The sequence below is a fragment of the Ochotona princeps genome, chromosome 6, assembly GCF_030435755.1.
Source record: "Ochotona princeps isolate mOchPri1 chromosome 6, mOchPri1.hap1, whole genome shotgun sequence".
NCBI classification, from domain to species: domain Eukaryota; kingdom Metazoa; phylum Chordata; class Mammalia; order Lagomorpha; family Ochotonidae; genus Ochotona; species Ochotona princeps.
The window spans coordinates 12,008,471-12,137,031 of record NC_080837.1 but is presented as its reverse complement, the minus strand read 5'-3'; the positions used below and the strand labels follow the sequence as shown (position 1 = coordinate 12,137,031).

General features: G+C 47.3%; 3 protein-coding genes, 1 long non-coding RNA gene and 2 other non-coding genes across 8 annotated transcripts in view; 3 read left to right on the top strand and 3 right to left on the bottom strand.

Annotated features, from left to right (window-relative positions):
- Positions 1 to 9,631, bottom strand: part of RLBP1 (retinaldehyde binding protein 1) — a 10,067-nt gene extending 436 nt beyond the window's left edge. Inside the window, exons 1-7 of one of the 2 annotated variants that reach the window (XM_058665604.1) lie at positions 9,278 to 9,631; positions 8,948 to 9,076; positions 7,196 to 7,400; positions 5,797 to 5,975; positions 1,980 to 2,129; positions 549 to 659; positions 1 to 338 (exon numbers count right to left, since the gene is read on the bottom strand). The exon at positions 1 to 338 is cut by the window's left edge and continues 436 nt beyond it. In XM_058665604.1, the coding sequence (XP_058521587.1) occupies positions 180 to 338; positions 549 to 659; positions 1,980 to 2,129; positions 5,797 to 5,975; positions 7,196 to 7,400; positions 8,948 to 9,076; positions 9,278 to 9,289 (945 nt within the window). In that variant the 5' untranslated portion in view covers positions 9,290 to 9,631 and the 3' untranslated portion in view covers positions 1 to 179. Of the gene's footprint in view, positions 339 to 548; positions 660 to 1,979; positions 2,139 to 5,796; positions 5,976 to 7,195; positions 7,401 to 8,947; positions 9,077 to 9,277 lie in introns of both variants that reach the window. The other variant, XM_058665603.1, reaches the window with a different exon arrangement.
- Positions 9,632 to 12,014: 2,383 nt separating this feature from the next.
- LOC131480522 (uncharacterized) lies at positions 12,015 to 12,790 on the bottom strand. Its single transcript, XR_009245583.1, has 3 exons — positions 12,672 to 12,790; positions 12,421 to 12,539; positions 12,015 to 12,078 (listed from the first exon to the last, which is right to left on the bottom strand). It is a non-coding gene; the product is annotated as an uncharacterized LOC131480522 (long non-coding RNA).
- Positions 12,791 to 24,051: 11,261 nt separating this feature from the next.
- FANCI (FA complementation group I) lies at positions 24,052 to 95,953 on the top strand. The gene is made up of 37 exons (XM_004577933.3): positions 24,052 to 24,148; positions 30,914 to 30,986; positions 38,304 to 38,434; positions 40,662 to 40,818; positions 40,897 to 40,954; positions 47,742 to 47,783; positions 48,768 to 48,891; positions 49,405 to 49,490; positions 50,934 to 51,060; positions 53,555 to 53,644; positions 54,749 to 54,885; positions 56,937 to 57,117; positions 58,015 to 58,102; positions 60,883 to 61,013; positions 61,470 to 61,540; positions 63,993 to 64,107; positions 65,088 to 65,210; positions 69,189 to 69,257; positions 72,925 to 73,026; positions 73,876 to 74,046; positions 74,125 to 74,246; positions 74,695 to 74,859; positions 75,651 to 75,830; positions 78,864 to 79,030; positions 79,355 to 79,428; positions 80,471 to 80,587; positions 82,708 to 82,759; positions 83,838 to 83,965; positions 84,062 to 84,130; positions 84,311 to 84,404; positions 84,707 to 84,894; positions 88,578 to 88,631; positions 88,710 to 88,769; positions 92,109 to 92,180; positions 93,879 to 93,974; positions 94,247 to 94,354; positions 95,256 to 95,953. The coding sequence occupies exons 1-37, from the start codon at positions 24,065 to 24,067 to the stop codon at positions 95,316 to 95,318; spliced, it is 3,969 nt and encodes a 1,322-aa protein (XP_004577990.2). The 5' UTR covers positions 24,052 to 24,064; the 3' UTR covers positions 95,319 to 95,953.
- LOC118759266 (U6 spliceosomal RNA) lies at positions 62,608 to 62,714 on the top strand. The gene has a single exon (XR_004996070.2). It is a non-coding gene; the product is annotated as a U6 spliceosomal RNA (small nuclear RNA).
- Positions 95,540 to 111,226, bottom strand: POLG (DNA polymerase gamma, catalytic subunit). 2 transcript variants are annotated; one of them, XM_004578320.3, is made up of 22 exons: positions 110,328 to 111,226; positions 106,749 to 106,944; positions 106,089 to 106,253; positions 105,822 to 105,968; positions 105,627 to 105,706; positions 104,763 to 104,945; positions 104,495 to 104,649; positions 104,211 to 104,337; positions 103,179 to 103,415; positions 102,261 to 102,375; positions 102,047 to 102,133; positions 101,645 to 101,752; positions 101,093 to 101,253; positions 100,371 to 100,424; positions 100,160 to 100,277; positions 99,345 to 99,480; positions 99,022 to 99,268; positions 97,705 to 97,827; positions 97,377 to 97,545; positions 97,005 to 97,213; positions 96,120 to 96,280; positions 95,540 to 95,680 (listed from the first exon to the last, which is right to left on the bottom strand). In XM_004578320.3, exons 1-22 carry the CDS (start codon positions 110,951 to 110,953, stop codon positions 95,604 to 95,606), a joined length of 3,681 nt encoding a protein of 1,226 aa, XP_004578377.2. In that variant the 5' UTR covers positions 110,954 to 111,226; the 3' UTR covers positions 95,540 to 95,603. The 2 variants fall into 2 exon arrangements, with proteins under 2 accessions (XP_004578377.2, XP_058521584.1); XM_058665601.1 differs by lacking the exons at positions 106,089 to 106,253; positions 106,749 to 106,944; positions 110,328 to 111,226 and having other exon boundaries at positions 104,763 to 104,931; positions 105,822 to 105,952.
- Positions 111,227 to 111,865: 639 nt separating this feature from the next.
- Positions 111,866 to 111,938, top strand: TRNAR-UCG (transfer RNA arginine (anticodon UCG)). The gene has a single exon. It is a non-coding gene; the product is annotated as a tRNA-Arg (tRNA).
- The last annotated feature ends 16,623 nt before the right edge of the window (positions 111,939 to 128,561 follow it).

Below are 128,561 nucleotides of genomic sequence, written 5' to 3'. Positions count from 1 at the left end.
GTTACTGTCCTACAGCCTCAGGGACAGGTGAAGCTATAACTGCCCCCTGGGAATTCTGCTCTACTGCACCCCCCAAGCGAGGGAGGAGCTTAAGGAGGTCTGGGTGTCTCCTCAGGCAGCTCGCTGCCCAACCTGGGCCCCCTGACACCTGAGAGCCCAGGGACCTGGCCCAGTCATCCTCATAGGGCCGTGTTCTCAGCTGGGGCCCGGGGGCCGAAGAGCTGCTCAGCAACAGCCCTGCCATCGTACTTGGGCTGGGTGCCCCCAAAGTCGGCCGGCAGGATGTTCTCATCAATTTCCTGGAAGAAGCCAGACAGGTCATCTCCGTGGACAAAGACCTGCAGGGCAGTGAGGAGACAGCTGAGTGGGAGGGCTCCAGCCAAGGACAGGGGACAAGCCCTCCCCTGCACCATGAGGTCCTTCTGCAGGACCCTGCAGGCTGTGTCATCAGGGTTGGGTGGTTCAGGACCAGGGTGCAGAGGGTGGGGCCCTCAGCCCACTGGCCTCCTGTCTTCATCACATCCTTCCACAACAGGCCCCACACTCACCCTCTCCAGCAGCTTGCTCTTCAGGAAGGGCTTGACCACGTTATAGGTGGTGGTGAAGTACCATGGCTGATGGATGAAATGGATGGCTTTGAACCGGGCCGGGAAGGAATCCTGCATTGGCAGAGAGACTCCCAGTGGCCTCCTCTTGCCATCCCCGATCCCGTCCCTTCCCCAATGGCACCCACACTGCAGGTGGGAAGCCCCAGAAGGGCCACCGCTCAACTCTGCCGCTGCGGAGGCAAGGAGCCCCAGAATTAGGCGAAGAAGCAAAACAGCAACCTTGCTAACTTTTTTGGTGACTGGGCCTTTTCAAATCCACTGGACTGTGGAGTTCATTGAAAACTGTTAGTTGAAGACCACTGGGCACTACTGTCAGCTCCCCCCATGCCCCTGTCCCACCCCATCCCAGATCTCCAAGGAACAGGGTGAAGGGACTCCTGACACATCAGTATACACAGCACGTTTCAAAACATTCATGGAAAATGGAATTAACGTCTATTTTGGTGCAAACATTTAAATTTCTTTTTTTTTCTATTTTTTTTTTACTTTGAAAATGGACATTATTTCTTTTATTATCATCATCATCATCATCATCATTTTATAATACAGCTGCATAGGCTCCTAGTATTTCCCTCATCCCCTTCCCAATTTAAACATTTAAATTTCATACATAGTTTTTTTCATAATTTTACTTTTCCATGAACTTACATTTTATTTATTTATTTATTTAAAAGATAGGGTGACAGAGACAGCAGGAAAGAGAAAAGGACAGAGATCTTCTATTTGCTGGTTCTCTCCCCCAACAGATGCAGACTGAGTCAGGCCTAAGCCAGGAGTCAGGAGCTGCAGCTGGGTCTTCCACTCCGGGGCAGAGGCCCAGGAGCTTGGACCATCATCTGATACCTTCCCAGGAGCATCAGAAGGACGCTGGAAGCAGCAGCCAGGGCTGGGACTCATAGCCATGCACTCCAAAGTGGGATTCAGGAATTTTAATCACTAAGCCCAATGTCTGCCTCTTCTGCTAGGTTTTTGAAGGTCCCTTAGAAGGAGTGAGCTGCCAGTGACGGGATGATATCCCTTCCTCATTCAAAGACAGAAGTGGCATGACAGCTACGGACGGAGAACACGGGCTTGTAGATGGGCACAGGTAGGAGCAAGCCGAGCCTCTGCCACTCTATCACTGTGACCTTGAGAGTCACTTAGATTGCTACCTCGGTTCTCAGGTTTGTGAAATGGAGCAGGGAGTCACTGAGAGATTTGCAAGGAGTCAAACTTGGCAAAGTGTTGATCACTTTGCAAGTGTCTGCGGTTGCAAGTGTAGTTGACTGTGCTCTTTATGGCACTACGGGGTCTCTTTTCAAGTCCTTGCCAGCCTGCCTTGCAGTGTCCCCACCCCGAGAGGTCCAGCCAGCACCAGTTCACACGCCTCACCTGGAGCATGTCCACCATCTTCCTGAGGTCAGCAGGCCGGAGCCCAGCAGCCTGCTGCATGGTGAAGCCCTTGAAATTCTCGATGATGCAGAAACCATTAATTTGGGTTTCCTCATTCTCCAGCAGCTTCTCCAGAATGAAGCAATATGCCTGCAAGATCTCAAGCACAGAGTAAATCGGATGTAAATTCCAACCCAAAAGAGATCCAAGGCTCCAGGTCTTTAGCAGCGAGCTATTCAGTAGTTTCTATTGGAGTTTAATTTGCCAAAGGTTTCCATCTGGGATGTTCTGCCTTAGAGAAAGGAGACCTAGAAAATAACCTGAGCTGTCATGTCCACAGTTAGATGGAAGAGTTTTGTCCCCGTACCATTTGAATTTTAAGATAGTTTTAAAATATTAGTTTATTTATTTGAAAGACACAGTGGCAGAGATGAAAAGAGACTTTCCACCTGCTGGCTCACTTCCCAAATGCCTGCGACAGTCAGACTTGGGCCAGGGTGAACTCCATCGCGTCTATCATGAGGGTAGCAGGAGCCCAGTCACACAGCTCACCTCCCACTGCCCTTCCAGGCACATTAACAGGCAGCTGGATCTGCAATGGAGCATCTGAGACTCAGACTTGCATCTGATATGGGATGATGACATCACAAGCACCACACCGTACCCGCACCCCAACCCAAAGGTGGGACCCATCTAAATAAAAAGAACTGGTGAAATTATGGAATGTTTATGCCATGGAATTCCTTGGAGCAATTAAAACTGATCCAGAATTGAAATATTACTCCCTAAATATGTGCAATGAGTACATGTTGACTCAAAATGTCTGAAATGCTCATTGAATGTGAAAAAAATAATAAAGATTATTTTTAAATTTCATTTATTTGTTTCAGAGATAGAAAGAACTCCCAGTATCTGGTTCATTCCCTCAAATACCCACAACAGTTGGGGCTGGGCTATGCCAAAGCCAGGAACTAGGAACTCAATCCAGGTATCACATCGGGTTGGCAGAAACCCAACCACATGAGCCACCATTTCTTCTCTCAGGGTCCTTTAACATGAACCTGGAGTCAGGTCACAGCCAGGAATTAAACTCTGATACAGACACACGTGTCTTAAGCACCAAGCCACAGGCCACCTCCTAAAAATATTTTTTAATGATACATACGACTAATGATACAGGTATAATAACATGTAGTATGAGCCCATTGTTTTAAAATAAATATGGGGGGGTGTGCATAAAATCTGTGAAGCATGGTGGGTTAAACTACAACCCAAGACACCAGCATCCTGTAAGAGTGCTAATTCAAGTCCCAGCTATACTACCCAAGTGTTTGAGCCCCTGCCATCCACGTGAGAGCTATTCATGGACATTCCAGCTCCTGACTTTGCGTGGCCCAGCCCTGGCTGTTGTGACCATTTGGTGACAGAATCAGCAGATAGAAATTTCTCTTCTCTTTCTCACCCTACTCTCTCATTCTCTGTCACTCTACTTTTCAAATAAATAAGTAAAATAAAATATTTTAATAACAGACAAAAATTAGAAGCTATCACTGATATACATCTCTAGGTGACAGATGGTTTTAAACTTATGACCTCTTGATATTTTCTAAAATAAGTGGATAGTATTTAGGAAAGAAAAATATATATATTTCAGAGTATATCTACACATATACTCCTGTACTTAAATCTCTTCCTTAAAGAAGTGCTGGGCCCGGCACAGTGGCCTAGCGGCTAAAGTCCTCACATTGAACGCACCGGGATCCCATATGGGCGCCGGTTCTAATCCCGGCAGCTCCACTTCCCATCCAGCTCCCTACTTGTGACCTGGGAAAGCAGTCGAGGACGGCCCAAAGCCTTACTTAGCACCCTGCACTCACGTGGGAGACCTGGAGGAAGTTCCTGGCTCCTGGCTTGGGATTGGTGTAGCACCGACCATTGCAGTCACTTAGGGAGTGAATCGTCGGACAGACGCTCTTCCTCTCTGTTTCTCCTCCTCTCTGTATATCTGACTTTGCAATAAAAATAAATAAATCTTAAACAAACAAACAAAAAAGAAATATCAGTGCTAGGCTCAGTGTGATAGCCTAGTGGCTGAAGTCCTCACCTTGCATGCACTGGGATCGTGTATGGGTGCCAGTTTATATCCCAGCTGCCCCACTTCCCATCCAGCTCTCAGAAAACGGCCTGGGAAAGCAGTGGAGGATAGCTCAAGTCCTTGTGCCCCTGTATCCACATGGAGAAACCCAGAAGAAGCTCCTGGCTTCAGATCAGCTCAGCTCCAGCCTTTGTGACCACTTGGGAAGTGAACCAGTGGATGGAAGTTCTTTCTCTCTGTCTCTCCTTCTCTTTGTAAATCTGACTTTCCAATAAAAAAAATAAATTAAAAAAAGAAGTATTTGTGCTAAAGCTATTACCTTATTTAATGGGAAATACAAATAAATTTGGAGCAAGCTGAGGCTGCTTACAGAAGTCCAGTTTCCTGTCTTTAGCTTTGCCCAGCCCTAGTTTTTGCGGCCCTCTGGAGAGTGAACCAGCAGATGGAAGATATCTCTCTCTTTCCTTTCAAACAAATTAATAAAAACTTGGAGGGGGGGAAGAATAGCTTGGAAAGGCCCCCCAAAACTCTGAGCAAAAGGATATAACTAAACCTAATCAACATTAAACATATTACAATTTCAAACAGTGTGTTACGGAGTATAAATAGAATAAAGGAACTATTGAATAGAGTAGAAAGCCCAGAAACAGACTCAAGCACATATAAAAATACAAGGATACTTCCACAAATGCATAGAAAATTGAATTAAAAGATAAACTCAGAGGCAACCATTTGTCTAGCAGTTAGTGATGCCAGTTAATGCCTCCATCCCACAACAGAATGCCTGGGTTCGATTCCCAGCTTCTCCCAATTCCAGTCTCCTGTGGACACAGACTCCGGGAGGCAACAGGTGAAGGCTCAGGGAGTCCCTGTCACCCACATGGCAGATCTGGAGGGAGCCCCCAGCTCCCAGCCTCCACTAGCCCTGCCCCAACTCCAGCCCCCTCCTATCATCACAGAATGAAAAACTCTCTCTCAACTGTCTCTCTCTGGCTGTCTGTCTCTCAGCTTCTCAAATAAATAAATAAAGATGATAAAGGATAAGTTTATTTTGGTGCAAAATTTTAAACAAATATAGATATATAAACATAATATGCATTTTCCACAAACTTCCTGAAGACCTTCATATAGAATATGGTGAAGACTGCATCTCAAGTCATTGAGAAATGATACACATTTCAATAAAATGTGCTAGGGCAACTACATAGCATTTTCCAAAATGAGTGTTTTTTTTTTTCATGTAAAAAAAAAATCCTTTTACGGCTCATGACAAGCTGGAGCTCCCCAAAGACAAAATCTGATCCCCCCAATCTAGACTGCTTTCTCAAGAGCTCTCTCAAACATAATCTAACACCTTAGCTCCAAGTGAAAAGACCTTGGCTGCTCAGCAGGTTGGAATGAGCACCCTGCAGATCTCCTCCAGCCCCTTGGCACAGCAATCCCTGCTCTCCCTGCCACTCCGTTTTTCCGCTTTTGACAGCACTGCCCCCAGTTCATGGCCCACAGCCGTTGCCCCCACTTGGCATCGGACAGGGATCCAAGGACAGCCACATAGAAGTGGCTTGCAAAGTCCTCCCAGCTGCTCCAGAGCATTCCTGCAAAGTCTGTGCAACAGGTGCCTGCCCTTTCCCCTACAGACCTCTGCAGAGCCAAGACTGAGAGTCCCACAAAGGCCGGGGGTGATGTGGGGCGAGGGAGAAGGCCAGGGAAGCTGTCACTGACCTCATCGAAGGTGATTTCCTCACAGTGCCAGTTCTCAATATTGAAGAGCATGACCACTCGGCCATACTTGTCCCGGCTTGAGAGGACACCGGGGTAGCCAGCCTCAATGGTACAGCGAACGGCCTCTGGGGACAGGCTGTCGAAGAGCTCGGGGTACTGCAGCCGGAAGTTCACGTAACCTAGAGGTGGGAGACATGAGGAGCCCCTTAGGGTACCAGGCCCTCCTTGCCTTGTGCACCTTCTGAAGTGGCCTAGAGTGGGAGGCAGAGACCTGGAACCCTGCCTGGCTCCGCCACACACAGCCTGTGGGGAGACTGACAGCATCCTCAGTTTTGAAACGGGATGATGACAACAGCCCATTTCACCAAATCGTGAGTCAGTCAGAAGATTCAGGGTGTGGCCATCACCGTAAACTGTGCAAACACCAGATCTAGACCTAAATGTGAAGGTGATTGCTACTTATTTTCTTTCTCATGAAGACAAGAAATCTGGGTACAGTGAGGGTGTGGGTAGGACTGGAAGGAACTCCTGAATCAAATACAAACCCCAGGCAGGTCTGAGGCCCTGCATGGCCACAGCACCATCTCTGCTGCCCACAAGCCCAGCCGTCCCCTTTCTGAGCAGTTCCTCACCCCTGCAGGCTGCTTCCCTCACCACATCTTAAGTACTTGGGAAGTTTGGGCCCAGAGCAGGTGTTCCAGCAGTGTGTGTCAGGGGATGCCAGCAGGCTGTGCCAGCATGTACCAGGAAGAAGCCATGCCAACTCCTCCCTGTCTGGAGTCCTCCAGGCAAATCGCATTGTTCACCTTTCTACCTATGGTGTCAGCTGTTCCATCCTGGTGTTCCATCCTGGACATTGTACCCTTCTCCACTGTTCTTCCCCCAACACCAGGGAACACTGCATGTTTTATTTTATTCTGTCGGCTTTACTCATGTTATTTCCACTGTGAGAGTGTCAGTTCCAAGAGGACCGGGGACTAGCGGAGGGGAAGAGGAGGGTGTCAGTATTCTGTTACTGACCCCAGAACTGACAGCCAGAGCTGGCCCCATCCCCAGTGCCACGGCCACGAGCTTTGGGACCTGCAGTGACCCAGGTGCCACACGCGGCAGGGGAAGGCCGGAAAGGAGACGCTCCCGTCGGCCATACAAACTCAACTCCATAGTCCTACTCACTGAGCCCCAAGGTTGGGAGAGAGGGGTTAGAGCTCCAGAAACCGGGTGGTGTCACGCTCTTTCGTCCATTCCCTTCACTGCCAGCGCTGAAAGGACTTCTGAAACCCACTGTTCCCAGGCATCATGTTACCGGTAAGGAGAGGAGGCTGAGAGCGAGGGTCTTGTGGTCACATGCAGGCGGATTCTTGTCCCGCCCTTACCTCCTGTCTGGAGCTGCACCCCTCACCTTTGAGGAGCTCGTAGGCGCGGCCCACGTTGAATTTGCGCGCGCGGATGAAGCGCAGGAGGAAGGCGCTGTCGCGTTCTCGCATCCTGTCGGCCACCGCCACAGCCAGCTCGTCGCCAGTGGCCGCCTGCGCCTGCATCAGCTCTTGCAGCTCTCGCACAGCCTCCTCCCGGGTCTCCTCCTTCTCGTTTAGTTCGTCCTTGGCCTGGCGCAGGGCAGGGTGTAGATGTGGGTGAGGAAAAGAAACTTGGCAATGAGCCTGGAGGGCCGCGCATGACCATAGCTAGGGACACTGCCCGCCTGCCCGCAAGCGCAGTGCCTGCGACCTTGGTTTTCAATCTGTGCCACAACCCAGCATGGTGGGTATTCTCCCCGTCTCTCAGATGGGTAGACTGAAGCTCAGATGCAAACATATTCTCATCCAGGATCACCTGGACACTTCTATGGTGACCACACTTTTTTTTTTTAAAGATCACTTATTCATTTGAAAGAGTTACAAAGAAAGAGGGCGAGACAGAGAGAGCGCGATCTTTCATCCACTGGTTCACGCCAGGTCTCCCACATGGGCAGCAAGGGCCCAAGCAATTGTGCTGCTTTTCCTAGGCCATTAGCAGGAGCTGGATCAGAAGTGGAGCAGCTGGGACACAAACCAGTGCCCATCTGGGATGTGGGCACTGCAGGCCAAAGGCTTTACCCACTGTACTGCACACTGGTCTCCACTGCTGCACTTTTAACTACCTCATTCTGCTGTCTTTCAAACCTCATTCAGATCCTTTCAAAAGAAAAAAAGAAGGGCCCGGCACCGTAGCCTAGCGGCTAAAAGTCCTTGCCTTGAACACCCCAGGATCCCATATGGGCGCCGGTTCTAAGCCCAGCAGCTCCACTTCCCATCCAGCTCCCTGCTTGTGGCCTGGGAAAGCAGTTGAGGATGGCCCAATGCATTGGGACCCTGCACCCATGTGGGAGACCCGGAAGAGGTTCCTGGTTCCCGGTTTCGGATCGGCGCAGCACCAGCCGTTGCGGCTCACTTGGGGAGTGAATCATCGGATGGAAGATCTTCCTCTCTGTCTCTCCTCCTGTCTGTATATCTGACTTTGCAATAAAATAAATCAATCTTAAAACAAAAAACAAAAGAAAAGAGCCCCCAGCAGATGGCAGTCTGCCTTCTGCCTCTGAACCTCACTTTTCCTCCCCTTGGCTGGGCCAGAAGGACTCACCTGAGAAGACAGCCTGAGGCTGACAGCAAAAGGAAGGAGCCAGTGCCTCTTTCCATTGGCTTGCCCAGCTTAGCTACCTCTTATCCCCGTCCCCTACCCCCTCAAATCCACAAAACACTGTCTGGTCATCGCTGAGCTAGTTTAACGCTGTATTCCTAAGGTTCAGAAAGCGAGACCCAGAGTGGGGGAAGCTGGAACTTGGGCCTTTTGCCCATCCAGTGGGAGCAGCAGCGGGACCCTCTACTCCAGGGCCACGTTGAAGCCAATGTTCTCCATATCTGACTCCAGGACGGTCCCTAGTCCAGAAACCTCAGACTGCAGTCACGGATTAGGCTGGCCTAGGTGTCCATCCAGTGGAGTTCCTATCACAGCCCTAACTTTCTAGGTGTCCAGGATGAACAGGTTGACCTGGAAAACTGGGGATGCGCCCTCTGTACAGGTTGGGGTACTCTGTGATGGTCCTCCCCACCCCACCCCACCCCACCCACCCTCACCCTGTATCACCTCCCAAAGCTGCCCCTCCCTGCTGCCTCACCTTCTGCAAGGTGTGACGGGGCAGCTGGCTGCATGGGCCAAAGACAGGCCCATGGTCCTTGGTTGTGAGCTGCTCCAGTTGAGCCCGCAGCTCCTGCTCCTCTTCAGGCACCATGCGGAACGTGCCCACCTGGGCAGAAAGGGGTTAGGAAGAAATGAGAACCCGTCCAGGTCCCCCACCAATATAAGTGAGCATGGCCAACGGCTGGCTCAGTGCACCTAGCACTTCTGCCCAAGGTCAGGGCCCATCGGGAGGTTGTCAAGGTGTGGATGATGGAGAAGCAACAGGAGGGAGAGAAGAAAGGAGAAAGGTGGAGGTTGGAGTACTCACCCCCTCTGACATACTGCCTCTGGGAGACTCAGTCCTCCAAAGAAAGGCTCTGTGTTCTCACTCCTGGCCTCCCCCGCGGCCCCAACCTAGGAAGTCAGAGTGTTAGAGACACCATTCTGCAACTGTCTCAGCCGGCTCAGAACCACCAGGGGCATTTGTTTGAAAAGCAGGTGTGGTCTAACCCTCCCACCCCCACCACCTTGTGATGCTGTCTGGAGGTCAGGACTGGCTCTCAGGGAGCGCCCCCTGGTGGCTCTGGAGAAGATGGGTCTGGGCTACCCTTGGCAAACTTGCTTTGAGAAGGGACACACAAATCCCTCGAACCTCAACTGAGAAAAAGCCCAGAATCAGAGTCCATGCTCAATTATGTAACCACTGAAGGAGGTGTCAACCCCTTGTCCCTTCTGTGGCCATTTCCCCCGGCTCCAAGGGTAAGCCAGAGACCTCCCCAGCACATTCATCCTCAGGCATCCTGGTGACCGTTACGTAACCAAGACAGTGGGTATGTGTTCTAGGCTCTGTGCCACACTGAGTATTTTCAACTCCATTATCTCAAATGGGATTATTTATATTTTTTTGTTGTTGTTGTCTATTTCACATAAGAGGAAGCAGGGCCAAGGGAGAAGTGATGTGTCCAGGATAGCACAACCCAAAACAGTTGAGGATCAAGACTCAAACCCAAGTTGCGACTTCATGTCAGCTCAGAACTCCCTGGCAGCTTCCACTTGCAGGCTGTGTGAGTGATCAGGAGTCCTGGTTGTCTCCTATAACATGAGGTAGGAAGCTGATAAAATCCAGGGCAAAAATGTGGTGTAACAGTTTAAGCTGCCACTTCCAACACCAGTGTCCCATAACTGGAGTGCCAGTTCTAGTTCTGGCTGCTCCGTTTCCTATCCAGCCTCCTGCAGTTGCACAAAAAAAAAAAAAAAAAAAACAGCAGAAAATGACGCAAGTGTTTGTGCCCCGGCCAGCTGAATGGGTGACCCAGATGGAGTTGCTGGCTTCTGGTTTTAGCCTGGCCCCAGATATGGCTGTGGTGGTCATTTCAGGAGTGAACCACTGGGTAAACCTCACTCCGTGTGTGTGTGTGTGTGTGTGTGTGTGTGTGTGTGTGTGTCTTTCTGTCACTTTGCCTTTTCAATAAATAAATACATCTTCTTAAAATATTATGGGATATGATTATTGTACACATAAGCAATGCTTGGCCATGACAGCCTGCAGTGACAATCTGGTCACTCAGTACGCCTTCTTGTTGTTCTGTTTCCGGATTGTCTCCACTCCTGCCGAAACGTTTCTAGTACCTGTAGGTCCTTTTGTTCAGTTGTGTCACCTACCCACAGTAAGTGGCACAGCTAGGACTTGAACCTATGCCTGACATCACACCTGTTTTTTTCAAACTTGTGTGCTTGCTTGTTTAGGAAAGCAAAAACACAGTGAGATCTCTCACCCACTGGTTCACTCCCCCAAATGCCTGCAATAGCCAGCACTGGGCCAGACTGAAGCCAGGAGCCTGGAACTCCATCTGTGTCATCTACAGCTGTGGTAGGGACCCAAGCAACTGAGCCGTCACTGCTGCCCCCATGGTCTGCATTAGCAGGAAGCTGGAATTAGAAGTGAAGCTAGAACTTGAACCCAGGTATTCTGAAATTGGGTGGTGTCAAGTGCTGTGTCAAATACCCACTCTACCAAGTCTGACACCTGGAGCTAAGACATCTCCAAGCAAAGTCCCAACAACAACAACAGACGTCATCAAAATCTTGAAGGTCAGAGGGACCTGGGTTGGAGTTAGGCTCAGTCACTCACTAGCTGTTGGACCTTAGGCAAATTATCAAACGTGTCTGAGCTTCAGCATCTGTCAGGAAATGAAACATAATAATAGCACCTACCAAAAAAGAATTGTCGTGCAGACCATGTAATTCCTGTAATGCACCAGGCACAACGTCTCGCTGGAAAATGGCTCCCTTCCCTTTCTTAGCATCATACTGATCATTCTGACTCTACAAAGAGACCCGGAGCTTCCCCAAGCATATCTGAGGGCTGCCCGTTTCCCACCCTTCCCACTGCCAAGCCCCAAGAGGGCAGGGAGGCTACAGGGGCTGATTCATCCTTGAGAACCAAACCTAATCCATGACTATCTCTGGCTGCTGGGATGCAGAGAGCCAGCCTGAAGTGCTGCCATGCCATCTCAAGATGTTTCCCAAACAGGACCGGCAAGTCCGAGAAGTCCGGGCAGGCGGGACAGTGCAGGATACCCTCGGCCAGTAAAGTGGACAGCAGAACAAGATCCCACATCTTTAAAGCACAGAGCTAAAGCAAGTATAGCAACTGATTTCTAAATATGCCCAAGTTGTTAACTGTGGGGCTTTTTTTAAAGCACTAATTTATGAAGAAATGAATGAAAACTCACTTACCTCTCACGTCAGGCCCAGGCTGTTCACTGCCGTTTAAGGTTGTCAGAAGGAACTCAGTACACCCGAGTACGTATGAATGTTAAGTGAACAACAAATGCTTTGTCCCATGCAAAATTTGGGACATATTACACTCAAAAAGTACCTGTTGTTCACCTGAAATTCACACTCCTGGGGGGATTCTATATTTGCGTTTGCTAAACTGGCCAAGATTGGTCTGGACCAACCTGCGCCTGGGATGGGGCCTCCCTGGACCTCCCTTGACTCCTCACCCCAGGACTGGGTTCTCTAGTCCAGGCAGGTTGCTGGATAATGACTCACCTGCCAGGTCTGCAGCTCCTCCTTGGAGCCACCGGGTGCCCAAATCGTTCTGAGGTTCTGGAGGTGCCTTTCCTGGGGGCAGGTTCAGTCAGCCGGTTGGGATTATTTTGTCACAAGGAGCTACTCACTGCCCACAACCTCCTGCTAAATCAGGTTCCCTGGAGGCCCAGAGCAGGGCAGGCAAAGCACCAGCAGGCAGAGGGGAATAGCCAGAGCCTGGCAGGAGGCACATCAAAGCTCTCCTTTGTGTGCTCCTGCCCAGAATTCCTGTTCAGCCGTGTGGAAGCCGGCCGTGGGGCTGGGAGCTGGGCCAGCTCCAGTCCCTCCTCTCTGCCCTCTTTTTCCTGCAAATCCCAGCAGTGAGTACCCCGGCTCCAGGGCAAAGTGTGCAAAGAGATTAAGGGGACTGCAGACCTGACTGAAGATACAACGGCTGCTGCCACCACTCAGTCCATCGCCCACGTCTCCCCAGTCCACAGGGCTGCCGCCCCACTTCTCACTCCAGGAGGGAGTGTGGCTGTCCGGCAAGGTCACTGGAAAAGACAGAGCCAGAGCAGGGCAGAGGACAAGGCATGTGGACACATCATCCAGTGGTCAGACCGTGCCAGACTGCCCCCCTTTTACATCCCAGCTCCAGCCCCTTCTGGCTGCTAGGGGTTGCTCACCACTCAGCATCTCTGTTTTCTCCTCTGAGAAGTGGAGGCAACTCCAGGGCCAGGCTTATGGCGTGACTGGAGACAGATGTCAGTGAGGTGCTCAGCCCAGGGGCCTGGCTCCTAACACTGAAAAACAACCCCATAGGTACCCTCAGTTCCCCATGTGCAGAATCAATAGGTTCTGGCTGAAAGCCCCCCAAGCTCCCTGCAGGTGCAACCCTAAGCCTCAGCTCTAATATTCCACAGGGATGGATATGGGAGTTGACTAGCACATTGTTTTCAGGGTTCCAAGGGCAGGAAGTACCCCCAAATAAATAAATGTTAAGAAAAAAAGAAAGAAAGAAAGAAAGAAAGAAAGAAAGAAAGAAAGAAAGAAAGAAAGAAAGAAAGAAAGAAAGAAAGAAAGAAACTAGCTGATTCTGGCTCCAACCCAGAGCAGTGTCCTCTCACGGCTACCTTTGGCCCTGCTTTGCCTCCCTGAGCAGTGCAGGGCAGCATGGGCAAGTCCCAGGGCACAGTGCAGCCCTTAGCATTCAGCTCCAGAAATGTCTTGCTTCACCCCACATATAGGTCTGGCTTTTCTACCTGTTCCCATTGGACAGGTACGGGATTTCTTTACCCTGCGTACCCTCTCCAGGCGGCCTAGGCTATGAGATGGACCCTGATGAAGGGTATCCTGCCTCTGCACACTCTCCCCTTGAGCAGGCTGCAGTGGCTGGCATTTAGATGCTAGGTGCCCCTGAGTGCCCTGAGGCCCTTTCCTGCCAACAGTCCCTTCCCAGGGCCCCGCTCTGGCTGCTTGTAACTCTTGGCTGTTTGTTTCCCATGTTCTGTCTGGCACCGAGGACCCCCTCCTTTCCGTCATTCTCCCCAGTCCTGTCTGTCCTACACAGTAGCCACGGGCACTTGTAGCTTTTTCAGCACTTGGAATGGGAACGATTTGATCCAAGAACTGAACTTTACTTTGATAGAATGCTAATATAAAAACTGATACTAGGGACTGGCATTATGGCAGAGCAGGTAAAGCCGCTGTGTGGGGCACCAGCATCCATAGGGACACTATAGGTACATGTCTCAGCTGCTCCACTTTTAATTCAGTTCCCTGAATAACCTGGGGAAAGCAGTGAATGATGGCTGAAGAGTTAGGGCTCCTGCTACCCGTGTGGGAGATCCAGAGGAAGTTCCTGGCTCCTGCCTTTGCCCTGGTCCAGCCACAGCTACTGGAACCATTTGAAAAATGAACTAACAAATGGAAGACCTCTCTCCCTCTCTCTCAGACTTTTAAATATATAAATAAATTTTGGGGCCTGGCGCCGTGGCCTAGTGGCTAAAGTCCTCGCCTTGAACGCTCCAGGATCCCATATGGGCACCGATTCCAATCTAGGCAGCTCCACTTCCCATCCAGCTCCCTGCTTGTGGCCTGGGAAAGCAGTTGAGGACAGCCCAAACCCTTGGAACCCTGAACCTGTGTGGGAGACTTGGAAGAAGTTCCTGGCTCCTGGCTTCGGATCGGTGCAGCACCGGCCGTTGCGCTCACTTGGAAAGTGAGTCATCGGATGGAAGATCTTCCTCTCTGTCTCTCCTCTCTGTATATCTGACTTTGTAATGAAAATAAAATAAATCTTAAAAAATATATATATATATAAAATACATTTAAAAAAACTGATACTGAATTCAAGTTTACTAAGTTTGGGATATCTTAAGTATGTGTTTTTATCATATTTTTCAACATCAAGTTCTATGATAAAGAATTTCTGATAAGAAAAACGTTAATTATTTATTATGATTTTTACTTATATATATATATAAGGAGCAGAGAAGAGAGAGTTCCCAACTGCTTCTCACTCCCCAGATGCCTGACCAGCCCCAGCTGGATAGATGCTGCATCCAGGAGCCAAGACTCAATCCAGTCTCCAACATGAATGAACACAGAGTCTGCATTAGCAGCAGGCAGGAACGGAAGCTGAGAAAGGAACCCAGGCTCTCTGATGTGGGACGCGGGCATCTTAACTGCCGACCTCCAGCACCGATTCCCCAGCTGGGAACACTCTAAAGGTCCCTTCATCAGAAAATGCTTACTAAATGTTGAAGATAGTGCAAAGAATGAAAGTATATTGGATGGTTTTTATATGGCTTAAGCTTCTGAAATGATAGTGTTTGGGATACACTGGGTTAAAATATATTAATTCCACTTTTTCAATTTCTTTGTGTAATGATTGGAAATTTTTAGGTTAAATGAGTGCTTCATATTCTAACTCTCCATGGACAGAATCGTAATCCAAATCTTGCTACTACTCAAAGTGTAGTGCGAATCCATGGTGTCTGCATGAGCTGGGTTATGTTATGTTAGAAACGTGGTTTCCAGGGGCCTGGCACAATAGCCTAGCGGCTAACGTCCTCGCCTTGCAAGCACCAGGATCCCATATGGGTGCCGGTTCTAATCCCGGCGGCAGGGACAGAGGCAAGGTCTCTTACCAATCCTGGGCCTAGACCAATCTGCTTCAGACCATTGGCTCTCCTAGCCCTGGGTTGCTTTACCTGTAAGATGATATTCTCAGTTTACTGAGCCTCTCCCCACGCTAAATTCACATGCTCCTGTCCCAGCCCCTAGAATGTGGCTGTATTTGGAGAGAGGCTCCTTGCAGACACTGAGCTATAATGGGATCATTGGGCCTGGTGCCATGGCCTAGCAGCTGAAGTCCTTACCTTGAACGTGCCAGGATCCCATATGGGCACCAGTTCTAATCCCGGTGGCCCCACTTCCCATCCAGCTCCCTGCTTGTGACCAGGGAAGGCAGTCGAGGATGGCCCAAAGCCTTGGGACTCTACACCCATGTGGGAGACCCGGAAGAGTTCCTGGCTTCGGATCAGCGCGGCACCAGCCATTGTGGTCACTTGGGGAGTGAATCACCAGATTCTTGGTCTCTCTCTCTCTCTCTCTCTCTCTCTCTCTCTCTCTCTCTATATATATATATATATATATATATATATATATATATATATATATATATACACACATATACACACACACACATATATATATATATATCTGACTTTGCAATAAAAATAAATATATCTTTAAAAAATAGTGGGATCATCAGGGTGGGCCCTCACCTGTCCTAGCAAGAGGAGCTTTTAGAATACAGGGTGGTTATCTACTCAGGAGACACTAGCCTTTGGTCTCAGAGTTCAAGCTTCCGGATCTGTGGGGAAGGGACTTTCTGTGGTCATTGGCCCTAGCAAACTAGTACAGAGGGATGATGGTTTGCTCCCAGGTGCCTGACAGGGTTGGAGGCTCATGGGCGCTGGGTGGACGAGCCCAGGGTGCTCTGTGGGAAGGAACCATGAGGTACCAGAAGAGGCTCCACCAATGCTGAGTGAGGGCCTCAACATGGAGAACACACCTGTGCCCCGAACACACTGCGAAACTAGTTAACAGCTCAGCTCTGCAAGGACTGAGCCGCATGGTGCTGTTTAGGATGCTAGAGGGCCATGGGACCTTTTGGGTGAGAAGAGCTCTCCGTGGTGTTACCTGCTGCTCAGAGATACTCAGAGTATCTCTGGATCTGGGATTTTCCACTTTACAAACAAGTACTGAGACCCTGAGAAAGAGACAAAGCTCTTCCATACATTGATTCATTCCCCAAATAGACAGACACGATGGTCAGATCTGGGCTGGTTCAAAAAAAGGAGCAGGAAGCTTCTTTTGGATCTCTTTTAGAATACAGGGTCCTACTGCAGGGTCAGAATCACATCTTACTACTGTGGCCGTTCTGTAGGACGAGACAGTGCCCTTACTGTGCCAGATACCTGTGAGGGTTCCATCCGCAGACAACCCTGGCCTGCCCCTCTCTGCACCCAGCCAGAGGCTGGGAGGGTGAGGGCTCACATAAGGTATACCCCCAAATCTGCACTGTGACAGGTACCTCAGCAACATTATCCCAGCCAGTCCTTCCAGATGCGAGACAGAAACTAAAACCACTTTCAACAGAAAAGGTAACTGAGTAGAGAGAGAGAGGAACCAGCCCAAAGCCACACAGCTGGTTAGGAGTATAGTCCAGGTCGTTCAACATACCAGGTTACCCCGTTGGGACTGCCCACAGGAGTCCTACCTGCCCCAGGCTCCTCTCAAAGTGACATCACTTCATTCTAGTAAGAGGTGTCACAGGAAGACCTTATGGAATTCTTGGGTCTCAGTCCTTGTTTGTAAAGTGAAAAATCCCAGATCCAGAGATATTCTGAATTTTCCTTAAAATCACACAATGGGGCTTGGTGATGTGGCATAGAGGGTTAAGCCATTGCCTGTGACACCAGCATTCTATTTGGTTGCTGGTTTGTATCCCAGTTACTCCACTTCTGATCCAGTTACCCATTAATGTGCCTGGGAAAGCAGCAGAAGATGGCTTAAGTACTTCAGCCCCGCATCCCCATGAGAGATCTTCTGGCCCCATGAGAGCTTCTGGCTCCTTTTTTTGAACCAGCCCAGATCTGACCATTGTGTCTCTTTGGAGAATGAATCAATGGATGGAAGAGCTTTGTCTCTTTCTCAACTCTGCCTTTCAAATACATAAGTAAATAAATAAATAACTTTTGAAAAAAAAATCACACAGTGTTCATGAAAGTGAGCTCTCGGGCAGGACAGAGCCTCTGACCTCCAGTACCAGCGGTCATTGTGCTCTGAAAAGCCCTGACTGCTCTAGGAGGCCGACTCCCTGTACACAGAGGGGTCTGGTCCACGGCCACGCAGGGAGACAGGTGCTGGGGAATGACGCAGTGAGAATCGAGCACAACATGTCGGCACTAGGCTGTTCAAAGAGGGTTTCAGAATAAAGTTGGGTCAAGAGCCCAGGAAAAACGAATTGCAAACACAAAAGTCAGTGCAAACACAAATCGACAAGGTGGATTCGTGGTTGACTGGAGAGATGGGTAGGTGGACAGAGATGTCATGAAGCAAATATTCCCTGTAGAATCCAAACAATGGGTGTTTGAGATAAAAATGTTCCCAACTTCGCTTCCCCTTCATTCTAGGCCAAGAACATGCTTTTTTGGTTACTTCAACATTGTGGTCCTCCTCTCTTTTCTTCTCATTTTTCTCCTGCTTTACTTTTTGGTGTTTTTAAAAATATATTTTTCTTCTCCTACATGATCTCAGTGAGCATTTATTGATTAGTGACCATGGTAAGGTACTGGGAATCCAGGGATGAATAAAAGATCATCTCTGCCTAAGCCATTTGTGGGCTAGATGGGGAGACATAAGCAAAATAGTCATAGAATAGGGCAAATATATTCGGACGGGAACTCTCAAATAAACCATGTGATAGTGTCCCCAAGTGTTGCACAAAATGGTGGTTGGAGACGAGAGGTTCCTTTGATTAATTAAGCAATGTTACACACTAAATTTTCCTCTTGGAAATTATGTAAGAGTGTAAGCAATACAAAGGCTCTGAGAAGCCCTGCAACAATGAAATCTTCTTTAAAAAAAGATTTATTCTATTTTTATCAGAAAGACAGATTTACAGGTAGAAGATGAGACAAAGATTTTCCATCAACTGGTTCACTCCCCGAGTGGCCACAATGGTCAGAATTGAGCTGATCCAAAACCAGGAGCCAGTAGCTTCTTCTGGGTCTCCCACAGGGGTACAGGGCTCATGTCCCGGCACCCATATGGGATCCTGGCGTGTATAAAGTGAGGATTTAACCACTGAGCCATTGCGCTGGGCCCAAGGAAATGTTTTAAAAACTGCCTTTCCCAAATTTATGAAGCAGTGCAAACAAACCTTTTATCTACTCATATTCCAAACAACCTCAGAACTACCATTTCTCAGACATGATTGGGAAACACTGTGATAGCCATGCTCTCTGAAAAAGCCAGGAGGAATACACAGGGAGAAGACAGCTCTGCTAGGAGCAGTTAAGGAGGACTTCTCTAAGAAGGGATTTTCTTTTTCTTTGTTTTTTTTTTTTTAAGATTTATTTATTTTTATTGGAAAGGCGGATATACAGAGAGGAGGAGAGACAGAGAGGAAGATCTTCCATCCGATGGTTCACTCCCCAAGCAGCCGCAACGGCTGGAGCTGAGCCAATCCAAAGCCAGGAGCCAGGAACTTCTTTCCGGGTCTCCCACGTGGGTGCAGAGTCTCTAGGCTTTGGGCCGTCCTCGACTGCTTTCCCAGGTCACAAGCAGGAAGCTAGATGGGAAGCGGGGCCTGCTAGCATTAGATCCGGCAACCATATGGGATCCTGGCGCATGCAAGGTGAGGACTTCAACTACTGCACTATCTCGCCGGGCCCAGAAGGGATTTTCATGCTGAGATTTCAAAGAACTACAGTCACACCACGGAGGCAACATGAGAGCATGCAGGTGGCCGCCCAGACAGAAAACAAACAGTTTTCAAAAATCTGCATGGCCTGTTGGGAGAACTGTATGTAATAAGCCTGGCTGGGGCCTAGGGTTTGGGTAAACATGAGTGAAGAAATGAGGGCAGTGGCCAGATTGCTTAGGCCTGAAGCTGCTGAACAACGGTACTTCACAAACTTCATGGGAAGTGGAATTAAACCTAAGTTTATTTTACTGCAAAAGTCTGAAATCCATGCATGTGAAGGGCCTTCCAAAAATTCATGGAAAAGGTGTATTATGAAAAAATATGCATGACTTCAACACTTTTCTGGTACCCTGCAAAGAAAACTGCGTCAGGTTCTAGACTTCTATGTGACAGACCGTCCTGCTGTGCACAATCTAGCAGGGGACACAGAGGAGGAAACCCAGGAAAGTGGGGTTCATAGGAGGAACTGCTCTACTTCCCACAGAACTTCCTGCGGAGGCACTGGTGAAGCCAGCTAACAGCTCAAATGTGTGGGCCCCCTCCCCTTGCCTCCCAGGTGGAGACCTGCACTGATAAGGAGAGTTGAGGAGGTGGAAGACAAAGGGAGGAAGGGTCGGCTGGGGGAGAAGAGGAAAGGTCAGGGGAGGGGAGAGGAGGGATGAGGAAGGGAGGGAGGAGAAGAGAGAGGAAGAAAGGAAGGGAGAGAGAAAGAGAGAGAAACAGAGAGAGAGAGAGAGAAAAGAAAGAAGAGGGCGAACCAGTGCTGAGGAACCAGTGTGCCTGGAAGGTGGATCGCCATCACCTCTGCCCTTCAGGGAAGACCTGGTAGGGAGGACATTGAGTTTAAAATCTGATGGAGGGAGATTAGGGCAAGTTCCCACCAGAGGGCACCTGTTTGTTGGTGAAAACAACACCAGTGACTGTGTGAGACCACCGCTGAGTTATCTTTTTAGCCAATCACACACAATTATTTTTGAACTACTCAGTTATTTTGCTGGGTTCTTCAGGCACACGTGACTTAATTTAATAAAAGCGTCCTGGCAATTCATGAGCTAAGAAGAATGCTAACATAGATAAATGAAGTATTTTTAAAACTGAAGCTTTCCTGATTGTATTGCACAGCCAATTTCTTCCCCAGAACTTCTACCCCTCTTATACTACCTTTTCCCACCACCCCCTTGGTCATGAGGATTGTAGTTTTCAGGATTTGGGGCTTTTAGGATTTTAACATTAAGGATTTTAATCTTTCAAGGCCTTGATTTTTGGGATTTCCAGTGCTGGGGATTTTGATCTTTGGAGATTTCAACACTCAGGATTATGGTGTTTGAATCTGTTCTCTTGGCACTGGGGTACTGCATTTTTTTCTTAGGTAGTCACGAATCGCTGGGCACTGGCACTGCCTCCATGTTTGACTGCTGTGGTGTCCGTCACCGACACGGACATCCAGGCTTCTCGGACCCTGCTTCCAACTCTTTCAGCGATATACTCAACAGTGTGCTCTTTGAACTCGGCTAGTGGGCAACCTTGGATCGGGAGGGAGCATCACCCGCCTTCCTCCGGCCATACTCCTTTTGGGGTCCGAGGAATCCCGAGGGTTTGCACCCCCCAATCCCATGTGCTTTAGACTTGTTCTGGTGCCTCCTCCAAAATCCCTCAACTTCCCCTACCAATCACTGTCTCCCTCAGCTGCCGGGTCTTAGCAAAGTAACAGGGTGTTATATTTGGGATAGGAACATGGTATGAGGACAAAACACTTAGCGGGTCACAATTAAGGACCAGGCGTGCACCGCAAAGCCGCTCACTAGCTCACTCGTCCCCAGCCAGGTAGCCTCCCCACGCCCAGAGGGCTGCACACCCAACACCAAACGGGACAAGCCCCAACCCCGAGGTCTCCGCACTGCCCTCCACCTGCTCCCTCTCCCTCCCGCCACCCCCAGCTGCCCATCAGCCCAGGACCTCTCGGGACAACGTGCTCCCCTCCTGCCTGACGCGGCAGTCAGGCTGTGTCACTCAGTGTCCTCTGGCAGCCGTTCCTCACTGCTCTCCCGAACAACAGGGTTTTACAATCTCGGGTTTCCCACTCCCAGCTGTTCAAGGGCCTGAAGGAGTCTCAGCAAACGATCCTGCATTGCTTTTTGTTGCGCATTTAATATTTGCTGAGCACTTCTTGCTCTTCGCACTTTACAGGCTTAACGTCTGGGTTACATAAACAGATCTTCGCGAAAAGCCCGCTAACACCAGAGAGGTTACTTCCCCTAGCACCGGACGCTGTGAGGAAACCCGCCTACGCATTCCTGGCGCTTCCAACTGGAGGACTTGCGGGGGGTCTTCACTGGCCCAGTTGCCTGCTACAAACACTACTCCGACCGTGGGACTTGAGAGAAAATTAACCGAACCGAAAGCCACGCCGCACATGCCCATTCTGGGACAGGCCGAGTGTCCCTCTGACTGCGAGTGGACGAGTCGGGCGCTTCGGCGGCTCCCCTCCTTTCTCGGCCTTGCTGGTACATCCCGCCCGCGGAGGGCGGAAGTTGGCTGAGGGGGCGGGCCGGCTGCTCGGGCTGACGGGAGAGCGGCGGCGTCGGGCGGCGGAGCGGGCTTTTTGGAAGCTTGTGGCGCGGCTTGGCAGCGGAGCGCCGGCGTCCCCGGGCGGTGAGCTGGGGCTTCGGGAGAAGGCCGCGGGTGTGACGACGAGACGGGGACGCCCTCGGAGGCCGCTGCCCTTGGCCTCGCAGGGTCCCGCTCCGGCGTTCTTCGAGAACGCTGGCAGCCTGCAGGTTTCGCGGGGTGAAGCCGCGTCCGGGGCTCCTGCAGCTGCTGGAGCTCGGTGCTCGGCCTGAGGGCGGACCGCGGCGTGCACGTCCTCTCAAGTAAACAACCTTGGGCGGTTCCGTTTCTCTCCTTCTGAGGTGCTCTGGCGTCGCTGGGGCGCTCGGGAGGTGTGCCTTGTCATCAGCTGCATGCCACCTCTGGTTTTAGGATGATTTTTTGTTTGTTTATAGCAAATGTGTCTGCCCGTTCCCTTCGGAAGCTGCCTCTTCTGCCCCCGACTTTGGTTGGTGTGCCCCGCTTGCGTCCCCTTAGCCCGGCGGTGGACAGGGGTCTGAATAGACTTGGCTTCAGCCCTCTTAGCCTTCCAACCTTGGGGAAATTCCTCAGTTTGAGATCCCGAAAGTTCTTCCCAGGGTTGTTGGGACTAGCAAAAAAATGAACATAAAGCGCTACTGCTCTGTGCAGTGTCTTGTCCGTTATAAAGGTCCCGTGATTTGTTTAGTGTTTGTTAGGTTATCTAGCATGAGCTGGGTATTGTGCTAAGGATTGGAGACACACTGATATTATAGTCATGAATAATTACAAATGTAATATTGATTTCAACTTCGTGCTATGAAGCCCACCCCCAGGTGCAGCAACGTGTCTCAAATAATTAAGTACAAGTTGGGTGTTCCAGCAATAGATGCATGCACATTTGCCATTGTGATATTCTCTTGTTCAGTTGATCTCAATCTTTATATATGAGGGAGCATCAAAAAGCAATTAGAAATTGAGTATTAAGAAAACACCATGTGTGAATTTCAAAAAATTGCACCAAAACAGCCTTGTCTTTTATTCTGTTTTTCTGAATCCTACAGAGCATTGAAATAGTGTTTGACAAAATTTGCTGTTGTCTTGGGAAACTGTAACCAGGAGCGTTTAACCCAGGCTGAGCTTTCCAGGAAGTGTGGAATGAGCCTTGAGGGCTGAAGAATTTGTAGGAATTAGCAGGATTAGGGATCAGGGGGGTCCAAGAAGGAGTGCTTAAAAGTTCCAAAAAACAAAATCATGTGTAAGAGATTGTGGCAGGAGGAAATGAGAGATTTGAACTAAAAGCAGTGCAGTGTGGCTGGAGTAGAGCACGATGAAGGGAGTTAGGCATGGGCTGGATCTGCAAAAATGGTTTAAAAACTTTTTTTAATCCTTAATATTTTGAGGAGATTTAAAACGAGGATGGGGTGGAGGGGAGTGCATTGGTATTACCTGGTTTCTGGTCCAGAAACATCACGTTAGTTGTGTGGAGGGAAACACATTAGGAATCAATTATAGTAGTTAGGTGAAAGACGATTGTGGCTTTGGAGTAATAGTGGTGGAGACAGAGGGAAGCAAACAGATCTGAGAAATGTTTAGGGATTAGCACTGCCAGCTCTCAGTGCTAATGGAAGTGCTAAGTGGAAGACATTGTGTTAAAGTGTGGGTAAAATGTTAGAATAATAGAATGATATGTTAGAATGATAGAATATTAGAATGCTGGAATGGAATGTTTCTGTTGGGCAGTGTGAGATTCCTTTGTGCTGAAAAGTAACTGCTCCTTTGCTAGGCCAGGAGGCACCTGGACTTTGGGAGGATTCCACTTTAGCCATAAATCTGTTGTTTGCTGCTCTGCAACTTTGTGAACCCAGGTACACCAGGGCAAGGGCGCCATTCTTCTTCCCAGGATTGGGAGGAAGATAAGGGTGTGAGAATGGGATGAACAATAAAGATAATGTGTATGGGAACGGAACAGACTGCCTGCACCTGAAGGCCATAAAAATTAACATGTCTAAGGTTGTTACTTTTGATGTATTTCTCAGCCCAAAAGGGCCTATGTAATCCTCTGTCTTGGGCTCCTTGGGCGGCTGGCCTCCTTGCCCCAAGTACTGTCTGACCCCAGTATGCTGGTCCCCAGTGTGCTGGAGCGATAAACTGTTTGCTGTTTGCATTACAGTGAGACTCTTTGTCATTCTCTGGGGGTTGACTAGCTTGCACCCTGACATCCAGGGGGCTTTAGCCTGGACTCTTAACAATTGCCTTAAAAAAATTATTTTTAAAGATGTGGACAAAAGTTGTAAAGCCACTTGATTAGAATATAGAATGCTAATAGGGGCAGGCCAAGGGATTATTTTTAGTTACGATAAGAGGCACTCAGTCATACCAATTAATGTAGTCCAAATTAAATATGACATGCGATTAATAGGTACAGAAGTGGGGTGGTGAATCAACCTGTTAACTTCTGGAATCTTTTTTACCTCTGACATTTTTTCCTTATAGGTCCCGAGGAGCACAAAAATGGAAAAGACAATTTTATCTCTTGCAGCCGAAAGAACAGCAGACAAACTGCAGGAGTTCCTACAGACCCTAAACAGAGATGATGTAAGTATAATGAGACAGATTATTTAGTATTAGTAGTGTTAGTATTTGGAAGCGTTTTAACAAAAAACAAAACTCAAGCATGATGGTAAGTTAAAGAAAATGGGAGAGAAAGACCATTCTGCTACTTCAGATACTTCTCATTCCACCAGGAGGCAGGTTTTGTTTTGTTTTCTTTTCTTTTCTCTTTTTTTAGATTTATTTATTTTATTGGAAAGGCAGATGTACAGAGGAAGATCTTCCGTCCGATGAGTCACTGCCCAAGTGGCCGCAACGGCCGGTGCTGTGCCGATCCCAAGCCAGGAGCCAGGAACTTCTTTCTGGGTCTCTCACGCGGGTACAGGGTCCCAAGGCTTTGGGCCATCCTTGACTGCTGGGTCTGAGTCTTTGTTATCTCAGATACTACCTGGAAACTTCAGGAAGGCCCGCAGTCAACTGAAAAGGAGAGGGAGAGCTAGAAATTTTCCGTCTGCTGATTTAGTCCCCAAATGGCTGCAGCAACCTGGCTGAATTTAGGAGCCTAGTACTCCAGCGAGGTCTCCCGTGTGGGTGACAGGAGCCCAAATCTTTGGACCGTCATCCACTGTTTTCCCAGACACGTCAGAGTGGAGCATGTAGAACTAGAACCAGCCATTCAGATAAGCAGCAATTAACCCATTGTGCTGAGCCCCTGATTTTTTTCTCTGAAATGTTCAAGGATTTCTGTTTTGTTGTTGTTGTTGTTTTTAAAGGTTTATTTTTATTGAAAAGTCAGATATACAGAGGGGAGAAGAGACAAAGAGGAAGATCTTCCATCTATTGTTTCATAAGCAGCCACAATGGCCAGAGCTACGCTGATCCAAAGCCAGGAGCCTGGGGCCTCTTCTGGGTCTCCCACGTTGGTGCAGGGTCCCAAGGCTTTGGGCTATCCTCAGCTGTTTTCCCAGGCCACAAGCAGGGAGCTGGATGGGAAGCAGGGCTGCCGGGATTAGAACCGGTACCAGTATGGTTTCCCAGCACATGTGAGGCAAAGACTCTAGCCACTAGGCTACCGCATGGGACCCTTTAATATTACCTATTTGAGAAAATTATTGGCAGAGAGTTTTCTAGCTGCCAGTTCATTCCCAGATGACTGCAGTGGCCCGCACTGACCATTCCAAAGACAAGAGCTTCAGCCAGGTATTCCTTGTGGGTGGGAGGTGTCCTAAGCATTAGTACCACCTTCTGCTGAGAGATTTGGCTGCAGACTGTGAGGGCGGGCCATGCCAAAGCCAGGAGCCTGGACTCCACTCTAGCTCTCTAATGTGAGTAGCAAAGATCCAAGTGCTTGAGCCAACACTTGCTGCATTAGCAGGAAGCAGGGATTGAAAGTAGAGCTGGGACACAAACCCAGGTCCCCTGATACGGGAGGCAGGGATCTTAACTGCTATGGCAAAGACCTACCCCAAGTAACATTTCTTGTTGGGGGGGTTGGGCAGTAAATTGATTTTCATTTCATTTGAATGTCAGAGACAAATGGAGAGAAATCTTGAATCTGCTAGCTCTCCACGCACCAGTGCTGGGCCAGGTGAAAATTATGAAGCCTGCACGTAAACCTGGTTGACACATGTGTAGCAGGGACCCAAGAACCTGAGCTATCCATGCACTGGGGCCTCCCAGGGGCATCCCTAGTGGTAACTTAACCACTGACCCATGCACACCCCCCCCCCCATCTTGAGCTCTTTTATTTGGTCAATACTTTCCTTAAAAGTTTTATATCTCAAGCTGAACATAGGATTTCAGATGTGTCCTATCACTAGGAGAAAGTAGTATAGTAGTCCTTATCCATGGTTTCAGTTCCTTGCAGGCAATAAGAGGGATAGATTCAATAAGATTTTTTTTTTTTTTTTTTTTGGAAAGGCAAAGTTAAAAAGAGGGAGATACAGAGAGAAGTGTCTTCCATCTGTCAGTTTACTGCCCAGATGGCCACAGTGGGTGGGGCTGAAGCCGAGACCCTGGGACTCCATCTGCGTCTCTCAGTGTTCTCCCATCCAAGTACTAACCAGCCCGACCCTGCTTAGCTTCCGAGATCAGACGAGATCCGGTGCGTTCAGGGTGGTATGGCCGTAGACGTCTCTCAGTGTCCTGCGTACTTTGACCATCTTGCACCTTCTTCCCAGTTTTAGTAGGGAACTGGATCAGAAGGGGAGTGTTGCAAGCATCAGGTTTAACCCCTTGCTGCACAATGCCAGCCTCCTAAATTCTTGAAATAGAAAAATCAAAATTCTGATTCTTTGAAAATATAAACCATTAATCAAGGTGGTTGAGTAAAATGTACAAAATGAGTATTGGCAAGGAAAAGTAGCTACTACTACAGAAAAAAAAAATCTCTATTTTAGGGAACTACTTTGTGTATATGTATGCAAATGTGTTTGAAAACCCAGAGGAAATGACAGTTGGGCACATTGTGCAGTTAGTAAAATTGACCAGTTTGGGATGGAATGTTACTGATTTCCATAGAAGGAAAAGAGAAAGCTATTAAGGATCTATTTCACACAAAAACCCCAGACTCTGATAGTTGCTCAGACAGCTTCTAACAAACTTGGGAGATAACCTGCTACTTAAATGATTTCAAAGCGTATATAAGAGGGGCCAGCACTGTTAATGTAGTGGGTCCATCCACCACTTGCAGTGCTGGCATCCCATGTGGGTGCTGATTTGAATCCCTGCTAATGTGCCTGGAAGCAGTGGGAGAAGGATTAAGTCCTTGGACCTCTGCATACAGGAGACTCAGAAGAAACTCCAGACACTTGCTTTGCCCTGGTGCAGTCCGGATTGTTGTGGTCATTGGAAAGTGAACCAGCAAATGGAAGATTTATTCTCCCTTTGTATCTCTCCATAACTTTCAAATTAATAATTTTAAAAAGACTTATTTATTTTTATTGGAAAGGCAGATACACAGAGAGGGTAGAAAGATATACGGAAAGATCTTCCATCCACTGGTTTACTCCCCAAGTGGATATAATGGCCTGAGCTGAGCCTATCCAAAGCCAGGAGCCAGGAGCTGCTTCTGGGTCTCCCACATGGGTGCAGTGTTCCAAGGGCTTTGGACCATTCTCAACTGTTTTTCCAGGCCACAAGCAGGAAGCTGGAAGGGATGTGGAGGAGCCAGGGTATGAACCGATGCTCACATGGGATCCTGGTATGTGCAAGGCGAGGACTTTAGCCACTAGACTACCACACCAGCCCTAATCAATAAATCTTAAAAAAAAAATTCTAAGAAAATGTAATCAAATCAAAATTTATGAAACAGTTTACAGTGTTTAAGCTATTTTTTGGCAAATTAGAAATAAGAAAAGGCGGTCCAGTGTGATGGCCTAGCGGCTAAAGTCCTCCCCCTTGAATGCGCCAGAATCCCATATGGTGCCAGTTCTAATCCTGGCAGCTCTGCTTCCCATCCAGCTCCCTGCTTGTGGCCTGGGAAAGCAGTTAAGGACAGCCCAAAGCCTTGGGACCCTGCACCTGCGTGGGAGACCCAGAAGAGGCCTGGCTCCTGGCTTTGGATTGGCTCAGGTCTGGCCATTGTGTTCACTTGGGTAGTGAATCATTGGACAGGTCTTCCTCTCTATCTTTCCTCCTCTCTGTATATCTGCCTTTCCAATAAAAATAAAATAATCTTAAAAAAAACCCCTACATTAAACAGAATCGTATACTATGATGAAGTGAGGCTTAATAAACTGGCTTACAAGTTTCAGAATTGGAAAGTTTATTGTTATAAAGACAAAGATTAATCTTCATAGATCAGAGGAAGCATTTGACGAAACTCAAGATCCATTCCTAAAGTTTGAAAAAAGAAAAATGTATAAATATTCCCATACTGTGATAAAACATACAGAATTGAATCCAAGAGTCAGCATCTTAATATGAAAGCGTAAAGCATTTCCATTAAGTATAGAACAGAACCCTGGTGTCTACTCTCCCCACTGGTATTGAATGTTGCTCTGGTCTGCTAGGTAGGAAGAACTGTCAGAGGCTTATGAAGTTGTAAAATAATCTCTGTTTGTAGATGACAATATTGTATACCTGGAAAACCCTGGAGAGTCAGTGATAAGATAATCTCTAGGCAAGAATTCATCAAGGAATCATTAACCTCATTGCTGCTGTGCAAGAATTATTACTGTTCCTGCAATGTGATAACCAATTAGAAGATCACAATTGTCAGGATTGATTGAACAGACAAGGAGAAGATGCTTAGCGGAGAACGATTTTATTAAACTGCACTGTGCAATCCATGCTTTTAGGATGATGCTTTTAGAATTGTCTGAGAACATACAGACTTTTATTTCGCCCAAAACCAGGGTGACAAAGCTCTTGTTACAAAGGCCAGGATATGCAAGCTGAACAAAGGGAGAGAGGATATAGCCTTGAGGTGATGAGACCTTCTGTAATTTACAAGGGAGAGAGACAAAGAAGAGATTGCATCAGGACTTGGTTGCTCCTAGACAAACTATCACGCGGGGTGTTCTTGGCTTGTGATAAACCTCTAGTTTACCCTACACAGCGAATGAGAAATAAACTTAAGAAATACCCAAAACCCCTGTGAGATAACTGTGAAACACTTGTAAATGATAGAAAAGTGAGTTAAGGCTTTGCCTGTGTCACCAGCATCCCGTATGAACAGTGTTGTGAGTCCACTTGGGATCCAGCTCCTGCTAGAGCATGTCTGAGCCGCAGGAGGTGGCCCGGGCACTTGGCTCCCTGAAATCCTGGCAGGAGACCTGGGTGGAGCTCCAGGCCCTGGCTCTGGCCTGGCTCAGCCCGGACCATTGCAACGAATTGGGAAATGAATTCATAGGTAAAAGATCTCTGTCTCTCTCTGTGTAACTGCCTTTCAAATAAATAATACTGCCTTTTTTTTTAAAGATTAATTTATTTTTGCTTGAAAGAATTACAGAGAAAGAGTGATTTATCCACTGGTTCACTCCCCAAATGGCTGCATTTGCTCATTGGAGCTGGGCCGATTGAAAGCAGAGAGCCAGGGCTTCTTCCAGGTCTCCCAGGTGGGTTCAGGGCCCCAAGGGCTTGGACCACCTTGTGCTGCTTTTCCAGGCCACTAGCAGGGAGCTGGATCAGAATTGCAGTAGCTGGGACGTGAACTAGTGCCCATATAGGATGCCAGATCTATAGGCAGAGGGTTAGCCTGCCAGGTCACTGGGCCATCCTTTCTCTCTTTCTCTCTCCCAACTCTTAAGTTATTGGTTGTTTTCAGTTAGAGAGTTCCAACATAATCCAGGTGTATATTTTTCTGAGGTAAATTGTTAATGTTTAATGCAATACCCGTAACAATTTCAGTGGATTATTTTGTTTACTTAGATGTTGTAAAATTTATATAAAAGTATAAGGCCAGGAATTGTTATGAAAACACTGAAAATTCACTGTTTTGTTAGTCTAAGCTTTTCTGAATATCCCCCTGTGTTACTGACCTTTGTTGCGTGTTAATGCTTCTCTTCCTTTTGCCTTGTCTTGCTGGATAGTTTAATCTAGTTCCATTGAGCTTTGTTGACTAAACTCCTTTGGCTTGTTTAGTAGTATCTCTGCATTCCCTGTTTGACTTCAGGGTGGTGGTTCTGAGCTCTGCATTAGACCTGCTGAATTAGTAACAGTGAGTGGAGCCGACTTAACCTCAGTTTTTTTTTAATTTTATTTTTATTGGAAAGTCAGATATATAGAGGAGGAGAGATAGAGAGGAAGATCTTCTATCCATTGATTCACTCCCCAAGCGGTGTGAGGACCAGAGCTGAGCCAAATCGAAGCCAGGAGCCAGGAGCTCTTCAGGTCTCCCACGCGGGTGCAGGGTCCCACAGCATTGGGCCATCCTCGACTGCTTTCCCAGGCCACAAGCAGGGAGCTGGATGGGAAGTGGAGCTGCTGGGATTAGGGCGCCCATATGGGATCCTGGGGTGTTCAAGGCAAGGACTTTAGCCACTAGGCCACCACACCTGGGCTCGAGCCATTTTTATAACTAGCTTCTCTCATTCTGCTTCTGCTTAGGTGAAGCTTTCCCTGGCTACCTTAGCAGAAGTTCTGCTCTTTCTTCATTTATTGTCCACTAAGCCTCTTACTTGTTTTCTTCACACATTTGTTTTGTTTCCAGGTTTTTTTTCCCTGTTACCCTTTTGCCTCCAGCCGTATTGTAAACTTTTAGTCAAATTGCTTTGTGCCTAGGGAAAAGAACATGTTCAAAAAGTATTTGTGTTGGAAACATAGCACATGGTACCTGTGCTGATGAGGTATTCAGTAAATGTTCATAGAGTGAGTGATGAATAGATTTCAGTCTTGATAGCCTAACTTCCTATTAAGGTCTTTCTTTTTTTAATTAAAAGGCAGATTGAGAGAAAGATCTTCTGTGTGCTAGTTCACTCCCCAAGTGGTGTTAATGAGCAGAGCTGAGCTGATTCAAAGCTGGGAACCAAGAGCTTCTTCAGTGTCTCTCACATGGGAGTGGGGTCCTGAGGCTTTGGGCGGTTCTTGACTGCTTTCCCAGGCCACAGGCAGGCAGCTGGGTTAGAAGTGGAGCAGCTGGGACACGACCAGCACCCATGCTGGTACTTGGAGATGGAAGATTAGCCAGTTGAGCCATTGTGCTCCCAAAGGTCTTCCTTTATCCAAATGAAGATTACCAGTATTTTTGATATTTGGCACTTTGGGCCTGAATGCAGCATTTGAATGCTTTTCCCGTGAGTGTTTAGATCGTTATAGTAGAGGAGCTATTGCCAGAGACATGAGGTTTCTTTGTTTCTTTGATTGCAGTTGACTAATCATCTTCAGAATCAAGCAGTGAAAGGAAGAAATGTTGGAGCATTCCTGAGAGCTGTCTTTAAAGGTAATCGTTATTATCTTCTCTTCTGTCTGGTTGGACTCTTTGGTAGATTTGTTTGTTTTTGACATAGAAGATTACTGCTTTTCTTACTATTTGAAGGCCCCTTTGGAACATTTTCTGTGTTTTGGGGATTCTGTGTAATCAGCCAAAACAGAAGTTTTCTAGCTAGTGGGCCTAAGTAATTTGTCTGCAAGGAGTTGAAATGGCCACCTGAGGTTGTATGCTGTTTGAGGGCCTATAACGATACATTGTTTTGTAAAATCTGCTTTGGTATATGTGTGGACCAAAGAACAGCAATGTGTAGTGTTTATTTGTGTTTAACAAGGGGCTATGAGAGCTCTGGTGTTGAATGAAATGGAGTACCTGGATTCCTCTGTCACTGTCTTGAATAAAGGCTAGTTCTACATTGTTGCAGGTTGTGACTCACTGTGGTGTTATAATTTGGGGAGGGCCGCAGATAAAATCCTGCAGCTTAAAAATTTTAAATGGCTTTGTATGCGTCATGTTAATGTCATGTAAATTTGGTTCATTTTCTTCCTTCCAAGTGAATTGCATTCTGTACTGCCAGTGTACAAAAACATAACTTGCCATTCATGCAAAACCTTTGGTAACTGCTTGTCAACCTTTGCAGATACTTGGTAAATATTTTGTAGAAAGATCAGGGGAAAGACAGTAATGAAAAATAGCAATTGCTGCCTGTATCTGCTAACTAAGAAGAAATAGGGAGAGTTTCCTTCATGAACAGACCTCAAAGGATCATGGCTCTCATTTCTGTGACTAACCTGATTTAGGACATTTAGAAAGCCTAATATAGGGGCCAGACTGTGATTTGGTGCAACTGCTGCAGTGCCAACATCCCATGTGGGTGCCAGTTCGAGACCCAGCTGCTCCACTTGCAATCCTGCTCCGTGCAAACAAGAAGGCAGCGGGTTTGGGTCCTTGAACCCACGTGGGAGACCCAGCAGCATCTCCTGCCTCTTGGCTTCCAAAGCCCAGCTCCCATCTGGTGTATCCGTTTGGGGAATGAACCGACTGATGGAAGATCTGTCTGTGTGTCCATCTTCCTGTATAACTGTGCCTTTCAAATAATAGATAAATCTTTTTAAAAAGCCTATTTTTTAAGCTTATTGTGCAAGTAAAGAATTATCGAGTGTTTCTGGAAAGTACTTTCTAATGTTAAATTGGTTGTGTACATAGCTGATAGTTAACTAACAATGACATTTTTAAGTGGAAATACAATCTCTATGCTAAAAAAAGTATGTACTACAAAATATTAAGAGTATTTTCAGAGTACTCTTGTTGTTTTAAAATTTGTGACAATCCACAAATCACATAGTTTACCTTCTTAAGAAATGCAGCTCAGTGGCTTTTAGGTTCTCTTATATTCAGTAGTGTGCATTCCTCATTTTCATCAATTTTAAAGTATTTTTTTTTGCACTAGAAGAAACTGTCCCTTGTCAGATTGCGAAATCCCAGTCCATCCTAGCCCTAAGACTGCACTGATTTTTCTGCCTATAAATTTGCCTGTGCAGTACATTTTCTGAAAATGGGGTTGTTCTGTATGTGGTCTTTTCTGTCTGACTGAACAGTGCACCAGGGTTTACCCTTGTTGTAGCATGAATGAGGACTTAATTCTTTTTTACTCTTGAATGATAATTACATAATGCAGGCAGCACGTTTTAACATTCCTGAGTTCATGAACATTTTGATTGTTTCTAGTTTTTGACTGTTATCTGTGTACAAGTTTTGTCTGAATGCTGGTGTGAAGAGAGCTTCTGTCCTGTCTCTGCAACCACTCGAAGACAGTTCCACCCCCCCTTTGCACGGACACCCCACCACCCCACTGAGAATTTGGAATCTATTGAGGCATTGTTTGTCCCTGCAGAGTTGATGTTACTGATAATGTCTTGACAAAAGGGCCTTTAACAATTCATGTTGTCTGGGCTGCATTGACCATATGGCTGGAAAAGCTGGAGAATGTTTATACTAACATTGTAAAATATGCTAATCTAGGGTTGTGAAATCCATGGGTGTAATGGGAATCTATGTTTAGGGGTTTTTTTCCCCTGACTTTTAGATTTTTTTCCTTCTGTGATGCCTTTCCTCCCTTAACTGATGTTAAGATTAAGTTGTAGAATGAGAATATCAGTAGGAATGTGTTTCTGATTAATATGCACCCTCTAGTGAGAACTTCCTGACAACAGGGTCAGGATGGATAACATCCTGCTTTAAGGTGAAACAAATGGCATAATTATCCTTGGAGCCATCCACTGTAAAAAAAAGTCTGATGTAAAGAAGTCTATGAGAGAGTTTGTGACTGCTTCTATAAAAATAAAAGGACAGCTTTCTTGCATTGTCCACTATGATTACGAAATTATAGTGGCACATCTTTTCTCTCTGTGCCGATTCCACACACCCTTTTCAAGCTCTGAACTCGGCTGGAGCTGACCTCCAACGTCTGAACATAGTTTTTCTTTCTCTTGAGTATGTGTCTAGGAATGGAATTTCTGCTCAGCTGGATGTTTGAGGAGCCACCAAGCGGCTTTCCAAAGTGGCTACATGAAGATGAAGATTTTGCCACAAGCTCATCAACACTTGTTAATAACTTTTTTTTAGGCATCCTAGGGGAGTGTCATTTGCATAACCCTAATGGCTAATGATGCTAAACGTCTTTTAGTGTGCTTACTAGTGATTTGTAGAAATGTCTATTTTTGAGGAAATGTCTGTGGCTTTTTTTTCCTAAAAAATTTTTTTTCTAAAAAATTGGGTTGCCTTTTTGAGTTGTTGTAGTTCTTCATATAAATATTTGTCTTATTTTTATTGAAAGGCAGAGTTACAGAGGTAGAAGGAGAGACACAGAGATCTTCCATTTACTGATTTACTCCCCAAGCCAGGAGCCTGCTCCAGGTCTCCCATATGGGTGCAGTGGCCTAAGGATCTGAGCCATCCAGTGCGGCTTTCCTAGGCCATGATCAGGGAGCTAGATCAGAATTGGAGCAGCTGGACTTGAATTAATGTGCATAAGGGCTGCTAGCTCTCCCTCAGTCTTTATGTCTTTCTTCATGCTTACACCATACTATTCTGATAACTGTGGCTTTGAGGTAAATTTCTAAATCAGAAATTGATTTATTTTTTAAGATTTATTTATTTGGGGCCTGACGCAGTAACCTAGTGGCTCGAGTCATTGCAGCCATGTGGGGAGTGATACAGTGGATGGAAGATCTTCCCCTCTGTCTCTAATCTGACTTTCCAATAAAAACAAATAATTTTTTTAAAGGAATTTTAATAAAATGTTGGGGCTAGGCATAGTAGCCTCGGGGCTCAAGTCCTCACCTTGCATGTGCCAGGATCCCGTATGGGTGTCAGTTTGTATCCCGACTGCTCCACTTCCTGTCCAGCTCCCTGCTTGTGGCCTGAGAAAGTGCTGGATGATGGCCCAAAGCGTTGGAACCCTGCACCTGTGTGGGAGACCTGGAAGAAGTTTTTGGCTCCTGGCTTCAGATCAGCTCAGTTGCAGCTCAGCTCTGGCTGTTGAGGCCACTTGGAGAGTGAACCAGTGGATGGAAAATATTTCTGTCTGTACACCTGACTTTCCATTTAAAAAAAAGTCTTTAAAAAATAAAGACAATGTGGTACATTTACTACATGGCATAGTATTTAGTCATACAGAAGAATGAAATCACAGTGTTTGGCAACAAAAGGGGTTGGCTGAAAACCGTTATGTTTAGTGAAATAAGTGAGTCCAAATGACAAATATCGTGTGTTCTCTGATATTTAGCAACTGACACATAGCATAAGAACTATAACTCTGCAAGGTAGAATAGCATACTCAGAAATAATGGTTGTATACAACATACGTTTACTCCTGAGTTACTGTAGGATTTCCATTTTTACTTTTCGTTGTACTTTATGTTACTTTATTTTCTTTGTTTCCTATACCTGCCATATTATGGTACATGCTAGAAAGTAAAGCTTGTGATGGTAAAATAAAAGATTATGCTGTGGTATTAAATATGGAGACAAATAAGGAATATTGGTGTGAAGGAGAGAAGTGAGGATTCCCTATATTTCTCAAACTGTATTATGAAAAATAAGAAATCTTCATATTGTATCAGTTTTAAAAATAATAATTAAGAACATGTAGATTTTAAAAAAAGGATATGTAGAAAAAACACGTATCTTTAATTGACCGCTTTTTTAAAAAAAAATTTATTTATTTTTCTTACAAAGTCAGATATACAGAGAGGAAGATCTTCCATCTGTTGACTCACTCCCTAAGTGGCCTCAACATCCAGAACTGAGCTGATCCAAAGCCAGAAGCCAGGAACTTCCTCCAGGTCTCCCATGCAGGTGCAGGGTCCCACATCTTTGGGCTGTCCTCAACTGCTTTCCCAGGCCACAAGCAGGGAGCTGGATGGCAAGTGGAGCTGCTGGGATTAGAACCGGCACCCATATGGGATTCTGGCGCGTTCAAGGTGAGGACTTTAGCCGCTAGGCCATGCCGCTGGGCCCCCTTAGTTGACATTTAAAAATATTTTATTTTGGGTCTGGTACAGTAGCCTCATGGCTTAAGTCCTTGTCTTGCAAGTGCTAAGATATGGGCACTAGTTCGTATCCTGGCTGCTCCACTTCCCTTTCAGCTCCCTGCTTGTGGCCTGGGAAAGCAGTCAAGGACAGCCCAAGACCTTGGGACCCTGCACCTGCGTGGGAGACCCAGAAGAGGCTCCTGGCTCCTAGCTCTGACCGTTATGTCCACTTGGGGAGTGAGCCAGTGAATGGGAGATCTTTCTTCTCTCCTCTTTGTAAATCTGACTTTCCAAGAAAAAGAAAGAAATAAAAACTTTATTTTACAGAGTATAGTAGGGAAAATAAAAGTATGCAAGAATAGAAATTATTTTGATATTGTTGATTGTTTTGGGTAGCATTGGAACTAACTTTGTTTACTCTTACAGCCTGTGAACATTTTTATTTACTTGTCTTTATTAATTTCTGTGATATTTTATAGTGGTTGAAGTAGACTTTCAATCAACTGATTATCTTTCCTAAATATTTTGTTCTTTTAAATGAAATTTTAAAATAAATTTAATTTTTTATTTAAAGGACAGAGATGGGTAGGCAAGTGGAGGATGAAGTTCTATCTGTAGGTTCACTTATCAAATGTTCACAATAGCGATAAGTGAGCCAGGCTGAAGCTAGGAGCCAGGAACTCAGTCTGGGTCTTCCAGATGAGTGGCAGAGAGCTGAGTAGTTTGGAGCCATCATTCGTTGTTTCCCAAGGTGTGGGTTAGCAGGAAGGTCTATGTGACGGAGCCAGGACTCTAACCAGGCTCTGGGACATCCCAAACTGATTTAACTACTGTGCTGGACTCCCACCTTCAGGCCAGCAGCCTGAAATTCCATGTGAATGGCAGGTGTCCACACCTTCCCAGGCACATTAGCAAGGAGTGAGATTGAAAGTGGAGCATTTGGAACTTGAGCCAGCACTACAGTGTAGGAATCTGTCATCCAGCAGCTTAACTGCACCACAATGTCAGTGCTTCTCAGATCTTTCCTAGATACATAAAGACCCTAGTGGATAAATTTCTAGATTCTCAAGAATATGTCAGAACATTTTAAAACTCATATGAACAATTTCCAGGATTTAAAAGTTTTAGGAGTAAACCTGCTTGCCTGTTGCATGCCAGCACGTAGCAGTCCTGCAAGAAGCAAGGTTGAAGGACAGGAGCTGAACAACTTAGAAATCAAAGATGGAAGATTAATAGCAGGGACTAGGGTTCTTGACACACTCCCAGGTGAGTAGGCATGTTGCTTCCAGTGTGTCATTACCAAGATCTGAAGGTCGTGTAAAAAAGGAAAAGATCACAGGGTCTCAGCAACATGATCAATGATCTTATTGTTTATTCTGTTGGTTCTGGGCAGTTGAGTTAGAGGTGGTTGATCTTCCCTTTTATCCTCAGATTAGCACTCAGTCACGAAGGTTTCCCTACAGTTTAGCCAAAACACAGGCTTCCATACCTTTATCATCGCCTCTACCAGGCAGCCATTTCAGATCTTGAGCCTTCCTGTGCATCCAGTGAGGTTGCCAGGGGTAGCCCTGTGAGGAATGCGTGCCCAACCCTGAGAGGACCTGCTCCCTGCTTGCCATGATAATTCCTGGGCCTGAGCAGCATACTAAGAATACGAAGCATACTAAGCATACGAAGAATTCCTGCACTTGCCCAACTGTTAACTTCTGCTTTAACTATTATCATTATTAGCTGTTAACTAACAGTATTTTAGCTATTTATTAATACTAATTGCAGCTGATTTAGGCAAAGGTAAAGATTGTGTACAGCATTTGAGTTCTTGTTCAGATCAAATAAAGACAACCCTTGGTAATGGGAAAAGAATGTTTTTGTTGTTGTTTTGTTTTTGTTTTTAAAGGCTATTTATTTGAAAAGCAGAGTTACACAGAGAGCGAGAGGGAGGGAGAGAGAGATCTTTCATCTGCTGGTTACATTAACTGTGGCTGACCAAGTCAAAGACAGGAACTTCTTCCAGATCTCCCACTTGAGTGTCAAGGGCCCAAGCACTTGGAGCATCTTCCAGTGATCTCCCAGGTGCTTTACTGGGGCTGGATTGGAAGTAGAGCAGCTGGGACCAGAACCAGCACCGGTATGGGATGCCAGCATTGTTGGAGGCAGCTTAGCCTGCTGTCCCATACCACTGGCTCTGGAGTTTCTAGTGAACAGCCCAACAGGTCAGTGACTGTTACCTGGAGAGCAGGCTCTGGAGAGGCTCTAGTCGTCTTCTCCAAGACCAGCTGTCACCGTGCTGGACTAGGACCAGCTGCTCTTGCTGAATCAGCAACCTTTGGATTGTTGCAAACTTTGATTAATTTCCAGAGATCTGAATTAGTTGATTTTAACCATTTTTGTCAGTGTTGCATCTTTAATGGATGAGAGAATTTCCAGTGTCCTTATTACTTTATCATTCCTATTGGTGTCACTTAGCGATCATGTTTTGAAATAAAGTATATTGAAGGCATTAAATCTGGGTGGGCACTGAAAAAGCTATAGGATAGTCTTCTATGCTAATTTAAAAATTAATCAGTAGAAGATGACGTTTCAAGCCTTTTACTGCGGGTAAATTAAGCACTCTTTCAAGGCCTCTAAGTATTGGTGTTCTAAATACCATAATAATTAGTAGTTGGATTTTTTTTCTCTTAAACAGTAAATTTGTTTGATTTTCCTGTTTTTCTCTATAACCTTGTAAGAATTCTTTTTTTTTTTTTTTTTTTTTTTTTTTTTTGGTTCTTTATTGCTTGTTTAAAACAATAAGGTTCCCCCTGTTGTGAGGAAACTGGCACCCTTAGGAGATATAAGATATACTCATGTTGCATTGAGTTGCTGGAATCAGGAGATTTGCAGAAAGAAGTAGCATCTGAGATCATAGGATTACTAATGCTGGAGGTAAGGTGAATAATAAAAGTTTTTTTGCTTTGTTACAGATTTTGGGGCATTTGTAATTTGTTGCAGAAAGGAAAACTTAAATGCCGAACTTCTCTTAGTTGCTATATATAAATAAGAGTTTTCGTTTAAAAAAAAGTGAATGAGTAAAGCATTAAGTCTCCAAATGTGTACGTTAAATTTTACTCTGTGTACATACAAGAGGTCTTCACAAATTCACGAAAAATCCTTGCTATTAAAATGCATAATGTTACACTTCTAGAAGAAAAGCAGCCATTAGGTGGTAGGCATTTTGGATCTGGTTAATGCCAGATTTGTGTTAATTGTACCGATATGCCAGCATAGTGAGTTATTTTGTTTTATTTTAAAGATGTGGGAAAAGCCAGGAACTGCAGATTAGGACATGCCACCCCGACCACTAGGTGGGTGGGCAGAGGGGGCAGGGCTGCAGATTTCCCAGTGAAAGGGGACTGGGGACATTTGGAGCAGGAGCAGCTAAGGGAATGTTTAATAGGGGAGGAATAACTTTTAGGGGCGTCCACAGACTTGGTGACCACTGAATCGCAGGTAGGTGAGGGAGCTGAAATGGAGTGAGTTAGAGGGGTACACTGGAGGGTATGTCTGGGTCAGGCCTAGGTACCCACCCATGTGGCAACCTGGCTTATTTAGACCACCACAGTACTTGCCTGTGAGTGTGGGAGCAGGAGGTAGGCCACATCAGGTTGGACTGCAGATTAAACCAGAATGTGAGAGAATTGGGTCTGGGGATAGATTCTGTGGGGGTCTTGAGGGCTCCCCTCTGTGGGACTGTAGCACCCACCAGTTTGCATAGGGGGCTGGGGTAGTGACGGGCTGAGTCAGGCTGGACCACAAAACTCAACTGACAGGAACCCACATGATACTTGCAAGAACCAGGGCTGAGAGAAGACTGGGTGGGACTGGGCTGTAGCATCTACCAACACATGCAAGGGCCGGAACTTAGGGCAGACATGCCAAACAGGACCACTGCCTCCGCTGATATGTGAGATCTGGGGTTGGAAGCAAGTCTGGTTGGGGAACTTGGAGAACTCCCCTGCTTGGCCGCAACTCCTGAGGAGCACAAGTGCAGGGGCTAGAGGTGGGTCAGGCAAGGCAAGGCTACAGCACTCATCAGCATTTGTGTGGACCAGATCTGGGGACAGGCTGGGCTCGGGCAGGCCTTAGCACCAACTGGTACGCATGAGAAGCATAGCAATGTGGATTGCACCTGGCAGGCCTAGGCTGTAACCCACCGGTAAGAGCTGAGACTATGGATGGGCCATGCCAGACCAGGTAAAAGTACCTGCCAGCACATGCAGGATCTGATAGGGGAACTCTGGGACATTGGCGAGTTCAAGTGCCAGGGCTGTAGGCAGGCCAGGCTGGGTAAGGCTGCAGCATCCATCAGCATGCATGTAGGCTAGATCTGGGAAGGGGACAGACTGGGTGAGTTGTAGTACCTGCTGGCACTTAGGAGAGCCAGAATGAGTGTGGGACAGGTGGGTCTATACTGTAGCACTCGCTTGACACTTGCAAGCAGGAATGGATGCAGGCCGGTCAAGCTAAGTTACCGTACCCTCTGGTGAGTGCCAGGACTGGAGCCAGCCATGTCAGGCTGGGCTGCAATACCTGTTGGCGCACATGAGATCCATTGCCTGGGTGGGCCTAGTAGAGGAACTTCCTTGTGAGGCTGTAGCTCCCAACGCTGCGTACAAGAGCCAGGGCTGCGGCACTGGTCAGTGTATATATGAGTTGGGTATAGGGGTGGGTCAGAAGTCAAGTTCTTGAGCCGTTAGTCTGCTGACGCCATGGGCGTTGGCAGGGAGGTGAATCTAAGTGGTATAGCCAGGACCAGACCAACACTTCAGTGTGGAATCCAGTTGTACCAAGCAGTCGCTTAATCCACTGTACTACAGTGCCCAACCTGGATTTCAGATTTATTTATATGAAAATAAAATTTTAATCTTTTAATTTCCATTTTCTCATGAAATTTTTGGAAGACCCTCAGTATATCTTTGAATGTTTGTCCTGTTTGAAAACACCAAGGATTGATGGAGTTAGTTGAAGTCCACAACAGTTGTCAGAGCCGGACAACTCCGTGATTCTCTCTCAGGGTCTTCATTCAGCTATTGCAGTAAATGTTTGTTTCTTGGAAACAAATATCAAGCACTGGATTTCTGTTGAAGATTTTCTTTATCCCATAACCTTTCAGGCTCACCGTTTTCCAGGAGCAGTATTGGTTGAATTAGCCAATGACTTTGTTAATGCTATCAAAGAGGGCACGCTAGACTCTGGAAAATCTTTGGAGTTATTACCCATCATTCTCACTGCCCTGGCAACTAAAAAGGAAAATCTGGCTTATGGAAAAGGTAATTATTTTTCCAACTTAATGGATTTTTTTTTCTCACTTAATCAAAATTGGTTTCTCAGTGTATTTTGCATTTCAGAGGAATTGAACGGGGAAGAATGTAAGAAGCAGTTGATCAACACCCTCTGTTCTAGCAGGTGAGACTTTTATTTATTTTTTAATTTTTTATTTTATTTTTGATGATGTTTACATAGTTGATCAGGGTGGGAACAGTCAAGGAGAGTGGGTACAGTCAAGGAGAGTGGGTGAGACCATTGTTTACACATTTTCTTTCTCTTCCTGTGTATGGGGGAGAGGGGATTACAAGAGGAGAAACCATGCCCAGCCTCTCAACAGCCACGCTACTCAGGGGATGGGGGATCTGCCACCTGATGTCATCCCAGCTCCCCATTGTGGAACATTTTCTGAGGATCCTGCTCATGTGGTTTTGATAGTTCTGAGATGCTGCTGATATCGCTGCTACACAGATGAGGAAATCCTTCCAAGATCGATTGGCTGTCATAGTCCATCTGTAGGTCTTTATTAGCCCAAATGTCTTTTTTTTTTTTAAGATTTATTTATTTTTATTACAAAGTCAGATATACACAGAGGAGGAGATACAGAGAGAGAGGAAGATCTTTCGTCCGATGATTCACTCCCCAAGTGACCACAATGGCCGGTGCTGCGCCAGTCCGAAGCCGGGAACCAGGAACCTCATACGGGTCTCCCACATGGGTGCAGGGTCCCAAAGCTTTGGGACGTCCTCGACTGCTTTCCCAGGCCACAAGCAGGGAGCTGGATGGGAAGTGGAGCTGCCGGGATTAGACCTGGAAGCCATATGGGATTCTGGTGCGTTCAAGGCGAGGACTTTAGCCGCTAGGCCACGCTGCCGGGCCCAAATGTTTTTTGTCAAGCTTCACTGCGGTGGTTGTTTTATAGTTGATCAGTTTGTTCTGCTCTTCATCCTTAGTAAGCCAATGAGTGCTGTGGCCCATCCGTGCCCTGCTTAACACATGCTTAGTCCCCACGTATCACGGAGGGAGCTGCAGTCCAGTCAGAGCGACCCCCAAAAACCCTCTCTGGACTGGACCTTTGCTCTGGTTCCTGTGCCTGCCAGCATGTGCAATGGGTTGGTGTGGTCTGGCCTGCCACACATCCCAGTGAGATCTTGTATACGTCATTGGCCATTGAAGCCTAACTCAACCCAACCAACTTCTCCCTCCAGCACACATTCATGCCAGTGGTTGCCACTGCCTGTCCAGCCAGGTCCACCCCCAGTCCTGGTTCTCATGCTCACCAGTGGGAGCTGCATCCCATCAGAGAGGAGCCCACAACCTTCGCAATGCACCCATTCCCTCCCCTGGATATTACACTCTTCAGGTGGTTCTGCAGTCTAGCTCTGCAGGACTTGCCTCCAGTTGCAGCATTTGCCAATAGATGCTGCTGCAAAGCCCAACCTGCATGCCCTTACTCTAGCTCTTGCTTGTACCAGTAGATATAATTGGTTAGCCCAGCCTGGCCGTCTCCCAGTCCAGTTCACATGTAGGCCATCAGGTGTTGTAGCCCTCCCCAGCCTGGTCTGCCCTCGGTTCCAGCTCTCATACTTGCCAGCATGAGCAGTGGCGTCCCCAGTGGAGTCCCCACTACTCCCCTACCAGGCTCAACACCCCCCCCCCCTGCTCCGGTCTCTGTGAGTGCTGTGGTTCATCTTGCCTCGGCATTTGCCAGTGGCTGCTATAGCCTGGCCCACAACAGTCTGTCTCCAGTTCCAGCTTGCATTGGCTGGAGCTGCCACCCAACCCAGTCAGCCCCTAGTCAGCCCCCAGTCCCGGCCCTAATGTGAACTGGTTGATGATGCAGCCAGACCCAGCCTGTTCTGCACCCCATCCTGGTTCTCAGATCTGCCAGAGAGTATTATGAACTTGCCCGGCCTGGCCCGCTCTCATACCTGAGCCACACGTATGCTGGCAGGTACTATACCTGGTCTGCTGTGAGGTGCTCCTTGCTTTGCTTTTTGTGTTCACCCACAGGGACTGTGCTGTTGCAAAGGAGTTCTCCAAACTTCTCTATAGGATCTTCTCTCAGTGGCAGATCTCATGCACATTGTTGGGTCCTTGGCCCAGCCTGACTTAGTTGCCGGAGTTCAGCTCCAGCTGAGTTCGGAGCTCGGGAAGGGTGCGTCGAGTCGGCGATAAAGACAGACACAGACACTGACACTTGGTGCGTTCTCACAACAGCTCAAGAAAAAGCTGTTCTTTGTATTTACTCAGACACCTCACAAGCTTCTGCACAAGCAACTAATTGTTCTATTTTTACTTCAAGACTAAGGGGGCATGCACAGATATTTGGTCATTCCATCTGCATTTCAGGACTAAGCAGGTGTCCCTAAAGATAATTCTGCAAAATACTGTATTCATATTCTTCAAAGCAAGCCATTATTCATTCTTCAGTAGTAGCCAAGGAGCGACAGCCAGGACTCCAAGGCCAAGGCACATGCGATTACCTGCTAATCAGTAGTACATTCCTACCACATTTCTATTTGTACAATTTGCCCATTGTTTAATGCGAAAATAGGTTACAAGGGAAAAAATGTAAAATCTAAAAACAAAAGTTTCAAATGTTAAATCCCCCTACAACTGTAGACTGTACAACCCCCAAAAAAGAAACAATAATCAAAAGCATTTTTCTTTAGTAAGAGCTTCCTTAATTTCTCTAGCTAAAAATTATAAAAGCGTCTAAAACAATTACATTTTCTGTGCTCCAAAAAATTGCAGACAGGCTAGCCTTTGAGATGACAATAACTATATTTATTGCCATAGCAGTTTCAGCTCTCACGCCCATCACTTCCATTACTTTGTAAAATTCTTATTAAGCCATTTCCCAGAAGGCATGCTGTATGTCTGGGCTCGAATTCAGGGCAATGGGTAGGTACACAATAAGGTGTCCAGAAATGCATGGGTTTAATTGTACTCCTGTGCACAGTTAAAGGCGCACTCACCAAAACATTATCAATAACATTAACTCTCAAGCTCGCATTGGTGGCAAAAGCCATCTCACAGGGGCAAACAATGCCTCAATAGATCACAGAATTCTTAGTGGGGTGCTTGAGTTTCCATGCAAAAAGGTGGTGAGACTGCGTCAAGGTGGTCAGAGAGAAATCCGCTGGGTCCTGCCAAACAGCTGGAAGCTCCCCTGGGCCCTGCCAAGCAGGGGAGCTGTTCTCTTCATGTCTTCGTGCCATCCACACCTACTGCATGGACCCCAGCACTTAGTCCACCTCCTGTCCTGGCAGGAACAGTGGCCTTGCCCAACTGGCCCATACCCAACCTGGTTCTTATTGTTGGGTGTTACAGCCCAGCCATACCTGGTGCACGCCCTGACAAAGCTCTCATGTGGCCCAGTGGGAACAAAAACCTAGCCCAACCTGTGCTATATCCACTCTGGCTCTCATGAGCACCAGTGGATGCTGGAGTCTAGCCCAATCTGGTGCATCCCAGTCCCTATCCACACCCATGCCGAAAGAGACTACAGCCATGTCCAGCCCAGACCACCACCCCCATTCTGGCTCTTGTGCTCACCAGTGGAAACCACAACCTAGCTGGGACATCCCTTTAGCTCCCTAACCAGGCCTGTTCCCAGCCCCAGTCTTGCGCATGCTAGTGTTTGCTGTGACCCAGCTCTGCCTAGCCCATTCCCTGTCAGCCTGATGCTGCAGGTTGAACCTGACCCAGCCAGCCCTCAGTCCCAACTTTAAGATTTTTTTAATTGTAAAGGCAGATATACAAAGAGGAGAAAGAGGGAGGGAGGAAGATCTTTTAACAGCTGATTCACTTCCCAAGTGGCCACAGTGGCTGGAGCTGAGCCAGTCCAAAAGCCAGGAGCTTCTTCTGGGTCTTCCATGCAGGTGCAGGGTCCCAAGGCTTTGGACTATTTCTTGACTGCTTTCCCAGGCCACGAGCAGAGAGCTGAATGGGAAGCGGTACTGCCAGGATTAGAACCAACACCCATATGGAATCCCAGCATGTGCAAGGCAAGGACTTTAACCACTAGACTACTGTGCTGGACCCCTTCAGTCCCAACCTTGCTGGCGAGTGCTACAGCCTGGCCCTGCCCAATCTGCTCTAATCCCTGATTCATACAAACCAACAGGTGTAATAGCCTAGCCCCACATGCCCCTCATTCCAGCCTGGTTCTTGCACTTGCCAGTGAGCCAAGGTTATCCTGTCCCTGCCTGGTCCACTTCCTTCCAAAACCTCACCATACAGATGGGACAGGTGGAGCTACCCTGCCTGGTCTGACCAACACCCAGGCCTGAATCACACGCTCACTGGTGGGAGCAATGGCCCATTAGGGGAGTTTCTCTAGTTCTTCCACCAGACTCACCCCAGACCCTGATTTCGACCATGCCAGTGGGTGCTGGGCTCTTACTGGTCATAGGCTATCTCCTTTGTCCTGCGTATGTAATGAGCGGTGGATGTTGCAGCCCAGCGTGCCCCACGCCGTATTCTTGGGTGTGTCTGTGGGTGCTGCTTCCTGGAACAACCCAGCATGTACCCAACCCCAGCACCCATGAGTGCCTGGGGATTCCATGGTCATGTCTAGCTCTGCCTGTCACCACCCCTAGCTCTCAGGAAACCAGCTAAAATTGCAGATCTCAGGGGTGGACCCACACACCGTCACAGAATCTGCCCCCGGACCCAGTTCTCTTATGTGTTAAATAGTGCCATGGCCCAGCCTAACATTACCCGTCCCCTTTTTCAACTCTCATTGGTGAGTACTGTCATCTAGCCAGGTAGGCCCCCAGCCCTAGCTTTAATGTGCACCAGTGAGTGGTATTCAGCTTTGGACCAGCTCTGCTGTCATAGGAGGGCTGGTGCTTCTGTCTGAACTTTAAAGGTGCTTGCATTCCCCCCCTCAAGATCCCACTGCCCCAAGCCCTGCTGCCTGGGAACCCACCCCAAGGTGCTGCTCAGCCCCTCTGGCTCTGAACATCTGGCAGGCAGATGGGCTGAAGAGGCTTTGATTTATATGTAGAATTTTCTGAGGACTACAACTGGGCCCAGAAACGAACTGAAGGTTCCTTCCTTCCTTCATTCATTCCTTTTTTTTTTTTTTAAAGACTTATTTATTTTTATTGGAATGGCAGACTTACAGAGAGAAGGAGAGAGAAAAATTCTGTCGGCTAGTTTACTCCCCAAATGGCCACATAAGGGTAGGAGCTGAGCCGATACAAACCTAAGAGCCAGGAGCTTCCTCCCTATCTCCCATGTAGGTGCAGCGTCCCAAGAATTGAGGCCGCTCTCCCATGCTTTCCCAGGTTATCTGTAGGGAGCTGGAAGGGAAGTGGAGCATCCAGGACACAAACTGGCATCCATATGGAATCCCAGCATGTGCAAGGCAGAGGATTCACTAGTAGAGCTGTCACACCAGCCCTAGAACTAACAGTTTCTTCAGCAATTTATCTCTGAAGTTTTCAGTGCCATCCCTGCTTTGTTTGTTTAGTTATAATTTACCAGTGTGAGCTAATCTGGGATGAATTTTTGAGAAGTAATTTACTGCATTTATTTTGCTCTGAGATTACATATAGTTTGCTGTCCGTCTGAAACCTATCAATTTAGCTTTCTTAACTGTTGGAATTCTGCGGTCTTAAGGCTGGGAAAGTCATCTTACTGCTTTATCTGTTTGGTTTGATTTCTTTGCTTTTTGTTTGAGTAGAATATACAGAGATTATTTGGGTCTGGTGCTGTAGCCTGGTGGCTAGAGTCCTTGTCTTGCACGTGCCAGAATCCCATATGGGCGCCAGTTCTAATCCCGGCAGCTCCACTTCCCCTCTAGCTCTCTACTTGTGGCCTGGGAAAGCAGTCAGGCAGAACCCAAGGCTTTGAGACCCTGCACCTGTGAAGAACTGGAGGAGGCTCCTGGCTTCTGGCTTCAGATCGGCTCAGCTCTGGCTGTTATGGCTGCTTGGGGAGTGAATCAATGGACAGAAGATCTTCTCTGTCTCTCCTTATCTCTGTAAAATCTGACTTCCCAGTAAAAAATAAATAAATCTCTAAAAAATGAATATGCCAAGAGATTATTTGTATCCTTTAGCCAGTATTGTCTTTCTAGGCATCTATCCTAAGGGAAGACTTAACATATAAGAATTCAAACATGAATATGTTCAACACAGAGGTTTGTAACCAATGTAAGCCTACAGTAATAGAGACGTGTAAATTAGGATATGTAAGGGATAGTAGAGCCATTCCATGAAATTTATACCCATTGTATATTAAGTATAGGAAGACATTTTAAAGGTGAAAATTTATAGGCAACCAGATAAAGACAGTTCTGTTAGTTAAGATAAATAAGAAAATGCCCAAGATTAGTTACACAGGAATTTATATAGTTGTGTCATGTTTTGTATTTTTCATTTAACACACCTTTCTGTGTCAGTTCTTTTTATAGTTGATATTTTGATCTCCAGTTGTTAGATTATTTGGTTGTTTCCAATCTTGTGCTGTTTCTGAGAGTTGCAAATGAATGTATTTGCATTTCCAAACATTTTACATTAAGTGAGTTTGTAGTTATACGTATTTTTAGTTGATGAGTATTGGAAACATCTTGTACATGTCCTAAAATGACATGTGAGCTGTGTTTCTCACAATTTTTTTTAGTGCAACACAGCTAAAATAAATTTTTTAAAGTCTTGAAAAATAAACATGAAGCAGCCTTCTTCCTCTCTTTCTCACAATCTTACCAGCATTAGATATCTTCAGACTGATTTTGCTAGGCCAGTAGGTTGCAAACCAGTATTTTGTTGTTTTCAGTGATGTTTCTTTGATCTCATTTCCAAGTGTTACAAAATCAAAACGTGAATAGGAATTGTTTTTTTTCTTTATTCACATGCTGTATATAAAGAAGTTGCAGCAAGCTTTCACATTCTTTGTCATTTTCTTTCACCAGGTGGAATCAGGAATATGTAATCCGACTGACCTCCATGTTCAAGTAAGCAGCATTCCTTTTTTCTCTTAATATCCTGCTTTATGAACTTACGTACTAGAAACGGAACCAGTGAGTGCAGTCACCGGTCTCACCTCAGCTGGTCTGTTCTTCTGTTTTCCATTACATAATTCCCTCCTTGTCCCAACCCTTTTGGTTTTAATTATTTGAAATACAACTGATTTTTTTCCCGTCAAGATGACTTACTGTATGTAAGGTTGTTGATCCCCTTAAGGGTTCTTTGTAAGAGAAAAATCAAAAAGGACAGTTTGTGTCCCAATGCTCCACTGCCTATTCAGCTCCCTGCTTGTGGCCTGGGAAAGCAGTGGAGGATGGCCCAAAGCCTTGGGACCCTGCACCAGCGTGGGAGACCCGGAAGAAACTCGTGGCTCTTGGCTCAGCTCTGGCCGTTGTGGCCACTTGGGGAGTGAACCAGCAGATGGAAGATCTTTGTTTGTCCTATCTGTAAATCTGCCTTTCCAATAAGAATAAATACGTCTTTTTTTTTTTTTAAGAACAGTTATACTAATACTGATCCTAAATGTGTTTAGGAAAAAGTTTAAATTTTAACCATTTTAAAGCGATGAAATGAGTATCTAAAAACAAGACATGAGGTTTTGGCTATAACTTTTAAAATCTTCAATTCAGGTCCCCGCCCCGTATCCTAGCAGCTGGGGTCCTCACCTTGCATGTGCCAGGGTTCCATATGGGTGCCGGTTCTAATCCCGGCGGCCCCGCTTTCGATCTAGCTCCCTGCTTGTGGCCTGGGAAAGCAGTCGAGGACAGCCCAGAGCCTTGGGATCCTGCACCCACGTGGAAGAACGGGGGAGGCTTCTGGCTGTTGGCTTCAGATCGGATCGAATCAGCTCACCTCTGGCTGTTGCAGCTGCTTGGAGGGTGGACCAGCAGAGACAGGATCCTCTCCTCTACATATCTGACTTTCCAGTAAAAATAAATAAATCTTTTTTTAAAAAAATCTTCAATCCCCAGAGATGTCCCTCTGACAGCAGAAGAGGTGGAAATTGTGGTGGAAAAAGTGTTGAGGATACTCCCTAAGTTAAATCTTCAAGAAATACCAGCTTTGGTCTATCAGCTTCTGGTTGTCTCTTCAAAGGTACGAGTTAAGCATTGTTTCCCTTCAGTGCTGGTGGTATGAACCTGTATGGCCATTCAGCTTACTTATATACATAGTTTACATACCAGGGCATAGATAATTTATTTTTTATCTTATTTTTAACCTAAATTTATTTATTTGTTGTGTGTTACATAGGTGAGGAGGTTGTAGACACATGCGAATCTCTGCCTTCATTTTGTGTGTGATAATTCATGTCTAGTAAATAGATCACACCCCTCAGTGAATGAAAACCTGCATTACCTCTTGTTTGATCACATTTTCTTGTGGTAGTAAAGGGATCAACATTCTAGAAAGCTGTGGACTATAGGTCCTTTTAAAGTCTGACCCTAAGAAATTTTAAACCATATTTAATCATGAAGATGTTCTGTATAATCTTAGCATGGCTAGATTTCACCTTAATTATTTAAACCTGCTCCTTTAAATTGAAAATAAATTCCTCCTGTTTATCTTGCCATTTAATTGGGCTGCCTTACCAGTTGTGTATTTCTTCAGGGAAACAGAAAGAATGTTTTGGAAAGAATCATAGCTTTCTTCAATGAACTGGATAAGAAGCACAGTGAAGAACAGAGTGGTGATAAGTAAGTAATAATAGTATAGAAATAAAGAAGTTTTGTACTAATTCTTATTTTAATAACTTCACCATCTTCACTTTCATTCCCTACAATCACTTCAGCAAAAACTCTTCTTGCTTCTTAGTAATAAGATTAAGAGATAATATAGGTTGTTTGGCTCTTCCATTTCTACCTTCCGGAAAATAGCAGTCATTCTTTGTTTTTTGTCTAAAAATTACATGTTCGTTCTTATGCTAGAAACTGGTCTTGGGAGCTCAGTAATGAACCAGTCAGATAAGTTCTCTGTATTGTGAAATGGAGTGGAAGATGCTGCGCTAATCATAAAGAGGGTGATATGACCATGATGGCAAAGGTGCTTTTAGTAGATTGGTTCAGAAAAAGCTTTTCTGAGAATGTGCTGTTTTAACTGTTGCATGATATGAGCCACTCTGTGTTGATCAGTGAGAACATTCTTGGGTCAAGCAATCATCAGTAAAAAGGCAGGAGAAAGTGTGGCATCTGAGAAAATATCTGTGTTTCTTTTTAGCAAACATTTATAGATTGCTTATTTGGGGCCATTTGCTGTTCTGAGTACTTGAAACCTTATAACTCTGTTTGGCCTATGTTTTATGAATGTGAAAACCAAGAGTCCAAGAAATTAGATTTTCCTGATGTTACCTAGCTGGAAGCAGTGGAGCTGGGATTTGAACCCAGATTGTTAGCTTGCAGAATTGGTACTGTTAATCCCGTTGCTGCCATTGCTTCTGTTGCATAACTCCTAGTTGTTTGGCTTGAGCGATTGGTTAGGAGATGGTTGAATACTGTGTTGGGAATCACTAATAGAAGCAGGTTTGGGCCATGATTTGAGATGTACGTTAGCATCCTAGAAAGGTGTGGGTATTGAGCAGATAGTCTGGATTTGTAGGGAGGGACACAGTTGGAAGGAGCTAAGATTGTGGGACTGGTGGGATCACCTGGGAAACTGGGGAGAGAAAGAAACCAAGATTGAACTAGGATACCATTTAAATTTCAAACAATAAGGGGCTGTGAGCCAGCAAGAAATTTGAGAAAATGCCAGTGACAGCATTCTTGGAGGAAAAGAAGTGTCAGATGACCTAGTGCTGACTTTGTCAGATCTGCTGAGGCATTAACGTGAGACTCCCTTGTTTGGCAAACTTGGAGATGTTTGTGACCCTTGCAGAAATCAAAATGAAAGGGAATTTGGAGGGGATAAGGGAAGGGCAGAAGACTGCTTGAATTGAAATGGACTGGGAAGAAAACATAATATATAAAGTAGCAATAATGACTTACTCTTTCAAGAAGTTGTATTGTAAAAGGATACAGAGTGGGGGAAGTGTAATCTACCATCTCTTCTGATGGGTGAGTTCACCTTGGATGCTTGTTGATTGGAGCATCTGCACCTACCTCTCTCTCAAACTGTAGCTCATGCTTTTCTATTGACTCTTGTAGGCTGCTGGATCTTGTTATAATGCCATCAAATGAACTCCGTTATGTGGAAGGCACCATCATTCTGCACATTGTGTTTGCCATTAAGTTGGACTGTGAACTGGGCCGAGAACTCCTGAAACACTTAAAGGTAGAGCCAAAGTCATCATGTGATATAGAGAAGAGTATGTGAATTTAAGCTTCTTTTAAGTCAGTGACAGGAATCAGAAATAGTATAGCATTGTATCTACAGGGTTTTTTTTTTTTTTTTGGTAATATTTGACAGTGGAAATATCCATAAACAAACAAGGACATTTCATTTAAAGACCTTCCCTTACAGGATCTAATATCAGGGTCGGCACCCTTGCGTACCAGGTCTAGTCCCTGTGTTTCTGGCATCCCGTATGGCTGCTGGTTTGAGTCTCAGCTGCTCAGCTTCCAGTTCAGCTCCCTGCTATTGTGCTTGGGAAAGCAGTGGAGGATGGTCCAAGTGCTGTGGCCCTGTGCCCACGTGTGAGACCTAGAAGAAATTTCTGGCTTCCCCTTGGCCCAGCTCCAGCTGTTGTCCCCATTTGGGGAGTCGACCAGAGCATGGAAGATAGCTTGCTTTCTCTCTCTCTCTCTCTCTCTCTCTCTCTCCATGAAACTCTGCCTTTCAAATGAATAAATGAATGAAAGCATGAATGGATATTCTAATGTCAAAAAGGATAGAAAAAAAGCTGAGGATTAATGATAAAGTCAAAATCTAATTTTAACTTTGTAAACATCTTATTAGTATTTTTTTAGAGATATATTTTGTCTTTATTGGAAAGTTAGATTTACAGAGAGAAAGATCTTCTATCCACTGGTTCACTACCCAAGTGACCATAACAGCTGGAGCTGAGCTGATACAAAGCCAGGAGCCAGCAGCTTCTTTCTGGGCTCTTGCATGGATGCAGGGTCCCAAGGCTTTGAGCCATCGTTGACTGCTTTCCCAGGCCATAAGCAGGGAGCTGGATGGGAAGTGGAGCAGCCAGGACATGAACCTGCGCCCATATGGGATCCCAGTGCATACAAGGCGAGAACTACAGCTGCTAGGCCACTGTGCCGGGTCCAGCTTTGTAAATATCATAACCTCTTCCTCTTCTTGCCCTTCTATGAACTAGGGTATTGCTCATTTCTAGTAGTATATCATGGAGTTTTGTGATGCTGAATCATTCATTACTAAGTATCATTCCTCTCTTGCATCCTGTGTTTGTTGTAAATCATTTCAAGGTTGTAGAAACCATACATATTACTACAATGAGTAGATTCTTCATCATGCATGTCCTAATAATTAGGATACACAGATACCTCAGAGTGTCCAAGAAAAAACTGGAATAGATTACTTTGTTTTGGTTGTCTTTTTGTGTGTTTTCCCGTGCTATATATTGTTTTGGAACTTTTTGAAGACCCTTCAGATGTATGAATTTCAAACTTTTGGGCCCAGCCTGAAAGCGTAATGCTTAAGGTCCTCACTTTGAATGTGCCGGGATCCCATATGGACACTGGTTCTAATCCTGGCAGCCCCACTTCCCATCCAGCTCCCTGCTTGTGGCCTGGGAAAGCAGTTGAGGATGACCCAAAGCCTTGGGACCCTGCACCCGTGTGGGAGACCCAGAAGAGCTCCTGGCTCCCTGCTTGAATCGGTGCAGCACCCCTTTGTGGTCATTCCTGATGTGGTCACTTGGGTAGTGAATCATGGGACAGAGGATCTTCCTTTCTGTCTCTCCTCCTCTCTGTACATCTGCCTTTCCAATAAAATAAATCTTAAAAAAAAAATTTTCAAACTCTTTTACTTTTATATTTCTCATGAACTTTTTCGTTTTTTAAACTTGAAAGGTTCGGAGACAAAGAGCTCCCTTGAGTGCTGGTTCAGTTCTTGGATGTCCACAGTGACTGGGACTGGGGCCGGCTAAGCCAGAGCCTATAACAATCTAGGTGTCTTCTGTCTGTGAACCTCCCCCCGACCTGCTGTCTCAGAGTGCATATTTGCAGGTGTAATTGTGTAGTACTTTGAATTTATAGTCCCTATTGAAATTTTCTGAATATTCTCCAGAATGTTCAGGTTTTATGCAAAATTGCATCGGTTTATTCCATTTCATTAGATTCAAGTTAGACATTTTTGGCGAGAATGATTTGTTTATGATGTTGTGTCTTTTCTCTTATTTTTTTTTCATTTATTAATTTTTTTAAGGATTTATTTTTATTACAAAGTCGGATATACACAGAGGAGAGACAGAGAGGAAGATCTTCCGTCCGATGATTCACTCCCCAAGTGAGCCGCAATGGCCGGTGCATGCCGATCCGAAGCCGGGAACCTGGAACCTCTTCCGGGTCTCCCACGCGGGTGCAGGGTCCCAATGCTTTGGGCCGTCCTCAACTGCTTTCCCAGGCCACAAGCAGGGAGCTGGATGGGAAGTGGAGCTGCCGGGATTAGGACCGGCGCCCAGATGGGATCCCGGGGCTTTCAAGGCAAGGACTTTAGCCACTAGGCCACGCCGCCGGGCCCTACAGTTTTAAAGTTACATTTAAGTTTCTGATCCATTCATTGATATATTTTTAAGCAGGCTATGACTCGTATTTTGAATGTAATTAAAATGGTTGTTTTTTGTTTTATCTTCTAGGCAGGACAGCAAGGAGTCTCCAGTAACTTATGTCCCTTCAGCATTGCTCTGCTTCTCTCACTAGCAAGAATACAAAGATTTGAGGAACAGGTATTTTTACATGACATTTGGTTTATTGTGTAGTTAGTAAGAAAACAATCTGCCTGCATTATCTTTTCCTTTTATTTTTGTTTTTAATTATAATTTTTACATTAGGAGAACAGATTTTATGTATTTCATAGGTACAGTCTAAGACAACCATATCTCGTTCTCTTCATCTATCCTCCCTCCCTTAATGCCCCTCCTTCCTTCATTTTTTTCCTTCAGTTTCTGCAAAAACATGGTATCTATACACTTTAATCACAGGCTCAGTACATCACAAGTCATAATATTCAACAAGTAAAAAGTAGAAAAGTCACAGTTCTCCAGGAGTGTAAACAAAAGGTACAGTCAAAATCGCATGCACGATTATCTGTCTCCATTGACATTTTTTTTTGTGCTCTGTGTTAAGTTCTGCATGTCAGAGAAAACATGTTTGTCCTTTGGGAACTGGCTTATTTCACTAAGCACAAGATTTCCAGAAGACAAAGATTTTATTCTTTCTTTATGACCGAGCTTTCATAGTGCATATATATCACATTTTTTTGGTCCAGTCATCAGTGGATGGACGTCTGAGATGATTCCATATTTCTGCTGTTGTGACTGCTCAGTAAACATGGGAATATAAATAACTTTCATATTCTGATTGCATTTCCTTTGAGTAAATTCCCAGAATCCTTTCTTAATCTACCCCTGTCCTGCTAGCAGTAACGCTGGGAGACATACAGGCCTTTGATGTTGCCTGGAGGCTGCTGGGAAGGTTGTTCAGGTTTTTCTTACTGTGGGCACAGGTGAGGTGGAAGTGATAGCAAAAGCATCGCCTACATAGTCACCAGCAGTTTTGTTGTATACAGCTCTCCAAGAAATTTCCCTTACCCACTTGAAATAGATGAATAATTTAGTTGAAAATATAAAATCTGTCACGCCTTTTATCTCCTATGTTCTCAAGTTGTGGTTAATAATAATACTTTTAGCCCTTTTTCTTACTTAAGAAAGGGCTGTCTTCAACTCATTTTAAGTTCTCATCTAATTAAACAGTTAAATAGAGATGCAAGTGAATGGAAGCTCTTAGGAATATTTACAAAGTTTCATTTTCCTGTATTTTCACTGTATTAGGTGTTTGATCTTTTAAAAACTTCTGTTATAAAAAGCTTTAAGGATCTTCAGCTACTCCAAGGCTCAAAATTTCTTCAGAATCTAGTGCCTCATAGAACCTGTGTTTCAGCCATGATCTTAGAAGTGATAAACCATAGGTGAGTTGGTGAACCATATCCCAAGGGTTTGTGAGATTTCTGAGTTTACAAGATTTTTACTTTTTAAAATGAAATAAGGTACCATATATTGTGGCTCATCAGAGAAAACATGAGTGTAGCTATTGAGTTAAAATATCCGTTTTTGTTTTTTGTGTTTGTTTGTTTGTTTGGTTTGGTTGGTTTTTAGAAAATGCAGATTTACCGAGAGGAGAGAGATGGGTCTTCCATCGTCTGTTTCACTTTCCAGTGACCACAATGGCTGGGGCTGAGCCAATCCAAAGCCGTCAGCTTTTTCTGGGTTTCCCATGCAGTTGCTGGGTCCCAAAGGCTTTGGGCCATCCTTGACTGATTTCCCAACCCGTAAGCAGGGAGCTGGATTGGAAGTAGAGCAGCCGGGACACAAACCATTGCCCGAATGGGATCCTGGCATGTGCAAGGATATACTCATTGAGCTGGGCTCTCAGCTAGTATGTTTTATTCCTTTAAACTCAGTCAAATAATGGTAGCAGGAAGATCCTTCAATCTCAGAGCCTGATTTCTTGGCTCCCTTGACAGCAGGAATACACTGAAAGAATGTGTGTCTTTGTTCTGTGTATGACATCACAATTCTAATAGCCTAAATCTTTATTGACTTCTTAAATTAATAAGCTACGTGAAGAGTTTGTAGACTTGAAATTTGAAGGTGATGATTGGAACTGAATTATTAATGAGCAGTTTAGACAAATTCATTTAAAACCTCATGAAAACATCAGTAACCATTCTGGGTTTTATCTTTAATTGCAGTATAAGCATTGGCTATTGTAATAGTCTTTAGTATGTCGTTCTTTGTGTCTTTATATTTTAAAGTTTCATAATGTGACCCAACTTTGAATTTATATGAACTTGGCATAGGGCACATTTTAAATGAGATCTCATGGCTTCTGAATGTTTTATCTGCTCGTTGGATCATTTATCTGCTCTGAATCTGGTTAGTCTTTTTCTCAAAGTTTATATTGTGTTTCCTATATTTTCCACACCCTATCTCTAAATTGGGCTAAAGAAATATGCACTTACTAACCAGGGAAATTCTAGAAAGCTATCAATTTTCCGTAGTCTATAAACCACAGGACCTAGAAATGTCTATAAATAGTATATATTCCTGAAGACTGTGAGAAATTAGCAACAAGTTGCAATTAACTTGGAGTTTGAGGCTGTTGAGTTAGGGAGGTTGGAACAAGGCGCACAATATTAATGAGACTTGCGTAATTCAGATACCGCTATGTGTGTGGCCTAATCCACGCAGGAGGAAATGAGGTAATGGACATTGTAAACGGTTCCATACCCCTCTGTGGTTTGCTGTGTTGCTGTGCTGATGTCTTGGGTATTTACTTACAGATATTTTGAGATACAAAACACTAATGTACTAGAAAAGCATCACTGATGAGAAAGAAGAGAACTTCCAGGTTATGCTGTTTGCCAGTCATATATGGGCTTTTAACAGTCGGAAGAGGCAGCTGTAAGAGTCTCCTAAGGCGGCAGCCTTACAGACCACTGAGGCTCCTCTTCTTGCCATCCTCATGTTAAGGTTATTCTTAACTAGCAAAACTTATTTAAACTTAGTACATTTTCTGGTTTTTATGTTCATTTGTTCTGTGCTGTTTTTTGAATAACATGTTTTTCTCTTGGAAATGCACCATAAACATTTATTTTGCAATAATTCTGTTATGATTTGTGGCTAGTATACTTTGAGTCTTTTCGTATCTAAAATTATCTTTACTATTTAACCTCACACTTGAACAATAATTTGATCAATTGTAAAATTTAAGTTTAAAATTGTTTCTCTATCTTGAATTTTAAAGGAAAAGTCAGAATTATGTGATTTGTTGTATTGTAGATAATCTGTTTTTTCCTTCACGAAAACTTTTAAGATTTTTTGTTTTGATGCTGTGAAGTAAGTTTCATATGCAGTGTGTTGGTTATCCAGGTGAAGTTTTGGAAGTGTATAACATGAGTATAAAGGTGAAGTCTCTGAATAAGCTTTTCTTCTTAACCTAGTTTTGTTTTCTTTTCAGTGTTCACTGCTGGGATCATGTTACTCAGGGCCTGGTAGACCTTGGTTTCATTTTAATGGATTCATATGGGCCCAAGAAGATTCTTGATGGAAAAACCACTGAAACCAGCTCGGGTCTTTCTAGAATGCCAAGCCAGCAAGCATGTAAGCTGGGAGCTAGTATCCTGTTGGAAACTTTCAGGGTGAGACTTAATTTTATTTAAAAGATATTGTAAATAGATCATGATAATTTTCCTGGGAGTTCACAAATAAGAAAGCTTGAATATGTGGCAGCTTGGCAAAACGTCATAGGAATTGGGATGTATTGGAAGATAACAGATATAGCGTTTCTTTAGATAAAGTGTCCTCTCTTGTTTGTTTATTAATGCTTTACTTCAGAACAGCTTGAAATTTAAAAGACAAAAATTGTGAGGTAGTAATACAACAAAGAATTCCCATATGTCTTTCATCCCATTTCTCCCTAGTTAACACATACTAGCATCTTTGTCATTCTCATAAGTTTAGTAATACGGCTTAAACTAAAACATTCTTAGAATGCGTTTTTGTTTAAAATTTATATTTTCAGAACTACAGAGAAGTTCCATTTGGTTTTAGACAGATGTTTGCCTTATCAGAGCATCTGCAGAGCACAGAAGTTGCCACTAAGTCACTGACCTCTCAGAGGCATCTCAACTGACATCTAACTGGAAAACTAGAGGTCTGACGTTAGCAAAGACTTCAGCTTTTAGATATTTTCATGGGTTTTAAATTTTAATTTTTAGAAGGAAAGTTGTGTGTTCTGTCAGAAATATGGGTACTAGCATGTAGTAGATATGTTGCAGAATTATTCCTGTTTGATGCTGAAACTCGGAGGTGGCAGTGTTTTCACGTCATCTGCTTATGGATGTGTAGACACGGTGTTCTGCTAGTGAAGCATCTGAGCGCAGGAGGGAAGAGTTGAAGGACTTTCTTTCCAGATGATTCACAGTGTATTCTGTTTTATCTGTGAGGTCGAATCAAGTTTCACCCGTATCCAAGCCACTGATCCCTTACAAGCTGAGGGTCACCTAGGAATGTCTTGTTGATTCTGTTCTTTCTAGATTCATGAGATGATCAGACAAGAAATTTTGGAGCAAGTCTTCAACCGAGTTGTTACCAGAGCAACCTCTCCCATCAGTCATTACTTAGGTATTGGACTTCAAAAGGATAACTTCTTGGGAATGTTTTATATTTAAGTGTTATACAATGATTTGGTCCTGTAAAGAGCCTTTTTTGTTTTGTTTTGTGTATGACAATAGCATAATTTATTACAGTAATTTTCATTATGATGCCAGTGAAACCATAAATCTTGGATCAGGAATTTGGCCTAGCAGTTGTGACAGCTTTGGGTCACCAAAGTTGGGATGCTTATGTTTCATATAGGAGTGTCTGGGTTTGAATCTCAGCTCTGCTTGCCATTCCAGCTTCTTGAGATAGCAGGTGATAGCTGAAGTAGTTGAGTCCTTGGCATGCATGTGGATTCTACTTTGTGTGAATTTTACATTATTTTCTAGATTATTTTTCTTATAGCTCCAATTTTCTTGGAAAACATTTACTATTTTGTTGGTTAGTTTAATGTTGTATTAGGCAAAACCAGCGCAGTCTTTAATCTGGGACCAATTTTTTTCCATTGCTGAAGTAATAAGTACTCAGCCTTACATACTGAAGTATCTCCATTTCAACTGTTGCAAATATGAACTGTTTAATATCTTTGCAACCTCTGCAAATGAATCTATCTTCTTCTTGTGATTCTTTGCCGTCTCAAGTGGTTTCCTCACCCACATACCACTCTAGGACTCCACTGACACAGAAAAAGCTCCCTATCGATTTGTTGTTGTTGTTGTTAAGATTTATTTGAAAGGCAAAATTACAAAGAGAAAGGTCTTTCATCCATTGGTTCATTCCCTGAATGGCTGCAACACAGGGAGCTGAGCTGATCCTAAGCCAGGAGCAAGGAGCTTCTTCTGGGTATCCCACGCAGGTGCAGGGTTCCAAGGCTTTGGGCTTTCCAAGGCCGTTGCACCATGCCCACTGCCTACAAATCTTAAAAGTGCTCTTTCTGTACAACCTTTTTGTTTTACCAGTATCCTCCCTTGTAAATTCTTCATCTTTCCTGAATTATTAACTTTAGTATTTCCTATACAAAGATAATTTGGGCCCAGTAGGATGGCTCAATGGCTAAGTCCTCACTTTGCAAGAACCAGGATCGCCTATGGGTGTCAGTTCGTGTCCCAACTGTTCCACTTCCCATCCAGCTCCCTGCTTGTGGCCTAGGAAAGCAATGGAGATTGGCTCAAAGCCTTGGGACTGCACTCAACGTGGGAGACCTGGAAAAAGCTCGTGACTCCTGGCTTCTGGCTTCACATCAGCTCGACTCTGGCCATTTTAACCACTTGGGGAGTGGACCAGCAGATGGAAGATCTTTCTCTGTGTCTCCTCTCCATAAATCTGATCTGCTTTTCCAATGAAAATAAATCCTTTTAAAAATTACTCATTTATCCACTCATTTGCAAGACAGCTCCTATCAGCTTATTAACTCCCCAAATGCCTGCAAAATGGAGAACCAGGAGCTCAGCGTGTCTCCCATGTGGGTGGCAGGTAGCCCAGCACCTGGGCTAATGGCATACTGTCTCAGGATGTGCACCAGCAGGGAGCTGGATCAGAAGCAGAGGACCTGCTTCTCACAGCAGGCTCTCCTGTGGGATATGCATGTCCCAGGCATCAAGCTTTAACAGCTCCCCCACATGCCTATGAGTATTTTTTAACTCAAAGATAATATTTTGCATATAATAGGACAAGTATAGCTGTATTATTTTAATTAGTGGTAAACTTTACAATAGCTATTTATAGTGATGAGTCACTATGTTTTTCAATAAAAACAGTGTAGCAGTAGGTGATGGCATTGTGGCATAGCCAGTGAAACTGCCTTCTGTGCCTCCAGCATCCTATATGGGTGCCAGTCCGTATCTCTGTTTCTCCATTCTTTTGTTTGTTTGTTTTTAAGTGATTTTTTAAATTAACATTAATAGAATGAATTCTATGCACTCCACAAGTACAGTTCCAAGACGACATCGCACTTTCCTCCCTCCCCTGCTCCCCACAGAGTCCTGTGTTCTTTAGCCCATATATTCTTTAATAATAGTGGATCGTAGTCTTTCTCTTGGCCCTTCATGCCCCTGGCTGATCCAAACTGACTTTGAAACATTAACTTGTGTTATTTTCTTTTCTGAATCCTTTGCCCCAACTCCACTAATTTCTCCACTGTACCTTTAGCCAATGTTTACTTATGTTTCTTATACATTTACTCACAATGTTCCCTTTGTACTAAGCATTTCTTGCTCTTTGCACACATTTAAATGTTGCCTGCCTTTCAGAAACTAGTGTAAAATTCATTTACATTTCCTTTGCAACGCACAGCTCTTTCTACTTTGAACTTCTGTTTCTGCTCCTTCTTTACCATGTGGTAGACCATAAACTATGCTCACAATTATTAGATGTTTGACATTACTGTGCTGGTTACATCTTTAGTTCTTTAAAAATATTTTTCTTCCAGCTGTTACTCTTCAAGGGAAAGGTATCATGTTTTATGATATCTGTAGACCTGAGAGGATCCTGCTACTATACTTGCAAATATTAAAAATTTATGAATGACAGGTTTTAGTGTGGAATGTAGAGGTTATACTGCTTCCCTAGGCAGTGTGGTGGGCTTCTTTTTTTGTTTCAGATAGTTTAATTTCTGTGATATTCTGTCACCAGAAAAAAGATAGAAGTGTCCTGGTTTAGTGACCAGAGAAAAACAGTAGAAGTTTCAGTTGTGGTGTACCTGATGTGTTTCAGAAAGGAATCAAGAGATTCTATGCTTTACTTTCCCATATTCATCTTCCTTTTATTTTAAATGTCTTTAGTTATTTTTCTTTTTTTTTTTTCAGATCTGCTTTCAGATATCATCACATATGCACCTTTAGTTCTTCAGAGTTGTTCTTCAAAAGTCACGGAAACTTTTGACTTTTTGTCTTTTCTCCCCCTTCAGACAGTACAGGGTCTGCTCAAGGCAGTGCAGGTAAGCATTCCAGGTCCTAATTCTCTTGTCCAAACTAAAGCTTAGATGTCTGCTGGAAGTCTGATGTCTTTATACACATGTGTGTCTGTGAGATCCTGACCCATGAAGTCTGAAACATCGCGGTTTGTATTAAAAGGGCAGAAACACTGAGCCAGAAACACTGAGCCAAACGGTTTTCTGTGTTTGCTGTGTTGTCATAGTACCTATCTCTTTCCTTTGACTTGTTTTCAAGTTAATGAAGTAATTAAGATTTAGGAAGACATTCAACCAGTTTCACTTTAGTGTTCAAAAGTATACTATTGTCATTATTAAGTATGATAAATATTGAAACGTAGTTCCTTATATAAGCCAGATGGTAACAACAGTGAGTAGAAATGAGCGACAGTTACAAAGTAGACTTGTTTACGCCAAGGTTAATAGGTAAACTTTTTAATGTACTGATTCTTCCTCTTTCAGCCGCTTCTTAAACTTAGCATGTCAATGAGAGACTCCTTGATAATTGTCCTGCGGAAAGCTATGTTTGCCAGGTACGTATGCCTTCTAATGTTGGGATTGAAAGTGACCACTGGACCTGGTGGGGTAGTCTCCTGGATTAAGTCCTTGCCTTGCATGCCCTGGGATTCCATATAGGCAATGGTTTGTATCCCGGCTGTTCCACTTCCCATCCAGCTCCCCGCTTTTGGCCTGGGAAAGCAGTAGAGAATGGCCCAAAGTCTTGGGACCCTGCACCTATGTGGGAGACCCGGAAGAAGCTCCTGGCTCCTGGCTTTGGCTCAGCTCCCTGTGTTGCAGCCAGTTGGAGAGTGAATCAAAGGACAGAGATTTTTCTCTCTGTTCTCCTCTCTGCCTTTCCAGTAGAACTAAATAAATGTTTTTTTTTTTTTTAAAGTTGCCACTGCTGTCTCCCAGTACCACCTGTGATCCTGCAGCTCCCTAACCCAGCAGAGAACTTTCATTAAATTAAGTGTTGTGTTAAGGGCTCTATGTACTTCTTTTCATTTATATTTAAGAGCAGTCCTTAAGGTGAGAATTATTACAGTTCCCGTTTTAGGGTAAGAATGTAAGTGACTTTCAGAATGTAGTTGATGGTGCAGCTAATCCAACCTCAGAGTTTGTGATCCCAAGTTCTCTGCCATACTACTGTTAGAATGATTTTCAGGATAAACTTGCAACACCAGGTTTCTTTGAAACCTGACCTGGAAACAGTTCCAGAAAGGAAATCACCTCAGTTTAGATTATACTTGGCCATCTAATTTTATTGAACATCAAAATGGTAGTCTAACGGCTGATAGCCCTGATCAATTGTCAAGGGAATCAATTGTCAAGTTACTCTTAAAGTTGAAACCCCTGACTTCTTTCTCTTTGTTAGTAGTATATAAGTTAAAGAGAGTAATATCATATCCTAAACATGCTATGAGACAGTAATAATGTGGAAAGCATGTTGGTACTGTGAATATAAAAGATGCCCATGTAGTACCACATTGGCCATGTTATAATATCTGCGTGGGTGGCCCGAAGAGCAGCTAGTAAGTAGCTGTATGCTGACACCTAGAATTGTAAATTTGTTTTTAGTTTTTAAGTTTTTATGTATTTGGTGCTCGCTTCGGCAGCACATATACTAAAATTGGAACGATACAGAGAAGATTAGCATGGCCCCTGCGCAAGGATGACTCGCAAATTCGTGAAGCGTTCTATATTTTTTCTCGACAATAAGATACTGGGTGCTATGCTTGGTAGATGCTTGCAATGAAAGAGTCTCAACTGAACTTGAACTGTGGCAATGCAGCAAGGTGGAGGAACCCACCATGGGGGGAGGGTGGGAGGGAATCCCAGTTTTTTAAAAATGATTTTATGTATTTAAGAAGCACGGCAACAGAAAGAATCTTCCATCTGCTGGTTCACTCGCAAGTGGCGGCAATGGCTAGAGCTGGTCAGGCCAGGTGGAAGCCAGGAGCCAGATGGTTCCCCAGCGTGGATGTGGGGGTCCATGTACTTGGACCATCTTCCACTGCTTTCCCAGGTACATTAGCAGGTAATTTGGTCAGAAGTGGAGCAGACAGGACTGAAACCAGTGCCCATATGGGATTATGTCATTGCAGGTGGTTAGTACCTTGATCTAATACCCAAAATTCCCAGCTTTTTGTTACTCCTCACCAAAAGGCACAGCTAATAGACTGAGTGTATTTATTTTTAAAAATTTATGTGTTTATTAGAAAGGCAAATCACATATCCTGATGGGAGAGACAGAAAGACCTTCCTTCCTCTGGTTCACCCTCCCCCAGCCCCCCCCAGTGACAGCAGTAGCTGGAGTTGAGCTGATCCAAAGGTAGAAGCCAGTAGCTTCTTCTGGGGCTCCCACGAGAGTGTAGGGTCCCCAGGCTTTGGGCCATCCTCAGCGGCTTTCCCAGGCGACAAGCAAGGAGCTGGATGGGAAGTGGAGTGGCTGGAACATAAACCGGCACACATATGGGATCCTGGCTCTTGCAAGGCAAGGATTTAGCCATTGAGCCATCACACTGGGTCCAAGATTGTATGTCTTAGGGTGTGTGACATGAATTAATCATTGAACTCAGTGAGCCAGTGAATATATCAATTATGGATGTAGTCCTAAAACTCCACTGTATGGAGATGCAACACATGAAGTGAAACTCTCCTCTGGATACAACAAAAGTCAGGTCTTTCCTTCACCCTTCATTGCTGTACAGCCTCTCAGAACTGATTTTCATAGCTGAGACAGATTTGAAAATGGATAGAAGAAAGTATGCACAGAATCATAAGGTTAAGTAGGGTAATAAAACATCAGCAGAATTCCCGTACTGCTACTTGCCTTGAACTTCTGGCATCCTACTTGAGCATTTAAGTTCAAGTTTTACACTTCATCCTTTACATATTTTTTTGTGGTAGAAATACCTTCTTTTTCTGGCGTATTGTTTTGAAATTAGCACCATTTAATAATTTCTCTGTGTATTCCTGAGGTAGCCAGCTTGATGCCCGAAAATCTGCAGTTGCTGGGTTTTTGCTGCTCCTGAAGAACTTTAAGGTTTTAGGCAGCTTGTCGTCCTCCCAGTGCAGTCAGGCCATCGGTGCCAGTCAGGTAAGAATCTTCATGCTGACCCGGAGTGAGAGTGTTGATGCAGCAGTCAGTGCTGCACGTGTTCCTCTACAGATGATAATCCTGAAACAGCACTGTGTGGCCCAGACTGGGCTGTCTACCGTCAAAGCCACTTCAGTGTTCCTACTGAAAAGTTATTAGTTCAAATTGAGTTGTGCTACATGTGTAAAAGCCAGACCAGATCTTGAAGATTCATTGTGAAGTTAAAAAGTGTAAAATGCCTTATTAATTTGTGATATTCATTGCATGTTGAGATAAGATTCAGGATGTGTTGAGTGATTACAGTATTACAATTGTCTTCAACTGTTTTGTTGCTTAAATGTGACTACTAGAAAGTTTAAGTTACATATGTAATTTATATTGGTTCCTGTTGTATTTCTGTTGGATAGCACTGAGCTTCAGCCAGTTTCCCTTGTGGGAGGCAAGGGATTAGCATTTGGACCATTTGCTGGCTTCCCAGAAAGTTAGCAGGGAGATAGATTGGAAGTAGAGCAGAGTGCTTGATCCAAAATTGCTAATTTTATTACATAAATCAAGCACTGTCAGTCCTTTGTAATTTCTGTTCCAAAGCAGAGGACTGGCTGTAGACCTCTCTGCAATTGGGCTTAGCTCCTTTTAGCTATTGGAGAGGCTGTTTAAGGAAGTAGTAGACCTTTCAGGTAAAATCATGTGTAGTGGAATAAAGTAGTTGGTGTGCCTTCCTACTCAACTGACAACATCAGGGAAACCTTAGGGATAGGCAAGGTGGTTGATTGTACTAAGATACTCTATCCCAGACAAGAGGAAGAGTACTACCGCACGGTGATGATTGTAGTGTTGACCTCAGTTCTGGGCTTTAACATACGGAGAAAGCCAAATCTGAACTTGTTAATTTTTTTGGCCCAGAATGGAGGCTCGTTTTATTTTTTAATGGGAGCTACTTCTGTAAGTTAGATACAAACTGGCCTCAATGTTTTTTCCAGGTTTCTGTGGATGTTCACAGTCGTTATAATTCTGTTGCCAATGAAACATTTTGCCTTGAGATTATAGATAGTTTGAGGAGATGCCTTGGCCAGCAGGCTGATGTTCGACTCATGCTTTATGAGGTAAGTCAGTAGGCTAAAGAGTATAGTAATTTACAATTAATATGCCTGTTTATGATCATGTTTTTTTTCCCTGATTATAAGAACAATAGGTAATACCCTTGTTTGAAGTAGTTAGGACTATAGATCATGATATTGAGTCAAAAAAACTGCTTAAATCAAATTGTGAGAAATTATAAATAATAGCTGATATTCTTTAGACATTTTATTTTGAAATTTTAAAATACTGTTCATCTTTATATTTAAGGGTAAGTCTTTTTTAAATTTTATTGGCTTTTGATTATAAATTTTCCATTTGCAGTTTCCTGTCTTATTCAAAATCATACCCTTAATTTACTACCTATAATTTCTTTTTCTTTTTCTTTTTTTTTTTAAAGATTTATTTTATTTTTATTACAAAGTCAGATATACTGAGAGGAGGAGAGACAGAGAGGAAGTGGAGCTGCCGGGATTAGAACCAGCGGCCATATGGGATCAAGGCGAGGACTTGGCCACTAGGCCACGCTGCCAAGCCCAATTTACTACCTATAATTTCAAACATGTTTACCTAAAGTGATATAAAAACTTTTGTGATAATTCATATACAAGTTTTAGACTATACAAGCCTTTAAGTATCTTTAGTTTTTTCCTCTAAATTTTAATAATTGCCTTAAGCTTCATTCATTAGAAAGTCTGGTATTTAGTAAGTCTGTCAAAACACTCAACTTGGTTTTTTTTTTTTAATTAACTTAGTTTTGGTAAAAAATAATTTTTCTTTTTTGTACTGAAGTTTTTAATAGTTAGCAGAGTGTCTGATTATGTTCCGTAATTGTGGTAATGCAGCTAGCAAGAAAGAATGGCTGCCGCTGCTGGCTTGTATTATCATGAGACACAGCCCGTGGGGCTGGAAGTGTGTCATCAGGGAGAATCAGCCGCTGCTTGTAGCATTTGATACGGCATGTACTTTTGATCAGGTTTATTTTTTTTGATTGGAAAGTTAGATTTACAGAGAGGAGGATAGATAAGATCCGTCAAACCACTGATTCACGCCCTAAGCGGCCACAATGCCTGGAGCTAGCCAGTCTGAAGCCAAAATCATGGAGCTGCTTTCGGTCTCCCACGCAGGTGCAGGGTCCCAAGGCTTTGGGCCGTCCTCGACTGCTTTCCCAGGCCACAAGCAGGGAGCTGGATGGGAAGTGAAGCCGCCAGATTAGAACCAGTCCCCATATGGGATCCCGACACGTTCAAGGCGAGGACTACAGCCACTAGGCTACTGCACCAGGCCCTACGCCTTTTATATTTAAAGGTTACAAAACAAAATCCTTAGTGGTGTGGTCTGAAGGAAAGCAGTTACCTGCTTTCAAGAGTTCCTTGGAAATGCAATTTGTGAAAACACTTGCTAAGTGTTGTCTAGCAGGGAAGCTTGTTAGAAGCTTGGTAAGTGTTTTATTGGGGCTAGTTATAAAGCATATACCAAGATTCCATACTCCCAAGGAAGGAAAAATAACCATGTATTCTGTTAAACCACTCTGTATGTTTGCACAGCAAGCCACCTTGATCTTTTAGGGAAATTATGTATTTAGGCATCTGCTTACAATCCAGATTTCCAGCCACCAGGTTTTTGTTTTTTTTTTTTTTTTTTTAATTGGAAAGGCAGATGTACATAGAGGAGGAGAGACAGAGAGGAAGATCTTCCGTCCAATGGTTCACTCCCCAAGTGAGCTGCAATGGCTGGAGTTGCACCAATCCGAAGCCAGGAGCCAGGAGCTTCTTCTGGGTCTCCCATGTGGGTGCAAGGTCCCAAGGCCTTGGGCCATCCTTGACTGCTTTCCCAGACCACAAGAGGGAGCTGGATGGGAAATGTAACAGCCTGCTGGGATTAGAACTGGTGTGCATATGGTATCCTGGTATGTTAAAGGCAAGAAATTTAGCTGCTAGGCCACCTCGCCGGGCCCAGTCACCAGCTTTTTTTTTTTTTTTTTTTTTTTGTCACCAGCTTTTAAGGGCCAGCTTTGCATGTTGGCAGTGTTAGACTTCCTGTGTTAACTCTTCTGTAAGTCATCTAAACAAGCAAAGTGAAACAAAAAGGTTATTTTGACATGAGTCAGTAGACCTAAACCTGTTGAGATATTGGTATTTTATTTGTCTTTAGTTTGTAAAAACTAAATATACAAGTGTTTCAGAATTACGATCCTTGGCGCCCAGCGGCGTGGCCTAGCAGCTAAAGTCCTCAGCTTGAATGCACTGGGATCCTATATGGGCTCCAGTTCTAATCCCGGCAGCTCCACTTCCCATCCAGCTCCCTGCTTGTGGCCTGGGAAAGCAGTCGAGGACGGTCCGAATGCCTTGGGACCCTGCACCCATGTGGGAGACCTGGAGGAAGTTCCTGGCTCCTGGCTTCAGATCGGCACAGCACTGACTGTTGCATTCACTTGGGGAGTGAATTATTGGACGAAGATTTTCCTCTCTGTCTCTCTTCCTCTCTGTATATCTGACTTTCCAAAATAAATAAATAAAATCATTTAAAGAATTACGATCCTATTAGACATAAGTAATTTTTTATTTTTCAGTGCATTTTTTCTTTTGAAGTGTCTTGTTATTTTTGTATATAGAGAATCCATTTTCTGCTACTGTTTCAGAAATATTCTCTTCTATTTTTTGTTTGTTAGGATTTATTTATGTGAAAGGCAGAGTTACAGGAAGAGAGGGAGAGAGCTCTTTCATCCTCTGGTTGACTCCACAGTCAGCACTGGGCCAAAGCCTGGCGCTGCTTCCTGATCTCCTACGTGGGTGCAGCTGGCACTTGGGGCAACCTGGCACCAGGCAGCGCTCATATGGGATGCCATGCAATGGCTTTATCCACCACTCAAAAATACTAGCCCCCTATTTCTATGATTTTGTTTATGTTTAGTTATGAATTTGTGGTTTGATATGTAAACATCTAACTTTCCTCCCACTTTAACAATTCAAGTACTACCTTTTTATATACTGTGTTTGTTTCTCCTACAAAAAAGTTTTTTCTCCTACAAATAAAGACAGTTTACTTTTTTATTGTCATTATACAAGTATAATAGATTTCAGTGCCCATTAAAGCTTATCTTTTGTTTCTTTAAACGTTTTTCCTGTCAGTTCTCATTTAGTTTTTCCTACAGGTGAAGTACATAACTTGTTTTTTCCAATTTATGAAAGGGAAGTTCTCTTGAGGATGTTAATCTGAGCAGTTTTAAACTAAGACTGAGAAATTTTGAATAGGGAAAAATAATTCTGATCATTCAAAGTAGTGTTTAGGGCTGTGTGGCAGTTTGGAAGTCCAAAATGGGAAGAATGACCTAAAAGGGAATACTGCTAGTATGAGAGGAATGGGTAGAAGCCTAGGACATCCCTGCATGCTAAGGGACAAAGTACTCCACAGAGAATGGTCCTTTGCTTAACAGTTGTGATGATTGGGCCTGGTGCGGTAGCCTAGTGGCTAAAGTCCTCACCTTATATGCAATGGGATCCCATATGGGCACCGGTTTGAATCTGGCGGCTTTGCTTCCCATCCAGCTCCCTGCTTGTGGCCTGGGAAAGTAGTCCAGGATGGCCCAAAGCCTTGGGACTCTGTACCCACATGGGAGACCAAAAAGAGGGTCCTGCCTCCAGGCTTCAGATTGGTTCAGCTCCAGCTGCCATGGCCACTTGTAGAGTGAATCAGTAGTCAGGAGATCTTCGTCTCTGTCTCTCCTTCTGTCTGTCTGTCTGACTTTCCAATAAAAATAAATAAGTCTTTAAAAACAATTGTGACAATTTATGTTTGTTAATCTGGTTCCAAGTGGTATGAGACCTCTTTTTAGCTTAGGCAGAGTCTGACTTTTTTGAATTGTGTTTCACTGCAGCAAATGTGATACCCACTTTTCTCATCTTACTGAAATTGGGGTAAAGAAAGATATTTTAAAGTTACGAATGTCCAAATTTGTAATTTTCTCTGTTAAAGTGTATTTATTTATTTTTGTTTCCCTTTAGGGATTCTATGATGTTCTTCGAAGGAATTCGCAGCTAGCTAGTTCAATCATGCAGACTCTGCTCTCACAGGTGAAGTATGAAGAGACATTGAGAGGCAGTCGATGCTTTCTAGATCTTTCAATATAAAATAATTCCCAACTAGTACATTGGTATGCAGTGAACATTACTGGGACATATCAGGCTGCTCTGGGTTGTTGTTCTCCATTTTTCTACCTGATATATTGTCACAAAACAGTCTGTATCTGACGTCAGAAGATGCTTTGTTTTAGTTCCTTGAAAGGGAGAGTTACCCAGAGAGAGGGAGAGAGAAAAATAGCTTCCCTCTGCTGGTTCACTCTTCATGTGGCTTAGCAGGCCCATCCTTTGCTGCTTTCCCGGGTGCATTGGCAGAAGCTGGATCAGTAGTGGGCCAGCCAGGACTCACTCAAACCAGTGCTCATATGTTATGCTGGCATTTTAGTCGGCTGTTTAGCATCGCGAGCTACAATCCAAGCCCCCAGAAGGATTTTTTTTAAATTTTTTTTTAAGGTGGTTTTTTTTTTTTCTAGCAAAATCAGAGCTACAGAGAGAGGGACAGAGATCTTCACCCACTGGATCATTCCCCAGATAGCTTCAACTGCCAGACTGGGTGGTCCCAAGTTTGGAGCCAGGAGATTCTTCCGGGTCTCACCACTGGTGCATGGGCCCAAAGCCTCGTGTCATCCTCTGCTGCTTTCCTAGGTCATTAGCAGGGAGCTGGATCAGAAGTGGAGCAGCCTAACTAAGCTGCGGTTCCCATTGGTGTGCATGAGGGCCAAGTGTGGTGGGCAGGGATGGGCTGAATTGCAGCATTCGTTGATTTGTTTATAACATGGGGCTGGGGACAGAACTGACCAGGTGACTATAACCACCAGAACTTGCGTGTGCACGCGCTCGCATGCCCACTTGCTGCTGAAGGACTAGGCTGGACCCTATACTGGCTGGCACACACCGGAGTCAGACCTGGGGTAGCTCTTGCAAGGTTTCTTTGTGTTTTTTATGTTTTTATTTATTTTTTTTAAGATTTATTTATTTTTTTTAATTGGAAAATCACATATACAGAGAGGAGGAGAGACAAAGGGGAAGATCTTCCATCCGATGATTCACTCCCCAAGTGAGCCACAACGGGCCGGTGCGCGCCGATCCGAAGCCGGGAACCAGGAACCTCTTCCGGGTCTCCCACGCAGGTGCAGGGTCCCAAGGCATTGGGCCGTCCTCGACTGCTTTCCCAGGCCATAAGCAGGGAGCTGAATGGGAAGTGGAGCTGCCGGGATTAGAACCGGAGCCCATATGGGATCCCGGTGCATTCAAAGTGAGGACTTTAGCTGCTAGGCCACGCCACCGGGCCCCGTAAGGTTTCTTTGGGGATCCCTCCCCCACTGAATCACTGAACTCAGAACTCCAACCATTGGGAAAATCACAGGATCTGTGGTCTGACCATGGAGTGCATGTTTCAGAACTGGATCTCCTCAGTTGTTGAAACCTGTGCAGCAGATGGCATACCCAGATGACATTGGGGACATGACAGCCAATTCATTGAGGCCTGCCGAGGATGTCTAGTACCATGACGGGCAAAACAAATTGGACAGCTCCCCTGGCCAAGCTTTGACAGCAAGTATGTGGGCAAGTAGACTAAGGTGGGCTGTGTGAGCCAGTGGACCTTGGAAGGATTTCCTCATCCTCGAAGCAAAGGAATTGGCAGCATTTCTGAACTGTGAAAACCACATGAGGTGCAGCCGTGCCCTTGGAACAGGCTCCATATTGGGGATCCTGGTGCTTTTCTCACCACTTTCCCAGATATGGGAAGAAAAAAGAAGATTGCAAACCTTTGTCTCATCCGGTTTTCTCCCATTCTTTGACTCTCACCACCCTTGTTGGTAGTCCACATGCACATACATTCTTTCTAACTATGTAAATGTCATAAAAAATAATACAAATTTATTATTATTTTTTTAAAAAGTGGAGCAGCTGGGACATGAGCCAATGCCCATATGGGATGCTAGCACTGGCAGATGGAGGATCAGCCTGTTAACACCATTACATCAGACCCTAGAAGGATAGTTTAAAGAACTATTTGTGGGCCTGGCAGCGTGGCCTAGCGGCTAAAGTCCTCACCTTGAAAGCCCTGGGATCCCATATGGGCGCCAGTTCTAATCCCGGCAGCTCCACTTCCCATTCGGCTCCCTGCTTATGGCCTGGGAAAGCAGTCGAGGACGGCCCAATGCCTTGGGATCCTGCACCCGTGTGGGAGACCTGGAGGAGGTTCCTGGTTCCCGGCTTCGGATCGGCGCAGCACCGGCCCGTTGTGGCTCACTTGGGGAATGAATCATCGGACGGAAGATCTTCCTCTCTGTCTCTCCTCTCTGTGTATCTGACTTTGTAATAAAAATAAATCTTTAAAAAATAAGAACTGTTTGTGCAAGAACTATCACTGCTGTATTTGTCGTATTTTATTTCTGTAAGAAGAAAAATCCTTGAGCAAATATGGCAAAATACTGACTTCTGTGGAATCCAGGTGATGCTTACGTGGGTATGTTATGTTACTTCCCATTTTAGAATGTTTTTAAATTATGAATTATTTCAGAGGCCCATCAGGATGAGAAAATTTTAGATGGAGAAAATGTGGCATAAATGAAACCTTTTAGTGTAAATATTTGCTTGGGTTGTTATAGGAACAGCGTGTAAAGGCACTGTGTGTGATGCTGGTATATCATATGGGTACTGGTGCAAGTCCTGATGCTCCACTTCCAATTCCTAAAGGGCAGCATTATGGCATAGTGAGTCAAGTCATTGCCCATAATGCTGGCCCTGAATGGGGACCAGTTTGAGTCTCAGTTGTTCCACCTCTGATCCAGCTTCCTAGTAATGTGCTTGGGAAGGCAGCAGAAGATATCCCAGGTCTGTGAGTCCCTGCTACCTGCATAAGAGACCCAGAAGAAGCTTCTGGCTATTTGGAGAAGAGAACCAACAGATGGAAGATATTCTATTTCCATATCACTCTCTCTTCCTCTTTGTCTCTTTGTAACTTTAAAATAATGTGTTTTTTTTGTAGAAATTCATTAAGCATTGATTTGAATCTTTTAGCAGCTTTACTGAGATAGAATTGGTGTGTCATATAATTTTTATTGTTGTCTGTCCAGACCCTTGATCATTCACATTGCTAGAAACGGAAGTGGACGAACTCTTGTGTGTTTTCTTGTCCTTCGCTTTGTTTTCTCAGTGTGGTTGCTGTGTAATAATGCTGAAGAAATTCCATTTCAAATTAAGGTCATGTATATGAGGAAATTAGTGGACGGTTTAGTGCTGTTCACCAGAAGCTTTTCACTAGGCTTTGAGCTTAATCCTATGTAAAATGTATATCCTCTTCACTGTAGCTTTTGAAATGAGGAACCAGGCTGTGGATTTTTTTTTAAATCAGAATTGGTAATAAATGAGGATGCAGCCTATATTAGGCTCCAAGCAATATTGAAAATGTTGATTGCCTTTGCGAGTTTAGGACTGTGTACCAGAGAACAGGATAGCAGGGGAAGAGGGAAGATTATCATCATTAACGTGCCTGTAGTAAGGGCAGAGGCTATAGGGCCACAGCAGTACTACTTCTACCACACTGCTCTTGGGAAAGTCTAAGAATGAATTACAGAAGGCATCATAGGCTTGATCATTTAGAAAATAGGAAGTATTCATGAATGATGACTGTTTCTTTCCTTGTCATACACAGTTAAAACAGTTTTATGAGCCAAAACCTGATCTGCTTCCTCCTCTGAAGTTAGAAGCTTGCATTCTGACCCAAGGAGATCAAATCTGTCTGCAAGAACCACTGGTGAGACTCACTCCTAATGCAGCACTCATTTTCGCTGTTTTGATGATGGACTTGATGTTCAACAGGAGATCATTCTCCCATGAAACTCCTCCTAGTTCTTCTTCTAATGAAGTTGTACTGTTACATCTTCCCTGCTTCTTTCTGACCCATCTGCAAGGAAGATATATCCATGATAGCACTTCACTTTATCAAGGCATACTTTCCTGAAGGAGAAATGGTAGAGGTTTCCGAGTATGTACAGTAAATACATATACCTTAGAACGAGAGGGGCTGTTACTGTGGAGCTCATATACCCAGAATTTCTGCTTAATTAGTGAGGCTGTGAAGAAGGCTGTGATTTAGGCTGATTGAATTGACCGTCGATGAAATTAGAGGATCTGGGGCAGGTTTCATGTATTCTTTCTCATCCTTCAAGCCTCAGAAACACAGGGAAGAGAGGAGAAAATTAGCTCCCTGTACCAAATGGCTTAGAACTCGTAGTAGGAAAAAGTCTAGGCTGGTTTTATTTGTCACATCCTGCTTTCACTTGTGCGTCTTTGGTGAATTGAGGTGTCCTCAGCTCCAGTCCAAGAAGCTGCGTTTGTCTCCCCAGGAGTCCCTGTCACAGTACGTAGAATAGGTTTTGGGATTCAAAGGAACTGTGGAGAGCTTTTCACTTCACTGGCAGGCTAAAAAGAGTATTTATGTCAGATGCTTCACTTGTTTGGGTTTTTTCCAGTTTCACTACACTTCATTTCAGTTTAATTTGTGATGCAAGTAAATAACTCACTTTGGCCTTACAGATAGGCGTTGTTTGCTGATCTTGAACAGCACTGTTCAAACATTTAATTTACTTCTTTGCTCCTACAGGATCATCTGCTGTGTTACATTCAGCATTGTTTGGCCTGGTATAAGAGCAGAGTGATGCCAACGCGGCAGGGAGATGAGGAGGAAGAAGAGGGATTCTACCAAGATTTAGATGATATGTTGGAATCTATTACTAATAGAATGATTAAAAGTGAGCTAGAAGACTTTGAACTGGTAATTGCTAAATCCTCAGTTACACTGACTAAATGGAGGTTTTTAGTAGCCTATTCACTTTTATCTCATGTCATTTAGGATAAATCGTCAGATTTTTCTCAGAACAATGATACTGGCATCAAAAATAATATCTGTGCATCTCTTGTGATGGGAGTTTGTGAGGTTCTAATAGAATATAATTTCTCCATAAGTAACTTCAGGTAAGATGTTATTACTCCACTTTATACTTAATGAATATTCTCATTTTATTCATCTTATTGTTGCAGTGTGCTAACACTCAATAGACCACAGGCTATGGTACTATGCCTTAATGCATAGATACCTGTGTCAGGAAGTACTGTGCACAAGCCATTCAGATTTGTGAATGTTGTTCTTCTAGCAGGCTTCCATTTAATCAAAATTCCCCAAATGTTGAATTAAAGAACTCTTGTTCTAATAGAGAAACTTTAAATTAGTAAAATTTGGTGTAAATGATGGAGAAGCCAAAAAATAAGCCAGTGATTTGGGAATACTGTGTTAAGGGAGGTCCCCTAACTTTTAATGTTACATCTAAAATTTCTTAAAGAATTCTGATTTTCATTACAGTGTGTTAAAGTGAGCCCTAATGTTCTGATGCTTGTCATTGATGCACTCTTTCCTTTTTCACAGTAAAAATAAGTTTGAGGATGTTCTGAGCTTATTTATGTGTTACAAGAAACTGTATGATATCCTCAGCGAAAAAGCTGGTAAAGGCAGAACTAAAATGGCCAGCAAAATGAATGATAGTTTATTGTCCATGAAATTTGTGTCAGATCTTCTCACTGCTCTTTTCAGGTAAGGTTCCTCTTCAGTACTTAACTGAGTGAAGAATGCCTGCCTAGATCCTCTAGTTTAGATACACAGTTCTTACAGTACAAAGTTACAAAGTTATAATTTTCTAGAAATGAAAGGTAAGCAGTCCTTGTTAGGTAGTGTGAAGAGTTACCTTAGATTATTAAAGGAAACATCAGAAACTGTAGACTAATGAGCATAAAGATATGGAAGAATTTCAGCAGGAAAATCTGCTTAAGTAGCTTCAGCACAGTAACAAACAAAAGGGGGGAAAACGTTTTGTAAAACCAATGGCGGGTAGCCAGTGTTGTGGCATGGGGGATAAAGCCACTGCCTTCAGTGCCCATGAGAGCACTTGTTCAAGTCCCAGCTGTTCCACTTTCCATTTGGTTCCCTGCTAATGGGAAGAAGACAGTGCTTGGACCCCTGCCATTCATGTGGGAAACCCAGATGGAGTTCCTGACATTGACCTGGCCATTGTAGCCATTTGGGAAGTGAACCAGCAGATAAAAGACCTCTGAGTGTCTCACATTCTCTCTATAGCTCTGCTTTTAAAATGAATACATCTTAAAAAAAATGGTATTCCCTGAAAATACTAACATGGCAGTTAAATTTAATCCAGGTAAAGGATCTGGGCAGGGGTTAAAGTCAAGTAACACTGAAAGGATGATTCTAAAAGGGCAGACTGTCTAGAAGGTGCCATTCAGAGCTTCTTGGACACTGCTGTTGTGAAGGATCCCCAAGAAAGCCTCATCTCAGATCCCAAGAGCAGCGCGAATTTTTGTGTCTTCTAGGGATAATACCCCAAGCCATGAAGAAAGCCTGTCTGTCCTCAGGGCCAGTACAGAGTTTATGCGCTATGCCGTGAGCGTAGCTCTGCAGAAGGTACAGCAGCTAAAGGAAGCAGGACATGTGAGTGGCCCTGATGGCCACAACCCAGACAAGATCTTTCAGAACCTCTGTGACATAACACGGTAAGACACTCCCATCCTCAGAAACTGTGCTACCTGCCATGTATTCTCAGGAGGAAAATTAGGGGTGAACATGAAGACAGCATCAGATTAGCCATGCCTTAAAAGTTAGTCGTTTGTACCAGTTAGTCCCTTTTGATGTGCACTTTGTCAAATGGGAGTTGTTACTATATTACTAGGAAAAATGCAGGGTATTGCAATGATTCATTAAGTAGACACAGTTCTAACTGTATGTAGCTGATAACAGATTTAAAGTGCTTCAAGCAATAACAGAATCAAAGTAAGAAATGGACAGCTCCTTAATTATTATAATCAGAAAATTTAAAATTATAACATTATATGTAAAACTACAAGAAATTTATAGTAGTTGATTCTAAATCTCAAGCTTCCATTTAAGCATCTTCATTAAGAAAGTAGAATAAGGGGCCAGCCTGGTGTGGTAGCCTAGTGGCTAAAGTTCTCACCTTGCAGATGCTGGGATACAATATGGGTGCAGTTTCGTGTCCTGGTGACCCCACTTCCCCATCCAGCTCCCTGCATGGCCTGGGATAGCCGCTGTGGACGGCCCAAAGCATTGGGACCCTGTACCTATGTGGGAGACCTGGACGAAGCTCCTGGCTCCCGGCGTCTGATTGATGTAGCACTGGCCATTGGGGCCACTTGGGAAGTGAATCAACAGATGGAAGATCTTCCTCTCTGTATATCTGACTTTCCAATAAAAATAATAAATCTTTTTTTAAAAAAAATAGAGTACATTAAAAGGAATGTGAGCCTAGGAAAGAATAAAGGCAAAAGCAGAGTCACAGAAAATGAGAACAGGAGAGGCCACCAACATGTGGCACAGTGGATTAAGTCAATGCCTGCAACAGCAGCATCTCTTGTCAGAGTGCCAGTTTACATCCAGGCTGCTTTGCTTCTAGTCCAGCTTCCTGCTAATGTGCCTGGGAAGGCAGTGGAAGATGGTCCAGGTACTTGGGTCCCTGCCACCCAAGGGAAAGCCAGGATGGAGTTCCTGGTTCTCAGCTTCAACCTGACCAGGGCCCAGGCCCTTGGGGACATTTCAGATATGAATCAAAAGGTAAAACATGTCTCTCCCACTCTGTCACTCAGCCTTTCAAACGGATGGATGGATAGATAAAGTAGACCTTAATTTAAAAAATTACCAAGTTAATTCAATGCTAAGAAAAAAAAGTTTTTGTTAAATGCTTGAAACAAGTGAACATCTGTATGTTTATTAAAAAAACAAAAAACTACTCATTCCTTACATTCAAAAAATAAGCCTGAAGTTAATCATGGACTTAAATATAGAGCCAATGTGATAAAACTAAAAGAAAACGTAAGAGAAAATCTTACAGTGTTGTTTTGGGCTAAGATTTCTTAGGTGCAACAGAGTCACAATTCACAGAATTACTTTAAAAATTTGAATTCTGTTTTTAAGAAATCATTCTTACTTGAAAAGGCCAGCTACAAATCAGAATATACTTGCAAAATGTCTGATGAAAGTTTAATAATCAGACTATGTATAACACCAACTGATTAAGAAAATAGCTGAATTTAAAGTTTGGTAAAATATTTGAACAGATACTTATTCAAAGAAGCTGTATAGATGTATCAGGTTGCCACACAAAAAGATGATCAACGTATTTAATCATTGGGTAAAAGCATATTAAAAGCATAATCAGTGGCACGCATTTTGTACAGCAGTTAGGATACTGTTTAGGGTCTCCAAGTGTGTGCCTTCAGGCATCAGTTCTGCTTCCAATTCCAACTTCCTGCTAATGCATAACAGGAAGTAGTAGATGATGGATGTGTTATGAAGTAATTTGAAAAACTGTCAGTGTCACGTGCTAAGCACCCATAGAGTCTGTCCCTGCCACTAAGGCAAGCATTGACTGAGAAAAAATGAAAGCAGCAGCGTATGCAACGACTTGCTCACTAATGTTCGTAGCATTATTCGTAATGGCAGACTAGGAACACCCTAATGTCCATCAGCGCATGGATGAGCAGCTGGTGGTGAGTGGGCAGAGTGGGGAAATCTACACACTGGAACGCTGCTCAGCAATAAAATGGAATAAGCTGTGAGGTGCAGCATGATGCATGAATCTCAAACTTGGTAGGCTGTGAAAGATATATATTGACCGTACTGCTTTTGGATGATATTTTCCAAACAGTAAAACTAGGCATAGGAAGCAGATCAGTGGTTGCTTGGAAATAGATCAACGAGCATAGGGAACTTTTGGGATATACCTTAACTTTTGGAAATACCTTAATTATGGGCCAGTGACCAACTTGTGTGAGGTTGTTGGTTAGTTGTTTTTTTAATTCCTGGGCCAGGTGTGGCAGCCCAGCAGCTCAAGTCCTCACTTTGCACACGCAAGGATCCCATATGGGCACAAGTTCTAATCCCGGTGGCCCCGCTTCCCATCCAGCTCCCTGCTTGTGGCCTGGGAAAGCAGTGGAGGATGGCCCAAACACTTGGGACCCTGCACCTGTGTGACAGACCTGGAAAGAAGCTCCTGGCTCCTAGCTCCTGGCTCCTGGCTTTAGATTGGTGCAGCTCCGGCTATTGCAGGCACTTGGGGAGTGAATCAATGCTCGAAAGATCTACCTCTCTGTCTCTTCCCCCTCTCTATATATCTGACTTTGCAATAAAAGTAAATCTTTAAAAAAATTTTTAAAATAAAATCACAGAGGCAGCATTGTAGCACAGTAGATTAAGTTGTGACTGGTGACACTGGCAGTCCCATCTCTGAGTGGGTATTCAGGTCGGGCTACTGTGTTTCTGATCTAGCTTCTTGCTGATACTCTGGGAAGGCAGCAGAAAATAGTTGACGTGTTTGGTGGGAGGCTCCAGTGGAGTTCCTCACTCCTGTCTTCTGCCTGGGCCAGAAGTAGCTGTTGGGCCATTTGGGGAATGAACCAGAAGATGAGATTCTTTCCTTCCCTGCCCCTTACTTCCCCTCCATCCTCTTTTACTTTGCCTTTCATCAATACATAGATCTTTGAGCATAAATCAGGTCACTTCCTCCACTTTAGGGTCTTGCTGTGGAGATACACTTCAGTCCCTACTTCAGTGGAAGAGTCAGTAAAGAAAGAAAAAGGAAAAAGCATCTCACTGTTGTGCTTAGAGGGTTTGCAGAAGATATTCAGTGCTGTGCAGCAGTTCTATCAACACAAGATTCCCCAGTTTTTCAAGGCTCTGGGTGAGTATCACCAATAAATGGGCTTGGTCTGGGCTTATCCTTTGTAACCAAACACCTTGATTCTGTGAAACTGCCAGACACCACTGGAGAGCAGCCCTCATGTTGCTAAGGAGTGACATCTAGTGGATTCTCAGCTGGCACTGACAGGATTGCATGTAACTACAAACGGTGACTGGACCATAGAATGTCATATTAAAAAATTACATTTAAATTTGCCTCCCAGACTTTATTTAGCTATCCAGAATTGTAGCTTAACTATTGAAAGAGCAAAAAAAAAAAAAAAGCCTGAACTCCTATGAAAGAAGAACTCTCTTTTCTTCCTAGATGGCACAGACGAGGAAGCAGACAGAGACGTCAGTGTCACTCAGAGAACGGCATTCCAGATCCGGCAGTTCCAGGTGAGAAGCCCGTGGTGTGTGCCAGCAGGGACAGCAGAGGAGAATGGACAGGACAGCACGGCTAGCATGAAAGACAAATGCATTTAAAGTGGTTCTAGGGAGGAGGAATCACTGAGTTGACATAAAGAGACATCCAAGCGCCTTCCAAGACACAGAAATTGTGCTGTTGAGTACATGGTACAATTTCGCTTTGTCAGATTGCTTAAAATCTTCTATGGAGGTTGGGCCTGTGGTCCAGTGACTTAGTGACATCCTGTTCCCATATTGGCATGCCAGTTTGAGTCCTGGCAGCCCCACTTCCAATCCAGATTCCTGTTAGTACACCTGAGAAGCAGCAGAGGATGGTCCAGCTCAGTTTGTACCCCTACATTGGAGACACAGATAGAGTTTCTGGATCCTGGTCTCAGCCAGCTGCTGCCCGAGCAGGGGGCCATCTGGGGAGTGAACCAGTTGCTAGAAGACATTCTTCCTGTCTTTCTCTACTCATCCTCTTTTTCTTGCTCTCCCTTGCTTCCTCCATGCCCCCTTCTCTCTCTCTCTCTCTCTCTCTCCTCTCTCTCTCTCTCTCTCTCTCTCTCTCTCCTTTCACTCTGTTTTTCAAATAAAGAATATTTTAGGAAATGAACAGTAAAGCATATATCCTCTAGCAGGAACAATAGATGATCCTGTTCTCATGGAGCTTATACTGCCACAGGAAGAGACTGACCAGTATTGGTGGATTGCCACGCTAACCTTAGGTCAGTGGGTAGGACCCAGCGAGTTAGGAATCTCTAGGAACTGCACAGTTCCTTGCTTAGCATGCATCTGGCTAAGGTTGAAGGAGAAAAATTCTATAGTTTTGTTCCAAGATTTTAGGTTTAAAAGAATTCTCAGGTTTATGGTTGAAAACAGGAGACTACTCTTCCATCCAGATTTATTTTTGTGTTTTGCTCCAAATTTTTTATAGCTTTGAATTTTCTACCTCAGTCTTCAGAATTTCTGCCTAAATATCTCTTCTTAGTAGAAACATTTCTGATGATGTTTGAACGGTTTGTTTTCTCAGAGATCCTTATTGAATTTGCTTAGCAGCCAAGAGGAAGAGTTTAATAGCAAAGAAGCCGCTGTATTAGTCACTGTCCTCTCCAGCTTGTCCAAGCTGCTGGAGCCCTCCTCTACTCAGGTATTAGTACCTTGTTCAGTACCATTTAGCATCCTTTGGATAGCAAGCATTATTGTATTAATAATATGTTTAATTATGTGGTTGTGTTACTGTAAGATGAATCTTCTTGCCTAGTGTTTCTACCATTGCATATTTTATGTACCAACTGTACAGGGCAAACAGTTTCTCAGGGGAAAGTAACAGTAAAGAAAAAAAGTTATGTTTTTCTCTGGTATTTCCAATTTTTTTAAACCTGTCTTCTTTCTGCCTCTTGGTGGTTTTCCTTTTATTTATTTATTTAGAATTATTAATTCCTAATTAATTTTTGGAAGATTCATTATGGTTTGCAGATATAAATTCTAAGAACATAATCTTCTCTTGCAAATGAGAGTATAGTAAGAAGGTAGCTGACATTCAGCAGTTGACTCTCAGCAGAGTTACCTGGTATTGAGTTTAGAGGCAGGTGGGAATCTGTAAGAGCAGATTGAGTCAGGTGTATGTGTGGTGGTGTGGCCGGTGGCTGCTGTGAATGTCTGGATCCCATATTGGAGTCCCTGACTTAAGACCTGTCCCTGCTTCCAATGGACCTTTCTCCTGTCCTATATCCTACAAAGCAGGAAGAAAGTCCCTTACGCTGCTAACATCGTCCCTGCTCCAAATAATTTACCCGTATTTTAGCATCACTCTTTTTTTTTTTTTGTAACCAAATATCTATATTTATTGTCTGGCTGCAAGTCTTAGGTTTCAGAACTGGCAGAGGTGAGCTACAGAGGAGAACCGCTGAGTTAAAAAAGAAAAAAAAAAAGATTAACTACAGAAGTTTCAATAGGTATCCTCCCTAAAGCATCACTCTTTTGTCCTACTACTTCTGCTGCAGGGAGGAGTGCGAAAGAAACAGAATTTGAGGATGGGGATATGTTAATGAACTTTTTGCTACCCATTCATGTCCTTTAACTTGAGGTAGGATAAGCCAGAAATTATCAAAAAGTTTATAGTAAATAGTCTTCCCCCACCTATGTGTTCCCATCTGTTCAGTTCTTTCCTCTAGATAATTACATATTTCTGCTTTCTTGCATATTCTTCCTGAGTTTCTTTATTCTTGCAGAAACAAACATGAGCATCAGTTCTTACTCCCAGCCCTGCCCTTCACACAAAACTTTGTTCTGCATCCTCTATCTAGTGCTGTATTCTGCAGATCTTTTAATACCAGTTTATGTTTCTAAATTAGCCTCTTCACTAACCTTTTTCTTCCCCAGTGAGTCAAAATTGAATTCTTACTAGACTTTTGCACATAGTTATCACTGCATTTCACTTCCTTTGTTGCTTGAAAACCTCTCCCAGATTGCGAGTTGTTGTGCTTGGTCTTTCAAGATTCTTCCTGTCCCAGGACGAAGTCTTCTTCACCTGAGGAAATTCTGTCTGGGAATGGACATTGTGGTGAGGGAGATTAAGCCACCTCTTGGGATGCCCATGTTCCGTAACTGAGTGCTTGGGATCGAGTTCTACTTCAGCTTCCAATCCCACTCTGTAATGCTTTCTCCTGGGAAACGGGCAGATACTGGCACAGGTGCTACAGTGCTTGCTGCCCACGTAAGAGTCCCAGATGGAGTTCCTGACTTCAGCCTGGCCCAACCCTAACCTGCAAGCTTTTGGGGAATGAATCAACAGATAAGACAAAATCATATTTTTTTTTCCTTCTTGTATTTTCCCTCACCCTCTTCTAAGCTCCATTGACTTCTTGATTCCTAAAGCTGATTCTGTTCATATGCAGGATTCTCTTGCCACATCCACTAGTTAAAGAGCCTTGAAGATGTCTCAGTCTAGCATGTGGGGGCACGGGAAAGAGGAGATTGAGTGCAGAACCTTAGGGAGTGCAGTGGGGTAAACAGGAAGCTGCAGCATGAGAACTCAGACCCAAACTGCAGAAATGAGGGTGTGGACGGAATAGAACTGTGCTGTTTTATGAGGGTAATAGCAGAGATTTTCATAATGAACTTATTTTTAATGTTAATCTCAGTAGATCATCTCTTTAGCTCTAGCCCTATGTTTTGGTAGTTGACTTTCTTATAAAAGGTCTAAGACTGCTCTTCTGACAACACCGGTCTTTGGCAAGTTCTTTAATACCTGAATGATCTCTCTAGTTTATGCAGATGTTATCATGGACATCTAAGATTTGCAAGGAAAACAGCCAAGGTAAGTTTCCTAAAGGCTAAATATCATTTACTAAATATCATTTAGAAAGGAAAACTTGATCTGCATTATACATTCACTAGAGTGATCAAAAATTTTAAAAATGCATAAAACCAATACCAAATGCTGGCAAAAATATGGAGCAACCCCACTAGGAGTTGGACCTCTCATTCACTGCTGGTGGAGTTGTAGCTTTTTAGCACAAACTAATTAGGAAAATTAAGTATATGCCTATTACCCAGAAATTCTACTCCAACAGAAATATGTAGAAAATTCCTCATAGCAATAATATATTAATAGGTAAGCACAAGGGCCAGCAGAGTGACTCAGCAGGCATCCCATATGGGTACCAGTTATACTTCTGGTCGCTCTACTTCCTAACCAGCTTGTGGACTGGGAAAAACAGCCATGAAGAATGACTCAAGTCCTTGGGTCCCTGCAACCGTGCTGGAGATCTGAAAGAAGCTCCTGATCCTGGCTGGATCGGCCCAGGCTCAGCTGTTGTGCTCATTTAGGGAGTGAACCAGTGGATGGAAGATCTATCTCTCTTTCTCGTTCCTCTTTGTAAATCCGCCTTTCAAATAAAAATAAATTTAAATACAGATAAGCACAAGTCTATTAGAACTAGAATGGATAAAGTAATTTTGATATGTTCAGTAGTGAAATAAACACATCAGTGAAAATGAACGAACTGCACCTACACCTGACAACACAGAGAGGTTCTCACATAATGTGGAACAAAAACAGGCAGAAAGAGGAAGGTACTTACTGCTTAAGTGCATGTAGAAACAGTTGAACATACGACAGAACTAAATTGCGATACTGCAAGTAGGCAAGTAAGATGGGAGCATGTCTCTAGAGTGCTGATAATGTACTTGATCTTGGTACTAGTCACACAGATATCCCTTCTTGAGGCACATGATGAAAGGGTGTAGTTGTGGTAGAGCCACTTGGGTGGAGTTTGTGCAGCACAGGGCTATCCCCGGGACATGAGTTGTTAGAAAACACACCCCGCCCCTGTCCCTAGCAACCTAAAGAACCTGACTGGGTTTTAACTCATTTTCTTTCCCTCCTACTCCAGAGGATGCCTCATTTTGCAAGGGCTTGATGAACTTGTTCTTCAGCATGTCTGTTTTGTATAAGAGTCCTGTTACCCTGCTGCGTGACTTGTCTCAGGATATCCATGGACAGCTGGGAGACATTGATGAGGTACTAATGTGAGATTGCAGTACAATGGCCTGTGTGTGGATGGAGGCCAAGGAAACAGGCCTGCCACCAAGAGTTCTCGTCTCTTGCCCTCCTTAGGATGTAGAAGTAGAGAAAACAGACCACTTTGCAATGGTGAATTTAAAAACAGCTGCCCCAACTGTCTGTGTAAGTATTGATCCTCAGCAGTGGGAATAGCCTTACTGTTCCTTCCCCCTGCCTGGGATGAGTACACGCTGGTGGCTTGTGACCTTCAGTCTGTGACCACCTACGTAGTCACAGTTTATGTCTTAGCCCAGCAGCTGTGTTTCATGAACCATGGAAGGCATTCTTTCTTTCCTTTTACAGTTACTTGTTCTGGGTCAGGCTGAGAAGGTCCTGGAAGAAGTGGACTGGCTAATTACCAAGCTTAAGAGACAAGGAATCCCAGAACCCCTGTCAGGTAAGAGGAGTTCAGGTTGGGTTCTAAGAACTGACAAGAACAAGGTCAATCAAAATCTGAACGGAATCCTGCTTGAAGTCGGAGCTCTTCTGCTGAATTTTCTGTTAGTTGGAGTGATGAAAGAAGTGAAAGGCATTGGGAAGATCGTGAGAACATAATTACTGATTCACTCTGCATAATAAATGCTCATTTTCCATTTAGACTTTAGTTAGTAGTACTTTGTTTACTTCTAATCTTTCTTTGCTGTTACTTCTTTCGGGAAATAAGGCTGGTTATGTTTAGATGTGCTGGCTTCCTTTCAGAAGAAGCCTCGTCTCAGATAACCGCAGCGAATGATCCCGCTGAGAAAGCTGTCATCGTGCAACTGGGAACTCTGCTGACAGCTTTCCATGAACTGGTACAGACGGCCTTGCCATCAGGCAGCTGTGTGGACACCTTACTAAAGGGCCTCTGTAAAATGTACACCACCCTTACAGCACTCGTCCGATATGTGAGTATCTCAGTCAGATTCACTGCACTGTGCTGCCCAGCCAGCCAAGAAATGAAGTCAGAGCAACAACCTACTACTGCAGAATGCTTTCAGGGGAGCTCTCGCCTCTTACTTCTGAGTCATGCTTTTATTTTAGCTTCATCCAAAGGTAGCCCCCAGTGCATTGGTGTAGCAGGCTGATCCTCCCCCCTGTGGCACCAGCATCCGTAAGGGCACCGGCTCATGTTTTGGCTGCTCCACTCTGATCTCTAGCTCAAGGCCTTGGGCCCCTGCACCCATGTGGGAGACCCAGAAGAAGCTCCTAGCTTTGGACTGGCCCAGCTGTAGCCATTGTAGCCATTTGCGTATGAACCAACGAATGCAAGATCTGTCGCTCCCTCTCTAATTCTGACTTTAAGTAAAATAAATCTTGAAAAGTAGCACAAGGATCTCTCTCCACAGTCCAGGGAAACCCGGTTGATGGCTGATTCTAAATCTGTGTGCACGTTCTTATTTCCTTGACGTGTGATTAAGTACACCAATTGAGACTCGTTGCTTCTTTCAGATACTTTAGAAGGCTTTATCTGAATTATAACTATATAGTTAAATCTGAGTTCATGTTGTAGAAAACACTATACCATTTTGAGGGCCGGTGTCCGATATTAGAGTGCCCCTTTGGGTCTTGGCTGCTGTATTTCCCATCCAGCTTCCTGTTAAGGTACCTGGAGAGGCAGAAGATGACCCAGGTGCTTGGATTCCTGCTTCCCAGGTGAGGTTCCTGGCTCTTGGTTTTGGCCTAGTCCTGAGCTGGCTATTGTGAGCATTTGAGGAGTGAGCCAACAGATGAAGATCTGTTTCTCTAGCTCTTTCAAATAAATGAATCTGTCTTTTTAAAAAATTTTACCATTTTTAACTAGGTATTAAAAGGTTATTTATTCCTTCTCTTATTTGCAAGTACGTAGTATATGCCTAAAGATGAAAAGATTTTTATTTTACTATTATTTTTCAAATTTTATTTTTTGGTGCAGTAGCCTAGTGACTAAAGTCCTCGTCTTTCAAGCGCTAGGATCTCATATAGACGCTGGTTTGTGTCCTGACAGCTCTACTTCCCTTCTATCTCCCTGCTTGTGGCCTAGGAAAACAGTGAAGATGGCCCAAAGCCTTGGGACCTGCGTCCATTTGGGAGACCTGGAAGAAGCTCCAGGCTCCTGGCTTAGGCTCAGCTCAGCTTCTACCATTGCAGCCACTAGTGGTTTTACTTCTCTGTGTATCTGACTTTCCAATAAAACTAAATCAATCTTTTTTTAAAAAATATTTATTTGACAGACAAATCTGCATTCTCACATTTCTGTAAGTGACAGGACTGAGCCAAGCTGAAGCCAAAAATACGGAACTAAATGCAGGCCTGCCCTGTGGATGGCAGGGACCCAAGAACTTGAGCCGTTATCTGTTGCCTTCCAGGGAGTATATTAGCGGGAGATTGAACCAGATGCTAATGGGGACTTGATCTGGACACTCCAGTGTGGGGTGTCAGTGATCCTAAACAGCACTTTAACTGCCAAGCCAGATCGTCTCCCGTTGTTTTTATATTTACAAGGCATTCCCTGCCTTTACTGAACTTAAGTTGATGTTTCTTAGTGTCTGTTAACAGGAAACTTTTTATTGTCGGAACCTTTTGGTGCTTATCAGATTCAGGGTGTAATAGGAAGGAGGTTTGTTCAGTTGTGGTGTTACTAATGACCCATAGACTGCTGGTGTTTTGGGACAGTAGGTTAAGCTGCTATGTGCAGAGCCAGTATCCCATGTGGGTGCCAGTTTGAATCTAGGTTGTTTCACTTCCAGTCCAGCTCCCTGGTAAAAGCAGTACCTAGGAACGTGGCAGACTGTGACCCAAGTCCTTAGTCCCAGGCATCCATGTGGGAGACCTGGCTTGTGGCTTTGCTTGGGCACAGCCCTAGCCATTGGCAGCATGTGGGCAGTGATAGGGGCAGTGATAGAAGAGATCTCTGTCTCTCTAACTGCCTTCAAATAAAGATCTTTAAGGGGAGAAAATAGAGGGAGGGAGAGAAGGAAGATCTTCCTCTGTCTCTGCACTCTGTATATCCGCCTTTCCAATAATAATAAACCTGTTTAAAAAAAAAAAAGGGCAGACAACACAAGAGGCAGTCATCTGCCAGTGTGCTCGGCATGTGGCCATCTCAGAGTATATGCAACTCTAGTCAGAATTCATGACAGCTTCTCACTGCTGTCATGGAAATATAAAGGTCTTTATACTAGTCATGGAAAAGTGCATGTTATAGAAAACTAACCATGGATTTCATTGCACCAGAATAATTCTCAAATTTTTTGAAGTACCTTCATTCTTGGTAGCCTCTTTATTGGCTTTTCTTTTTAAAGGTTTATGTTTGTTTTGTGTTTTCATTTATTTGAGAGACAGAGAGCTCTTGCAGCTTCAGGTTTACTCACCAAGTACCCACACTAGTTGAGGCTGACCAAAGCCAAAGCCAGATGCCAGAATACAGTCACACATCTGTGGTGGGAAACTAAGTATTTTGGGCATCACCACTGTCTCCTGGGGTGCTCATTAGCAGGAAACTGAATAAGAAACAGAGGTAATGGGGCCCTGCACAGTAGCCTAGTGGCTAAAGTTCTCGCCTTGCATGCACTGGGATCTCATATGAGTGCCAGTTCGTGTCCCAGCTGCCCCACTTTCCAATCAGCTCCCTGCTTGTGGCCTGGGAAAGCAGTCAAGGTAGGCTCAAAGCCTTGGGATCCTGTATCCGTGTGGGAGACCCGGAAGAGGCTCTTGGCTCCTGCAACCACTTAGAGAGTGAGTCATCAGACAGAAGATCTTCCTCTTGTCTCTCCTCTCTGTATATCTGCCTTTCCAGTTAAAAAAAAAAAAAGTAAGGGGCCCGGTGGCATGGCCTAGCGGCTAAAGTCCTCGCCTTGAAAGCTCCGGGATCCCATATGGGTGCCAGTTCTAATCCCGGCAGCTCCACTTCCCATCCAGCTCCCTGCTTGTGGCCTGGGAAAGCAGTCGAGGACAGCCCAAGGCTTTGGGACCCTGCACCCGCGTGGGAGACCTGGAGGAGGTTCCTGGTTCCCGGCATCGGATTGGCGCATACTGGCCCGTTGTGGCTCACTTGGGGAGTGAATCATCAGATGGAAGATCTTCCTCTCTGTCTCTCCTCCTCTCTGTATATCCGGCTTTCCAATAATAATAAAATCTTTAAAAAAAAAGTAAACACACAAACAAACAAAAAATCAGCAAATGGAAGATGTGAACCCACTGCCTCAGTATGTGCTGGGACATCAAGCAGCAGCTTACCTGCTGCACCAAATGCCTGCTCCTAAATTAGAATGTTCACCTTTTTTTTTTTATTATTGGTAAGACAGAATTACAGGGGAAGAGAGAGAAACCTTTCATGGCTGATTCACTCCCCAAATGACCACAATGGCGGCCGGGATTATTCCAGACTGAGGCCAAGAGGAACGCTTCAGCTGAAACAATTTTCGTCACCTGAACAAGTCAAACAAAAACCGTCATTGCTTATAATCTGGGAAGTTTGGGAACTCTGAGGAAAGGGAAAAGGAAGGCTTGGTTTTTGTGGGTTTTGTTTTTTACTGTTGGAGTGATGAGTTCTCTACAAGAGTCATCAGTAGTTTCATAATATAATCTAAATCTGGGCATCTTCTATTAGTATCTCCAGGTGTGCCGGAGCGCCAGAGGAATTCCGAAAAATATGGAAAAGCTGGTGAGTTAACTATAACTTCCTAGGGAATGTGGGAATCTTTCATTGCTACAGTTACATTGGTTTCCTTCTTTGCTGCAGGTGAAGCTGTCTGGCTCTCATCTGACGCCGCTGTGTTATTCTTTCATTTCTTACGTACAGGTAGGTAATTCAGAGGTAGGACTTCTGTTCCATGGGGACTGCTTGGTCATGCAAGCTGGTGTATACAGATTCCTTGCTTACCAAGAGGCTGAGGCCTGTTTATAGACACAGAAGTTCAAGGACTTTGCAGCAAGCTCTTGATTCATTCAGAGGAAACACTGTGAAGGCAACAAGAGCTTGATAGGCTTGTGTTTGGAGCAGTGATGGAATAAGCACGCGGGGATTCAAGAACATCTTATTTTTGGGTGACAGACACACTTGGGGAATGTGATTAATGTGACAGCAAGCACACTCAAAAGGGCTGAGAGCAGCACTTTAGGGAGATACCAGAAAAGGAGCTATTTTCTATCATTTATCCAGACCCCCTTTCTTCTCCCTCTGGGGGAGGTTTGAAGAAATTTCCAGGGCTCTTATAGAGTGCAGAGAAATTTCAAGTGTTACCTGGTCCTAAATCCCATCAAATTCTTGATTCTTGCTGTACTAGAACCTCCATTACTTTTTTTTTATAAGCCCCACCACTATTGACACATTGGGGTCAGGAAATCCTTGGCCTATTGTATGCATTTTTGGACTTTTAGCATGTCCTTGGTCTCTATCCACCACAGGAGTGGAGGACTATCTGGTGAGTGGGCCATTATAAATCCCATGAAATCATTTGGTCTGATCCTATCAAGGCAACTAGAAATTTGATAAATGCATACCAGGCTCATTTTTAAGTTGGTAATTTTACATAACGTGTGAACAATGTGGCTCTTAGAAAAAGGTTCCCCACCCTGAACTAGATACTAATATTCTCCCTAGTGTAACAACAAAAATGTTCCCAGAAATAAAATCACTTCTATTGACTGGCTTGAGTGATGGGAGACCTCCTGTCTTCTAAGGCCACGTAGATATTATAGTAAACATTTTACCACTATTACTGATCCTTGAAAAACTAGGGATTGGGTCCACTAAGTGTCAGTCTCATCTAAGATTCAAGGACCAATTATTAAAGTACCGGGTTGTGATTACTTTGATATTATTATTTGTTTAAAAGGTGCCCTTTCCCTTTGAGAATTAGTAACCAAGTAGCCTTCTGTCTGGATTTACCTCAAGTCCAATAGTGTACTGGTAACTGGGGCTGCCACCTTGCCTTTGTACTGGTTTGGTGGGCTGCTTCAGGAATGCATCGTTGGCTTTCACCTGGCCAGGGTTTGCAGCCTGTTGCGGTCAAGCCTACTCGCCTCCAGGCTGCTGCTGCTATCTCACCCCAGTAATCCTGAGCAGGCTTCCTCAAGCTTCCTGTTTGGAAATTTTGATTTTAGGTGCCATTCTGTTAAACGTGTCTGTCATCTATAATGGGACATATCCTCCCAGTCCTAAATTTGGGTTTGAATTTCCCCATGTCCAAGTCTTAATGATGCCTCTAAAGCCACAATTCATAAAATAAACTATATAGATTAAGACCTAAGGCAGGGGAGGAGGTGGTTTATGAGAAATGATATTCAAAATATTCCTTACATTAAACATTCATGGTGTCCATTAGCATATTAAAGATGTTAAAGGGACCATCAATGTATTCAATCTTAATTCTCAAACACTTTCAGGAATATTTTTTTTAAATAATAACATTACTGTTTTATAGAAAATAGAGTATTGCCTTTGGAAACATTGCTGTAGGCCATATTTACTACATTCTGAAGAACCCTGGACCTTGTGTCTGATATGTTAAACTTGCTCATGTGTCACCTTACTCACTGTCAGGACTTTGAGATTAGTATTTACTCTCACGTTAAATAGTGAGAAAAATTCATGGGAGTGTCCAAGAACAAACAGCTAGTAAGAAGTAGGGCTGGGGCTTAACTCCAGCTAGTTAGTCTCTACAGTAGGCCGAGTAGGAAATGTTGCAGGCTTTGTCTCCCATACGCTCGGCCACCCCTGCTTCATTCTGCCAGTGGAACATGGAAGTGGTCACAGACAACATACAAATAAATGACTGTGGCTATGTTCCAGGGAAACTTTATTCTCAAACAGGCAGTGAGCTGATTTGTCCTAGAAACTGTAGTTTGCCATCCCCCCATACCTGATACTTGTGTAAGTCCAAAATGTTAGAGTTTAGATTCTGAAGTGTTTTCTTTTACAAATCACCAGGTACCTCCCAGATAGCTCTTTTTCCCCACATTGCATAAAGTCCATTTTGTATATTCCCTGGACGTTTTTCCTTTCCCCATCCATATGTGCCTCATTGACCAGTTAGGTGGTCTGTAGGCCGAACATTTTCCATCTTTGACAGGTATTTAATGAAAAACCTGGGGCAATAAGCCCCTTTTTCTTACCTAGCACCTTAGATCTTGATGGGAAGCAGTGAAAACCATCCTGCCTAGAATCATACTTTTTAAAATTACCTATTTAAAAGTCAAGAGTTAGGAAGGACAGAGGTGGAAGCTTTGTCCTCTATGCCACAATGCGAGCCCCTGAATCATGTCTTTAAAGATCTTACCTGGTTATTCTGGAATGGGCCAAGAACAGGGTTGATTTAGGGAGTTTCAGAGGTCCTTGGCCGCTGCCTCTAGGAAGAGGCTCACTTTATACTTGGTCAGGGGAGGTCTGTCACTGCTTTCCTTCTCCAGAAACAAGGCCTCACCCCAGCTACCATGCCGTCCAAGGCCAAAAGTGGGTTTCTTTAAACTAGCCTCTCTAGAATCTGTGCTCATTCTCCAGAAGCTAGCCTAAGGAACAAGGCTCCTGTCACCCTGAGACTGCAGCACAATAGCTTCTCTGCATTTTCAAGCCTGTTTTGTTGGTTAATTCCTAGAAGTTCTTGGGTCAGAGCTTCCTACATTTTGTGTACTTCACACCTGGGTTCCCCCCCACACTTATATTTTCTCTTTTCTTTGTCAGAATCCTACACTATTTGAATCTTTTTAATAGTCCACGTGTCCCCCTTCCTTAACTCCAGGAGTTCTTTATTGCCTGATGATGTAAAAACATACATCCAGTGAGGGCCTCGAAGTGGGAGCTGTGCAGGCTCCTGGAATAGCTTCCCCGGGCAGCTCCCCAGCAGGAAGGTGTCCATTCTGCTTCCACCTTGACAGCTGGCATTGTAAATCTCCTTTTTTAGCTCTCTGGTCTATTGCCTGGCCCAGGACAGTTTTCATCTGCTGGCTCCAGGAGCAACAGAGTGCAAACAGAGGGAAAAAGTGGAGGGTGGGGCAGGGGATGAGGAAAAAGAGCTGATAGTTCAGGATTATGCAGCATCACCCAAAAAAATTTTCCCATCTTTTCAGTCTTCTAGAAAATTACCACTAACACCAAAAAACTGTCGGGATTGGAAAAAAAAATGTGTTTCTGTTTCTTTAGAATAAGAAGAGTAATAACTCGACACATACAGGGGAGAAGAAAAAGAAAACTGCTGCTGTTAGCACAGCCATGGTAAGCAAGCTGCTGACAGGCATCCAGGGACTGGTGAACTTTCAAACACTGAATGGCAGAGGGCAGTTACAAGAATACTGCATGTTGTATAATTTCACTTACACGAAAGATCTAGAAAAAGCAAATCTGAGGCAAAAACATATTCATGACTGACTCCAGTTGAGCGGCTTAAGGAGAGGGGAGACTGGGATGATAGCTAAACAGGGTCAGGTTTTCTTTAAGGGTAATGAAACTGTTGTAAAGTTGATTGTGCTAATGTCTGTATAACTGTCTGAATATATTAAAGCTACCGAATTGTACGTTGGTGAGGGTGCAGGAAATTGTACAGCATATTGTTGGCAAATTCAAAATGTAGTGCCTGATTCTCAAGGGAATGGTTTGGCAGTAATTTCTGAAAGTGAAGAGAGACACACTGTTGTCTAGCGATGGTAAAGCCCCACCAGTCTGAAAGTGCACCTTGGGTGTGTGCTGAGGCCTTTAGAACTCACGAAAACTGCACTGCCACACATGCATTTCCTTTTGCACCAGAGTAAACTTGTGTTTAATTCCACTTCTCCACAAGATTTTGAAGACACCTTTGTAACTAATCTCCATAGTAGAGATTAGCTAAGTAGGTTCTGGTATATTTACACTGGATAATACCGTACAGACCTGAAAAAAAGTCTGGATATTCAGTCATAGAATTATCTCCAGGATAGTATTTTTCAAAAGATGAGAACAGTGTCCTCACTTATGAGTACCAAATACACATGAATCATTTTGGAAAATTCACAATTTGAGTTATTTAAATTAAAAATTAATGTGGGCCCAGCACAGTAGCCTAGTGGCTAAAGTCCTTGCTTTGCATGCCCCCAGATCTCATATAGGCACTGTTTAAATCCCGGCTGATCCACTTCCTATCCAGCTCCCTGATTGTGGCCTGGGAAAGCAGCTGAGGGTGGCCCAAAGCCCTGGGTCCCTGTACCCCCGTGGGAGCCCTGGCTCTGGATTGGCTCAGCTTGGTCATTGCAGCCACTGGGAGGTGAACCAGTAGATGGAATAGCTTCCTCTCTGTCTTTTGTTTTCTCTGTATATCTGCCTTTCAAATAAAAATAAATAAATCTAATATCAACTCCTGGCTCCAGACACTTGGCTATAGCCATTGCAGCCATTTGGGAGTGAACCTGCAGTCAGTCTTTGCCCTTTCTTTCTTTCTCTCTGTAAATCTGCCTTTCAAATAAAAATAAATCTTTTTTTAAAAAGTCAGTTCAGTGGGCAGATGTTAGAGCTAGTGGAGTCAGCCACTGGGGAACTCCACTCCATATCAGAATGTGGGTTTGAGTTCCAGCTCCTCTGCTTCCTCCTGATGTGCCTGGGGTTACTGGTTCACATATCTGGGTCCCTGCTATTCATGTGGGAGACCCAGGTGGAGTTCAGAGCTGTCAGAGCTCTTGGCTTTGGACTGGCCAGTACTGGCTCTTACAGGCATCTGAGTAGTGAACCAGCAAATGGAAGGTCTTCACCTTTCAAATAAAAGTTAAAAACAAGTGTCAGAGGGAGCAGCTGGATTTCTGTAGGGGGTCCGAGAAAGATTCATTTCAGTTGGCATTTGCTCCCAGGCTAATTTTCCATCCAAACCCATGTGCAGTTCTACTAGCTTCAGAGAAAAACTGCAAAAACTGCCAAATCTGAACTTTGAAGTCTTCTCTTTGTCCATAGGCCAGAGTTCTTCGGGAAACCAAGCCAATCCCCAACCTCATCTTTGCCATTGAACAGTATGAAAAATTCCTCATCCAGCTTTCTAAGAAATCCAAGGTAAACAATTACCTGTCATCATTTCTATCTGCTTTGTTGATAGAATTGGAAAGCCAAAGCACAGTGGGGGGAAAAAAACTGCAGTCCATTGCCTTGGCTGTATCTGATCCAAGGGTTTGAATCTAAATACCACATAGGAAATTTGGGGAGACAGGCTGACTGGGATTGTGTTTGCTGTAAATAGGAACTGAAGAGTGTGTCATGAGTACTCTAGAAATGGCTTGAGGTGCCCCAACACCACCCACGAGTAAGCTGTTCCTTTCCTGTCGCAGGTGAACCTGATGCAGCACATAAAGCTCAGCACTTCACGAGACTTCAAGATCAAAGGGAACATCCTGGACATGGTCCTCCGGGAGGATGGGGAGGACGAAGACGAAGAGGTCAGTACCTGCTGCTGCCCAGAGCGCAGGACGCCCCAGCCACTTGCTGAGCAGGTTGTTGATAGCCTGTCCAGAGGCAGCTGCAGACGAGTAGGAGGGCAGCCACCAGCAGACATGGAAAGGCTAAGGGTGGTCAAGCAAAGATGAAAACTGAATTACAAAGAATTCTATGAAGTTGTCCAGGCTTGCACACATTTTGGGCAGACATTTCCAGGTGGAGGGTGGTGACATAATAGTCTTGGTGTGGGTCCTCGGTATCAGTTTTCCCTTGTTCCATGCCCTTATTCGCAGCAGAGCCTCTTGACTTGGCCAGGCCTTGCCAGTTCAGTGCATGCCAGCTTCTCAGCCCCGTTTTCCTCTCTGGCCTCGTCCTGACCTGTTAGTTTTCCCATTTTGAAGCAGAGCCCTAATGTTTCTTTTCCTGGCACATAAAAATTCTCATTTTAAGTTTGTCTAAGATACAAATAGCCAAAAAAATGGCCCATCCCTGTTTCAAAATTGGAAGTTTACATAAGGCACCTTTGATCTATGGCTTCTGGACAGTGTTTTGAGCCTGTACTCTTGATTGTTTATCACACTCCAGGGCCTAGTGCCCAGCCCTGTCTGCTCCCTTCACCTACTTGGGATTGGCGTTCAGGAGGGTCAGGCCTCATTCCGATGCCAGAGGCTCCTTCGTGTCCTCCTGTGCTATGTATGATTCTTGTCAGTGTAATAAAAGCCCCAAGGGACAGAGTCGGCACTACCTTTTTCCAACATAATTACATCCCCTGAGTGGAAATGGGGAGAAAGCATGACTAACACAGCCTTGATGATAAGATAAGGTTTTGTTTTGATTTGTTTTAATGACCATCCTTACTGCTTCAGATTTACCATGTAAGCGCTGACTTCTCTACCTTTCTAGGGTACTGCATCTGAGCATGAGGGACAGATAAAAGAACCACCCAAGAAGAAACAGAAAAAATAAATGAAATGCCTGAGTTAATTAGTCTGAGCTGTGAGGCTCCTGCTTCCTTTTTGTCCAGCAAGCAACAGTGCCACTTCTCCTACAACCTAAACCAAAGTTGCATCTTGGTTTTTAAACTCAGCTGCATCTTTACTTAAAGGAATCTTCTTGATGGGTCCTGATGTGAAAAAATGCCTGGCATCAGGCAAGCCTTTTGTAAAAAGCGTAGCTGGAAGCCTGAGTTTGGGAATGTGCCCCACCCCTATGAAGCTCCACAGGAGCAGATTCAGAGGCTTCTCCGGGCAGTTAGGGTCCAGGCTGGCTTCGTTTCTCCAGAGAGCCTTTGGTGAGTTCGATTATCTGGTAAATATCCAATGCTTCACCTGCAAGACACACAAACTGGTTAGGATGCCTGCTCCCGAACTTCAGCTGAGAGCTCAGATGTGGCAGAAAGGTGTATGGAAAGGGTGAGACTAACTCAGGGAACGTCCTTACATGTTAGGAGGGTTCATTTTCTCTTAGCACAAAGTAAGTTTGTCTTAGATACATTTTATATAGAAAATAAGCTTTCTTATTTACTTGTTTGCATTTAAAGCATGGGTGTGTTTTCACCTGTGAATGCACTTTGACTTTATTTAATAAACCTTAAAAATTTCTGGTGTGGCTGCTAAAGATAAGAGTATATGACGCTCGGGTACATCACTCATTTCCTGTGAAGAGCTTTGCAGAAATGTCCTTGTGTAGTTTGTACTCCCTTGACCAGGCCTGCTTTGTGTCTCCCTCACATCATGTGTGTATCAAAGACAAAGCTGTATGGCTCACCCTGGGGAATCCCGTATCTTCTTTCCATCCCAGTTGGGTTGGAAGGCGTTTTACAATCCATGGTCACTTCCTTCCTGAGGCATCGATCAATATCAACTGCACTGAAAAAGGCCACTGACTGGGGCAAGTCATGCAGACCCAGCTTGTAGGCAAACATACACCTGAAAGAGACCCAGGCTCCTTTCAGCAGTGGGACCCATGCTATGCTCACAGCTCATCGCTTCAAGAGTGAGCACGTGTTAGAGCAGGGCCTAACAGGCTAAGCAGCCCTCCACTGAAATGCAATTAGGAACAAATTTTATTCCAGTTTGGCACACTTTATTGATACGTATTTTTTAAAGTACTTCCAACCTCTGGGCTAGAGTTTGAGGAATAGACGTTAGTTTTGTTGAGCTTAACCCCTTGAAGCTGACCAAGAGGACAGTGGTGACTATGCTGAATATCATAAGCATTCATTATCTACCCACTAATCAGGATAGTTCATGATTCCCAAACTGGTTTTGGGTAGCAGGTCAACACTGAACTTGGTACTACATTTAATCGTCCTCACAAAGTAGGAATCTTACTGTGAGAAATTACACCTCCATACATAAAATATGAGATACTTTTAAGTTAGACTTGGGGTTCCCTATTAACAGTACTTTCTGTTAACAGAAGAAAAGTTGGCACCTAAGAAAACATTTTGGGGTGAAAGAAAAAAAACTCCCAATTTTCTTTGTATTGATGTTTTCTGACCTTTGAATTTGAAAACTACTCTTTTAACAACTCTCCTGCCAATTTTGTTATGACTTTGATACATTTTTAAATTAGAGATAAAAGCAGGTCCAGAGTTCCCACCCAAATCCCTATGCAGGAGCACCAGGAGCCAGGGCAGCGGGGTTATACCTGGTCAGGAGGTTGGTGATCTGCAGGGCCAGGGCAGCACGATAGCGGTCCTCCTCCCTTACCAGGTAGCGAACCTCGTCATGGATGCTGATGCAGAAGCGTCCATCGATAGCAAACTCTTCAAACAGCCACCTCATGGCCACAAGCATGAGGTGTAAGTAGTCCACAGCAGAGCTCTGTACCACCCAGTTCACACGACTGGTCATAAACTGGGGGGTAGAGGTAGACAGAGGTGAGGGGGCTCATCTGCACAGCCCTCACTCAGCTCTGGGGCAGGAAGTCAAACTGCTGGAGGACCTCCCGTCACTAATACACTAGTGAGGCCTGTTGGCCATGCACCCTCTTCCCCATGTTCCAAGGGTAACAAGGTACCTCCCCCTGGACAGCTGAGGGCTCCAGGGCTCTGCTGATGCGGCAGCCTAGCACCGGAGTACGTGGTGTCTTAGACATGGCAATGCTCTCCAGCTTATTGAACATTTCTGATTCTGTACCCCCCATCCATGCTCGTTCAGCAACCACATCCCACTTTTTCCTGTGTGACCTGAGGGACCAGGAACAGAGAGGGCAAATTTTATCTTTGAGCAGCTCAGCTAAAAATCTAAGCATCCCAGACACCCTCCCCCCCACCTGCCCTGAAAGACCCGGAAGGTTCGAGAGACCTTCCCCCCCACCTGCCCTGAAAGACCCAGGAGGTTCTCACTTCTTTGAAGCTTCTCTCTGGATCTTGCGCAGATCCTGCAGGGAAACCCAGCCATCTTCAGTCTTGTCCACAGACAGATCCAGCTGTCTCACTAGCCACTCGCCCTCATCTGACAGCCGGTACCTGAAGGCAATAGTATCCCCATTGTTCCTGTGGGACTGCATCCTCCACACCAGGGGTGTTCACAGATCATCTTGGTTTTCTAAAACCACTATGGAGTCAAGCCTGTTGTCATAACTGAAGGCTTCAGTTCAGAGATCAAAGGTGCAAGAAGCTAAGTGACTCGCTGGGGTCATGCAACTTGGAAGCAGTGCAACCCTAACAGGATTCCAGGAGTTGGGCCACAGAAGCTGAGTTCCAGCCTGGTAGCCAAGGAGGACAGAGACCAACACAAGAGCCGTCACTGCTCTTAGTGTCCTAATGCCTGGGACACTGAGCTGCTCATTCACCTACAGGTACCTCATTCAGCAGGGTTTGTCACTCCAAATTTGGAGGGTGGACAAGAATACACTATTAAAAGCAAGAAAGACTTGGAGAAACAGAAAATGGGAAAACACCCTGCCATGCCTAGCTTCACTACCCAGGTCCACTGCTTGGACTCCCTGTTATCACCAGGCTGCCACCCAGAGACTCTAGGGCCATGTCACTCACCTCCTTAAAGGAGCAACGGGGCTTCCCCCACTGTCTGGGCCTCTAGCCCAATCTCCTTTCTCATCACTGCCCTTTCTGCACAGCACACAGCACGGTAGCAGCCTCGCCCACCACCATCCACTCTGGGGGGTGCTCAGCACCCCTCTTCTGCACCATGATACTTTTCACTTATTTCATGAGGAGGTGGGTTTCCCTGTATATTATGCCTAAGGAAGCTGTAAGTGTATCCTTGCCCCCTTGTGATTCACTAACCTGCTAGGGCCTAGAAAACAGTATTATCAGCAAGCAAACTTGATGCTGTTGCAGGGCTGGTCAACTAAAAGCCTGTATCAAAACCGGCCTACATTTCACAGTCTCCCTGCATTTCCATCAACAACTGTGCTACCCACTTGCACACTCCACTTGCTCTCATCCCCTGCAGGCACTGGGTCTGCGACCTCTATGTGACTGTTAGTGACAACATACCATAAGTACAGCTTTATCCTAATAAGGAAGACTAACTACAAAGCAAGCTTCAGGACTTCAAGGACACACCGTTTTGGAGCTTGGTCACGAAGGTCTGGAGGTAAGGGGAAGGTAGGATCAGCAATGAAAGACGACAGCAGAAAAGAGCAGGGTGGCAGGCCTGAGAGCTGAGTATTAACATGGCTGGGAAAGGAACTTTACCGGCGGAGGCCCTTGGTGACTGCGTACATCTGCTGGGCCTTCTCGGCTGCCTCCTGCCGTGTAAGCCGGTGGTTGAACTGCATCAGCAGGCGCTCGGCAAAGGGCTGTCCAGCCCCATAGATGCGGCCATAGTTGAAGACTTTGGCGTGCTCACGGCTGATGCCCACAGTGTTGGCTGTCTTACTGTGAAGATCACTGCCCCTGCTCTTCCTGCCCTGCAGTGTCATCCAGCCAAAGGCTGTGCAGCCTGGAGAACACAACAGGACACAGGAAGCTCTGGAACACTGTGCCCAGTCACCGGGGCTCCGAGAAGGCAGGCTCACCATGCATGCCGGCGAAGTGAGCGTCTCCTAGCACAGCTGCAATCCACAGCTCCTGGGAGTCCACGTCGGCACCCACGAGCACATAGCCAGGCGGAGCCTGCACCATTGCTTTCAGCTCACTGCCCACTCGATCGGGCTGCAGGGAGAATGAAGTCCGGCCTGTTTAGATACCCAAATGACCTCCAAGCGCCCATTTCTGGAGCCATAGTTGAGAGGGAACTGGGGCCTTTCCTAAGGGGACAGCTTTACAGAACATCTAAGCATTGCTTCAAACTTCACAGTAACACATACCCACCTGTCAGCATCAGAGGCGACAAGGCTACCGAGCTGTCTTACCTACTTAGCCTCATTCCAAACTCCCCAACAGCTGAAGCTATTACTGTCCAGACAGAAACAGGTGCAGGCCCAGCGTGATAGCCAAGTGGCTAAAGTCCTTGCCTTGCAAGCGCTGGAATCCCATATGGCCACCAATTCTAATCCCAGCAGCCCTGCTTGTGACCCTGCATCCATGTGGGAGATCCAGAAAAAGTTCCTGGCTGCCAGCTTTGGATTCTCTCAGCTCCAGCCACTGTGGCCACTTGGGGAGTGAAACAGCAGAAGGAAGATCCTCCTGTCTCTCCTTCTCTCTAATAAAAATAAATGAATCTTTTTTAAAAATACATTTGCAAAAGCAGTTTAGCCAGGTTTGAACTCAGAGTCCTGCCTGACTCAGATTTTGAGTTCTTGTCCCTGTGCCTGGCAAAAGACAAGGCACTTGAAGGCCCAATTCCTAGACACCTGGGCGCAGAAAACCAGGGATGAGACCGGACACTTACCCTGGCGTTGCTGGCAGTGAGCCACGTGGGCTCCACAGCCCGTCGGGTAATGGTGCCAGCAGTCACCACCTGGGGCAGGATGGCCCCGTAGTGGCCTTCCTCGTCATAGTTGGGGTGCCTGAGGTGGAAGAAAAGGAGTCTCAATAACTTGCATTGGTCCCAGGGTGTTCCCCACTCAGTTCTATTCCTACAGCTGCCCAGTGGTTCCTACCTGGTCACAGCACGGGGCAGAGCTGACCTGGGTAGCCACACCACCATCTGGGAGCTGTGGAGATAAACTCAGCAAGTCTTGGGGAGAAGAATGCACCCTCATCCCACCATTCCCTATCCCTCAGGGCTGCAGTACCTCAACCTCCTTGCTGCTAACTGGACTCGGGGTGGGTCATGGCTCGGCCAAGGTCTGGGGCTGAGAACAGCCTGGAGGGTAAGCCAGCTGGGAACTGTCTGGGCTGAGGCAGCTTCTGTCGCTCTCCTGGGATCTAAGTCACTGCCCTTTACACACCCACAGCAGAGAGCACTGACCCATCTCAGCACTGCTCACAAGAGTATGCTGGTAGCTTTAACAGCCTTGGATATGGTCTTCCACACCTGTCTGTTGACCATTCCCACACTCCAAGACCCAGCTCCCAGCCCCCAAGGGTCTGGGAGGCATGGCAGGGCTTCATGGCATGGGCGCCCCCAAGGGTCTGCCACGTTTAAGGCTCCGACCGTTACACCAAGTAGTTCTGTCAGAGCCCTAAGTCTAATGCCACACTAAGCAGGGAGACCAAAGCTGAGGAGGTGAAGATTTGCCTGTGGTATCTGCCACCAGGACAAGCTGGTGAAACCTCTTGACCACAGCCAAGCGGTCCCTCTGGCCACCCAGACTGAGTCAGAAGGCCCAGGCACTTCACCTGGGGTACAGACAGGCCTACTTGCTCTCCCAGGCCTTACCTGATGCGCTTATGGGCATTCCTCCAGAAAGAGATCATCTTATTGATTTCCAGAGCCCGGGGCCCACTGGCGCCCCCTGGGCCAGCCTGCAGGGTGCCGTCCTCCATCTTGGGCAGGAAGTCCTTGGCAAAGGGGCTGCCCACATTGTAGCTATTACCATCCTGAGGAAGATAAAGGAAGCAGTGGCCAGAGTCAGGTGGCAGAGTGCTAGCAGCCCCAAACCTCTGTCAGTCTAGGGCAGGCTCCCAACTGCATCCCCCACATCCCACATCCCACATCCAGAGGCAAACCTGGTCCTCCCGTAACAGCTATTAGTTGGACCTACGTGTACAACTGTGCTGGACGCTGGACGTGCCCTGTGTCACTGGATTCTCTACGATATTTACCACCCAATTTTCAGAAGAAAAGCTCGGAGAACAGCAGTTACTCAAAATCACACTTGCTCCCACTGTTCCTGTCACTTCCCCAGCAGGGCCAGTTTCCCGGCCTGAGTCATAGCGGAGGCTGCTGAAGGCCTCGAGCACAGGGCAGGCCAGAAACCAGGACACACACCTTGTGAGGCAATTTGAAAAACCAGCAGCCAGGGATGTCCACGTCGTTGTAAGGTCCGTTGCCGTGGTGACAGGTGGGCTGGGTGGCTTTGCAGCCACCAACAGCACTCTGTGGGGGCCACACACCCCATCAGGCTCTGCACCAACACCCGCATTCAGGAAGGGCCATGGGGTATGGGTGGGAAACAGGCCTGAAAGTCATCAGATGAGCTCGGAACTGACGGGAACTCCAAGGTCTCAGTGTGCTCCTTGGCCCCCAGATCATGTGGGGCCACCCAGGGTAGTACCTCAAACACCCCCCAACTCCTAGAGAACTCTGGGAGAAAGGAAGCTACATAGGCAAGAGGGAGTTCCTGCAGGGCAGTACCCACCCAGGAAACCACTAAGCAGGCACCCCTCTCACCAGAGCTGGGGGCTGGCCTGACACCACAGTGCCAACATTCTCCATCCTGGGCTCTGCCTCCACGTCCAAGCAGCCCAGTTCTTCCACCTGGGTAGACCCAGAGACCAACCAACACGTTGAGGCAAGGGCCCAGAGGTGCTCCAAATCCACCAGCCACCCTCAGGGTACTTGAGTCAGCCAGCAGGCTCTTCCCTGGGCTCAGAGCCTCGCTCACCGTCTGCCACATGGCACTGCTGTCAGTGAGCACGAACTCCTCGGCCAGGCCTGCCTCCTGGGGCTGCTGCTTCCCCTGTTCCAGACAGTGTTTCCTGTGCAGGGACTCGATGGCTCTGCACAGAGAACAGCAGCAGCAGCCTGAGTCACTGGGTCTTCTCTGGCTTAGTCTCAGCTCCCGCTGCTTAGTCCCCAGAACCAACTCTGAGGCAGAAGTGAACAGTACTTCCCCGGCTTGACCGAGGGAGTGACAAACTGAAAAGAAGGAAGTGTCCTGGTGGCAGGCATGGGCTGCAGGCCTGGTCTGCCTCCGGTCCCAGCTCCTCCAACCCAGTGAACTGCAGCCTGAAGAACGGTGCTGAGAAAACAGAGTCAGGACCGGGCCCCAGCCCCGGGGGCTCCTGCCCTTGTCTACCCATGGGCTCCAAGGAGCAGGACCAAACGTGGACCCTGCCTTCCCTACAGAGCCAGCCTCTGAATTCTGAGCCACATCAAGTGTTGTGGCTGTTCCCAGCATGTGCTTGTCCACAGTCAGGGCTTGTGACCTCAAGTCAACTGCTCTTGCCAGGCCTCATGAGCTACAAGGCAGGGAGAGCCATGCTGTCTCCCAGGGTTGCTTGGGGACCAATGAGGAAAGCTGCAAAAGGGTTCCCCAATTGGCCAGTAGCAAGCAAGGCCATGTCTCCCACTACTTCTAACAGCCTGTCTGCACACTCCAGGAAGCCACTGGGCCCAGGAGTGTCAGTGACCTCCCCACTCTGAAGGTCCCAATGCCCCCACCAGGTGGTGAGGCCCCAGCTCCTGGAAACCTTGAGGGATGAATCCACCTCTTCCCTTTGGCCTGAGCTGACTTTAAGTTCCCCAGGAGGAGAAGGGAGCCCCAGGCCCAGTCCCTCTCCCCAAAGAGCCACAGCCTTACCTATAGGGGCAGGGCACCCCTTCCAACTCCAGGCTGCTGCTCGCTGGCCCCTTAGCCAGATTGTCCCGCCTCCCAGGCACCAGGTAGCCCCAGCCATGTCGCTCTGAATAGTGCAGAGGGAAGCCATCCCAGGTCAAGGCCATGAGTTTAGGTGTGATCCTCATCTGCAGGCTGAGGAGGCTGGGGCCTGGCGTCCAGGCAGGGTCATCTAGCCGAGGACAAAGCTTCCGGTACCACCTACACCACAGCCAAAGACAGCAGTCACAGTCGGGGGATTGGGGATGCAGCAGGGGTCTCTCCCGTGACGAACCCACCCACTCTCCAAAGGCCCAGGACTTTCTGACAACCTCAGCCTACAGTCACTGTCCCCCTCTCCTGGAATGCCTTGATCAGGACCCCCATGGAGTTCCCTGGAATAAATTAAAATATTTCGAAAGGAAAGAGCATACGTTCATCCCACTTGATTAGTCAGAAGCCAGGACCCCAACCACGCCCAGCAAGATGGGTTCCTTCCCAAGTCCTGTGTGAAACCAGGCAGAAGGCAGCTGCACCTCCACCCACAGGCCTCCCGCTGTCTGGAGACACACAAGCTCCCTAACTGGCGCCTCTCGGCAGCTGTTCACCAGGGCCAGGACAGCAGTGTGGGGTGAGGGGCACCCTTAGGGTCACACGTGTGCAGAGTCAGCACCTGCCCCATCACTTCCACTCTCTGAGGCTCAAATGAAGGCTTAGTGGGAATCAGTGCTGCCTGCTCACTGCTCACTGTCCCATCATGGACAGTGACACCAACTGCACTGGTTGGTCCACACGCCTGATTCTCCCAGGGAAGAAACGCTTCTCTCTGCCCCCCTGGGGCAGCACACAGTAGGTGCACAGCACACCATGCAAGCTCCATGCCGTGGGTCAGTGAAGGAAGGGCAGGACAGGAAGACGGAGAGGATGGTGGCGGGCTGCAAGGTGCACATGTGCCCTGTCTCTGCGTTCAAGTGCAGACCAGATATCTTGAGGATGACGCTGGAGTGCAGGACTCACCCTGGGTGGCCAGGAAGGTGCTGGGGCCGCTTGGGCAGGGACTCCGTGGTGGCCTTCAGTTGCTGCAGGCAGGCACGGGCCATGACATCTCGCTGACACTCCTCCTCCTCACTGGGTGGGCCAGGGTCTGTGCAGGATGGCAAGGGGACATCTGGGACCAGATCCTCCCAGACAAGACATCTCCAGGCTCCACAACTCCAGAAGGCCAGGGCAACCCCTGCCCAAGTGCCTCTGGTCCCTGGCATTTTCCCAGGGCCCACCCGACCTCCCACCCATGTTCCCACCTTCCTGATCCATGGGATTCCCAGGGGCACCAGCCCCCGAGGAGGGCGACTTGCTGGCTGAGACCAACTCATTCTTCTTCCCCTTCTTTGCCTTCTTCTGCTTGAACTCCTGCAGCTCCCACTCCAGGTCCCAGAGCCAGGGGTCGTCCTTGTACCTGCAGAGCGGGTCACCAGTGCAGGGCTGAGGCCGACCAAGAACCAGGCTTCCTGCAGACTCCTGCCGCCTGGCCCCGCCTGCCCAGCCCCTGCTCCACTGCAGCCTGGTTACCTCTCTCCTGAGAGCAACTGGCAGGCGTCATTGGCCAGATCCATCAGCGATTTCTTCATCTCCCGCTGCAGCTCCTCATAGGTGCTCTGTGCTTCTGCCAGGTACCTTTCCCAGTTGTGGTTGACTGGCAGGTAGGAAACACCCATCTCCAGCATGCCAGCCAGAGTCACTGGGTGGGGACACCTTGGGATTAAAAACCAGAAACTGACCACAGGAAGCAAGGCTTTGGCCCAGGTCCTGAGCCAGTTTGGCAAATTCAACCTAATCACCCCCAGGTACATCTTTAAAGTCAGACAACTCTACTGCCACCGCATCCTGGGTAAGGCACCAAGTCTGCGTCTCAGTGTCTTCATCCTATCCTCTGAGGCAGTATGGGAATTCTGGATCCCAAAAATGAAATGGTGGGCACTTGCTGATACCTGTGCCAGGCCCTCTGCTACTAACTGTATACACCAGAAGCAACCAAGAGCCCCAGGGCTGACCTGGTCAAGCACACCTCTGTGCGCCTCTCAGACGAGCACTGAGGAAGAAAAACCCAGAAACCTGCACGAGGTCAGAGGAATAGGACAGGACACTCCAGATCCGAACAAGATCTGGCTGACACCTAACGAGTGGCCGCAGGCAGGGCGTCTGTGACACCCTCCGGGCAGCACCTGGGTGCAGCAAAGGCACTAGTCTGGTCCCCAGCCTTCCCCTCCAGGGTCCCTGCACAAAGCCACAATCCTGGGACAAGGTGGCCCGTGGACAGAAATGGGCTCCGTTCCTTCAGCCCATGAAGGCTAATGTCCCAAGCCTGAGAGAGAACTAGCATCACCTGATCCCCTCAGGGACCAGGACCCGCTGGCCCACCCGGTTACCCCTCACCTCTCCAAGAAGAGGGGAAGCTGCTGCCGGAAAACCTCGTGAGTGGCCCACACATCCTGGGCACAGTACTGCATCAGTGCCTGCACAAGGCAAGAGGGAAGACAACGGGGTGTACAGTCGACCCACAGTCAGCATTAGGTCTCGGGGCAAGCCCGCAGCCGCAGTCCCGTGTTCAGCCCCAAGCCAGGACCTCACCTGGAAGTTCTCCCGGATATCCTTCATGCTCCCCTTCACAAACAGTTCCCGAGGCTCCTTCTCTAAGGGAGGCCCCCCGACGTACAGGCTGTGCACGTCGGCCAGATTGTTGGCACTGCTCATTTCCACCCAGTCCCAGGACGAAATCTAGGGGACCAGGGCAAGGGGCACAGCAGGTCAGCCTGGCCTCATGCCCAAGAGGCAGACTGTTGTTAGGGAGAGGGGGTCCAGGCACCCAGCTCCTGCCCACACGAGGCCTGTGCTCACCACTGGGCCGCTGGCTTTCCGCTGGGACTTCTGAGCTCGCTGTGCAGAGAGCTGGGCCTTGTTCCTGCCCTGCTTGGCCGCCATCCACAGAGTACGCTGGAAGCTGCTTAGGCCCGAGATGGCCATGTGCATGCTCATGGTGTCCAGGAAGCGCATGTGGGAGCCCTGGGAGTGGGATGCCACTGAGGGGCCAGCCTGTCACTAGTGTGCTGGTGTCAAGCCCAGCCCAGGGCAGTCTGCAAAGCTGCCTGAGCCCAGCACCGCCCTACACACGCAGGCCACTGTCGCCCACCCCAGGGCTGCTGGAAAGGCACCACAAAGCAGCACTTCTCATTGTTACATGCCAGGCCCGGTTCTGACAGACTTCGCAGGTGTTGTCCACACATCCCCCGTAATCCCGTAAGCTAGCACCTGCTCTCCTTACAGTGAAAGACACTGGGGCTTAGAGACACTGAAGAGTTCACACAGCTCGCTGGTGGCTGAGGCAGGATGTGAGCTCAGGCTGTGGCCAGAGTCTCCAAAGACCACATGGAGATGGGGCATCTCAGGCTCTGCTGCTGTCTTGGCCCAGGGAGTGCAATCCTGGAATGACAACTTCCCCAAGCACTGCCACCACGGCTCCCAGCCCCCGCCACCTGCAGTCTGCCCCAGGAACCTTACCTGGATCAGGTACTGCTCCCTGATGTGGGCTCTGTCGAAGGAGACATTGTGCCCCACCACCAACTGCTCCTGCCAATCCCGCTGGGTGGGGCCACCAGCACTGGCAGGGACCTCCAAGGGGATGAGGTCAGCCGGCGACAGCTGGCTGGTCCAAGAGTAACGCTCTTCCACCAGCCGCCGGCTGCACCAGGAATACCTGTGGGAGGCAAGAGACAGGTGGCTTCAACCCGGAAGCACTCAACTCTGCTCCACAGCACCCACTGAGTCCCACACTACCAGCTAGGGGTGGCCCTCACCCTCAGGGCTACACGGCAGCTGGGGCATGTGTGTGCCAGGTGAAGGGAGATACAAAAGTTTTTGCAATGTCACAGGTAACACTGGAGCTCCATGCTACAGTATCAGGAGCCACCTGGAAGCAGCTTAGCGTAGGACAGTACAGTGTTTGCCAAGTAGAATGTCCAGAGTCCACATCTTGGGCTCTGTGCGTAAACAGCCAGTGCCCACGAGCTAATGGAGGACACACAGGATGACAGGGGAACCCAAAGGGGATGGCAAATGCTGCACACACACACGGATGAGTCATCTCACGGTGGGAAAGGTTCGGAGCAAATCACACACCAATGTGACCATCCTAAATGAGAGAGCGGGGCAAGTGCCAGAATGACAGCAGGTACGCTGGGGTCAAGGGACCAGCGAGCACTGTCTGCTGGGCCTGACACCGACTCAGGAGAAGGCTGTTGTTCACGCGAGATCCACAAGGCCAGGCGTAGAGGAGCAAACGCCTGTCACCACCCACAGACTTCCAAAGGGCCAAGGCGTCAAAGTGAGTGATGGCTGATGCCAAAGCTCCGGGTGTGGGCAAACTGCGGCCCTCACAGACGGGAGAACGGGCCTTCGACACACATAAACCCTGTTTCCATAAACAGCCAGAGGGGACAGAAAAGAAGAGGATCTTAGCTTTCAAGCTGGCAAATAATCTAACTCACACTGCAAATGCTGGGAAAAGCAAGGAACTCAAACTGAAAATGTTTGCCGTTGTGCTCACCACGTCAAAGCCCTTAGAAACAACACAGGAGTTAGTCCTGTGACACAGCGGGTTAAGCTACCACTGTGACACTGACATCCCGTATCAAGCCCTGGCTGCTCAGCTTCCAGTTGAGCTCCCAGCAAATGTACCTGGGAAAGCAGAGGATGATGGCCCAGGTGCTCCACGCGGGAGACCAGGATGGAGTGCCTGGCTCCTGGCTTTAACCTGGTTGATGCAGCAATTTGGAGAGTGAACTAACAGATGAAAAAAAATCTCTTCATCCATTCCTCTCTGTCATTATCCCTTTCAAATCAATAAATAAATCTTAAAAAAAAAAAAAAGAAGTTAAGGGCACGGCATGATAGCCCAGCTGAAGTCCTTGCCTTGCACACGCCAGAATCCCATATGGGCACTAGTTCTAATCCTGGCAGCTCCACTTCCAGCTCCCTGCTTGTGGCCTGGGAAAGCAGTTGAGGACGGCCCAAAGCCTTGGGACGCTGCACCTGTATGGGAGCCCTGGAAGAGGTTCCTGGCTCCTGGCTTCAGATTGGCTCAGCTCTAGCAGTTGCGGCTCACTTGGAGAGCAAATCAATGGACGGAGGATGTTTCTCTCTGTCTCTCTTCCTCTATGTGTATCTGCCTTTCCAATAAAAATAAATAAATCATTTTTTAAATAAAAGAAGTTAAGAAAAGGCTAAAAATGCTAAATATGTAAGATGACAGCAAATGACAGGGACCTTAGCGACAATAAGAAGCCACAGTTGGGCCCGGCACCGTGGCCTAGTGGCTAAAGTCCTCGCCTTGAACGTGCCTGGATCCCATATGGGCGCCGGTTCTAATCCCGGCAGCTCCACTTCCCATCCAGCTCCCTGCTTGTGGCCTGGGAAAGCAGCTGAGGACGGCCCAATGCTTTGGGACCCTGCACCCGTGTGGGAAACCTGGAAGAAGTTCCTGGTTCCCGGCTTCGGATCGGCGCAGCACTAGCCATTGTCGTCACTTGGGGAGTAGATCATCGGATGGAGGATCTTCCTCTCTGTCTCTCCTCCTCTATGTATATCTGACTTTGTAAGAAAAATAAATAAATCTTTAAAAAAAAAAAAAAGAAGAAGAAGCCACAGTTGTGGTACGGATGCACAGATGCAGCTGTGTAGGAAGCCACACTGTGACAGTATTCCTGATTTTAAAATGAGGACAACAAAATGCAAACACCACAGAAAAATTTCAGAGCAGGACCAGGCCATTGCTCCCCATTCTCCTGTGACTCTGAACTAAAGCGTGGAGCAGCCTGGGTGATGACCCTTTCCGTGCATGGTCAAAGCGCCGGCCGCCCAAGGCTCCTCCCGCCTCCCGGAAGGGAACAGTGGCCGTAAAGAGTACGGCCATGTGGTGGGGCATGCCAGACTGCAAGGCCACTCATTGCTCTCAGGGCACCATGCACTGTCCCAGCCACCTACCCGTCTGACCCCTGGGGGCCAGCAGCAGCCCAAGTGCTAGCGGACCGGTACCACTTGATTTAGTAAGTGACGCCCCCAGTACCACCAGCGAGGAACGGAATGAGCATGAGGGCAGAATGGGACGGAAAGGAAGAGAAAGGAGAGCTCAGAAGGCAGAGTGAAAGGATGGAGGAGAAAAGGCAAATTGGCCAAAAACAACCAGCAGACAGAAAACCAACTCCTTCTCGTCCCTGGCTCCCTAGGCTTTCTCGCAGCCACCAAAGCCTGTGACTTTCCAGAACAATGGCCGGTGTTCCCCTTTGCTCCAAGGGACCTGGACCTGCACCAGCATGCAGCCACCTGAGCTTGCTCTCCTTCAGCCACCAATGCCTACCTGATCTATTTAGCCATGCTTTCACCATTTTCAACTGCACATTTAACATTTCGCAGCTTTCTTTACAAAGATGTAGCTTCCAAGAGGAATAAAGAAACTGCCAACTTTTTGTGCTGGCCATGCCTGGAAGCATTAAGGCTATAAATAGTATTTTACTCCTGGGACGAAGAATAAAAAGGGGAGAAAGAGTACTGCCATCACTGTGAGAAAGAAACGTGCACAGCACTCAGAAAGTCACTTCAACTAGAGACACCTGCTTGGGGCCAAGTGTCTGCTTAGAAGGCTGGGGGAGGGAAGCAGGTTTCTCGGCTCGGGGGGGAGGGGGTCGACAGGTGGACAGGACTAGCTGGTTTGAGCTTTACTGGGGAGGCTGGGTGTGCTGCATGTCCTAGGCCTCCTGGGACTATCCCATAAAGGGGAATTTCTCCCGGAACAGCCAGCGGCATCCACAAATTAGAAAAACTGTTGAAATGATCTTTTCAGACTAACTTGCCAGGAAGCTCTCGGGGAGGTTCAAGGCATCCAAACACGCCCACCTCCACTGGCCTCCCTGTTGGTCTCATGCACAGCACAGTGTGCTGTTCCCGCAAGGCCCTTCTCACCAGCTCCTGGCTGCCGGGGAGGTGTCTGCTGACCGGTCCCCGTTTGCAGGGGCGAGCCTGTTCCAGCACAGGCCCCAGGCAAGCACCACTGAACGGTCACTACCCACCTGGGCCCCTACTCACCAGGCCGAGGGGGATATGGCCACCGCCAACGTGGGGCATGTTCCCTCTGGCAAGCAGACCTCCACGTCGAACACCAGGGCCCGCTCCTCGGGGACGGCCACGGGGACGGCCTCCCCCTCTGGGCCGTAGCGGGTCCAGCCCTCCGCCCAGGCCCAGCTCCGGGGCTGCGGGGGCAACTGCGCCTGCAGCAACAGGTTGGCCGCCTCCAAGTAGGGCAGGCTCTGCTTCTGGGCCAGGAGGCGGAAGTGCTGGTCCAGGTCGCCCCCGTAGAGGCGCGGGAGGCGCAGCTCCACATCTGGCAAGGGCGTGGCGGGCTGCCCCCAGAGCCCATGCTGCTCCAAGTGCTCGATGCTGCGGCGCACCGCATCCTCGTCGGGTCCCTCCGCTCCGGGTCCGAAGATCTGTTCGTGCAGCCCCCTCGACAGCATCTGGATGTGCAAGGGGTTGTACCGCAGCTGCCCGCCCTCCGAGGATGGCACTTGCGGCGGAGGAGGTTGCCCTTCGCTGGGGACAGGGACGGGGATGTGGACAGAGCTGGAGACCCAGCGTCCTGGAGTTGGAATCGGCCCTGGCCTGCCAGTGGTGGCCATGGCCACCTTCCTCCAAAAGAAGCGGCTCAGACTCATGGTCGGTGCAGGGAGGCCCCCGCTGGGATTCAGAACCCCTGGCTTTGGGCTCCAGCTTGGCTGCTCTCACTGGCGGGGAGCTTCAGAGAGAGACACATTCAGCCTCTGCGTTTTTGTCCGTGCAACGGGTCCAACCATGCTGCCTGCAATCCACAAACCCTAGAGGAAACAGACGGCATTTAGAGCAGGTATGTACGCCTACAGATCACATATAGTCTTGACAGCCCTCACTCGTGGGGCAGCACCTTTGGTGTGAGTTGTGCTACGCCTCTCCCCACCCCGTGCGTACGCCGCCTTCTGCAGGTGCTCCCCAAATGTATCCGACCACCCCGGCCCGAGGGCTGAGCGCCCCCCGAAAGCACCAGAGCCTGGATTCGAACCCGTCAATCGGGCCACCGCCCCCGGGGCCTTCACCCACGACCCGGCCGCGGTCCGGGTGTCTACGGGCTGCCCCGCTCCGGACGCGGCTCCCCGAGCGCACAGAGGCCGTCGCGCCCCTCCCCGCCCCGGCCCCCGTCGCGAACCCGCAGAACCTCGGTGCTTCCCGGGCGACGGATCCCGAACCCGGCCGAGGACGCGGCGTCTCCCCACGCGGCCTGCGCAGCCCCGGGCGCCCGGACACCTCCACCGTGCAAGCTCGCAGGCAGCCGCAACTTCCCGTCTGCTCCCGGTTGGTTCCCGCGGCCACCCAAGAGGCGGGCGGACACTGCCCGCACGACCAATGGGAGAGCTACTAATGGAACGGCCCGTCCGCGGGGGGGAGCAGAGGGAATGCTGAGTGGGCTCTCGCTACAAAAACGGAAGAACCAAGGGCCAACCTCCCCTTCTGAAAAAGCTGGTGGGTTGCTCCCGAGCCAGCGGCTAGACTGTAATAATACGTTTAGGTCGCTCAATAGGGAAGAGCTGCTGACTGGCCGCGTGGCCTAATGGATAAGGCGTCTGACTTCGGATCAGAAGATTGCAGGTTCGAGTCCTGCCGCGGTCGGAGGGAGCTTGTGGGAAGCTTTTTGCTCATCCTTTCCCGCGCGTCCTGGTCAAGGCTTGCGAGAGGTACAGGACGCAGGGCTGGCTTCCCTGCTGCACTGGCGCTGCTCCCACCGGCCGCGCACCTGGCAAAGCAGATCTGATCTGAAATCCAGTAGCCACTACAGAGCTGAGTGAGGATTCTTAAGAGATTTCACAGAAAATGGAATTCAAGTTTAGGAAATGAAGCATTTTGGAAATTCGTGTATTTTTTTCATAATATACATTTTCACTTTTCATAATATGCATTTGTGAAGACTCTCCATCTTCTAGTACAGTACAGCTACTGCAGGCTGCAAAGTATCGCTTACCTGTAGTTCAGAATAACAATGACCACTACACTGCTACTGGAGCCCTCTAACCAGTGCACCCAAAACCGCACATAGTGGGGTCACCTCTTTGTTCCTCCCAATCATTCAGTACTTTCTGGTTTCCTACCTAACGTTACATGTTTCCTATATTTAAAAATATGGGGCCCGGCACAGTAGCCTAGTGGCTAAAGTCCTCGCCTTGCATGCGCGTGGGTCCCATATAGGCACCCACTCATATCCCAGCAGCTCCACTTCCCATCCAGCTCCCTGCTTGTGGCCTGGGAAAGCAGTCGAGGACGGCCCAAAGCCTTGGGACCCTGTACCTGCGTGGGAGACCCGGAAGAAGTTCCTGGCTCCTGGCCTTGGATTGGCTCAGCTCCGGCTGTTGTGGCCACTTGAGGAGTGAGTCATTAGACAGAAGATCTTTCTCTTCTGTTGATATACCTTTCCAACAAAAACAAATAAATCCTTAAAATTTAAAATAAAAACATGATTGGCAGGGTGGCCACAGTGGCTAGCACACTAATCTGCCTGTGGCACCAGAGAGACATCTGTGTCCTGGCTACTCTGCAATCCAGTTCCGTGCTTACAGCCTGGCGAAGCAGCAAAAGGTTACTCCGATCTCTGGTCTCCTGCACCCACAGGGGAGACCCAGGTGAGGATCATGGCTTCAGGCTCTCGACCTGGTATCTGGGAAGGGAAGCTGGAGAAGACAGCAAGCCGCCCAGTGGCCCATGATGCGGTCCGTGTGGGATCCCAGAGGCATCTGCCCTTCTCAGCATTGTCAGAAAGCACCGTGAGAATCTACCAACGCTTTCCATCAGGATTCTCCTGTGCCTGATCAATGGGCTTCTCAAAGAGACTGGATGTGAAGACCCAGACGAGGAGATGGCAGGTCCCAGCACCAACCAGCAGGTAGAAGGCAATGCTATTTAGCCCAACCCAGGTCTCTCATGTGGACGGGTACCTTGGCCTGAGCCAAACATGACCCCAGTGTTCCCCGCACCAAACCACTCCATCTCAGCTCTCTCGTCTACCCATGAGTGCAGTGGCCCAGTCCGTGGAAGCTCCCAGAAGTCATTCCCTCCCTGTCAAACATGCCCTCAGCTGCTTCTACTGCAATATGTCCCCAGAGCCTCATCCCAGGCAATCTACAGCACCTTACCTCTCTGGTTTGGGGACCAGAGTGGCATGTCCTAGCCCAGAATTCCCCATCTTCCCCATCGATCTCAACAAACAAACAAACAAACAAACAAAAACTGTGTATAGTTAACACAACACAAATTTACCCTGAGTCTAGTGGCCTAGTTAGGGTGACCCCAACTAGCCCAGAATGCGCCCCAGCTATTGACAGTTTTTGTCCCAGCGATGTAACATTTGCCTAGGTACTAGGCAACCTAGGCAGTTGCCTACAACTAAGGCCCAACTTATCTTTTAATTCTATTTGCCATAAACTTTTGTAAAGTACCCTCATTATTCAAATAAGAAGGCTCTGTGAGCTGCAGCATGGAGAGTTCAGCCTGAACTCTGTCATCATCCGCCTCCCCATGGCTCTTTGGGTGACAAGAGGTGTGTGTCACTTCTGTCGTTTGTTCTGAGTTGTATACAGTGGCAATAAACAGGAACTTCTGTATGCTGTAGGCTTTTCTTGTGTGATGCAGTGGACCACTCTGAACGTGGTGGTTCTCACTGACTTCTGGCTCTGGCTGTGGCCCAGCCCTCCTCCAGACCCATCACACCTGCAATCAAGGACAAGCGGGTGGTTTTCTGACTTGTCTGAATGTCAACCGATGTCAAAAATGCCTCCCATAGTGCCTGGTGCCTCTGGCTAAGAGATGGAAGCCACGAGTTTCCACAATACAGCGAGTACTCAGGAACCAGAATGGGGTGGGGGTGCTGATACAGTGACTCCACAAGTTAGTCCTCTGCATGCAAGCACCAGGATCCCATATGGACACCGGTTCTTGTCCCGACTCCTCCACTTTTCATCCAGCTCCTTGTTTATGGCTTGGGAAAGCAGTGGAGGATGACCAAAGGCCTTGGGACCCTTCACCCACATTGGAGACCCAGAGGAAGCTCCCGGCTTCTGATTGGAATTCCAAGAGCTCCCCTCCCAATCCAGCTTCCTAGATACACGTTGGCTTCCTGACTCCCCAGGTGAGAGACCAAATGAGAACGCCCGGCTCCTGCTTTATCTTGGCCAAGCCCTGGCTGTTCTGGCCACTTGGGGGAAAGAATCAGCAGATAGAAGTTCTCTGAATGTGTATGTGCGTGTGTTTGTCTCTTTCTCTGTCTTTTGAATACGTTAATTAAAAATAATAACTTTTGGTATAAACATACAAAATCCATACTTCAAAAAGTTTTCAGAAAATACATGTTATGAAAAAAATTGTGCATACACTTAAAAATATTTTGCACCAGGATAAACATTTCCTTTAATGAATTGTTTCCTAGGCAGAGAGAAAGATGTTCAGTTGGAGAGTCAAGGTTGTACCAAGCCAAACCCAGGCACTCTAGTACTTGGGGGCAGGCATCCCCAGCCCCGTCTCAGCTGCTATGCCAGATACCCAGCCCTCAACTTACCTCTGAACTCCATTTTCTCATGGACTTTTTGCCATGCCTTCATCCACGGGGAACCTTGCGCGGACACAGGGAGAGGATAACCAACGACAAGTCACCCTCCTGGAGATGGAGACGAGGAATGTCTGCTGTGAGTACCAGCCTGTGTCCAGGGCTTGGCTGCCACACACGAGTCAGGGGCTGGAGCCAGGACTCGACCCCAGTGCTCCAAAATCGGGCTCAGAGGTGCTTGCACCTCAGCCAAACATCCACCCTCACTCTACTTTCTGCCATGGCATTTTGTCAACCGGGCAGGATTTCTTTTTTTAAAGAAATTTATATCCTAAGATCGGACTTTTTAAAAGATTTATTGTATTTTTATTGGAAAGGCAGATACACACAGAGGAGGAGAGACAGAGAGGAAGATCTTCTATCTGCTGATTTACTCCCCAAGCATCTGCGATGACCAGAGCTGCATCAATCCGAAGCCAGGAGCCAGGAACCTCTTCCAGGTCTCCTGCATGAGTGCAGGGTTCCAAGATTTTGGGCCATCTTCCACTGCTCTCCCAGACCACAAGCAGGGAGCTGGATGGGAAGCAGGGCTGCCAGGATTAGAACCAGTGCTCTTATGGGATCCTGGCGCATGCAAGGCGAGGACTTTAGCCCCAAGATTGAAGTTTTTAAAGAGAATATCCCTGCCCCCCTGAAGGTTTTAAGATGGATAGGCCCCTTCCTTGCTATTCCTCTTCTGCATCCCTGGTGGGATAGAAGCAAAGCACCCTTCCCCACTTTGGACTCATGCACTGTCCAACCTGTCCAACTGTCCACAGCAGCCCTGGCTTACAGCTGCCCCTCCTCCCCCCACCCCCCCAGCAATGTACATGGTTGTCCCATAAGTTGTCAAAGCAGGACCTGTCGCAGCGTAGGGATTGCATTAACCACAACAGGCAGAGCTGTCTGTGGACAGGCCAAGTGCCAGCCAGGCTCCTTCTGAGGACAGGGCAGGGATCCAAATACTCTTTGTCTCAGGTCCCTACGAGGTATCTGAGGCCTGGCTGGCATCCTATGGCCTTAGCTGGGAGAGTGACTTCATTCTTCAGAAAGAATGGAGAGGTAGCTAAGTCACAGAGCCTTGGCAGGGGCAGAGAAGCAAGGCACGAATGCAAAGATATAGAGCAACCCACTGACCGCTGGACACGAGGGCCTGCAGGAGCATGTCAGAGTCCCAGAGCAGGGGCTGTCACCCAGGGACCCATGCTTGGGACTCAGTTTCCACACAGCCAGAAGCAGGGAGCTCACTACCCCACAGGAGGCCCCGGGGAGGACATGAAGACAGTCTCGTCCTTGTGCCATCCTAGTTTCTTAGCTCCGCACTGTGGAGAGGCGATGGGGGCAAGTAAGGCAAGTGCAGGTGCCATTCCCAGCTTGTCAACTCAACCTAAACCATCCCCAGCACTTCAAGTCAGCCCAAGGCAGCAGCCCCTAAGAGGACAGGCCTCCCGGGGCACCCCTTTCCCAGGCATGAAAATTTAGGTATACAAACACCACAACCAGAGTGGGGCCTGAGAACACTGGCTGGGACCTAGAGAGCCCAGGAGAGCTACAGGGCAGAGGCGGCCTTCCCTGGTACCTCTGCCTGATCTGGGCAGGTGGCAGGGAAGTCAGCTCACCTCTGGCTGGAGATCCAGGGAGGGCTCTGGCACCAGTCAGCACACTCACAGCTCATGCCCTCTGCCAGGCTGCTCGGGTGTCCTCAGGGATGCCTTGGGATGGGCTCTGGTGTGGGCCCGCATGGCCCTGTGACATGGGATTCTGGAGCCTCCACAGAAGCTCCCCGATAATTGTGGGGTCCCAGAGGCTCCACAGCCTCAGGCCCACAGGGTCCTGGCTCACCTGCCTGCTGTGCTCCACCACCTGAACAAAGCCTGTCCTAGCCAGGGTTTTCAAGAAGCAGAGCCAACGTACATGCTTGTGTGTATATGTGCATGCATGTGTGAGTATGTGCGGGTATATGTGCGTATATGTACATTGCATGTGTGTGATGTGTGCGTGTGTATTATGTGTATAACGTTGTGTTGCATGTGTGCACGTGTATATTGTGTGGCTGTGTACATATATGTACACACGTGCTATGTGTTTTATATGTGCGTGTGTGCATGTGTGTTGCATGTACGTGTGTGTGTGTGTGTGTGTGGACAGAGAGACACTGAATCAGCTCACCTGAGTGTGCCAGCTGGCAGATCTAGAACACAAAGGGCAGGCTGCAGACTTGGGGGGTGCAGCAGGAGCTGACTCTGCAGATCCAACGCAGCCTAGAGACGGATGTCCTCTCTGGAGGGCATCCCAGTCTTCTCTTCTACAAAGCCCACCCAAGTCGAGGAAAACAGCTTGCTTTGCTCAGCCTGCCAGTGTGGAAAACGTTTGTACCTTCGCAGTAGCGCCTGGATAGACAGCCCCCTAGTCCAGACATGGAAACACACACAATCATCATGGGGCAGCTGCGGGTCCTGGGGAGACCCCTGTGATTTCACCTGCCATCTAGACCACACCTTCAGACATCACAGAGCAATGGACATGCATTGGCCTCTCACCTCCAGGCCAACTCCATCCCATCAGGACTTGTCCACTCTCTCAGCAGGCCAGCACTGTGGTCCTCAGTGACCTTACCACTCCAGCCAGCCCATGTCCCTCTCAGACTACAGTGCCCTGTCCTAGGCCAACTTCCTCCAGGGATTTGCTTGTTAGTGAATTCTTCAGGAAGCACCCAGTGGAGAACAAGCAAGGGCACAGGCTAGGCAAGATGGGATTTCTGGCAAATCCCCCAGCTTCAGCCTAATCCCATGGAGGGATCCCAGTTGGTCCTGAGCTTTCCTTCTCTTTCTTTTTCTTTTCCCCACATACCCATGAGGCCAGGAGCCTGGGTCTCAACACGGATCTCGCACATGGGTGGCAGGAACCCAGCTACCTGCGACATCAGCACCGCCTCCCAGGATCGCTGTCAGGAGTGAAAGGTGGGAGTTGAATCCAGGCACTTTGTGGGGTGCAGGTATGTTAGCTGCTGGGTAAACACAGACCCTTGCTCCAGGCTGTGAGGAGGCTGGGGCAAGCCCTTCCAGCTCCCGGCTCAGCAGGGATGAAGCTCCAGGCCTCTGAAGGCAGTTGCAGGTGCTAAGGGATGTGAGGGGACCTGGGCAGAAACAGCACAGCATGCTCTGCTGCGCTCAGGCCGCAGACACCACTCTGGTGTGACCCAGTTCACAGCTGGGAAGTCTGTGGTGCGACGTTTTGGTGCCCTGAGGCCGTGACCACTGTCCCAGCAGCAACGGCCAGCGTACTGCCGGACCTGTGCCACACGAAGGGATCTCCAAAAATTCACGGAAAGTGAGCGACTTCATAAGGACTTCAGATAAGCACATCTTCCAATCTCACTTTTTCCACCAACAGACACTCAAGAAATGTTTGGGAAATGAACACAGGAAGAAATAAACAGGTGTCAATCAGGGATCAGGAAACAGAATCCAAATATGCATTAAGTGGAAAGGGACTTAATGTCAGGAAAACTGCTCATAAAACTGCTGGGAGCCCAGGAACGTGGTCGGAGTGATTCTGGACCCTACAGTGCTGGCCCCTCGGAGGCAGCCACCTCCATTGCCATGTGGGAGACAGGATATCAACAGGTGGTCTGGGAACGTGTCACTTCAGTTGTGGTCCAAGAAGCTGAAAGTAGGCACCTATGGGGCTGGTGTTGTGGCATGGTGGGGTAAGCTGCCACCTGTGATACTAGAATTGCCTATCAAAGTACCAGTTTAAATCCGGTTGATCCAGCTTTTGATCCAGCTTCCTGTTAATGCACCTTGGAAAGCAGCAGAAGATAATACAAGTATTTGCTCCTGCCATCAATGTGCGAGACTGAGAGAGAAAGTGCCCGGCTCATGATTTTGACATGGCCCAGTCCTTGCTGCTGTGGTCATTTGGGGAATAAACTAGTAGATGGAAGATCTTTCTGCCTCTGCCTCTCTCTGCATCATTTTGCTTTTTGAATAAATGAAACAAATCTTTAAAAACAAGAAAGAAAGTAGTTACTTATGACCTTGATCCTGGACAGGAAGCAGAAGGCTGAGGGCCGGAGTGTCTCCATGGAAACGCTCCATCCCAGACAGGGCCAGTTCCTCCTTGCAAATTTCTTCTCTTTAGTCCCTTGAATTCCTATCTAGAATACTAACTGCAAGAATCTAGATAAAGTAGCTTCAGGCTTTCAGTTTGTGTAGTATAGCTTGGCATTTATTATTATTATTATTATTATTATTTGAGACAGAGACAGAAGATGGAGAAAAAGAGCCAGTCCCCACCTGCTGGTTCATTCCTCAAACGTCTAAAACAGGCGGTACTGGGTCAGGCTCAAGTCAGGAGCTCAGTTCAGCTATCCCATGTGGGTGGCAAGAAACCAGCTATTTGAACCACCACCACTGCTTCACAGCCTGATCTGCCCCAGTCCCAGCCTCACACTCAGCAGCAGGAGTGGTGGCCCAGCAGGGGAACCCCCACAGCTCTCCTGCTGGGCTCACCCCTCATCCCAGGTCTGACGTGTGCTGGTGGGAGCTGTGACCCAGACTGGCATGACTTGGCATCCACCAGTGGGTGCTGCAGCCTGGTTCAGCCCGGCCTACTCCAGTTCCAACTCATGCTAGCAGTTGCTGCAGCCTAGCCCAGCTCAGCCAGCCCCCAGTCCTGTGAACTGAGTGGTGTTGCAGCCCAACTGGGCTTGTCCTGCACCCTGTCCTGGTTCTCACATCTGCCAGTGGGTGCTATGAACTAGCCCAGCCTGGTGTGCCCCCAGACCTGACCCACACATGTGCTGGCAGGTGCTGTAACCTGGCTTCATCTGATTTGCTCCCAGCCTTGGTTCTTGCACTTACCTATCAGAGCAGTTCCCCAAGCTCCTCTATCAGGTCTCCTCCCAGTGGCAGATCTCACGCACCAGTAGGTCCTTGACCCAGCTTGACTTTGCCCACTTCCTGTCCTGGCAGGAACAGTGGCCTTGCCCAAGCAGCCCCCATACCCGATCCTCTGGTGGTGTGTCATGCCAGCCTGCAGTCCTGCCTGCCTATCCAGGGCCCAAGCACATTCGCTCATGGGTCCCCAGATCCTGTCTATTGGCATGCTAGTGTTTGTCCCTCACATATTAAAAATAAAATAAGTGGCTGTGCTGGCACACAAACTTGACATTAACAAGGCCCAGGATGTCCACCAGCTGTTGGCTGCTTTTCTCCCAGCAAGTAACACTTGCCTAGGTACAAGGCAGCCTAGGCCATTGCCTACCGCAGGGGCCCACTTCTTTCTGCATCTGAAGTTGCTCCTGTGTCACGGGCTGGGGGTGTGGAGATGGATGCAATAGGATCCCTGTCTCCCCTAGACCCACTGTTGCATGGAAAACACGGATGAACGGAGAGAGGCTGACAAGCAGAGTCGGTCTGGCAAGCGCTGGCTGGTTGGTTCTGTGGATAGCTATATTATTGGAACTGGAAATGGGACAATACAAAGCTGTGACTAAAAGCAGAGTGGTTAAGAATGTGGACTCTGAGTCCTCATCCTGGTTCGACCACTGACCACCTGTGACTGGAGTAAATTCCTCAGTCTCTGTGCCTGTGGGCTGAGAGGAAGAGGAGCTGTCATTGAAGGGCATCAGGAAGACGAATGATGAAGGGTTAAGGACAGCGTTTGGCACAGCATCTCCACTCAGTAATTGCAAACTGTTAGAAGGTTCTCCCTTTGGGAACAAGTCTGAAAGACGCAAATCCTGAAATGTTCTAAACGTTAATCAATAAGTCTCAGTTCCCGGTGAATTGCACTCTGTGCTTGTCACAATTACCACTCGGGGGCGCACTGCGGTCGACTCAAAAGACATACCTGAGTTTGGACGGTTTTGAATCGTGTTGGGGGTGGGAGCTGGCCAGCGGGAGGCCTCCGGGAACTAACACTGAGAAGGCACAAAGAGAAGGAGGGCTGGGCTACAGCCGAGGCTAGTGTCCTATACTAAGCACCCGATGCAAAGGAGCAAGACTCCGCTGCAAGAGAGGGGTCCAGTTGTGTGAGAAGGTCTGGGACACTCTCAGGAGCCCCGCATGCTTTTCTCCACTAGCCTCATTGCCCCTCTGCTCCAAGTTTCCTTACTTCCTCATTCCCTGGTCAGACCACAGTACTGCCGCCAGGAAGCTACCAAGCTCTCTGCGCAGCCTTCGACTCACTTCAGTGCACGGGAAGATTGCAGTGGACTGCTGGGCCAGAGGCCATGCCAGACCCAATCCATGGCTGTCAAGGGCAGGGGAAGATGCAGCAGATGCTAACATGACACTGGGTCCTTCTGATCTTTTAGTCGCAATGGATGTGTCTGGTCAAAAAATTTCAGGGAAGAGGGAGGTTCAAAGATCTCGGAGACGCCCAGAGACAGAAGCGCTGAAAGCGGGGCGGAAAGGCAAAGAGAACCCGAGAGAGGAAAGAGGTGCCTGACTCCTCGTAGGCTAGGGCATCCCTGGCACCTCTATTCTGGGCTCCGTCCATGAGACAGGTATCCAGCTGCCCACCTGCTCACGGATTCTGGTCTGGCCCGCCTCAGCCTGCCAACTTCCATGCCCCTGCATCTCCCGTAGATGCCCGCCAGAGCGCACTGTTGGACAGCGCGCAGAGCCGCGCCGCAGGGCGAGAGAGCCGCAAGGTCAGGGCCAGCGGCTGGAGAACCCGGGACGGCTGGAGAGGGCGCAAGGAGGACGCCAGGGATTGGAGCGTGCAAGACCCTCCGAACTCATGTGTCTCGCTAGAGCCTTGGAGAAATCCAGCCGCGTCTGGGAGTTCAATGGGAGGCGGACACTGTACGAGTGCCGGCAGAGGAACCAGGAGGTGCTGGTCCGGCTCTCCGCGTGAAGTTCCGCCGGGTCCCCGCGTCTGGGTCGCCCAGAGTCCTGGTCCCGCGCGCGGTGGCGGCGGCGTCTTCCCTGCCTCCTCCCTCCTCGGCTTCCACGGAGCCACTGCCTCCATCCAGTGCGCCTCCTCTGCTCCCTGCAGAGGTCCACGGCCTGTCCCGGACCAGGGCGCAGCGGGCTCACGGGTTCCCCCACTGCTCCCTTCCGGAGTTCCGCTCCTGGAACAGTTTAACACGTCCTCAAACTAGACAAAACAAGAGGTCTCAGTGGTCTCATGAAGTCCCAGGTCTGGGCGTCCATGTTGGCCGTGGGCTCGGTGACTCGATGGTCCCAGAGCGAGCGAGGCCTTCTCGAGAGCGAGAGAAGGGAATCCTCGGGCGTGGGGAGGAGTTGCGCCAACAGCGGTTAGTCCTCTTTGCGTTCATGCTGCATGCGCGTTCCTCCGTGGGTTCGAGACCAATACTCGGCCTCTCCTAGGTCTCCTCAGTTCAGAAACAGCGGCGTCTGCTTGCCGCGCCCAGGGCCTGGCCGCTGGAATGCCGGGCATAGCAGAGTCCCTGGGGTGAGGCTTGAGGAAGAAGGATTGTGCCCCCCCCCATCTGCAAGGCACGCCTGGGGTCAGAGCGTCTCTCGCGCCTTTCCCAGTCCAGTCCCTGTGCAGGGGATTGGGGATGGGGGTGAGTAGGGTGGCACCGGCCTTAGAGGACGACTTGGGCACCTGTTAGGAGCAGACTGGCGCTCTCCGGTCATGCGAAGCGGATTCAGGCCGGGGTGGGGGTGGGGGACAAGCAACAGGATTCCACAGGACCCCGTAGGCTTGCAGATGGGCTCAAAGTTGCCAGTGCACCTGCGCTGAGCCTCGTCCAGCCCTTCCACCAGGGTGAGACCCAGATGAACCTTTGCACGGGCCTCAGCCTCCTGGGACTCCAGCAGGGCGGCCGCGGGCGGGAGCGGAGGGCCGGGAGGGGGGCGGCGCGCGTCAATGGGCCGCAGGGCCCGGGCGGCGGCCTAATGGATTCAGGCCTGCGCGGCAGAGGCGCACCCGCCGGCCTGCCCGCTTCTCTCAGAAGCGGACAATGGAGTCCCGGGGTGACCTGAACAAAGAATTTGGAAGTAGTTAAACTGCAGAACACGTCCCGGGCCTGGGTGCCTCCTTTCAAAAGGAGCGCCGGGAGAAGAAAAGAAAGCCCTGGGGGGTGAAGGGGGTGAGAAAATGCCCCGGGGAAAAGTTGGTAGGTCGCCCCAGTCGCCGCCAGCTACCAGACGCCGGGAATTCAATAGGAAGTAGGGGGAGGGGCGAGAGCGGTCAGAGTCGGCGGGAGCGCGGGGAGACAGCCGGGGTTCCCGGCTGGGGCGACGGCCCCCCACCCCAACACACACACACACACACACACACACACACACACACACACACCCCCCGTCTAGCCTGGGAGGTGGTCTCACCAGGGAGGCCCTTGGGTTTGGGTGGCTGCGACCGGGACCTTTAGGGAGGAGAATGACTGGCAGGGCCCTGCCCGCGTTCCCACCCGGGACTCTCAGCGCAGTATCTCTCTCTCTCTCTCTCTCCCTCTCTCTCTCTCTCTCTCTCTCTCCCTCTCTCTCTCTCTCTGCGGTCCAGCCCCTCCACCCTCACCCTTATGTCACTGATCCGGGACACAGTTCCATCTCTGATCTCTCCCTCTTGGCTGGCTTTTCTGTATTTCCATCCTGTTGAAAGACACGGGGTATTTTGCATTCATATCCCCTTCCCCCTTCTCCTCCATCTTCTTCCCTGCTTTCCATTCTTGAACCTCATAAACCACTAGGTTTTAGTAATTAAAAACATTTTTTTTCTTTTTAAAATCGGGCCTATAGGTGTAAACACTGACTCCAGTTATTCTATCTTGTACTTCTCTGAACTTTCCACAATGGGCGCAATCACAAAAACGGGGGTGGGGAAAGAGACGACTTTTAGAAAAGCAGTCAAAATAGGGTCAAACCAACTTAAGAACTGGAGAGGCTGTGGGGACCGAACGAGTAAGTAAGATGACAGCGCAAGTGGCCAGCAGAGAGGACCAGAGAAGAAAGACGCAGCAGCGAGCGCTCGGCTTGCAAGGGTTAACAGCGTTGCTCGTGAACTTGGCCTGTCTGGCTGGCTGGTGATGGATGGTGAGACCCGCTGACAAGTTCAGCCGAAGGGACCTCCCCTGCTGTGGCGGTGGGAGCCACACACCCTAGCCGAGGGAACCGGAGGCGAGGCGCTGGGGCGCGTGGGGAGGTTGGCGATTCCGCGGGGCAGGCGCGCTGTGCAGCCTGCCTCTCGGCTCCCGCCTCCCTCTGGCTTCTCGCCCCCTTCCTGGAGGCTCCCCGTGCCGACCTGGGGCATCAAAGTTTCCCGGACTGCGCGCTGTGCGGCCCGGAGCCCCCGGCCGGCGGAGCAGCGGACCGCCAGGCTTCGCGAGCCGGCCCGGGTTCAGCATTTGGACAGCGGCTCGGGGCGCCATCGGCCTCGCGGGTTCGCACAGCCTCGCGCCGGGGCGAAGGAGAAACGGGACCCAGCCTGGAGGGCATGCCCAGCTCCGAACGGTACCCCGAGGTAACAACATCCCTTTGGCTCTCACGTGGGGACCCCGGGACCTGCAGCCGCATGCAGGGGGGCGGAAGGAGGGGAGAATAAATCGCTCCCTCTGCGGCTGGAGGCACAGCCCTCCTTCCCCACGGCTTTCACTCTTCCCGAAGCAGCCCGGGTCGCTCAGTCTGCAGCCGCCTGCGAGGCTTCCTCCCCGGTAGTTCTTCCCGCGGTTCTCGCCGAGCCGTGCGGCCCCCCGGCGGCGATGCGGGAAGGAACGAGGGCGCCGCGACTCCCCGGGAAAGGCCGGGACGAGCCGGGGTACCGGCCGGGACGCCCCTCGCCGCCCGCCTGCGCCCCCTCCGTGCGCACCGGCCGAGGGGGCGGGGGAGCCGCGCTGACGTCACTGCGGGCCGTGCCCGCCCGGGAAGGCGGCGCTGGGAGCCGCTCCGAGCCCCGAGCACCGCGCGCGGCCGGGAGCCCCGCGCCTCCGCCGCCGCGCCCCTCGGCCGTGCGCTGCCGGGGCAGGGGCGCCTGCAGAGCGGCCGGAGCTGGACCTGAGCCTGGGAAGCGCCGGATCCAGGTCAGGGGAGCCAGCGTTCTCGCAGCCGCCCCACCCCCGCCGCTGCCTCACGGGGTCCGGACCCGTTTTTCCCGGTCCGTAAGTGCCACTGCCCGCCGTGTCTCGGCGAGGCTGGGGAGCGAGGGAGCGAGGGAGCGAGGGCGGTGGCCTTGGCTAAGGCAGCGTCTGGGAGCCCGGCTGGACCGGGAGGGGGCTGGGGTTGGTTTCTTGGGCAGCTCCGGTGGTTCAGCCTCGGGCTTCGCTTCATCACTGGCAAGAGAAGGCGGGGTGCGCTCTGCTGCAGAGGGGAAGTGGAGCTCAGCCACTCCGGCAACGCGTGGAAACCAAGGTCAAGGGTCGTGGGGGCAATGGCAAGTCGCCCCCAGATGAGGACCCTGGCTTGCAGGAAAGAGGGGGACCCCGCGGAGAGAAGGAAAATGTTTCTGAAGTGAGGTTCTTTGCTGGGCTCCAGGGACTGTCCCCCTCCTAGCTTCTGCCCCTGACTCTCTTCTTTCCTCTTGTCCCTTACCCCCACAAAAATAGTAAGTTAGAAAGCCACTGCCAGAAAAATTAGCCTGAGAAAATGCAACACCTGGCACCCACGCCCGGCAAGACCTGTGACATTTTCCCCTCTGAAATGGACCGTATTAGAAAGTCCCTTTCGTGATGTTACCCACTTCAGGCCCTCACCAGGCACTCCGGATCAGTTTCAGCGGAGGGGTGGCGTGATGGTGGCCCAGTAGGCTGAGGCCGATGAGAGGCTTCCCTGGAGGTGACCCAGGTGGCCTTAGAAGAGCAAGGAGGTGGCAGAAGTTGGGAGACACTCTGAGGTCAGAGCACCGGTGCAGGAGGTGGAGGTGTTGGCCCAGAAGAGGAGCCCTCTTTGAGCCCCTTTCATGAAGAGGCAGATCTCTAAGCCATAAAACGGAAGAGGTTGGAGTTCGGGATCTGGCTTCCAGTCAGCGGCCAGAGGGTAGCTCCATGGGCGCTGAGATGGCAGCTGCTGGAGAAATGGCCATGTGTCCCTGCAAGTGGGTGTGGAAGGCCCCCCCAAGGCACAGGTGGAGCCGGAGCCCTAGGAGCTGGCCTGGCACCTTCTTCAGCCTCCAGACAATAGAAAAATCAGCTCATGGAAGCTGCAGCCTGAGGCGAGTGCCAGAGAGAAGTGTGGCAGTGGGGAAATGGCACCGTGGACTTACATATTGTCTTCTGCTTACTCAGAGCAGGAGCAGCAATTCCAGGCCGACTGGCTTGCACAGAGCCTCTAGTGCTCCGCCAGCCTCAGGCACCAAGCGTTCAGATCTGGGCACGTTTGCTCCAGGAGAAGGATTTCTGCACAGGGCTGTTGGTGAGAGTCAGAACAGTCCTGTATCCTTCCCGAAATGGAAGGCACACTGCCCACTGCCAGGAGTTGTCAGAGACCCTGCACTGAGTTATACAGCTGCTGATAGGAAGCAGGGGCTTGGGCCAAAGCCAGCAGGGAACTCAAGCAGTCACCACTGCTGACAAGGACAACAGCACTTTTGTGTACAGGTGTGTGTGTGTGTGCGTGCTAAGGGAGGGTGCCGGGCAGCCTGTTAGACCTGTGTATGGGCCGAGTGTAGCAGGGGGTGTTGTGCAGGTGTCCTGAATTGCAGGCCCACAGGGCACACGGTGGGGTGAACAGCAGTGGGGATTTCTGTAGATATGGGTTAGGGTGTTACAGTTCTTTGTCCTTCAGTGGAGGTTTGAATAGGAAAAGTGTTTTCTCCAGCCCTTGGTGAAGACGCCTTGTAGCTGAAGCTCTGTCTCAGGCTGTTCACTCCTGGTAGCCTCAAGTGTCCTGGCAGCTTGGGTGCAGGACTGCAGGAAAGAGGTGGAGTAGGAAGGTCAGGGCTGGCCTAGCAGCAGGAGCCAGACCGGTGGCTCTCAGCACCATGGCCAGAGCCTTGCTGCGGGCCTAACTCAGGGGCCAGCCAAACCCATTGCCTGCTTATTCAGAACCTTAGGGATTGCTGTGGGGGAAAAGTCCAAGGATTCCACACCCAGTCTGAACTGCAGGTAAAGGGGTCCTGGCCAGTGGTAGTCGGCTTCCCCACCTTGGGCTGCCAGTCCGCTGCTCTGCATCCTGCTGGCCTCAGCTGCCAGTGCTCCAGCCACACAATGCCTGGCATTGAGCTGGGCCGGCAAACGAGCAACCTAAGGGTCTTGAGGTTCTGAATCTCCGAGACACCTTCCTGGAGTGTGGCTTTGGTACCTAGGTGCTGGAGGTAGAGGTGCAGGATTCCCCGATTCCAGGACTTGTCCCACTCATGCTGGGTCCCCGGCAAGGGACTTGGTTTCCAAAAAGAGAGGCAGCATGTGGGGAGAGGGGTGGGGGGTGCCTGGCGTGGCTGAACTGAATCGGCTTTCAGTGCATTCTTCCTGCGCCCCAGCCTGCCCTAGCCTCGTGTGCACTGTGTTACTGCGAGCCTCACCGAGGAGCCATTTTGTGCAGCATCTTGCTTAACTCACACTCGGAGGGGCCCTATCCTAGCTTTTCCTCTCCCCTCCTTTCCTGTCTCCCTGCCTCTCAGGTGCAAGGAGCACCCCTGGTCCCTTCCCACCTTCACGACTCCACCCTTCCCATCCTGGGGCCGCCAGGAAGAGCCAGAGCTCCGGAGGCCACCCCCCACACCCTGACGGACTGGAAGGGAAGAGAACAGGATTCTCCCGTAATGGCAGTGAAGCTGCGTAGGAGGGAAGTGAGGGGCGCATTCCCGCATTCCCGTTATGGAAATCCTTTGAAATGAACTGTTTTGGGCCCATATGAGGAGGTTTCTTAAACCATGCTGCTGGCCTCTCTCCCTGTTTCTCCCCACTTCCAGCTCTGACTGACCCTGGTTCACTTGCTGGGAAAAGGGACTTGTCAGTGAGTCCAGATCTGGGGGAGCAATGTTCTCACCAGGCCTGCTGGGTGCCTAGCCGGCCGGGCCAGAAAGGAGAGGCAGCCTGGTTCAGATTTTAGGGTCAGGACGAAAATAGAACAAATCTGAGACAAAAGCAGTGTGGAAAGAACACTTCTTGACAAAATCTGAAACTTGAAAAAAATCCAGACGTGTCCTTTTCAGAAAATACAGAAGGGGAGATTTCTGTCCCTTAGCCCAGCCTATAAGGGTTTGCCTGGCCCAGGGTGGCTCAGCTTCCCAGGCCCTACTCACCCACCCCAGGATGCCCTGAGCCACAGCAGGGATCTCTGCCCCTCCTGGGTACGGACTGCTGCAGCTGGGGATGCCTCATTTCTTCCTCGCTACTGGGACTTAACATTTTTCTGTGGCCACTTGGAAGCAAAGATGTTGCATTGTTCATGTTTAATCCTGTGCTCCCAGTGGGCAGCTGGCAGGCAGGGCCGTGTCTGAGGGTCTGAGGGCTTGGAGCTGGAGGGTGGCTACAACAGCAAGGGCTAGGGTAGGCCCCTCGCATCAGGAAGGCTGTAGTGGGTGCCGTCACCCTTGCCCCCCAGTTCTGCTGCCAGGCTCAGCTCACGGGTGACAGGGAGAATCCAGGGCGTCAGTTCTTTGCCCCTGATGTGGCCATCAGGAGTGAGTGGCCCAGGTGTGTGCTGAGAGCCAGAAACGGATGGCAGAGATGTGGCTACCTGTGTGCAGTTTTGGTGGAGTGTGTTTAACCAGGAGCTGAATTTTGTCCTAGGACACTACAAGGTACCAGG

What these genes read in the sequence shown, in the direction of transcription:
- FANCI (XM_004577933.3), top strand. Translation starts at nt 24,065, where the DNA reads ATGGAAAAGACAATTTTATCTCTTGCAGCCGAAAGAACAGCAGACAAA. An exon ending in TAGGATTACTAATGCTGGAG is followed by an intron (nt 38,435 to 40,661) that starts GTAAGGTGAATA and finishes ATAACCTTTCAG; the next exon opens with GCTCACCGTTTTCCAGGAGC. An exon ending in TGCAGACTCTGCTCTCACAG is followed by an intron (nt 69,258 to 72,924) that starts GTGAAGTATGAA and finishes TGTCATACACAG; the next exon opens with TTAAAACAGTTTTATGAGCC.
- POLG (XM_004578320.3), bottom strand. Translation starts at nt 110,953, where the DNA reads ATGAGTCTGAGCCGCTTCTTTTGGAGGAAGGTGGCCATGGCCACCACT. An exon ending in CAGGCCAGCCCCCAGCTCTG is followed by an intron (nt 101,753 to 102,046) that starts GTGAGAGGGGTG and finishes TGGCCCCCACAG; the next exon opens with AGTGCTGTTGGTGGCTGCAA. An exon ending in TCACTGCCAGCAACGCCAGG is followed by an intron (nt 99,481 to 100,159) that starts GTAAGTGTCCGG and finishes TTCTCCCTGCAG; the next exon opens with CCCGATCGAGTGGGCAGTGA.